The sequence below is a fragment of the Microtus oregoni genome, unplaced genomic scaffold (assembly GCF_018167655.1).
Source record: "Microtus oregoni isolate MIOR12 unplaced genomic scaffold, Mior012 000021F_ref0000039, whole genome shotgun sequence".
Lineage (NCBI taxonomy): Eukaryota > Metazoa > Chordata > Mammalia > Rodentia > Cricetidae > Microtus > Microtus oregoni.
Genome location: NW_024543080.1, coordinates 13,366,727 through 13,510,905, shown reverse-complemented (window position 1 = coordinate 13,510,905; position 144,179 = coordinate 13,366,727). Strand labels below are relative to the sequence as shown.

The window sequence follows — 144,179 nt, the reverse complement described above, 5'->3', positions numbered from 1 at the left end:
GAGAGAGAGAGAGAGAGAGAGAGAGAGAGACTCATTATATAGTCCTGTTGAATAGGAATTCACTATGTAAAACAGGCTGGCTTTGAACTCACAATGATCTCCCTGATTCTGCCTCTTGACTGTTTGGATTAAAGAAATGAACCACCATGCCTGATAATTTTTTTTTTAAATATAAATTGAAAAGATATTAAACCCTGGATATGGGTATTCTATGTATTTCATTTTAGTGAATTGTACCTCACAATCAGAAGAACTTGAGACTTCTAAACTGGGAAGGAAAGAGAAGTTGATAGTAACAAAAATTCTTTGTCAAGTTTATAGATAAGTGAAATGTTTTTCTCTGAAATAATACACAGAGATAAATTTCCATTGTGCCCTTGTGAAAGATGTAGGTGAGTAACCTGGTTTTAAACCTTTATTTTGAAAACAACATGATTAAAAAAATTAAAATAAATGTTGAATAAGGTTTATCTTCACTTATTATAAAGTGACCAGATTCAATAGGTAATTTGATATTTTTCATTATGACCATTAACTTACTACTTTTATTAGATATGAAAATAAGTTGAGTACTAGAAATTTCTTGTACAAACCTCTGTGGATAAACACAATGCAAACTCTAAGTAGAGTCAAGATCTAGGGAGGAGCCACATTCTTTTACACATTGTTCCTTACAAACTGTTCTGGGGCTTCCACTAATTTTTATACATACAAATACACACACTCACACACAGACACAACACATGTATACACAATTTTAATAAATATTAAATAATATAAATATATTATGGATAATTGTACATTTTTATATGTATAAGTAAATACTTACACACACACATATATATTAAGCCTCTTGTGATATATCACAAGAGACTTAATGGAGCTATCCTGCAATGGAAGACTAAAAGTCAAATTATTTATATATCTAATGTTATCAAATAAATACTCTTCCATGGGGAATGGCATGCTTATCTAATTTTATTGTTTTCAATAAAATTTGTAAAGTATGCAGCCCCGGGTCTAGCAGCACCTACCTAAATTGTACAAGATGTAGCCATTTAAGTTTTGTTGCATCTTTCTTTTCACACAGAGATAAAACACTTATTTTTTCTATTGAGTGACTTTCAAGACTGTATAAAATACTAGAATTTTCCATGCATAGTAGAGAAGTCCCAGTTCATTAGATAACTTACAGAATTTGGTTAGACTTAATCTGGTCAGAATCAAGCGGTTTCTTTCCTTGTCCTGAAATGACTCTGTCTTTGAAGTGTTCTTTAACTGTAAGTGTCAACTGTGTGGAAAGAGAGGTATTTTTTTTTCCTGGAACTCATATTAGCTGTGCCACATATCATAAACTACCAGAAGCTCTATTAATCCAAATGAATGTCACTGTTAGGGAGAGTTTTGAGCCATGAAAATCAATGAGATATTTCTGAACAGCACTTTACAAAGCAACTGAGATGCATCTTAGAAAGTTTTATGCCCAATTCCAGCAAAAATATTTAAAATGTAACCACTTCAGGGAAAGTCATTGGAGACTAAAGCTAATAATTGTACTATTTTGAATAAATGTATTTTAACTTAGGGATATCATTATTTGTTGAGTGATTTTATGTCATCAAACACACAATAATTTCCTAATATTTTTCAATCATGTAACAAACGTATCATCAAAGTTGCATTTATCAGAATAAACTAAAAATTGCAATTTTATATTAATTTTTAATATTAATCATCAAAGATAACTGTAAAGTTTTAGATTTTATTTAGTGCAGGAAAAAGACCCACCTCTAAATTGCATGAACACACACTAAGTCCTGAATATAAAAATAAAAATGTAAGTGCTCAGATAGACATACACGTTCACAATTCATGTAAAATGTTTGTATATTTGTTTAATACATAGGCACATAGTTCTAGTTATACACACACACACACATACACACACACACACATATATATATACATATATATATATATATATATATATACATACTGGTATACACACACTGGTATGTATGCTGATACACACACACACACACACACACACATATATATATATATATATATATATATATATATATATACCAACCCTTAAGTATAATTTTTCATGAAAATATAGTGCATAGGTGTAATTCTAACATTTAAGATTATCTGACTAACTTCTTGATGTCTCAATTGCTGGACTGATGAACAGAGCAAGTTTGAGTCAATTCAATTAGTTCTTATAATCCTAAATTATATTTCTTCATTATTGCTTAAATTTTCACTATATGGATCCATACAAAGACTATAATCGGTAGAACATGTCCAAATAAGTGGCAACATGAATGTTAATTCATAAAATTTCTCTCAGCATAGAAAATCCTAGTACATAAAACAAGCAATCATAATGATATTTCAAATGAAGTAGAAATTCAGTTTTAAAATTCAAATGCCATATTCATTTATGTAGGTAGACATTTTAGAAAATCCCAAAAGGAGTATTATGAATGCATGATTAGTTTAGGTAGGTTAAATTTAAACTGCATTGCTCAAGGTTACCAATGGGATCAGAACTAGTAGAACTGGAAGGTAGATGATAGCTAGATAAATCCAGAGATACATACATACATACACACTTGCATTCATATGAAGGAATACATAAATGTTTGCAGTGGGGATTGTTAGATTTCTTATAGACTTGGAGGCCTATAAGACCAGTAATAGCCATCCTCAATCTTCAGAGCCAGAGATCTTACTGGCTACTCAGTTCAAGAAACTGCGAGCCTCCGAACAAGGGAGGACAATTCATCATGACTGATCTACATTTAAAGGTTTCAAAGCTCAAGGTAGGGCTACTGATGTGTCTGCCTTGAATGCCAGAAGAAACTGAACTATTATTTTCCAAAGGCACAAAAATCATTAATAGAGTATTCCCTCAGGAAGAACCAGTCTTGAATTTGCTGGCTGGATTTCTTGTTCCGCTTTTATTCCTCAGGTCCACATGTGATATGTGTGACATTCTCATTTTGGTCCCGTCATCTGCAATGGCTTGATATCACACAGACTAGTCACTTCTTAAATGTTTTCACAAACACAAACACATATGAATTATGTATTATTAATACTCTATTTCTCAATCAAACTGATAATCATAATTACCTATCACAAGTATATCTTTTGTTACATTGAGAACTAAATACATCCTTTTTTACCATACTTTGTGCAAAGAAATAATCATTCTGCCTAACATGCTATAACTATGCTGCATGTAATTGAAAACATAACCCCTCCTTCACAAAATTTAGTTATTAAGTTTACTGAGAAATATCTACTCATTTCTATGTATTCCTTAATTAAATTATGATAATGTAGATATAACAAACCTAAGCATTATTATTAACACAAACAATACCATGGTCATTATGAAGAAATAATAGGAACTAATTGTGAAATACATCCATAAAAATTAATAGGACCGTTTCTGAACTTCATAAGGACATGGCTGGAGTATTTAAATATATTTTTCTGAATCTGGTCATTATTTACTTTAGATTCCGCAAACAGCAATGTTTTTTTCTTTCTAGAGAATTGACAAGCTTTTGTTCATGAAATATGGGCAACATTTCATCCTGTCTGGGGTGGAATGCTGTAATTTATGATTCATCTTAATAAGTAGGCTTGGTAGTTCTAACAGAGTCCTAAAGGATCTCCAATATCCTAGAGCTATTCATTCTAAGCTCTGTTATAAATTTGTCATCCAATTTTCTGATACTCTTTTGAATCAGTAACACACTATCGACACAATATCTCTATTCTATATGTTTTGTCTAGCATCAAAACCCATATTGGCTGAAAGCATGAATGAATTATATATTGCATACCTTTGCTTCTAGTTTATCAAACATAAAGTAGTCAATGCAGGAAGAAAACAGTTGCTGATTTATCATTAGAACAATGATTAGTGATAATCCCAATTTCTTCCTTTTAATCACCAGGGCCTTGAATCTTGACAGTGAGAGACTCATATATTATTGTATGCTTTTTTATTTTCAGAATACAGTCCAGGATAACCTTGCTTTGGTTATATATGATACATTTTATTTTGTCAATTAATTTATCTTATCTTTTCCAAACCAATTTTACCAATTTATTAAGCTGCTTTGGGATAATGAGAAACATTGTAAGATTATTATATTTTAGAAACATAACACTATTGTTACAATTCTTTGCTTCTGCAGTGAATTCACTGTCCAGAACCAATGTCATGTGTAATTCATGGAGAATAATAAGGAATTAGGGAGTTTACTGGATAATATCTATCAAGGAAGTATTATATTCATGGAAGGCAAAAACCTAATCAGAAGACATGTCTATACCAGTAAGGAAAAGATACCATCACTTTTGTCATGAAATTGTTCCAATGTGGTCAACTCTTTGCTAAAACAAACAGTAGCACAGTAGCAGATATTTTGAAGGAAGTTTGGAATATTGTAATTCCAATATTTGTCTTTGATGCTCAGGGATTGTGGGCACAGTATTCGTCATTTCCAGGTAACCTTTGGTGAATGAAAATCCTTTAGGTCATATCACATATGACTTTCATCCCTCCTCCCTTGATCACATTATTCATGAGCACATTGGGCAAAGAAATCATGGCAAAGAAAAGAGCCTGATTACTAATTAGGAAATGGAACATAGAGTTTACTTGATTATTAAAGCAGTGATTCTTTTTCATTAGCATTTACACTTGAAGCAAAATTTCACACACTTGGAGCATTTAGAGATATCTGCCTACATACACTTTCCCCAACAGATTTGTAATCATTTTGTTTTCAATAATACTTTCTCCAAGTTAATGAAAATCCAGTCAAAATGTAAGTAACCAGTCAGAGATAATTACAAAGTCTCACATCTGGTCATTATTTTCTTCTCAGAAAAAAAAATATTTCACAAGCTGTAATGTATGAAGTTCTGTACACAGTGAAAAATTTCACTTCTATTGTCCTTCAGTAATGTCACAAAGAACCTTTATGGTCAATCTATCCATGTTTGTATGGGTTCTGTAAAATTTCCTCAGTGTTTGCAAGCATGATTCTATTCTTATTTACCTTTGTCAACTTATTTTAGGATATACTCCCTCAAGCTGTACATATATATGAAACAGTAGGAGGATTAAAACTGATAATGGGCAGTTTGACTCCATTAGCTATTCAAAAATATCAAAAGAATATCATTTCTATTTAATAACAAATTGTTTTTAGTGTCTAACTTTATGATTTGTTCAATTAGATATGACTCAACTTGATAGGCAATTTCTTTCACATAGTTACTTGTGATTCATGATCAATTTAGGAAAACTCTATGGGGATTATGTCAAAGCCAAATATCTCTATCACAATTTTGCCTCCAGGAACTGTAAAAATATCTGTGGGATATGTTTGGCAACAATCTTTAGGATCCATTGACGATTGGATATTAGTTAAAATTTCCCACTGTTATGAAAAGACCAGCAACATCTTTGATCAAGTGTTTCTATGACAGTTTGATCTATCTTCTGGATATATGCCCAAGCTGAATCTTGAGGTAGATATATTTCCATATCCTTTAGAAATTGCCACACTGATTTCCACAGTGGCTATACAAGCTTGTAATCCCACCATCAGTGAATAGATATTCATCTCATTCACCTCCTTGTGAACATGAACTGTCATTTGGTTTCTGATCATACCTATGTTGATATGTGTAAGTTTAATTCTCAAAGTTGTGTTGATTTGCATTTCCCTGATGACTAAGCATATTGAAGTTCTTTAAGTTTTTTTCCAACATCTGAGTTTCTTCCATTGAGAATTCTCTGTTAATATCTATACTCCATATTTAATTGAATTATTTGTTTACGTGATGTCTACTTCCTTTGGTTCTTGTGGCTCCCAAAGGTGGTGGCATTCTTAGGTTGTGTGACTTTGTTGAAATAGGTATGGCCTTGTTGGAGGAAATGTGTCACTGTGGGTGTGGACTTTAAGGTGTGGACCCAGTGTCACAGTTCGTTTTCTGTTGATTGCTGATCAAGATAAAGGACTCTCAGCTCCTTCTTCAGAACGTTGTCCAACCAAGATGATAATGGATTCAAACTCTAAACTGTAAGTTGCCACCACAATTAAATATGTTCATTTATAAGAGTTGCTATGGTGATGGTGTCTCTCCATAATAGAAACCCTAACTAACACTGTTTTTTTTTTTTTTTTTTTTTGTATTAGCTCTCCATTAGATGTGCAGTTGGGAAAATATTTTCCCACTCTGTATGCTGACAACTTCTCTCAAACATTGTGTCCTTTGCTGTGCAGAAGTTTCTCAGTCTCACTGGAGGGGGACGGGGAGGGGGAGGATGGAGGGGAAGGGAACTGGGAGGCAGTTGAAATTTTTAAGTAAAAATAAAAAAATTTGTAAAAGAATGAGAAAAGAAATGAAGTGGGGAACATGATTTTTCCATTATATGTAATGAAAAGTAGATCCAACATAGAAACATTGGGCAAGATAAAAAAATAAATTCTGTATAGGATGCAGAATAAAAAAAATTAACTGCTGATCTTAGAGTCTTTGTCAATAGGCTTCTGTTCATAAAATCTATTCTGTGCCAGTGAGTACAATTTTATTCTCCAATTTCTCTTCTTTCAAGCTAGTGTATCTGCTTTTATGTTGAGGTCTTTGATCAATTTAGAGTCAAATTTTAGTAGGGTGATATGTATAAAACTATTTCTACAAGCAGCCACACAGGTTGATCAGAAAAAGTTTGAATGTTTATTGAAGATGCTCTTTTTTTTTTTTTTACCAGTTGTGTGTCTGTTTCTATTGAAGCAGATTATGTTTTGTAGACACTATCATGGTTATGTTAAAGATTTTTCATGACAAAATAAATGCAGTATTTAAATATATTTCTCAGGAATTAGCTAAATACTCTCAGGAAGGTCCAGCTCTTCACAGAAGGCCTCCTTTTAATCCAGAATTTCAGTAATCAATCAAAGTATGCATTGTCACCTTGATTTATGTAAACTATGAACTGTATTACTAATTCTCAAGTCTAGTCTTAATGAACTCATCAAAAATAAACCGATCAATTTTATATTCTTTCCTCCAAATATTTCACATCCTTAAAATCATTTGTTTTTTTTTTTTTTTTTTTTTTGGTTTTTCGAGACAGGGTTTCTCTGTGGCTTTGGAGCCTGTCCTGGAACTAGCTCTGTAGACCAGGCTGGTCTCGAACTCACAGAGATCCGCCTGCCTCTGCCTCCCGAGTGCTGGGATTAAAGGCGTGCGCCACCATCGCCCGGCCCTTAAAATCATTTGTATATACACTCTGAAACCCATACCTGTATTAAATAGAAAATTGAAGTTCTTAAGTATATTGAATACTACTTTATGGTACACATTATATTACTTTCCTATAGGGTTTTTCTATAATTTAGTTTATCTAGCATTTCCAGAGGCAGTGGAGGATTTGTTCTACCATGCAGAAGGACAGGAATCCATGTCATAGAAAATGAACAGTACAGCTACTTTATCAGACAAAACAGATCATAAAAATATAGGAGCCTGTGAGATTACTGAACTAATAAGGGAGCGTACAGGTAAGCTCACAACCTGACTTTTGTCCCTGAAATCTATATAATAGAAGAGGAAAATCAAATTTAGGAAGTTTTCTTTGAACCTGTAAGTATACATGCTGTGCTATTCACATACCTACACAGATACATGCAAAAAATTGAATAATTTAAAAAATAAGTAAATAAAACAATTTACAATTTTGTCATTCCAACTACATCATGGCAACACGTACATCTCCATTCAATTGTCCATATCCATTTTTTTCCAGTCATTACTCTCACTTCATCTTTTCAAAGTAGAGCTTTATAATCACATTCCAGTATAACCAATAACAAAAGATGGTCTTGTGACTGTTGTTTCATAGCTTTATTTTAATGGTTACAGGAGAGAATATTCTTCATCAGTGCGGACTTAGAAACCCATCCATCTTTTATTTCTAACAGAAATCAGAAAAGTAATCATTGTCACTACTCTTTTGCTATACTGTTTCATGGGACATGAGACAATCAACCAGCTAATATGATTATGTTGCTTAACTTTTCAGAAATGCTTTTAAAATTCCATATCTTCTGCAATTAAATTCCTTGTTATTCACAACTATGGTGTCAGAAATGCCCAGTGCATTTAAATTATCTAGTTCTTTAAACAGTCTCTGCTACGGATTGTGGTTGCCCTTTATATTGTTAAGAGAGTCCTTGGAGCCCTTTACTATAATCCAATTACAGAATGAACACACACAGGAAAATGAAAGTCAATCAAGGAATTTATCCTTACAATTCTATTTCTCTAAAAATAATCAGTTCCCGAATAAGTTTTAAACAGTATTTTTAGAGAAACAAAATATTATAATGCACAGATGATTTATTATATACTGTGCATAATTGAAGACTAGATAGATCAGAAGTACCTGTCTTCAAGTTTGGTAGGGAACAACAGGGTTAATCATCCCAAAAAAAATCCAAAACGTTTCTGTGTAACAGATACCATTGAGATAGCCTCAGATAAAAGGTGGAAAACCAGGACTCTCCCAAGCAATCACTGGTTTGAGTCCACTTTGAAAAGTCAAAACTTTGGACTGATGTCCACAAGTGATATTGGCAATAATTGCAGTCACTCAGGAAAATAAATAGAGCTTGCAGGGAAGTCCTGCTATTTTCCTTCATCTGCCTTTACCCCATCTGTACCTAAACCTTATTGAACAGTGATACTTATGTCCAGAGCAGGTCTTTGTGACCAGTTGATTTTCATGCATAAGTTGTCCCTGGATCAATCCTTCTAGACATACTGAAGGATATGTTTAACTATTCTCTAGATGGCTCTGAAACCACTCAATTAGAGAATAAAACACTGAACAAAAAAATAATATGTATTCTTTTTTTGTCAGGATTGGAAAAATATGTCTTGAATTAAGGTTTGAAACTTAGGTTAAGGCAATTTGATTAGCTTCTAAGTACAATGTCATTTAGGTTTTGTGTTACATACACGTGATACATTTTAGTCTATTAAGTAAACTTGAGGACACAAAGTAATATATCAAACAATGGATATTGAACTTAAAATTATGAGTTAAGCTATTTTGACCAGACAAAATGTTAGAACAGTGATAACAATAAAGCAGAAGGGCTCTTATTATGACAAAAAATATAACCATGTACATAAGAGTCAGATATATTTCAAATATCATGGAATAAAATTTCATAATTGATAAAGCACATAAGTAATAGAAGAAAGACAAGCTGAAATAAAAAATCATTTTGTTTCATATGAAAAAAGTTTAATAATAGCTAATAAGTGGATAATGTCTTTGCCAAATGCAGAGAAAAACTGAGTTTGAGTTACCAGTAATAGATAATATATTACTTGTGATGTTTAAATGAAATATAGAGCAAACAATCTCTATTCATCTTAACATATAATTATGGGTATCTTAATTACTTTTGAGGGAAAAGTTGCCGTCTTTTATGAGGACATCATTCTGCCTTCCTTGGTGTACTAAATTGTACAGCTAGAGTTGAAATATATTCCCTGTAATAATTTCTTTATTTTGTTTAGAAGAGCTCACTCTTGAGGGAAAAGCTTGGAGGCTATAGTCACTGATGTGTAATTACATACTTTATGAGAGAAGTATAATTACACATGGTTGTAGGGATGGGCATCATGTATTGAGACTGAAATTAAAAAAGAATTTTTTTTGAAATGGTTTGAAACTGCAGCCAATGACAATATTACTTAAACCAGGATGTTCAGTGCTAAATAAAAAAGTTAATTTTCATTTATTTGCTTTTGGCAATAATTTTAATTTGTTCATTCAAAAATGTGATGAGATTTTGAAGAATTTTTCTAATCTTAGTAAGCATGATATTTTGGCATATTCTGATATTAACACTAACAGGGAAATGTTTGATTATTTGGGGGTCCTGTATAGAACTCAAAAGATTTTTCTGCTATATTTAGGTTTTTCTTCTCTTTTTAAAAATGAAAATATTATTTTCATACAGCATATTGTGATTACAGTTTCTCCTCCTCCAACTCCTCAAAAGTACTACCACCTCCACAACCCATCATCTTTCTCTCTCCTTAGAAAGCAAACAGAAAATTAAACACAGCCAACAGAATAAAAACAAACATAAAGAAAAATTACATCTGAAAACTATTTGTGATTCATCCTATAGGAGAAATATTTAAAGGATACATTTTTGACTTTTAGTTATTATCTTCAAAACATTTTTCAAAATGATTTTTATTTTACCTTAAAATACATTATATCCATTATTTTTTTGAGAATTTCAAACTAGATTGGAATCTATTTTGATCAATTAAGATCCGCTAATGCTCTTTCTAATTTCTGCTAGATTCACCCCTCACTAACAACTTTGTGTCCTTGATTCCAATTTGTGTTTTTCATATAGTCATGATTGTGGAACCATCCAATAAAGTGTGATCAACCTACCAAGAAATTACATTCTTTTTTTTTTTTTTTTTTTTGGTTTTTCGAGTCAGGGTTTCTCTGTGGTTTTGGAGCCTGTCCTGGAACTAGCTCTTGTAGACCAGGCTGGCCTCGAACTCACAGAGATCTGCCTGCCTCTGCCTCCTGAGTGCTGGGATTAAAGGCGTGCGCCACCACCGCCCGGCAATTACATTCTTTTTTAAAAAAAAAAAAAAACTGACAGCCCCTCTGCAATCCATAAAGTTTACTGGCTTAATTTTATACAGATCTTGTGAAAGGTCATTACCACTTCTGTGAGTAGACAGGTGTCTCCCAGTTTTCCCACTGAATCTAGAAGACATTTCCCTGTGGTTGCTCATGACCTCTGGTCCTTTTTCCCCCTCTTATTTATTTATTTTTTTAAAGAAAACAAATTATCATTTTTCATTATGCATACCAATCCAGGTTCTGACTCCCCCTTCTCCTCCCATTCCCTCTACATACTCTTCCACCCCACCCCTATTCAAGCCTCAGACAGGGTGAGGCACTGGGAAGGAACAATCAAAGGACCTCTGTCTCTTACAATCTTTTTTCCCCTCTTATTTGATGGTCACCGAACTTTGAAGAATGGATACATTATGTATGTTCCCTTGGCAGCTGAACAGTACAATAACTTCTACATTTTGACCAGAAGTTAATTTCTACATAAACCACCTTCCATGGCACAAAGAACTTTCTCTGATGAGATTTTAGGATTGCATTAATGGTTAACATTTTTAATTATCAGTCTGAGAACAATAAACATAGAAATTCATTGAACAGCAGAGAGCGATTATTTGAAGTGATTTATACACCTCATATTGATTCCCAACAAAGCTGCTTGCTCTGCACGGTTTTGGGAGAAAACTAAAGATCCATGGATGGCAATATTTCAGCCCCTGCTGTTCGTTTGACAGGAACAGAAAAGGCAATGTGCTTCAGGTTGGGGGAACTTTGCAGTGAATTTCTAAGCAGGGTACAAGAAACTGTCCTCTTAAAATTATTTTAGAACCATCACAAATTCGATTATTATGTATAATGTTCAAGTCTTAGTCACAAAGGAAAAATGTATTTGGTCAATACTGAAACTAATCCTTTGTTCTTTAACTCATTGCAACTTCCACATTGATACTGAGACATTAAAAGAAAATTTGGAGAATTCTTTTAAAATCCTGTGTTTATGATTAATACACATTTCTTATGAGAAGACAGATACTTATAAATAGGAAAATAGTACCATAACCATAGTAGCATTGAGTTGCTATTTGCTAAGTTTTCTTGTGTTTTTAATTGACCTAAGATCCATGTGCTTTTTAATTTTTATAGCATTTTGAATTTTGAAGTATGTGCAAACTATAAATATTAACTTTTTACTAAGCTACAAAAATATAACTTTCATTTAAAAAAATCATTAACTACCAATTATATGACTACTTTGGTCAGGTTTCAGTCATTTACTACAAATATCTGAGTACTTTGGTCGGGTTTCAGTTATGTACAGAAGCAGAAAGAATTAAAAATAAAGAAAAACTTCAAGTTCGATTAAGTCAAGTATTGTTTTCCTGTAATTAATAACTAGACAATAGAACTTAACCAGAGCAGGCATGTCACATTGCTTACTAACAGTGGTTATATTGAAGTTAAGAACACGAAAAGGGAACAATAGCTCTATACCATGTCTTGTACCTGGGGTACTCAAGACTCAGCCAGGAGCCCAACCAGAACCTAGAACTGACCTGTTGTTAGGATGAACTTGATCAGGCCCTGAGGGCATGAGTCCACAACATTATGACAGGGATGAAGAAAAGATACCCACCCCCCATAGCCAGACTTTCTTTGGACCACTAGCTCCATATAATGACAAGGAGACTTCTTATAAATCATAAAATCTTGGCCTTAACTTAGGTTTGTTTCCAACTAGCTCTTAAAACTTAACCCATTTATATTAATTTATGTTCTGCCTCATAGCTCATTTCCTCTTCTCCATAATGTTCATCCAACTTACCCTGTATCTTGTGGGCTAATCTATGCCTCTCTGATTACCCGACACACCCCATAATTACTCTCTCTCCCTGGAAGTCTCAGCTATTCTCTCCCGCCTACCTATTGACCATTTAGCCATTTATTAAGCCTAACATTTGTATTTGGCAACTTTGGAGAAAGTATTCTATTATCTATCCTGTCTTGAAGAATTAAAGATTTTTTTAATTTAAACATTATTTTTCTCATAACTTGTATTGCCATTCTAAAAAATTTTTTAGACCTTAAAACATGTTCTTAATCATGCAGTTGTAAGTAACACCTTTAATCCTAGCACCTTGGACATAAAGCCAGATAGATTTCAGTGAGTTTGAGGACAGCATGATCTACATAACAAGTTTCAGGATAGGCAATGTTAGCCAGTGAAAGACAGAAAGCTGGTAAGGAGGAACCTGAATGAGGGGGTCATGTGTTAGCACCAGGAAGCAGTAGAACTTGTTAGCTTCAGCCACCTGTTTCTAGGTTTAGAGATAAGGAGAGAAGAAAGGCATTATGGAATAAAGCTGCCGAGGCCAGGTGTGTGTCAGGGATTATCTGAATGGAGACCTAGTAGAGAGGCCATTGTGTTGTTCTTAATTCTGCAGGTTTGAGGGTAAAGACATTACGCGAGGAGGAAGACACAGACACGCAGCGGTCCCACGTGGGTGCACTTTAATGGGGGAGGGGTAACAGGCAGGTAAGGGGTGTGCGGACACGATGGGAAAGGTGGGAGAGAGAGAGAAGGGGGGAACTCATGGTGGCCTTTGCTTTTTAACGGGGAATGCAAAGGCTTCTGGGAAATGTGTCCTGTGCTTGTGTGCACTGGAGTCCAGTGGAATGCTGGGAGCTGTAGTCTTGCAAAGGAACAACACATTGCATGAAGCTGTGAAGTTGAAGCCTGGATTGACTTGGAGAATCCCAAGAGTTAGAGATGCCAGAATCATGGGATATCTGCTGAGAAGAACTGCTAACAGAGAGTGAAACCCAACCAATAGGGTCACATAATCTTATAGGAAGTGGTACTATTAGGAAATGTGGTGTTGTGTGAGGAAATGTGCCACGATGGGCAGGTTTTGAAGTTTTGTATGCTCAGGATTCTTCCCAGTGTCTCAAGTGACTTTGTGTTGCCTGCAAGTTGTAGGATTCTCAGCTATTCCTGAGCATCAAACATGCCTGCATATTGCCATGCTCTCCACCATAATAATGGACAGAATCTCTGAATTAAATGTTTTCTTTTAGAGGGTTGCCATGGTCATGGTGTATCTTCACAGCAGTGAAAACCCTCATTAAGACAGGAGTCAGTTCAGGGACTAGGGTGCTGTGATAGGCTTGACTATGCATTTGTTTGGAGAAATTTGGACTTTAGTTCTTTGGGTTGATAAGGCAGTGGGATGCTTTAAGTATTGCATAATGTCCCATACTATTAGAAGCACGGAAAACAAAGGTGTTAAGAGTTAATTGTACTGTTAGGGGCTCACTCAAGAAGTTTCAGAGAAGAACTTTAATATGTTGCCTAGAGATCATTCTTATGACATTTTGGTTAAGAAAGTGACTGCCTTTTGCCTTTGTGTGAAGACTCTGTGTGAGGTTAAAGTGAAGAGTTTTGGATTGAATCCTTTGGCAGAAGAAATCTTAAAAGAAAATTGTATTTTCTTTGGGTTCACCTTATTGCTTAGGTTCTCTAGGATTGCGAACTATAGGCTCAATATCCTTTGTTTATGGCTAGAATCCACTAATGAGTGAGTACATTCCATATTCATATATTTCAGTCTGTGTTATCTCACTCAGGATAGTGTTTTCTACTTCCATCCATTTGCATGCAAAATTCAAGATGTCATTGTTTTTTACTGCTGACTAGTACTCTAAAGTGTAGATGTTCCACGTTTTCGTTATCCCTTCTTCCATTGAGGGGCATCAAGGTTGTTTCCAGGTTATGGGTATTATAAATAATGCTGCTATGAACATAGTTGAACAAATGCTTTTGTAGTATGATTGGGCATCTCTTGAGTATATCCCCAAGAGTGGTACTGCTGGATTCTGAGGTAGGTTGATTCCCAATTTTCTGAGAAACTGCCACACTGATTTCCAAAGTGGATGAAAAAACATATATAGATCCTCCTGGAAATTGGAAACAGACAAGATCACCAGGCAAAAGTTCTGAGCATAGGGGTGAGGGTGGGGTGGGGGAAAGGGGAGAGGGGGAGAGAGAATGGCTTGACTTGAAGCTCTGTCTCAAGGATGCCTGTAGAAATGTTAGCTGTTGAGTATTGCTCTCTCTCTCTCTCTCTCCCTTTCTCACCTATGGGAAATGGCCTAAGTACCCCTTAGATAACAACCTAAATTGGCCACCTAATGGCAGACTTCACCCTGGGAGCTTTCTAACTTCTATCAGTGAACAGGAAGATGTGAATTTTTCTATCCAGACACGCTAAACTATGCCACTGCTCCCAGGCTAAACTCTGTCCTGCCAGGTCTCCCACCATCTACTCTCCCCTTCGCCATGCTACCTCTCAAGGCAGTTAAGCCTGCCTGGGGGTGGGATACTCCCCTGCCTGTAAAAGCTCTGTTTTTCTCTCCTATTCTAAATTTCTCTCTCTCCTGTCCTGTCTGTGTAAATGCTGCTGTCACAAATCTAGCCCAGAGGGCAGATCCATGCTTACTCCACTGACTGGCAGCTTTAAAAAGTTCCTTATCTACTTTATATATAAAAGTATGTGTGAATGATGTGGCTGCAAAAATGCAATTTTGTTTTAAATGTATGTTTTATGTCTTCTATATGTCTGACTTGTTATTTCTATCTTTTGAAAATCCCTACGGTTTCTCTGTGTTTTGCATCAATTTCCGTGGTTTCTCCATGCTTTGTCCCACATGACCTCACTGCCATTTTTGTTAGGGGCAAGCACCACCATTTTATTAGAGCTTAAGACAGGCAGGGAAGAGTAACAGATTCGTGGCGTTCCACCCCTAGCCAAACAACACCAACCGCACGTTGCTCACATGACCTGCTTTAAGCCATTAGCTATGCTTTTAATAATTACGTTCATTCTCTGTTACATATGATGTGTTTATGTGATGGTACTATGCCTTGGCGGGGCTCGCTGAGGTGTCCATTACATGCAGAGACCCATCTCTGCAGTACATCTGCTCTCCCCCACCTGCAGACTCTACTTTCCTGTTCACTAGCAGCATTGATTTTCCAGTTTCTCTCTGTCTCCTTTTAAATGTCCTGCTGCAAAGTATCAGTCAAGGATAAAAAAAGCCAGCTTTCTCTTGCTCACTTTTCATTTAACTTTATGTGCATCTTAAACTCAACTGTGTATATGTGCATGCACTGACTGTAATAAAAATGATTTAAATGGTCCTAATGAGCTCTGTTCATTGTATCACATTCCAGACTAAGAAAGCAATAAGTTTCAAATATTTTAAATTGGTATGTACTTTTAAATAATGATAAATATATGATTAAATCTCTTACAATGTACTGTATATGTGATTCAACTCTTCTTTAAAATATATTAAATATAATGATAAAATTTCAGACTATAAAAATCGATTTCAGATTAGCAAAAGCTAAGCTACAGTTAGTTGTAAGTTGTTCTTTACTATTCTTGGTTTTACTGTTAAGCCACTATTGCAAACAATTTTTCTTCTTTGTTCTTCACAAATATAAATCTCATCTGTTTAAAACCAGTACAGTCAAACTGGAAGACTCTGGATAAAACATTCCTCCACAGCATCTTGACATGTATTCAGCCCTCCAGACAGATCCTAGGTGTAGTCATAATTTATGTATACCTGATAAACAGCCCTCAAGTGCTCAGAGACCTGGGGAATATGGCCTTTAAATGTTTAATTATTAAAAGGCGTTTGTAACGGAAACAGATTGGTCCCTAGCAGTACCATTCCATTTCTTCCAAAGAAAACAGAAGACATATGGGCACAGAACAATGTCCATTCATAATATGCTTTAAGTAGGAGTGCTAACTAACTATTGGGAAAAAAATGCCTTTCATCTAAACTCCTGAAGATCTCCAGACAGTGGATGAAGGAGAACTGGAACTGACTGCCTGGCTGCTCAGTGCAAGGTAGACTTGTCTTCCTACAGATTCCTAACCCACCGGACCTTCTGTAGCCTGGCAGGTCTTACATTAACAGCAAAAGGCAAATGCAGCCCTGAAGACCTTGCCCTCAACAACCATGGAGATTCCGGAGGAGGATCCTCAGCCAGTTGAGTAAGTTGTCTGACTCAGGTAAAATTTTGTCCTTCTCAAAATTCTCTGATGCAGTTTGACAGCTGAAAGTTTTTGCCAGGTTAAAATTACAACCTTACAAAAACAGATTTCAGCATTACTTCTTACCATGTTTAAATGAAAGGTGTTTAAGGATACAAAGCTCAGACCAAGGAGGTGTTTTTAGGTATACGAATGCAAGTTATTAAGGTGTGTACCTACAAATTTAAAGGTTTGAGGACAAATGCAGTTATCAAATTTCTCTCTCATTATGCTGTCACTCATAATCCTAACATTATCAATAAAATTCTGATAAACTATTAATCTAACTCTGGCAGAGTACTACCACTACTGTACTGCAAGATCAAGACTTTAAATTATCTTTTGTCATTTTGTAAAGATACTTTTTATTGTGCAAAAGTATCTATCACAGTCATTCTGGCATAAATATGCTGCTGTTTAGACAATGCATGTGTCTAAAATTAGTTTCCACAACCTCAAAGAGTCATTGAGTTCCAGGGAGAAAAATTGAAGAATTCACCTCAAAAAAGTAAGACACACACCCTTTGCTCAAAACCAGACTTGGTCCTGACAACCTCTTACTCAATTACCAGAACTTAAAGAAAAATCTTTCTTCCTAAATTTAACCTTGCCCTCTGTCCTACCAACAAGTTGCCAGGTCCATGAGAGACCAGACAGTTCCACATCACAAATCCTGAACAGGAGTGAAGTAACCAGATGCCCCAGGACATGGCCAGCATCCTAGCTTTCTCAGGTCCCCAAGACTTCGATGCTCATAAATCAGAAGAAAGCAGTCTCAAGAACTCAACACCCTCATCCCCTTATCCTGCTGTACCTAATTACTCTCTTTTTTACTATAAGAAAAAGAAATAAATACTATAATTATAAAGATAAATCTCCACACTGACTTCCATAGTGATTTCCTTTTACTTATATTCTATCCTTTTATAGTTTACATTTTAGAAAGACTAAAATTAGATATGTGAACCACTCCTAGATAAAACTTATAATTTATGTTAAATTTTAGAGAAATGACAATATTTCTGTGCTTTTACATATCTTATATCTTAAAATGTAGCCAATAGTCATATCCTCTTACATGAAAATCCTCTTCACTTTTAAAACCTCATTGGTTGCAGAATTCTGAATGATAAAATATTAATATATATATATATGTGTGTGTGTGTATTACTTTTTAAGGCATTTTAATATATATATATATATATATTGAATCAAATATATAAACTTTGAAAGCTATACCTAGTGTTAGTATGAAAGACAGTTTCCAATAACTAAATGAACTCGATGTTAGGAAGTTCATGAAAAAAGAAGGAAAGAAAGGAAGAAAGAAATTGATTTAAAGAAAATAAGATATTCTTTCCTCTATGATACATTGAATTCATTACAAGGAATTTCTAATTAAGATGTTCAAAGTGAATGTAATTTTTCTAGGTCAATCATTTGAATAGAAATCTCCAGAAATATTTAATATATAGGCCTGATGAAGTGTATATGAGTAAAAAATATTTTCATTCATTCAGGGGGATGAGTGAATCAATTATAAACAGTGTTCTTATTTGAAAAAAAATGTAAGGGTTGACTGAAAACAATGTATAAAATTCCCATGAAATAGTCCCATTATGGGAATGCAATCTTGTGCAACCACTTTGGAAATCAGTGTTTCGGTTTCTCAGGAAATTCGGGATCAACCGACCCCTGGTCTCAGCAATACCACTCTTGGGAATATACCCAAGAGATGCCCTATCATATGACAAGAGCATTTGTTCAACTATGCTCATAGCAGTATTATTTGTAATAGCCAGAACCAGGAAACAACCTAGATGCCCTTCAATGGAAGAATGGATGAAGAAAGTGTCGAATATATACACATTAGAGTACTACGCTGCGGTAAAAAACAATGACTTCTTGAATTTTGCTTGCAAATGGATGGAAATAGAAAACACTATACTGAGTGAGGTAACCCAAACCCAAAAAGATAAACATGGGATGTACTCACTCATAATTGGTTTCTAGCCATAAATAAGGGTCACAGAGTCTCCAACTGGTGAACCTAAAGAAGCTAAGTAAGAAGATGAACCCAAAGAAAAACATATAGTTATCCTCTTGGCTATGGGAAATAGACAAAATTGCCGGGGAGAAAATTGGGATCTTGGGGGTGGGGTGGGATGGGGGTAAGGGGAGAGGGGGAGAGAAGAGGGAGAAGGGGAGGATAGGGGGAACTTGGGGAAAAAGAATGATTGGGATAAAGGAAGGTTGGTTAGGGGAGCACGGAAGCACAATTTTTAGTTAAGGGAGCCACCTTAGGGTTGGCAAAAGACTTGAACCTAGAGTGGCTCCCAGGAGCCCAAGGAGATGTCCCCAGTTAGTTCCCTGGGCAGCTGAGAATAGGGAACCTGAAATGACCCTATCCTATAACAATACTGACGAATATCTTGCATATCACCATAGAACCTTCATCTGGTGATGGATGGAGATAGAGACAGAGACCCACACTGGAGCACTGGACTGAGCTCCCAAGGTCCCAATGAGGAGCAGAAGGAGGGAGAACATGAGCAAGGAAGTCAGGACCACAAGGGGTGCACCCACCCACTGTGACAGTGGGGCTGATCTATTGGGAGCTCACCAAGGCCAGCTGGACTGTGACTGGAAAAGCATGGGATAAAACCGGACTCTCTGAACATGGCAAACAATGAGGGCTGATGAGAAGCCAAGGACAATGGCAAGGGGTTTTGATCCTACTTAATGTTCTGGCTTTGTGGGAGCCTAGCCAGTTTGGATGTTCACCTTCCTAGATATGGATGGAGTGGGGAGGACCTTGGACTTTCCACAGGGCAGGGAACCCTGACTGCTCTTTGGACTGGAGAGGGATTGGGAGAAGGGTGGGGGGAGGGGGAGAAGGATGGGAGGAGAGGGAGGGAAATGGGAGGCTGAGGGGAGGCGGAAACTTTTTTTTCCTTTTTTTCAATAAAAAAAAAAAGAAATTGTCCCATCATTAATTGGTAAATGCTGCCAATCATCTATAATAGTTGCTGACTTTATTACCAATGATATTCCTTCATTCATTCAAATATTCATATTCATTCACATATGACTTAGGAAAGCCATATTTATATTGTCACTAAAAAGTTTACTTATGAGAAGTTTAAAATGGAGTAAGAACTCTCAGAAAATAGAGAAATGGACTAGAGGCTACAAGTAACAAGCAGAACCAGGATCAGTAAACACCTCAGGCAGAGCTCTCCAGAAGAATGAATCAAGGAATCCATTAGGCCCATCTATGCCTATATTATCTATTTATATATTTGGGTCTATCTATCAGTCTGTCTATATGTCTATAGTTCAGTGAATCAATTTAAGTGATCAGGAGCTTAATGACCTTACAACGGCATTCTCCAGTCTAGGATACCAAAGAAAGTACTCAGTCTAGGAAGACAGAAGCTGTAAAGCAATACTCACCATTAAATCAACCCAGTCCTACCTAATTCAAGCCTGATTGACTATTGATGTAGGATGGTCCAGCCTACTGTAGATGGTATAGTTGGCAAGTGGGTCTGAACTGTGTAAGTAAGTTATCTGTTTAACCAAGATGAGCAATATAATAAGTAATATTGATCCATATTTTTCGAGTCAAGCTCCTGCCTTGATCTTTCGCCTTGCCTTCCCTTGATGATGGACATTCACCTATAATCCAAATAAACCCCTTTAAGGCCTGGAATATATGCCACTCTAGCAAGACCTACTGATGCAAGTGTGGATACCAAATATCAGGAACACAAAATCCAAGCTCAATACTAGCAGCAATTAACAGAGCTGCTTTGGAAGAGTTGAGCACACTCAGGAGGTTCCTCTGCTGGATTGCTCCATATGTGTCTTCAGCTCTCACCAGACTAATCCATAGGAATCAAATATTCTCCTGAAACTTGCATACTAGGCTTAGCTATGTAGTATTAGCAAGATTCATAAGAGTCTTTTTTAGGGTTTGCGTCTAACTCAGTGAGACGCATGATCATATTTAAGTCCCAATCCAACCCATATTTGGATCCACTATATGCATAGCAGCTCACTCTTTCTACACTCAAATAAACCTGAGCAAGTTGTGATATGTATTTTAAATGACATGAAAAACACATGATTTTTTGATTTGGAGTCCTAAATTTTATGATTTTTATGTAATAAAACCTGGAGAGCATCTAAATGGCATAAGAATTCAACCTAGCCTATGACTACAGATGAGCTATCTTTAAAATTAGATATATACTTACAACCTGTTTCTACAGTGTACTTGTCCATAATTATCTTTTATCACTAAAATGCCCATCATATATTATGAATCCCCATATGTCATCATATAAATGCCACCAACAACCTATTTTCAGCTTACAGCCATTTGAATTAGTAATTGCAGACCTTGGTGAATGAGCCTTACCCTCCATAGCCATGAGTCATCACAGAAAGATACGCATATTGTTTTCAACCATTCAAGTCATAAGAAATTTGGAAAACTAGCAGCAGTAAATCAAAACCGACCCATTAAATGTAGCCCTGAGATATATGCCTTAGCTTTTTATTGGTACTGAATGCTTTAAAGGAAGAGTTTAGGTTATCTCTACAGCCATTTCCTGTGGATTTGACTATTCTAAAACAGGAAATGAGCTCCTTAGAATGAGTCACCCTGCTGGTACAATGTACAAATAACAGCTTCTAAAGAGTGCAAATTTCCCTCCAATATTTCAGTAGATTTTAAGACTGTAATTTCAAGTACAATGAGCACAAGAAGCATCAAAATTTCTTACTGTAGTAGTTAGGCATAGATTTTTTTGTAAATCAGAGTTTGGTTGAAACATTACTATTTGCTTCTGCTAAATCAAGGAGGATAAACAGATTATATTTTGGCCAAATATTTCATATTCAGTAAGATAGAAATTAAAATTTTTGACTGTTTCATGTTTTCTCAGATATCCCTGATTTACACATTATACTCTTTTAACACCAGTTCATAACTCTAAGGCCAGATCCACTACCTGAATTATGAATTCATAACTGATTATGAATTTCAGTTCAGAGTTTTTTTTTTTCAGAAAAGCTACTAGAAGACTAAAGATACAGTTTGGAAGGACTGAAAATTCCCTCTTACCATTCATGCTAATTCCAAAAATATATCAAAAAAATGCAATGTTATCAGCCAAAAGTAGCATAAAGCAGCAAAATGATAACATTTTGAACAGAAAATTCATAAACATATTGTATATTGAGCATTCCTAAGTTATTATTGTATATTGTGTTATTGTATTATACATAGTATTGCAGATTTATTTTTACATCCACATATTCATGGGTAGAGCTGATTTTTGCATTGTGTATCTTGAAACTTTAAATATTTTTAAATTACTTGTTTATATTTTGATTTGGGTATTATTATTTAATATCCTTTATTATAAATTAATATCTATTTTATTTATGTGTATTTCTGAGTCAGTGTGAATTGATCAATGCAGAAAGGTACTTATAGTGGTCATAAAAGGGTTAAATATCCTTTGGAGTTTGAGGTATAGACCATTGTTAGCTACCTGATGTGTTCACAAATAAAGCACAGACAAATTTAAATTTGTACACAGTATGTGATAAATCCTCTTCAATTGTACCAGATATCAAACTATGGAATAAATAAATAGAGTTTCAATAAACTCTCAAAACTAAGATAAGCAAAAACAGAAGTAAAAAAAATGAATATAATGTGTCCTCACGAATGTGATCCTGGAGCAGACAAAACAAAAAATAAGTATTAATGATGTCTGTGAAAATTGCAGGCTTTGGTTACTGAAGAGGCTTTTAAAAGTACATTCAAATATACTATATAAAGTTTAACTAGGAAACTTGGGGTACAGAATATATAAGAAATACAATTTACATAACAAAAATCTTGTAACTATAAATTCTTTTATAAATATTTTGAATGAATGAAGTATCATTTATTATTTATTGCAATCATGTACATGGGGGGAAGGTTGGGTTGTTATTGCATTTATCTTTGCTTCAGTTATTTTTCTGACACAGAAAATTATCAACAAAGATATCAAGATGAATGACTATTTTCTGGGAAAAGTAAACATGACTGGAATGGGTGATGGTGCTTGTCAACTTCATAGGAATGAAAGTCACTTAGATGATGAAGCTCTGATCATGCCTGTCAGGGAGATTCAAGATCATATTAATTAGTGTAGAGGAATTATGCTGAATGTGGACATTGTTCAACAGACTGCATCCAAACTGAATAAAAGGGAAAGGGACTGAACAGGAGTATTTCTTTCCCTTTGATCCCTAACCATGGAAACAATATAGCCTGCTGCCACCTGCTACCTTCAGATTTCTCCCATGATGCACTGTTCTCTCATACTATGAGTTAAAAGAGTACTTTTTTATAAATTGCTTCTTATCAAATATTTGGTAACAGCAATGAGAAAAGCAACTCATTTTTGTCTGGATACAAAGAAACAGTACAAAGGTGCCAGAGACTACTTACAGGTTTCTATGGTTAGATAAATGTTGGTGGTGACAAAAATGAAAATTTACAAGAAACAAAACTATTAGAAAACTAAGTGAGATAAAAAATTATTTTTCTATGGATTCTCAATTTTCATGTATACACACAGAAACACACAGACAAAAGGCTATATTCATTATGAGTTTGGTTTTAAAATGTGTTTGAAGGGCATCTAGGTTGTTTCCAGGTTCTGGCTATTACAAACAATGCTGCTATGAACATCGTAGAGCATATACTTTTGTTGTATGATAAGGCCTCTCTTGGGTATATTCCCAAGAGTGGTATTGCTGGGTCCAGGGGTAAGTTGATCCCGAATATCCTGAGAAACCGTCATACTGCTTTCCAAAGTCGTTGCACAAGTTTGCATTCCCACCAGCAATGGATGAGTGTACCCCTTTCTCCATAACCTCTCCAACAAAGCACGAGCAAGGAACTCAGGACCGCAAGGGGTGCACCCACACACTGAGACAATGGGGATGTTCTACTGGGAACTCACCAAGACCAGCTGGCCTGGGTCTGAAAAAGCATGGGATAAAACCGGACTCTCTGAACATAGTGGACAATGAGGACTACTGAGAACTCAAGAACAATGGCAATGGGTTTCTGATCCTACTGCACGCACTGGCTTTGTGGGAGCCTAGGCAGTTTGGATGCTCAACTTACTAGACCTGGATGGAGGTGGGGGTTCCTTGGACTTCCCACAGGACAGGGAACCCTGATTGCTTTTCGGGCTGAGCGGGGGGGGGGCTAATTGGGGGAGGGAAATGGGAGGCGGTGGCGGGGAAGAGACAGAAATCTTTAATAAATAAATAAATTAAAAAAATAAAAAAATAAAATGTATTTGAGTATCTACATTAAGAATTAAATTTTAAATTAAGTATTAAAAATTAAGCTAAACTACAGTTGAATGAAGTTTATTGGGGTCTTTAGACATGTAATATGATTTTAAGAATCTTTCCATGAACTGAATTTTACATACTACATATGATTTTTTAAAACTTTATTTTATAAAAATTATTAATGTAATTATGCTTATAATTAAATATACAGTAATTTAATTGTGGCAGCAAATTATGATGAAAAATATCTGTTAAATTCTAAAAGAGTTGATGTTTGGCTGGATCTCACAATGAGAGTTAATAATATACCTTTAGACCAATTAAGAAAAGATGGTCGCTATTCTACAATATACACAGCCTCTTTGTAGAACCTTTCTTTAAGATAACCATGTATTATTCAATCTTATTTGCATTGGATTTTCCATGTAATCAACTTTTACAACCTTAGATAAGACATAAATATAATTATAACTTTGCAAGTCTTCAGATTTACTATATTTTTTTTAGTGAGTCCTAAAGATTTTAAATAACTTTTCAGGACTTTATAATAAACCAAATCTTTTGACTGATTCTTAAATGTATTATTCCTGCTTTCACATGCAAAGTTAGCTGCATAAATCTGAATGAAAAGGCAACAATACTTTTCCCAACCTGTGAAACAACCTAGAATCTTGGCCAAAATTTAATAAATTACCTGAGTGATAATTTTTTATTAAGCTTCTGATGACAGGATAAAAGTTCTTGTAACTACCATTACTTTCAAAAGAATCAGAACAAGATATATTTAATGGTCTAAATATCAATTTTAAAAAAAGATTATTTTATTTTGAAACCAAAGAATGTTTATAAGTGGATCTTGGAGCCACTCTGTCCCAAATTCCCAGCAGCTCCTTCTCAAAGTTATCACAGAGAGGCTTAATATTACTGAAAAATGCTCAACCAATAATTCAGGCTTATTATTATCTAGCTCTTACATTTTTAAAAAAAATATTTATTAATTTATTTATTATGCACACAATATTCTGTCTGTGTGTATGTCTGCAGGCCAGAAGAGGGCACCAGACCAAACTAAAGATGGTTGTGAGCCACCATGTGGTTGCTGGGAATTGAACTCAGGACCTTTGGAAGAGCAGATAATTCTCTTAACTACTGAGCCATCTTTCCAGCCCCTAGCTCTTACATTTTATGTTAACCCACATTCCTTATTTATGCTCTACCACGATGGGTACCTTTTTTGCAGTACAGTATGACCGTCTTGCTCTCTCGACATCTGGCAACCATCTCCCTGAGTTTGCCCTTCTCCTTCCATTATCCTTAGCTTTGTAACACAGTCTACACTTCCTGCCTGGTCAATCAGCATTTTAGTAAACCTATTCAAATAACAAATCTTTGCAGTGTACAAGAGGATGCCAGTTAAACTGTTAACGCAAAGTGAATTGAGCCAACGTTGTTTTCTCCTGCATTGGGTGAATGGTCCCATGGAGGAGCAGAAGGAGGGAGAACATAAGCAAAGAATTCGGGACCACGAGGCGTGCATCCACCCACTGAGACAGTGGAGCTGATCTACGGGGAGCTCACCAAGGCCAGCTGGACTGTAACCGAAAAAGCATGGGATAAAACCGGACTCTCTGAACATGGCGAACAATGAGGGCTGATGAGACACCAAGGACAATGGCAGGGGGTTTTGATCCTACTTAATGTGCTGGCTTTGTGGGAGCCTAGCCAGTTTGGATGTTCACCTTCCTAGATATGGACGGAGGGGGGAGGACCTAGGACTTACCACAGGGCAGGGAACCTGGACTGCTCTGTGGACTGGAGAGGGAGGGGGAGAGGAGTGGGGGGAGGGGGAGAAGAGTGGGAGGAGGGGGAGAAGGGTGGGAGGAGGGGGAGAAGGATGGGAGAAGGGGAAGGGAAATGGTTGGCTGGGAGGAGGTGGAAACTTGTTTTTTTGTTTATGTTTTTTTTTCTTCTTTTCGCAATAAAAAAAAATAAAAATAAATAAATAAATAAATTAAGATGGATGTATAGGCTTCACGTTAAAGAAAGTAACCAAAGACTACCCTTTGGAGTAGTTTGACCAAGCCAAGTTTGAATTCTTCAGTTCTCACCATACATCTTATTTCTCACTGTAAATTGTAGTTTTGGTTTTGTCAGTAATCTGTCAGTTGTATAACTCTCTTTATGGCTGCATAAAGTCTAAATCTCTGCCCTCGTATCTGTATTCCTAACAAAGGGCTTTTGTTCTAGACTTCCTGGATAATACAGAAAGTACCACATGAAAAATAATTGAGAAATATACTCTTAAATTATTTAGCAAAATTATACAGGAGATGAAACTTTACTCTCTGGTTGATGCAAAAGCACACTCACATAAAAAAGCAAATGTGACAAAATAAATCAGCTCATTAACTTAAATCTATGGTAGCTCCCAATATTTAGGATGGCTATTTGTTTATATACACTGTTTTCCTGTTTGTTGCTTTCATTAAATGATTATTATAACACATAAAAGGTACATATGTTAATATGGGACAGGGTGTGGAAGAGTCAAATTTCAAGATTACATATATGCATTACCATATATTATAAAATATAATTTCATGAGATATCCTGGCAAGCAATTTAGGTTGCTTTAAATATTTTTTTCTCCAAAAATGCCCATTAAACAAAGAGGCTGAGCACACAGAAGGATATGATCTTAAGTCGTAAGTGGGCATAACATATATCATTAACTTGACTGTGAAGTCCAGCAAACATCCCCTAGAACATAAGAGATATTTTCATAGTAATGTATCGCCATTTTGCCATTAGGTGTGTTGGATCAGAAATTTTAAAATGCATTCTGTATTCTAATTTAAAAGACAAAATTTTCCAATTAAAAAGTGTCATAAAACTGATGATTCCCTTGAAAATGTGGTTCTCATTTTCTATGCTTTAAACCTTTTCCAGCTCTCTTCACAAAATGGGTAATCACCAGCTATACCTCAGCCATAATTTACATTCTGCAAAGCCTGGACAATAGCTGCATTTGCAGATGTGTTTCTTGGTGATATTACACTTTCCCTTTAGGAAGCAGTAAGTGCTCAGTTGTGAAGCTGATGTCAGCAGATTCCTCCATTTTGATCTTCATAAGGTTATGCTTTGAAAATTAATGGGACAGCTATATTTGAAATCAAAATCAATTTACTATTTTCTACAGTGGAGAATGAATGAATTATCCAGTATAAAGTGGGAGCCTATAACGACTACAATCTCATCTCACTGTTCTGCTTTTTAATAAACTGTTCATGCTTTAGGTTTGCTGTTTATGACATCAAGGGGACTCTTCTGTAAAATTACAGCAATAAATTCCACCTTATGCAAGACAGTTTTAGTTCTTCTTTTCTGTCTGTCATCTTGTTTTGCAAATAATCAAGACATGACAAAATTGATTAAAGATTTATCTTCACTCCATGAAATACAATAACTGCTTTACTTAGCAAAAACTAGCCATCAAAAAGAAGAGCTAAGATTAGACTGGGCTTCTACTATTTAACACACACGTAGAGGCAGACAATATTTTGGTGAACCAAGACAGCTTGCCTACATTACCACTGAAAATGGATTTGCTGTAGTTTAAGATGAAGCAAATTTAATTATTACCTCTAGAATTTGACAAAGTGTGTCAAATAGTTATAAAAATGCATTGTTTACTAGCATCTGCTGTCACATCTGTCTTAGAAATATGTAAGTCCACAGAGATTAGTTATAGTTTAAATATACAGCATATAATTACATGTATAGTCATAAATGCTAAAAGCAAACATATCTTACAAACCTGAATGCTAAGGTTATTGCCACAACAGAACGAACACTAGTTTTTTTGTTTATAAACAATATAAGTTTGTAAATTAAGAATTAACATTTACATTCAATCATTCATCATGTGCCATTATTTAATTGAACTTTGAAAAATATTCCCCTCAAAAAATGAGATTGTTTCAAAACTAGATGCTAATTGTTCTGATTTACTTCCATTGTAACTGTCATCAGTAAATAAAAGGCTTTGAAATGTGTGTTCTTCATTCTATGCTTCCATATGGCTTTACGTCTTCTCTGTGAACTGCTGACATTTTTAAAACAAGTAAGGAGGTGTGAATGTAGCACATAGCTCTAGACTCAGCTACTACATTCCTATGTTTCCCTTTAATTTGTACAAGTTAGTCAACATTTGTTTGACAAACTTAGATTAAAATTAAAAGCTAACAGCTAACATCAAACTAAATTCAGAGAAACTCAAAGTGATCTCACTAAAATCAAGAACAAGACAAGGCTGTCCACTCTCTCCATATCTCTTCAATATAGTTCTTTAAGTTTCAGCAATAACAATAAGACAACATAAGGAGATCAAGAGGATTCAAATTGGAAAGAAAGAAGTGAAACTTTTGTTATTTGCAGATGATATGATAGTGTACATAAGTGACCCCAAAAACTTTACCAGAGAGCTCCTATAGTGATGTGGCAGGATACAAGATCAACTAAAAAAATCTGTATTTCTCCTATACAAAGGATAAAGAAGCTGAGAGGAATATCAGAAAAACATCATCTTTTACGATAGTCACAAATAGCATAAAGTATCTTGGGGTAACACTAACCAAGGAAGTGAAAGACCGATTTGACACGAACTTTAAGTCTTTGAAGAAAGAAATTGAAGAAGATACCAGAAAATGGAAAGATCTCCCATGCTCTTGGATAGGAATGATAAACATAGTTAAAATGGCAATTCTACCAAAAGGAATCTATAGATTCATTGCAATCCCCATCAAAATCCCAACACAATTCTTCATAGACCTTAAAAGAACAATAATCAACTTCATATGGCTAAAAAAAATCCAGTATAGACAAAACAATCCTATACAATAAAGGAACTTCTAGAGGCATTACCATCAATGACATCTAGCTCTATTTTGGAGCTTAAGTAATCAGCTGGGTATTGACATAAAAACAGAGCCATTGACAAATTTAATTGAATTGAAGATCCAGATTTAATCCACACACCTATGATCACCTGATTTTTGACAAAGAGGCTAAAATTATACAATGGAAAAAATAATCTTTAACAAATGGTGCTGGCATATGTGGATATCAACATGTAGAAGAATGAAAATAGATCCATATCAATTGCCATGCACAAAACTCAAGTCCAAATAGATTAAATACCTCAATATAAATCAGACCACACTGAACCTGATAGAAGAGAAAATGGGAAGTAGCCTTCAATGCATGGGCAGAGGAGACCACTTCCTAAATGTAACCCCAGTAGCACAGACACTGAGAGCAACACTAAATAAATGGGACCTCCTGAAATAAGAAGCTTCTGTAAAACAGAGGACACATTCAATAAGACAAAAAGTCACCCTACTGAATGGGAAGAAAGCTTTACCAACCCCACATCAGACAAATCTCCAAAATATATACAGAACCCAAGAAATTAGGCAGAAAATTTCTAAATAACCCAATTAAAAATGGGGTACTGAACTAAACAGAGAATTCTCAACAGAAGAATTTCAAATGGCTAAAAAATACATTAAAAATGTTCAACTTCCTTTGCTATCAGGGAAATGCGAATCAAAACAACTCTGAGATACCATCTTATACCTGTCAGAATGGCTAAAATCAGAAACACTAGTGATAGGTTATGCTGGAGAGTGTGGAGTAAGGGGAATACTCATCCATTGCTGGTGGGAATGCAAACCTGTCTTGTTCAACCACTTTGAAAATCAGTATGACAGTTTCTCAGAAAATTGGGAATCAACTTACCTCAGGATCCAGAAATCTACTCTTGGGAATATACCAAAAAGATGCTCAATCATACTACAAAAGCATTTATTCAACTATGTTCATAGCAGCATTATTTGTAATAGCCAGACCCCAGAAACAACCTAGATATACTTCAACTGAAGAATGGATAAAGAAAGTTTGGCACATTTACATATTAGATTACTACTCAGCAGTAAAAAATCAATGACATCTTGAATTTTGCATGCAAATGGATGGAATTAGAAAACACCATCCTGAGTGAGGTAACCTAGACAAACATAAAAAAATGAATATGGTATGTACTCACTCATAAGTGAATACTAGCCATAACAAAGGATATTGAGGCTATAGTTCATGATTCTAGATAAGCTAAGTAATAAAATGAAGCCAAGGAAAAACATATATAGATCCACTTGGAAATTGGATACAGGAAAGATTTCCTAACAAAGTTGTGAACATGAGGGCAGGGGGTAGAAAGAAGGGGAGAAAGGGAGGAAAGAAGGGGAGGGTTGAGGAGAACTTGAGGGAATGGGATAGTTAAAATTGATGAAAGACAGATATGAGAGCAAGGAAAGAGATATCTTGATCAAGGGAGCCATTAGGGGGTTAACAAGAAACATGGTTCTAGAAAAATGCCCAGGAATCCACAAGGATGACTCCAGCTAAGACCATAAGCAATAGAGGAGAGGGTGCCCAAACTGGCCTTGGCCTGTAGTCAGACTGATGATTATCTTAAATATCACCATAGAATCTTTGTCCAACGACAGATGGAAACAGAGGCAGAGATCCCATCAGAGCACTGGACTGAGCTCCCAAGGTCAAGAAGAAGAGTGGAAGGAGTGAGAATATGAGCAAAGAGGTCAAGACCATGAGGGGTTCATCTAATGAGACGGTTTACCTGAGCTAATGGGCGCTCACCAATTCCAACATGATGGGGAATGAATAAGCATAGGATCAAACGATCAAACTAGTCCCTCTGAATGTGGTTATCAAATGGGGCTGAATGAGGGGCTACTCTCAGTGGAAATAGGATTTGTCTCTACTACATGTACTCGCTCTTTGGGATCCTAATCTCTTTGGATGTATACCTTGCTCAGCCTAGAAGTAGTGGGGAGGGCCTTGGACTTTCCACAAGGCAAAGTGCCTTACCCTCTCTTAGGATTAGAGGGGGTTAGGGTGGAGGGTGTGTGGAGGGAATGGGATGAGGGGAGGGAGGGGGAATTTGGATTGGTAGTTTTTAAAGTAATAAAAAAGTTTATAAGTAAAAAAAAATGTCACATCCACAGCCAGTAGTGAAAGAGACTGTATGATAAAATAGATGCTTTTGCAATTTCTATTAATACTTTTTTCAGAATGTTCAAAACTGAAGATAAGAAAAGCTGTAAGTATGCATCTTCACAAACGACAGAGAGAAAAAAATTATTTTCTTATCTGTACATAAATAATGGGCAAGCTATTGTAACCCACTGTTACCGATAGCAGCAGAGGTCATTTGAGAAGTATTTTCTGACAGAATGAGGCCATTCATTTTATCCGTGATTAGGTGAATAATGTCCCATGGCATTTTCTCCATTGATGCGACTTAACGGTGACAGCCTCATTAGCTGTTCACCCTGACCTTCTATTCCTCCTTTCTGAATATCCTTCTCCCTTCAGAAGCACACAAACTCATAGATACCTCTGTAGTTCTAAAAATAAACTATGATTGATTCATGGCTTCAAAAACAAAAATAACTTAGTTATTAGTAGCAGAATTAATTTAATTTTATTATTATCTTGACACAAGCATTTATATTTAAAACAACATTTCTAAAATTTATCCTTAAAGTCTGAAAAGATGACTCCGTTTGGAGAGTACTTGACACACACATATGCATACCTACGTTTGGATTAGCATTTACATAAAAGCTAGCTGCACAATGTGCTTGTGCAATTTGGATGTGCTATTGAGAGGATACAGGGGCAGGAGAATCCCTGAACCTCATTGACCAGTAAATTGATAAACTAAAGGTTCAATGAGAAAACTTGATGCAAAAAAAAATAAGAAAAAAGAAAAAGAAAAGAAAAAAGTACAAATCTACCCTATGGCCTCCACAAGTTCAGGCTTGCCAACACATTTATGTTCACACATACTCACATAAACACACATCTCTCTCACTCTATCACACACACACACACACACACACACACACACACACACACACACGTTTGTGCCACTATTGCACCAGCATATCATGTTGCCAAGTCGGCATCATGACCAGTGTGTAGCTAGGTTGGTGTTTACCTTTTTTCTCCACTAGCATGCAGAGAACTTTCCAATACCATGAACACTTGTCACTAAGGGCAAAGGTCCTTGTTAGACCTAAATTTGACTTCTCCATATTGAATGAGATATACAAGTGTTATCTTCAGCAATGGGGCATTTCCATAGTTTGTGGAGATAAACCAATGGCCTAAGTTATTCAGGATTTACTAACTGGGACCCCTTGGCTAATGGCACAACTAGATATAACTAATTCCCGGAAACTGGAGATTTCACTAGATAGAAGAAGGTGTTAGTGGGGGCTCTATCTCTCCTATTATTTGCTGGTTCCATTTAGATTTTGTTCATACATGTATGTATTTTAAGAAGCTGATACAGTAATGGGATTCCATATGACCTCCTCAAAGGGACCTTAGTGTTATCTGTCCTTCCCTGTGTCCAAAGCATTACCACTCTCCTCCAGCCAGCAGCCTGTTCACTCCTTACAGTCTTCTCCTGTCTCTACATAACGATTCAGTCTCTCATTCCTTGGTAGATTCTCCTCTCACTCATTGTCCCTTGTTCTTTACCTAACCCCTGTGATTATACTGATTGCAGTACAATTCACTGTGATCATTGAATGCAGACTCAATAAGACAAGTTATGTGTTTTCATAGTATTTTACATAATTTAATATACTTTAACAATATTAGATTGAGGTATCATACTTGATAAAAGCTGGTTTAGTATTCAATTTCCATTTTGAAATAAAAATTCTAACAAGAAAAAAACTGCAATTTTACATATACAGAACAAAACCTAATCTATTTTCTTCACATGAAAAATTTAACAATCTAAAACTGTTCTGTTTACCCTAATGTCGGCATGGATAGGAGGATAAATTTTACTTTCAGGAATGACTGTAGAGCAGCTTTCAGAACAGTTATGGGTAAAGTATAAGAAAAACTCTCCTTCCCACCCACCGCCTGTCTCTGGGGGCTTCTGCCTGGAGAGCAAGACATTTAGTCTTCCTCACTCAGAGACATAAGGAAGAAGAGTGTCAACTCCCACAGATTGTCTTCTGAGCTCCACAGATGTCTCCTTTTGCATCAACCCTTACAAATATCAGTCAATGCGCTTTTAATAACTGGAAAACACTGGCTTATAATAACCAAAGTTAGCAGAAGACAGGCCATGGGAAAATATGCGAACATCTGAGTTAATATCCATGAAAGTCAAAGGATTTGAACAATACCGAACTACCAATGCCAAAAGTATTGCTTAGGCAAAAAGATTTTAAAGGGGAATCTTTCAAGGGGCAGGTGAGATGGCTCATTAGTAATTGAATTTTCCTGTCAAAGTGTGTGAAAGTGGGTTTTTATACTAGAACTCACTTTAAAAAACCATGCTGGTGTAGCCTTTCCCCTCCCAGCGGTGGGGTCAGGAAGCATGAAGGTAAGAGGATAGATAATGTGTCCAAAGCATTACCACTACTAGTCATTTGCTGGCCTGATGACTTAGTAACCAATGGCTTCATAAATAATAATTTGGAGAAACAATTTTTAAAACCTGGCATTGACCTGATCGTCACACACATGGGTACCTGCACACCCAGCTACACAAACACACACTTAAACACAAAAGAAAAATCTGTCAAACCTGAGATACTTTCTTCTGTTTAGATAGAAGGTGAATTTAGGGAGTAAAGAATGGACAGACAGATCTGCGCATATAACTGTCACTAAGGAATTAAAGAAGCAGTGTTAGGGACTCAGTCTCTCATGGTAAAAGTTTTCCCTGTCTTTGATAAAGAAGGTTGTTTCAGAAATCAACTCTGTCTTCCCACATATGACAAAAAGCAATATCAAATGGCCAGTTTTAAAACTAACGTTCGTAAGAGACTTCAGCTTGATATAATGACTACATTCATCTAGCAGGTTTTGAAATGACCCTTTTTAACACTTTCAGTATGTCTTGTTGGTATTTTCATACTTTTCCTATTTTCATTTTCCTTAACCAGTGTTTTGTGCAGGAGTGTTGTATTTTTGTTCCAAGCATTAGTGTATAACACTTATTTTCCTATTACGGATTCCTTGTCAAATCTATTGCTGCTACAGGATTAATTTTATTTTATCTAATTCCTTCTATATATTTTCAGTCCTATTTGGTGAGATTATCTGATGTGTCTTTGCATATTTAAATAAATTGTGAATGCTACTATGTTTAGAATACTTTTAAAATGAAGGAGATTATAAGTATTGATGGTGTCTTTTTATCTGCATCAATGAATTAGTATTTGTTGTTCAATTACAAAGAGGTTTATGTTGAAACCTCAGATATAATATTGGATTTAAGTATCTTTGTAAGGAATACATCTGACAGATTAGTGTCTAAAATACTTAAGGAAAAACAAACAACCCACTTAACTGGTTCAACATTGTATTTACCTTTTGGGTGCATTAAAATATGTGAATTTCTATTGTTCCAAATTCATAACATCTGTAAGAGTTTAATAAGAACAGTTAAAATTCACATGTAAAAATTTATATGCAGTAGAAAAAAACTAGTACGATTAACTATATTCTGAAACAAAAATGAGAAAATCATGTGACTGTTACTCTCAAAAGAAGACCCACAGCACCAAAGGTGATGAAAAGAAAATCATAGACAAAATGTAGAATTTACTCTAATGTATATGTATCAAACTTTCAGTAACTTTTAAAAACTTGAGGTAAAATTCTTAAGATTATGTCCTATGGCAGGCTATGTTAATGAGAGAAGAACATTTTAAGCAGTTTAAAAATAACTATGTTCATGTTCATAAGTATCTATTTAAACTTTATAATTATTGTGTACTTTTGAAGCACTTAATCTTTGTCATTGTATATAATATCAGTTTTGCTTTGTTTCTGTTGTTATTTGTTGATTTGTATTCTCATTAAAGTTGTTTTAATGAATCTCAAATTTCCGTGACAGCTTCTGTCAAGTTGTTTCCATTAAAAAGTACAGATTTTGAAAACTTACAACTTAAAACTGACACACAGAGATAAATGTTTCAAGAAATATTCTCTCTTTTACAATGCATTGTTATTATTATCCAGTCTTTATGCAAGATTACATTGTGGAAAGAATGATTGAAGAAATATACCATATCTATGATTATAAACATGCCCCTTCTCTGTGCTAAAATATTTACAATTCTTCAATCTTCTTATTCTGTAATGTGCAACACAAGAGTCATGCTGGCAAATGTGTGCTTCTACATAATTAATGAATATTAAACAAACTTCAGCATCTATTCATTCTCTTCTGATACTGATAACACTATATAAAATTGTCTTTATAAAAATTTATGCATGATTGCCATAGTATGGAATTATTCCTGCTGTATCTGGTTTCTTTTACTTATCATAGTGTCCATTGGGTGGACATGACATGTTGTCAATGATTTTTTGGCCAAATAATATTATTCCATGTACATATCATTAATAACTGGTCAGTTATGAATATTTTTTCTAATTTTTGCCTATTGTATATCATGCTACAATATCTTACCCTATTGCAAATATTTCACTAACATACTAATTCCATTCCTAGTAGTAGCATGACTAGAATACATGATGGTTCTTTGCATATATTTCTTCAAGATTTCTAATACTACTTTCCAAAATAGCTCCACGTGATTACATTTTAAAGACTATGTATAAGAAGACTATTTTATTATTTTTGTTTATTTTGTAGATTATAATTTAATTACAAAATTTCTTCTTTCCCTTTCTGTCCCCCAAAGAGTCTCATATACCTATCCCCTCTCATTTTGCAAATTTACGGCCTCGTTTTCCACTAATAATTATTGCATGAATATATGTATTTGAAGATAAATATGTATTCTTAAATATAACTTGTTGAATGCATTTGTTACTTGTATCTATGTTTTCAGGGATAGCTGCTTGACACTGACAAACAAACTGGTATTCTCATTGAAAATTATATTTGCATTTTTATCAGTCAAATATAAATATTTTTATGTGTGTGTTGTGATAACATGTATATAAATAATTTGGCCATTTACTAGTCAATTTTTATCAATTTCAATTTATTGATATTACATATATTGCAACCCACTGACTTTTTATGGTACTATTGAATATTCCAGACATCAACTCTTAGTCACATAGATAATTCACAAATGTTTTCAACAAATATTTTTTCTCATTTTTCATGCTCTTTGCTTTGTTGATAATTTTCTTTGCATATCAGGTTTTTCAGTTTGACATGATCTCATTGGTCCACTTTGTTTTTGCTGTCCAATCTGGGGGATTTTATAAAAACAAAAACAAAACCCCAGAATATATTTTGAGTTGATTTCTGTTGTGGTGAGAGGTAGTGGCCTTGTGTATTACTTTAAATGTAATTAAATTCTTTTAGTAACATTATTGGAAAACTTTTTCCTTTGTCCAATTTGAGGATATCAGAGTAATAGTTTTACTTAAAGATCATAGATTCTGGTTTTTCCTGCTGTTTCAACAACTTTCTTTGTCAGGTGTTAGAATATGTTCATCTCCAGCTCATTTATGCCATTACCACTTGTGGTGGCTTGTATAATAATGTCCCCTTAGATTTTTATATTTGAATGTTTAATCACCTGAGAGTAGAATTGTTTTATTAAATTAGAAGGAAAAAAAGAAAAAAGGAATTAGAAGAATATTGTGGTCTGTCATTGTTGGAGGAAGTGTGTCACTGGTGGTGAGATGTGAGATTTCAAAAGGCCAAGCAAGTCCAGCTTCTCTGTCTCTGCCTGTGCATCAGGATGTAGATCTCAGCTACTTCTCCAGTACCATGTTGGCAATGCCATCTGCAATATTCTTCACCACTATGATAAAAGACTAAGCTTCTGAAATTGTAAGCAAGTACCAAATAAAATGCTTTCTCTTTTAAAAGTTGCCATGATCCTGGTGTTTCTTCACAGCAATAGAATAGGGAGTCAGACACCACTACAAAAAAAAGACTCCACTGATTTGACCCTCAGATTTTAAGATTCTAGTTCTCACTATGTCATAGTGTTATATCCCTATACCAAGTAACTTCTTTTTAACTATATATATTTCATATATGAATAAAATAAAATGGTCATTATGTATATTGTATATACATGCACAGACTCACTTTTACTTACCACATTTTATCCTGTATTAATAGTGCCCTTAGTATAGTTTGTCAAACAAATCTGAAGGCCTCCCTCTTTTTTCTTAAAATCATACTGAAGGAATGACAAGTAGAAAGAATAAAGCAAACTAGTGTTCCAAGAGCCTTCAGATTTGGTTAGCATTTGCATCTTGTGAACTTCACCTCTCTTATGTAATGGAATCTCTGATTTATTTGGATTTATTTAGATGGAAACAAATAGCTAAGGCATTCCCAGAACATTTGTAATTCAATCCACTGGCAGACTCAAAGCTTCTCTTTCATTTAGGATTGGTATTCTATAGCTGTCCTTGTCTGTTAAAGTCACAGTAAACACCACTAACAACCAGCTGCTCCTTCCAATACTAATCTCAAAATGCTTCAAGTACTTCATGACTTGGCTTAAAACCTACATGTTAATGTGGGTTTTGAATAATATGATACAGTTCTCTAAAAGAACAATCACATTTACAGTTACAAAATCTACTTTTAATAATACCAGAGTGCAAATATTATTGAGCATTTAAGTTTCAAAGTTTCAATTTGAACAGTGACAGGATACAGAGAATCATTTCTCTCTTCATGTGAGTTGACAGCTTGAAAAATTGTGAAGCATTATCTGCCTCAGATGTTGCATGTCCGATACACTAAGCATAGAAGTGACAGATAAAAGTGAATGGAAGCTGTCACAGAGGTGATCTTTTAACTTTGTTTTTAATTTTGGCTTTAAAAAAAATCTCAGGTTCACTGTGATGCACTGATACACATTCAAAGCCCCTAGAAAGGCAGACCAATTGATTGTCTGATTCTGTTCTCTTAGGAGGAATATTTACTGAAACATTAAACAGTAATTCTAAATGAGCATTAATATAGGAGCACTGATTGTGACACTAGGTTTAGAATATAACTCAATTTTTCTTACTTAACATAGTATAGAAATAACATGAAAAGTTTGAACATTTGTTAAAATCAAAACACTAGCTTCTAAAGATACTGTTTTTTGTATTAAACAATATCATAAGTCTGTAAGAACTGCACACTTTCCCTATCCAAAGCCAAAATGCATTGAATTAAATATGAACAAGGATTGGTTATTATTGTGTGATAACTAGCAATACTTTCAATCATAAATTTCCACCATGTTTCTAATAAAGACATCACAAGCCAGATAAGGATGTAATAACGAAGTTATCTCTAAGCATGCGCCAGTCTGCCAGCTGCCATCAGTCCTGTGCCATGGGAAGAGCACAACTGAGCTTTGCCTGAGTTCTAAATGGACTGTGTTCTTCAGGTGGTTTTCTCAGAGCAGGTAACTTCAAACAGCGAAAGACTGCAGACTGCTGCAAGATCAACGATCAAGCATGTTGAAGATTTTAAAACTAACTAGAATTAAATATCAATAGAAAACATTAAAAATGCAGTTTCAGAACAACGAATAGAACCTAATTATATCATCTTTATCATTTATAAAATGTCTTCACTTTTTGACATAAAAATGACTTTTCTTGTGAGAAAACTGTGGACTATTAACTATAAAACAACAACATCAAAAAAGCAATACTACAGTCATCAGAAAAAATGAGATGAAGAAGTTGTAAAAAGTATTAGTGAACAGCCACATTATTAACGCTGAAAGGAAATTTCAGCTATTACCACTTTTTAGATGTTGGCACTGTAGCCACCAGTTAAATGCTTTGAACACAAGCTACAATCAATGACGTTAAACGATGAACTCTTTAGATATGATGTTTTACTCTAACAAGGCACATGGCCAAACATTTACATAGATACTTTGGATTGCTCCTACAACAGTATTGTTAAATAAACTGAATAAGACAGTATGTTCTCCGACATAAAGCAATAAATAAATAAATAAAATGCAATAAATTAGGTCAGAGTCAGAAACGTTTCTGATGAAGAATAGATACTTGAATACCAAGACAAAAGGCTGTGAAGGAACTACGGCATAACATTGTGCATACTTAATATATAAATGTATGAAATGTCTTAATGATTCATGGTGCTTTTGCTCACACAATTCATAATGGAAGTGTCTTACATATTTTTATTGAAGTGTATAAACAGTTATACATATTTACAAACAGTGGATAGCTACAATTTATGTTAATTCTAAGAATGTACTTATAATATTACAAAGCATCAAATTATATTTGAAATTAAACATAAATAATTAATACAAAGAAGTCCTGAGCTGAGCTTCAAAGAAAATAGTAAGAGAAGAATAAATAAAAATGAAAAAGAATGTATAGGATACACTTATACATATGTAACAACAAGTAACATATTTGAAAGAAAGCAAGAATATGTGAATGGATTTTGAGGAGATAAGATAATGAGATAAAAATGCAATCATAGTAAATATGTATTTTTTATTTTTTAATGAAGATAAATTCTCTTAAACAATGCATCCTGACCACAGATTTCGTTACTTCAACTTCTCCCAACTCCCCTCCTTCTTCCCCTCTCTCCACCAGATCTGCTCCCTTTCTGTTATCCTTAGAAAAAGAGGCAGGCCTCCAATATACAACAACCAAGCATGAAAAAAATACAAGATACACTAAGACAAGGCAAATTCCCTCTTATAGAGACTGGACAAGGAAACCCAGGAGGAGGAAAACAAGTCACAAGAACAGACAAACGAGCTCCCCCTGTTAGAAGTTCCACAAAACCACCAAGGTAACACTTATACTGTACGCAGAGAACCTGGAGCACACCCAGACAGGAACAGTCTCTTTGAGCCCAGGTGAGTCATGCTTATTTGATTCAGCTAGCCGTGTTCTCCTGGTGTTCTCTCTCCTGACTCCTACAATCATTCCTCCCCTCTTCTGCAGGGTCTGAGCTCCAAGAAAGAGACTGATAGAGATCTCCAATTTATACTGCATCTCCGCATAATGTCTGGCTGTGGGTCTCTGCATCAGGTCCCATCTGCCATTAGAAGAAGAAGCTTCTCTGATCACTACTGTACAAGGCACCAACCTATGATTATAGCGGATGTTTGCTTCTGTTTGTGTCTTGCTACTCGTATTTGGTTGTACCCTAGGTTTCTAAGTTATCCATCCAGTCTCAGGTTCCTGGCCTTTCAGGCAGTGGGGGGTATGAGATCCTTCTCTTGGCAGGGAGCTCAAGTAAAATCATCCCTTTCTTCCCCCACCTGGTCTGTTCCACTCCCTCACCACCCTCTCGAAGTCTACCACAAAATTTATTCTATTTCCTTTTCCCAGAGAGATATATGAATCCCCCCTGGAGCCCTCTTTTTTACTTTACCTCTTTGATTCTGTGGATTGTTGCTTGATTATCATTTACTTAACAGCTAATATTCAATTATAAGTGAATACATACCATATTTGTCTTTCTGGGTCTGAGTAATCTCAGGATGATTTTTTTCTTACTTGCACCCAGTTGTCTGTAAATTTCATGATGATATTTTATTAAACAACTGAACAACGCTCCATTGTGTAAGTGTACCAAATGTTTAAAACACATTCCTAAGCTGAGGGATATCTATATTGTTTCCAGTTTCTACTTATTATGAATAAAACTGCAATGAACATAATTGAACAAATGTCCTTGTGATAGGATGGAGAGTCCTTTGGGTATATGGTCAAAAGAGTTGGGGCTTGATTTATTGTCAACTTTGATTTCCCTGTAAAACTTTACCTAACGTATTCTTTTCTTTTACACTTCTTGTTTGTTTACAGCTTTTCTCTAGAATTACAAGCATACATATCATAGTTTCATTGTAAATATTCTTTTTTATAGAAGGTCATAATCATATTGTATTCAACAAGAATTTTTAACTTCTTATATTCTAGATATTATAACCAAGGCATTTCTTAAAGTTAGAAATCAAGCCTTAGTTGTGTGTGTGTGTGTGTGTGTGTGTGTGTGTGTGTGTATGTGTGTAATGGAGAGTCATGATTTCAGAACACAATATGGGTTTTCACTAAGGGCACCATACTTATGAGAACTCAGGGTTTCATCAGTTCTTCATTCTAGTTTCTTGTTTTGGGAATATAGGATCTAACAAGGGCAAAATGATATTAACTATCACTCTAAAACAATATAATTCATAATTATTATTATTATTAACATTTTAAAATACCTCATTATACAGTTTGGGCTAGCCCTGAATCATCCTTGCTAGAGGTAGGATTACATGGACATACTACCATACATAACCAGATAAAAGGATATTTTTTCTGGCAACTACTGCTTTAAAATATTTAAAATAGAATGATCTTTTAATAGGAACTTAGTGACATGATCCCTTCCATCTGTCTGAATTCCATTCATACAAGAAACTCAGTATGGACAAGTACAAAAGGCATTGAGAAAATGCTGAGAGAAGCAAATGGTTTTGTGTCCTGAAGTCTATAAAAGTACATCAGGTCAGAAATGTTAGAATAACATTTAGAACAAGACTTAGAATAAGTTTTGTCGGAGGAAGAATGTTACTGGATAGACCTGATCACCACATTTTTTAATTTATGAATAAGGCCTCACAGTTTCAAATGTTATCAGTACTATATGCTGTCTATCTGTCTCACATTGGGTTCAGTAACATTTCGGAATGCATGTAGAAGAAATGTGATAATACTGAAAGCCAACAAAGCCAGAGAAGATTTGGAGGGCAAAATTTCTCTTTCCTAGCATCCTAGTCCCATAGGAACTGACTTCAAGAGACCAATATTTCCCAGTCGCTGAATTGCTTCACAGTACGACTTCCATCTTAAGTTTCTATCTCTTCTTAATCCTATCACAATGAGGGCCACACAGGCAGAAAGAACAACCAACTCATATCTGCTGTGTTTTCAATGGGAAATGTCCTCCATAGGACCCTGTGTCTGGGCTAGGGTTTCTTACATACTGAGCTGTTTGGAAGTCAGGAGAGGAAGCTTTGTCAGAGGAAGAATGTTACTGAGTTGCCTGGAAGAAGTTTAGATCTATTGAGGCCTTGAAAAGGATAGCTACAACTTGCTGAGCAGCCAGCAGTCTGTGTGATGTGTTCCAGGTTTCTTACTGTGTTAGATGTCTTTCATGCTGGGATGGGCTTTAGTGATGCAGCTGTCTTTTGCGTAATTTCTGCTCTTATGAGTATCTGCTTTCCCACATCCCTGTAAGTAACCTCAGTAAAACTCATGGGTTTTCCAAGTAGTACTTTAGTGGTATCTGTATATCTGCAGGCCCAGTATATTGCCTGGGTATCCTGTCCCTTTAAGTGACAAACTTTCCCCACTTCCAACCTCCCCACTTCCATCTTAGCAAGCAAATCTCCTGCATCCTCTCCAGCCTGATCTCTCTTTCTGTCTCTCTTCTGCCTCCCTCACCACAATTTCTCTCTGCCCTTCTCCTAGAGAGGTAGCTTCGGTCTCTCTTTTCCCCCTCCTCCTCCCCTGCCCCTTTTCTATTTTCTTTTCCTTCCATAACTAACTAAATAAACTCTATATCCAAACTCTCTCTGCATGGCATATCTGTCTACCTCCCACTGAGGCCTTAGTCCACCCACCAGGTGAACCCATTAAGTCCTTGGGTGGCCCTCCACTGATACACCCAGATTTAAACCATAAGTAAACTGTGACACTAGGCAAGAAATATTCAGTAAAAATGGCGACTTGATTACCTAACCTGCTTTTAGTTAAGAGGATAGGACTTGGTCACCTGACCTGCCCTTAGACAACAAGGTGGTGGTCACATATTGTACAGAGAAACCATGTATTTAGAGCCACAGTGGGAATTTTAAACAGATACAAATCACCAGAGAGAAAGGGGTTATATAGAACATACATTTAAAACAGAATTATATCCATGTGGCTACACCATTCACATGTTCTTTTATACATGAAGTAGACAGGAAAATTACTCAGCACCATGAACCGCTGAGCCTCTGTGCCATCAGCTGCAGTGAGGACCGATGGCTGGTACTGGAAACAGCTGCCTCGCAGATCTGACTAGTCTTGCCAGTCTCTATGGGACCAGTGATAGTGATGGCAAAGATAGAATAGAAATATTTGGAACAAGAAAAGGAATATGAGCAACAAAAGGAGCATTTACAGGCAGGTGGGGATGGGGCTGCCCGGGAGGGGGGGAGGCAAACAAGCTTGAGATTCTGGTGGGACACCAATAGTCTTGTTTGCTCATAGAAATTAGAAAGTTCCCACTTCAGGTTGTTATTTAAGAGGTACTTAGGACATTTATTAGTGCAAAGCCAGATGAGGTTAGGAATCTGTAAGTAAGGCAGGGGTTTTAAGGCCTGTAGAAGACATACCAAGGGGAAGGTTGGATGGATAATTTTTGGGCGTTTGTTTCCCATGGCTAAAAATTTGAGAAAGACAAAAACCCAAAGGCATCTTAATCAGGATGTTTCTGGAACAGTGTGAGGGCTGAGGGCTGGGCAAAGCCAATTTCAAGATCCTTTGGTACAGGAATTGGGGGCTGGAAAGGACCACTTCCAAGTTGTCCGATAGAGGACAAAAGTCCAAACAGCAGAGAGAACAGGCCAAATCTCAGTCTTTAGCTGGGACCAGAGATGAATGTGAGCTAAAACCAACTTACAGGAGGGGATGTTACCATCTGCAGAGATGGTGCAGGCACAAAATGTTGGAAAGTGGTCCAAGTCCAGGGTCTCCATGTCCTCAGCTGACCTGCCCATGGGCAGCAGGGAACATGGAAAGAACCTGGCTGAGTCACACACAAAAGCTGCCAAGCACTAATCAATCGCAAGAACTGCCTTTCATCTAAACTGAAGATCTCCAGATATGGAAAAGAATCAGATGGAATGACTTGCCCAACCTCTCAGGCCAAGGTAGGCTTGTCTTCCTACAGATTTCCTACCGCACTGGATCTTCTGGAGCCTGGGAGGCCCTGCTTCTAACAGCAGAAGACTAGTACAGTCCTGATGACCTTGCCCTCAATGACCGTGGAAGACCCTGAGGAGGGGCTCTAGGTGGACAACCGAGTAAGTTCTCAGTTGTTTTTTAATCAATAACTCCTCAAGGAAAATTTTATCCTTCTCAAAGATCTCTGATGCAGTTTAACAGCTGAGAAGTTTCGTCAGTTTTAAAAGACAGCCTCTCCAAACAAATTTCATAGTCTTAAGATATACAAATACAAGTTATTAAAATATTTACCTGCAAGTTATAAAGGTGTAAGGACAAATACAAGTTATCCAATTTCTTTCTCGCACTGCCTTTCAGAATCTTAAAGACACTTTTCATGATGCAAAAACATGTCACAGTCATTCTGACATAAATATGCTGCTGTTTATACAATGTATATGTTTAAAACTTATGTTTTTGCAAGCTCAAAAAAAAATCTGTGAGTTCCAGGGAGCCAAATTGAAGGATTCACCTTAAACATGTCAGATACACCCCTATCAATTCCCTGGTCCTAATTTTTTTCTTCCTAAACTTAACTTTGTCCTCTTCTCTGCCAACACCTTGCCAGGTTCAAGAGATACCAGACAGTTCTACACCAAGAATTATGGATAGGGGTAAAGCCACCAGTTATTCCAGGATGTGACCAGCACCCAACTTTATCAGTTCCTCCCCCCAGAAAAACTTAGATGCCCACAAATAAGCAGGAAGCAGTCTTAAGAACCTGCTGACCCAATTCTTTCAACCTGCTCTGCCTAACTCCTGGCCCTTTCATTATTAGAAAAAGATGGGAATGTGATCTCCTGGCCTGGTCTTTCACCTGGGTACCCTGTCCTTTTAAGAGACAGGCTTTGCCCCCTCCCAACTTCCCCCTTCCACCCAGGCAAGCTAATCTCCCACTTCCTTACAGTCTGATCTCTCCCTTTCTGTCCCTCTTCTGAAGACTTATCTACTGGCTCCCTCTTCCCCCTCTCCCCACTCTTCTCCTGGAGAAACAGTTTCTGTCTCCCTTTCTCTTTCCCTTCCATAACCCACTAAATAAACTCGTTACTCAAACTCTCTGTGCATGGCATATCTGTCTTTCTCCTACCAAGGCCTCCGGCCACTTGCCAGGGGGCCCACCGAGGTCTTGGGCTACCTGCTGCTGCCACTTGTGGAACTGACCTCAGGTCACCTGCGTTGTATTTATAAATAATAACAGTCTGTACTTAGGTCTGCCACAGCCTCCTTGTCTGGGGTAAGTAGATGTGTTTGTAGCATGATCAGGAAAAAGTATGGTCAGATAATAAATGTGTGCACTATGGTTGCCCATACCTGGAATCTCTGCACTCAGAAAGCTGAGACAGGAAGATTTCCATGGAATCAAGTCCAGGCTGTGCTATACATATAGAGATCATCTTTCAGTAAAACTTGTATTTATTAGAGTTTTCCTGTGTTTACCTTGCTTTATTACTGATTTAATCGTGATATTCTATCGTGTTAAGTAATAATGTGTAGATCTGGGGAGTAGGAGCTAAGAAATGCAGGCCCATTTTGTCACTATTGTCTGGCAGTGAGAGAATTTGAAAAACTAACAGGCACAATTTGTACCTTCCGACACAGGAGGTGATCGCCTATCTCTTTTGAGGTTAAGTAAGCTCAGCACCATCCAGGGGAGGTCAGGATATGCTAATGTCCCTCTGCTCCTTCCATCCTTTCTAACTATGAGGTCACCTGGGGAGGAGGTGTTTTCTGCCCACGTGACCAAGTGTTGATCAAATGTACAGGCCTGAGTCATCCCACTACCTAGGCAACAGATTGCTGATAATAGGAAGCTCGTGCTCTCATGTTCATGAAGCATTTGTTACCTTATCCCCCAGTTTATATAAAAGCTGTGGAAAAAATAAACGCAGGTGATTTTGGGGATCTAAATAATTCCTGAAAGTCCCTCCCGATACTGTTTTGGTTTGTGATTTTATTTTTCCCATGCCTCTACCCTAGTAAGAAGGTTTTTTTTTTGTTGTTGTTTTTGTTTTTGTTTTGTTTTGTTTTGAGGCTGGTCCTCAACACAGGGGTCTTTCAGCAAATCAGATCACCCCGACTCAACTTTAATTTTAATTACAAAAAAAAAAAAATAAGAGGCTTTTCAAAAAAAAATTACAGCTAGTTCTCGAGGTAAGGCTTTAGCTATTGCAAATCCAATCTAAAGGCAAAAAACATCGAAAAGACTGGAGGTGGGGGGAAGGGAACAGACCAGAACCCTGAAAGAGACTGACCTCAGTTTCACTTCACTAGAATGACATAGAACTGAGCAAGCAGGTTTTATTAAAACCATAATTTAAGGGTGACCATGAGCAAGCACCTCCATAAGTCCTCCTGCTGGATCAGTAGGATCCAAAAGGCCCCCCCCCCCACTTTTTGGGGGGGTTTTCAAGACAGTGTTTCGCTGTAGTTTTGGTGTCTGCCCTGGAACTATCAGGCTCTTGTATACCAGGCTGGCCTCGAACTAACAGAGATCTGCCTGCCTCTGTTTCCCCGAGTGCTGAGATTAAAGTCATGCCCCACCACTGCCCGGCTTCTCAAAAGTCATTCTTCTAGCACAACAGATGCCCCAGACTCCTGAAGGCTAAGGTCAGTTTTTCATATCCTGCTGATGGAAGGACCCTAACACCTAGGACCTTTCACCAATCAGCCCCATACTAACCTTTTAGCAACTAGTCAACCCCAGATTAACCCCTTCTATCTGGAATTCCCCTAACTCCGCTTAAAAGGAGCTTATGACTTTTAGGGGCTGCTCTTTTGCCATCCCAATATTGGAATTAATAAAACACTCCTGTTATTGGATATGTGGTTGTTAATTGTCTCTGGAAACTCTTTCTCATACCCTAACAACCATAAAATTATTATTTTGGGGAGCTCAAGTTAATTCATATTCTGGCTAGGGTCTGACAAACTTTGATTTTGTAACAGATATCAACAGATGCTTCTTGAATAACCTAAATGTTTAGACATTAGACATTAGGCTTGAATCAATATCTCCTTACGTAATTTGACACTATAAATTAATTCACCATTTCTAGTATATAATTTAAAATCAGACCCTCTGTGATGATTTATCGTGATTGAGAAAGCAGGTTGAAACTTGTACTTGCTTTAGGTAAATAGAAAATAATTCCTTTCCTGAAGTTAATTTTGTTTGAATTTAAATTGTTCTGAACAATATATTAAATATTTGGTTGCTATCCAATATATTTTTGAACAGTGACTATATGATGCAGGTCAGACCTAAGGAATGTGTCACAGCATTGTTGGATTCCTATTTGAAATATTGGAGCTGACACAAACATAGGAGGTACTTGAAAGCGTGGAGCTGGGGAAGGATGTTGTTCTCAGCCTCCCACATCCTCCGTTCAAGATGAACTCAGATGGACACTTCTGCTCTACCATTGCTCTTCTTCATGATGACATTTGATGACAACTTTTGGCTCAACATGTGATCAAATGGCCATTGCTGTTTTCTTCAGTCTTTTTGACTATCCCAGAAAACTGACGCTTGTAAAAATGAAAATAAGATTCTACAGCAACAATAATATGAGATATTTTATTTGAATATCAACAATAATAATAATGATTTATTATGAATACTTTTTTAGGAAATTTTGCAAATTAAGAATTCATATCAATCATATATTTTCCTCATTTAAAAGGAATGTTTATATGATTAGCATGACAATAACAATTATATGTTGATAAAACACTTTAAAAATTATTGCATATTTTCCACTTTCAAATATTGTTCCTGTATTATTTAAATCCATATTTGGGCAAATGACATGGTTCAGTGTTAAAGGAACTTATCACAAAATATAAGACTGTGAGATTAGCCCTAGATCCAATATGATTAAAGAAGGAAACCCACTCCTAAATGGTCTGTCATATACATACAGACACACTCACATAGTAAATAAACATATATCTTTATAAATTATAAGTAAACTATATCTTTAAAGTCCAACTATAGTAAATTGATGGGGAAGCTCACCCAACTAATCACATCTGAGATAGGTGTGCGGGCTCTCTGCGTGGTGCTTGCCTGAACCGTTTGGAAATCTGAACTTTTACTCCGGTCGTGTGAGTTTCCCCATTTTCAATTAATAAATTATATCTGTTGTTTTGAGCTGGCCTAGTTATTTTAACGTACCTATCAAATACGCCTTCCCTAACACTATATTATGGAGTAAAATCGAATTACATAAATTTTGCTTTTTAACAGTTATTGTTAAAAGTAACAAAATACTATTCTACTTCTTCTTGATTAAGGTGTTCATGTCCTCCCGTTGTGAGGTCGCTGGTTTCTGGTGGCTTCATGTTGCTTTTCAGCTTGTTGGGCGAATTCTTGCCTTGGCGTCTACCCATCTCTTCTTCCAAATGCTCCCTTATGGATCTTCTTTACCGGATCAGGTCTCCTTGCCTACCCAATGCTGGATCTCCCGAACGTTGTCTCTCCCCAACGCTGGGTCTCCCCAATGCTGGGTCTCCTGGCGCCGAGAGATCAGGCCTCCATGCTGGTGGGCAGGTCGCAAACAAAGCGCCTACCCTGCTTGGTGCAGGCAGGCCATAGAAACAAAGAGACTCCAGCCCGCTTGGGTGCCCCGATGATTCGGACCTAGTGCCCAAACTGGCTGGGCTGGGTGATGTTATGTGCAGAAAGAAGGCGGTGGGGCAAAGTGGGGAGGGTTCTGGATGGAAGCTGGGTGGGCTAGGAAGAAAGAGGAGGTATGCAGGGAGTGGGGGCCCTGCCGAGAGCTCAAGAAGGACAGGGGGCCAAGGAACCTCTGAACTCCCCTTCCCGGGCTGGCGCGGCAGGGTCAGAAACTCACCCCAACGCTGGGTCTCCTGGCGCCCAGAGATCAGGCCTCCATGCTGGTGGGCAGGAACTGTGACGGAAAAAGCATGGGATAAAACTGGACTCTCTGAACATGGCGAACAATGAGGGCTGATGAGAACCCAAGGACAATGGCACGGGGTTTTGAACCTACGTAATGTGCTGGCTTTGTGGGAGCCTAGCCAGTTTGGATGTTCACCTTCCTAGAAATGCACGGAGGGGGGAGGACCTAGGACTTACCACAGGGCAGGGAAATCTGACTGCTCTTTGGGCTGGAGAGGGAGGGGGAGAGGAGTGGGGGGAGGGGGAGAAGGGTGGGAGGAGGGGGAGGGAAATGGGAGGCTGGGAGGAGGAGGAAATTTGTTTGTTTTTTTTTTCTTTTCTCAATAAAAAAAAGTTTTAAAAAAATACTATTATATATTTATCTGTGTAAAATTTTGTACTCGTGTACTCGTGCTTGAGTTTTCAAATAGTGACCATATTCAGTATTTTACATTAAGATATAGCAGAACTTTGTGGTATAAAAAGTGGTGATAGCCAGGCGGTGGTAGCACACGCTTTTAATCCCAGCACTCGGGAGGCACAGGCAGGCAGATCTCTGGGAGTTCGAGGCCAGCCTGGTCTACAAGAGTTAGTTCCGGGACAGGCACCAAAGCTACAGAGAAACCCTGTCATGAGAAACCAAAAATAAATAAATAAATAAATAAATAAATAATAAAAATAAAAATAAAAAGTGGTGATAATATAGTTGCTAGAGTAAATTCCTGTGCCTCTCTTGCAGAAGGCAACATTCACATACAAAGACAGACTATATTTTAGGGTACAATCATCAAGTGAATAAGACCAACCTGACATAATCTAGCCTCAGCTATGGGACAAGAAACTTCTCAAACAATTCTAAAACAAAAAAGAAATGTTAGTCTACTTTTGTATAAGCTACATGGAAAAACTAAACTATTACTTTCATTTCAGATTTTTGTGGATATCATTGGGTAACATTATCTATTTATGTCTTTTAGTCTTATTTTTAAAGAATTTTTTAAGAGCTAGACTGTCATTTTGTTTCTAAGATACACTCTCAACTGGTCTGCACACACATGGATCCATCCATAAGTAACAACAAAATCTAATGTTTAGAGTGTATTTCCACCTTATTTTTAATTTTGTGATTTTACTGACCTAATACTTGTTGTATAATAAATTATGTTAGTTAATATCTGTGGAAGTAGGTAATATTAAGTGAGTATTTGAAGTTCAGAAATATAAACAAATTGTTAATGATTTCTTTTCATAACTTGCAGGAGATAACCTTATAAAAGCATCATACAAAACAAGCATATAAAAAAACTAAGAATCTTTTATATATTTATTTGTTGATTCATTTAAAAAAATAGGTTTCTCATTATTCCTGCTGATGTGTCTGAATTTTTTTATCCCTCTTTCCTCCCCTATGTGATGCATTCTGTGCTCTATAAACATACAGCAAAAGCCCTTTGATAAGGACAGTGACAAGGACAGATAGATTCACAAGGCAAAATTGTTTTGCCAGACTCAGCTTTAGATACATACAACAGACACACATGAGCTATAATCATACAGCAGACAGTCAGTAGTCAGACCGGAGACACAAGGTGGAAAGTAGAGAACAAACCCTTGGGATTGGCCATGGTTAAACTATTTAAATGGAATGTGCTTTGGTTTCTTAGTGCAACACCACTGCATAATGGTGGCTGAGTTTACAAGGAACAGATTTATATTAACTCACTTTTTATAATGAGAATAATTTGATAATACTTCTAAATATGAAGTATCAGAACAAAAGACAGTGTAGCATAAACAAAATAAACACCATTTAAGGAACCAGGACTTTTCCTTTGCCTTATTATATCATTTTTTGTCTCTTTTGACTGTTTTCTCTTGGAGGCCTATTCTTTTCTGAGGAGGAAAGAGCCAGGGAGTGAATCTGGGGAAGAGGGAAGATGGGAAAAGCTAGGATGATTGGAAGGAGGGAAAACTGTGGATAAAATATATTGTATGAGAGAAGATTTTTTTTTAAAGGATCAGTATTGAGTTTCACTGTGAACCTGCACTGTTTAGTTTTATTTGTGAAAAATTCTCTTCCTGTAATTACAATAGCACACATGTGACTGTGGGCTTGTAAGCCATCTCAGTCAGCCAAGATTCTGGCACTGTGAACCTACTCAAGTGTATTGTTCCTTTACAGGAAGGGACAAATATTTGGTACTATAAGCTTTCTCATGGTATCTTTCTCTTCTACTTTATAGGTGCCCATATTAACTTAAGTGTTACCTAACTAAAACTTACTCATATAAATTATTGGGAAAAAATACCATAAGGAGAAGTTATACCAGCTAGAAGATTAATTATAAAACATAATTGACTTCCTTGCTCATCTTCTCCCTCCTTCTGTTCCTCATTGGGACTTTGGGAGCTCAGTCCAGTGCTCCAGTGTGGGTCTCTGTCTCTATCTCCATCCATCGCCAGATGAAGGTTCTATGGTGATATGCAAAATATTCATCAGTATGGCTATAGGATAGGATCATTTCAGGTTCCCTATCTTCAGCTGCCCCAGGAACTAACTAGGGACCTCGCCTTGGGCACCTGGAAGCCCCTCTAGGTCCAAGTCTCTTCCCAACCCTAAGATGGCTCCCTTAATTAAGATATGTGCTTCCCTGCTCCCCTATCCAACCTTCCTTTATCCCAATCATCCCGTTGCCCCAAGTTCTCCCCATCCTACCCTTCTCACTTTTCTCTCCCCATCTCCCCTTACCCCCCTCCCACCCCACCCTTAAGATACCGATTTTTTGCCTGGCAATCTTGTCTACTTCCCCTACCCAGGAGGATAGCTATAGGGTTTTGATCCTACTACATGTTCTGGCTTTGTGGGAGCCTAGCCAGTTTGGATGTTCACCTTCCTAGACCAGGACGGAGGGGGGTGGACTTTGGACTTTCCACAGGGCAGGGAACCCTGACTGCTCTTCAGACTTGAGAGAGAGGGGGAGAGGAGTGGGGGTAGGGGGAGAGGAGTGGGGGGAGGGGAGAGGAGTGGGGGGAGGGGGAGAGGAGTGGGAGGCTGGGAGGAGGCGGAATTTTTTTTTCTCAATAAAAAAAAAAAAACATAATTGAAATTCCAGCATTCATCAGAGAAACCATACAGATTTCTAAACTGGTAGAGGTAGAGAGACTTGATGAAAGAAAAAAAAAACAGACATAAATCTTGTGATTATTTTGATTCTTTTTAATATATAAATCATAATTTATTCTGGCACCATACTTCATAATTCAGAAAGATATATTTCTTATTCTAAAGCAAGTAAGTCAAAGGTGCTTGTGAATTGAGCTTCTAAATCTTCCCTGTAGCATTATGTATCTCACAGCTCACTCGAAGGCACCCACCCCACCAAACTCTTGTTTAAAACTGCAGTTTAAAACATTCCCTGTTTGCAAGGATTGCTGTCTTTGAAAATATGTTCCACCTTTCTACACCAAAGCTGCGTGAAAGGAAGGCTAATTATATGCCTAGCTATACATCTGGGCAAAGAGTAGCTTTTTACAGCCGTTGAGAAGCTTGATTTTTCATTATTATCATTAAGAACAGATGTCATTAAATAACTTTAATTGAACTTATAAAGCATCATTTGCTGTAATCACTTTGAATATCTTGAAACAACCAAAGGAATTTCTTGAAACAACCAAAGGAATTTCCTTCCTTTTGTGCTTTAACAAAATATAAATAGAAGAGATTATTATTATTATTATTATTAATTCAATGATTTTTTTATTTTAGATATGAAACGCTATACTTTACACAAATCAATAGCTGACTTTGATCTTCCTTGGGACTAGTTACTTATTTGAATTGAAATGTCTTGAAAATTTAATGCATTCCTAAGTAAATGTCAATATACAAACAAATTTAGAAGTTTTTACCATTTGGCTTATGATTTGGACGCAGCAATTAAAGATACAAGCTACACTTAAGTGAACAACTTTCCTGAAGACTCAGGAATATATGCTGATGAGAGATATATGACAGAGAGATTGTATTAGCCAGAACTGACAGAAAACTTCAAAGAAACAGGGTCTTAAAACCTCATCAAGGCTACTAATAAATGAACTCACAAAGACTGTGGCAGCACACATAAAACTACTGAATGCAAGCCAGATAGGGTCACAGCACTGGCAGGGAGAAGAGAGAAGAAAAAGGCATGGAGCTGTGGTATAGAGAGGTGGAGAAAAGTGGAGGTCAGGCAGGAGTTTGGGAAGGAAAATCATGATCAGAATACATTATATAAAATTGTTTATCAATGAAAAAGACAAACCAGCAAATAAAACCAAATATATCACAAGTGTAGTAATTTCTGTATTAAATGATATTGGGTGAAGTTGAGAATCACAATACTGTGGCAGTGGGTGAGGTCTGGCTGTTGATGCTTCAAGACTTTAGTTTCTTATGTTTATAGCTCTAGGAACTTTTCATAATTATATTTGACATAGTAGTGGTATGTTAAAACAATTATTTTTTTGGAAATTATTTTGGAGTAGTCTTATTCTAAGCAGATATGCATAAAAACTAATGATTCGATTAGATAAATTATACTGTTCCTTCTAAATGTAATTAACTTTAGCATTAAAAATTGTTTTCTATTTTATGAAACTTATAATCTTAATTGTCAAAATTTTAGTATGTAATTCACAAAGTATCTTGTCCAAAAAAAATGGAAAAATGCATTTCAACAAACTTCAAACAGTACATGAAAACCTGCTGGTTTTCTAAAGCTTTGCTTTAAATCTTCTAAACATGGAAACTCAAGCATGTTCAATTATATCTTCCACTTCTATTTGATATATGGTGGATTTTTTTTTCATTTGATTGGACCTTGATAAAATGAAGCAATACTAGTTTTGCACCAATAGAGGGGACCAACCTTTTCCAGTCTCAAATAATATTTTTTCTCCGTGAAGACAGACTCACTCTTCTTTGACAAATGGAATACAACTACAGAGCAACAAATTAATGGATAATTTATTCTGTGAAAGTGCCATGACATAAAAAAATTACACATCTCCAACTAGTCATAGTGTTTTAAATTTTAGAATTTTTAATTCTTCAGCTAAAGAACACTCCTGGAAAATGCTAGAGATGGAGAGGCAATGCATTCTTGAAACCTATAACAGGGAAATGGCTCTAGAGACGATCCACTGTAGCAGTCGGATTCAATATACTTCTAAATTTTTGTGTGTTGGATACTGTATATTTGTCCCATTATGTTTTTTGTAACCAAAGAGGTAAGTCCATGATAAATGATGTAAATTTAGCTTTGTTTTCATACATGCATTTAATTGGTTTTTATTTGTAACTTTAAATTTTTTGTACTTATATGACCTATACTATTTTTTATTATTAAAACCAAGATGTGTCTATCAAACCAGTTTATGCCCTCTTAAAAGATAAAAAATTTGGATGTAGTAACACAAATTGTTTATTTTCTTGTAGACTTGGGTCTACGGTTTCTTTCAGGGTAGTGACAGCGTTTGGGTTGCTGTTTTGACTGTCACATACTAATCACCTAGTTTAAAGATGACATTTCTCAAGTAACAATTATGTCTACCTATTAAAATGTTTAGTCACATAGCAATGTAAAACTGGAAACATTCCAACCAAAAAAAAAAAAATCACCACAAAATCCAAGGGAATAATGAAGGAGGTTTTTAAGGGTCAAATACAATATGGGAAGTTCTCACTATTAAAAAAAAAAAATCTCTTACGCACTGAGCCAGGTCACCAGACCAGACACCAGATAATTAAATTACCTTATGAAATAGTTCTATTAAATATTCATTCAATAAGACTTTATTTTAAGATCAAGCTCTTGCAAATAACTCAATGCTATTTTTAATATTTTATTTTATTTTCATAACTTTAGCTTTCAGTTCTCTTCTGTTTCATTGTAAGATGGACTATCCAACATAACCTAGCATGTGAACTCACCCTCATGGCAAACATCCTGGTTCAAGTTTTAGTGTATTGTTATTCAGCAAGACTCATCATGCCAATTTAACTCCTACCTTTTATTACCCCTAGTTCATACTGTTTTTAGCCAAATTCTATCATCATTTTCTTGCATTAAAAATACTTTTGCTAATTAATTATTGTATTCTAGTAGTTGCTTATTTTTTTCCCAAAACTTTATTAGTGAATTTAGATGTCTCCCTTTTTGACCAGATGAATATCACAATATTTTCTTATAATATGAATGGAATTATTGCTGATTTCCTATGCACACATGAGTTGAATTTCTTCTGATATATCTGATGCTTCTTTTGGGCCCACAAAGACATCTGGATGCTCATTAAAATTGTAAAAATACCAACTGAAAGAAAAAAAAACCAAAACAATTACATTGTTACATTTCTGTAATGGAAACAATGATTTATATTTAAGAACAAAATAATTTCTAATAAAAATATTTACCAAATGCTGAATAGCTTCCTATAAAGTTTCTTCTATTTGTTGCAAACAATAATACATGCACAAAATTATTTGAAGGATAAATAAAAAAAATCTATAAAAACTCCTTATATATTGTCTTCTCAAAAAATTGTCAAAAAGAAGTCATGTAGTCAATAAGAATGTGTGTGTATATACTATTTGCACACTTTGTATATTTATATATATAAGCTAATGATAATTCATAACTGATAAATGGATCAATGACAATGGTATTACATATGTTTTTTAAGTATAGCACTTGGGTGATCCAACTTTTCTCTTTATGTTAAAATATCAAGTTTTCAAAATTTGCAATCAGCTTTCCTCAGTCCATTTTTTACAGACGTATATACACAAGAGAGGTCGCTTTCAGTGAATTCCTCAATCAATAATATACTTCAATTATATTCACTGCCTTGAATTAAGTTTCAGTTATATAAGGACAAATATGAGATAATATTTCAGTATTTGAAGACTAAAAATCACTATAAAAATAAAAATGCACATGCAGTATATTAGTACAAAAATCTTCTACGTTAGTGGGAGAGTAACTCATTTGCATAAGTTATTTCTCTGGCAGATGCTCCCATGATGATTAATTGTCAATAAATATTAAGATTACCTGGAAGTGTTTGTGTCATTACTGTGAAACTAATCCAGGATCCAATCTGTTAAAATAAAATTTTAAGGTGAGACACTGTGACTCATCTATTCACTTGTGATCATATAAGTAATTTGAAATCTCAAAACATTATAAAAGTTATGGATACAAAGAAATTATACTAATAGCCTTTACATATGAAAGCCATAAAGGGCCACAAAATATTGTGAAAGTCACATTAGAAATGAGCAACATTTTAAAATATTTGCTATACTCAAAATTCTGATATATCTCATGCTATGTTATATAAAACTTGCAAATATACTAAGTATACATGTATTTATATAGAATATTAATTTTCCCGTCATTATCTTTGGAAAATATCGATCTGCAGACTGCATATAATATATTTAAAGCACAAAGTTGTGGGTTTATTATATGTAGAATACTATTCAGTTATTTGTAAACAACATACCTCATAGGTGTAGTTAGGACAGGAAACCAGGAAAAACAGCCATGTAAAGGGGTTACAATTTGGACTTGGGAAACAGGCATTGCTCCCTTTTAGGAAAGAGAAAGTAATTCTTAATTGTGAACATAAGTTGCAAATGATACAGTGCTCTTATTATGTTATACTAAATTCTTGACTCTTGAGTACAATCATATAACACATAAAATGTCATATATTCGTGGCAATTTATTTCATTAATAACCTAGAAGAACCATAGTTTCAAATGTTATGACATTTTGACTCAGAGGTAATAGCTCTTATTTTTTAAATATTTCTACATCTATGTTTTGTAAAATTGTGAGAGGCAAAAATATAAACAATTAATTAAAGAATTAAATGATCATAGTACTTACTCTGTTTAATACCACACCTGCAGCAATAATCTGTTCTAAATTATAAAGCACGCTTTGCTAATTCCGTCATTTTTAACATTCTCTATTAGTGTCAAAGAATAATTGTATGAGATTTAAATACCTCAAAATTCACTACCAAATTAGTTAAAAATCCAAAGGGAATTGTATAAGGATGTCATTTATATAAAATGAGTTTAAAAGTGTCTTGAGAGTTATCCTGAATCAGTACAGTTAACATTCAGAAATACCACACAAATTATTTTGGCTAAGCAATCAAAAATGTTATTTACAGCTTTCTTATATTTAGCACACCATCACTTGATTTTCATTAATTCTCTCTCAGTAATTTTTTTCAGGGAACATTTTGGAAAAATAAATTTATAATGATTTCAAGTTGAACTTTGCGCTGTGACACTTGTAAAAGAAAATATGAATTACAAAATTACTGTTTTATTCTCTGTGGCAAAATTTAATCAGATAAGAAATCAACTAATCTCATTTAGTTACAACTGTAAAGTCATAGTAAAATGTCAGCATGCTATGTTAAAAAAATTTAACTGTGGTTGAAATATCAAGTTAAAAATATATGAAACAACAGCTCTGATTATTCCTCAGTTTATGACAAAGATGAGCACATGTTGCTGGTTCTCTTAGAACAGGAGTTCTCAACCTGTGGGTAAAGACCCTTAGGGGGATTGAATGACCCTATCACAGGGCTTAACTAAGACTATCAGAAAACACAGATATTTACAGGGTTTCTCTGTAGCTTTGGAGCCTTGTTTGCCAGGCTGGCCTCAACCTCGTAAAGATCCACCTGCCTCTGCCTCCCTAGTGCTGTGATTAAAGGGCTATGCCACCACCACCTGGCCAGGAATTTCTATTTTTAATGAATCAGAGATTAGAACGGTCTTTTAGAGTTGATGAACTTTCTGAAGATCTTACAGTAGACAGTGTATTGTACTTAGATGACACAGAATAGATTGTTCCTGGTATAAGGAAGTGGTATAATTGTGGAACTATTCACTAGTAATATTAATATACTGAGAATTAATAATGATGGGAAGGGTGTTTTGGTGTGTTCAAAATAAAAATAGAATTAAGGGTTCAGTACCCACCAGCCTGCAGACAGGTGAGTGTCATACCTCAATGTTGCATCCAAACCCCTGTCACCCCCCCAGAAATTGTCCCACCCAGACCTACTCTGCCACCCAAACCCAAGTATCTAAACATCCTCCTCCCTGGCCAGTCCTTTCTTGCAACCCCAGCAAACTATGTAGGCACAGGTGAAAATCATAGTTGGAAAATAAGATTAGTGACAGGACTCTCAGCTGGACTGTCCCAAAGTCCAGATCTTAATTGAACCCCAGGGCACATCCTGTGCCCCTTCCCCTCCTATTACAACATCAGCAAGGCAGCTGGACTATGCCGTCCCCCAGTGGAATTCCCCTGCTCTGTTGCTGTTCTTAACAGCCTGCACACAGGTGAGAGAACTGCCTTTAGGTAGAACCCAAACCACTGTTACCCACTGGACTCCTTCCCTCCAAGACTAACTCTGCCACCCAACCCCATGCCCGTGAACATCCTCCCCATGACCAGTCTTCCCCCATATCTCCAGCAGACTACATAGGCATAGGTGCAAACCATAATAGTTGGAAGAAAAGCATAGGCACATGCCACAAAAGATGAGTAAATGCCAGTGTAAGAATACGGTTAACAACTGAAAGAGCAATGTGGTGCCACCAGATCAAGTGATCCTACAATAGCAAAATCTGAACATTCCAATGCAACTGGAACAGAAGAAAACAACTTAAAAATTACTCTATGAAGATGACAGAAACTCTTAAAGAGGAAATTAAAAAGTCCCTAAAAGAAGTTGAGGAAAAGACAAACAAAAATTGGAAGAAATCAATAAATTCTGTAAAGAAAACAAAAATAAATAAATAAATAAAACAATCAAACAGGTGATGGAAATGGTTTAAGACTTCAAAACTGAAATAGAAAAAATAAAGAAAATACAAACCAATGAAATTTTGGAAAAGGAAAATCTGAGTGAGCAAACAGGAACTACAGGTACAAGCATCAACAACAGAAAAAAAAGAGATGGATGAAGAATCTTAGGCTTTCTTAATAGGTACCATGTATCAAAATTAAATCAAGACCAGATCAACAGTTCAAACAAATCATTAATGCTAAGGAAAAAACAGTACTCAGTAGGCAGAGGCAGATTGATCTCTGTGAGTTGGAGGCCAGCCTGGTCTACAGAGCCAGTATCAGGACAGACTCCAAAACTACATAGAGAAACCCTGTCTCAAAAACCAAAAAGAAAAAAAAAACATATGAACTTATGAACACCTAATTTTTGACAAAGAAGTCAAAAGTATACAATAAAAAAAGAATGCATCTTCAGCAAATGTTGCTGCCATAACTGGGTGGCAACATGTGGAAGAATGCAATTAGATCCATATCTACTGCCTGGTGTGGGAAGTCCTTTTGTATAAGTGTTGCTTTTATTGGGTAATGAATATAGAAGTTGCTTTGACCTTTGATAGTGCAGAATAGATCTAGGTGGGAAAACTAAACTGAATGCTGGGAGAATGTAGGTGAAGTCAGTGAGAAGCTATGTGGCCGCCATTGGAGACAGACTTCAGATACAAGATGGAACCTTGTCAATGGGCCACAACTACATGGAGATACACAGATTAATAGAAATGGGGTTAATTTAAGATGTAAACTAGCCTCTCTGAACATGGCGAACAATGAGGGCTGATGCAAGCCAAGGACAATGGCACGGGATTTTGATCCTACTTCATGTTCTAGCTTTGTGGGAGCCTAGCCAGTTTGGATGTTCATCTTCCTAGACCTGGACGGAGTGGGGAGGACCTTGGACTTTCCACAGGGCAGGGAACCCTGACTGCTCTTTGGACTGGAGAGGGAGGGGGAGAGTAGTGGGGGGAGGAGGAGAGGGGCGGGAGGAGGGGGAGGGCAATGGGAGGCTGGGAGGAGGTGGAAACTTTTTTTCTCAATAAAAAATTAAAAAAAAAGATGTAAACTAGAAAGACACTTAACCTATTGGACAAACAGTATTTCAAATAAAATAGTTTCTGTCTGATTATTTTGGGTCTGGGCAGCCGGAAACATATAAGCAGTCTCTGCCTACAACTACCCTGTACTACTCAAGTCCAAGTAGATCAAAGACCTAAACATAAACCCAGTTACACTGGAATTAATAAAAGAAAAAGTGTGAAATAGCCTTGTATGTTTTGGTGCAGGAGACTACTTTCTGAATGTATCACCAGTAGCAAAGAAACTGAGATTAAGAATTAATAAATGGGACCCCCTGTAATTCAAAAGCTTCTGTATGGAAAAGAACACTGTCAATAAGGCAACCTACAGAATGGTAAAAGATCTTCACCAACTCCATATCTGACAGAGGGCTGATCTCCAAAATACACAAAGAATTAAAGAAACTAGCCATAGAAATACCAAATAATCTCATTAAAAGTGGGATACAGATCTAAACAGAATTATCTATAGTTTAATTTTAGTAAATATACTTAACATAATTAAAACTGCATTGATAAATGCAAATTAAAAGTAAAATATGAACACTACTAATGTCTACTTGATATCATGCATATTGTAGCTTTTTCCTCTGAACTAAAACTGTCCTTGTTAGAGGCAAAAGGAAGTTCATAAGACTCAAAAGTATTGCCAGGCGATGGTGGCTCACGCCTTTAATTCCAGCACTTGGGAGGCAGAGGCAGGCGGATCTCTGTGAGTTTGAGGCCAGCATGGTCTACAAGAGCTAGTTCCAGGACAGGAACCAAAAGCTATGGAGAAACCCTGTCTCAAAAATCAAAAAAAAAAAAAAAAAAAAAAAAAAAGAAAGAAAGAAAGAAAAGACTCAAAAGTATTCAATTTCCCGTCACCCCTCCCCCGTAAAATATCAGAAGCAATGAAGAATCTCTAGATGGAAAAGACTCTTCAGGTTGTTCAGGGATGTGCAGGACTGTAGGTTTTGTGAGTTCATATGTTGGATTGGGTTTTAGATTGATTCATCTGTTTGAGTAGCACATTATCCTATATGAACCACTTATGCATGTTCCTACTTGTTACTCCAATAAAGGCATTGTTTTTCCAAGACAGACTTGGGTTAAATGATTTCTTTTGTCCATCATGATGGTCAGTTTGTAATGAACAAATTTCTATTATTTCTTCTAGGAAATGTCACATGAGAACATGTAAACAGTGCTGATCACATGCGGTGAGCAGGCAGCTAAAGCCCAGACTTGGAACAGCATGACATATGAAGACCAGCTCTAAGACCACACAGCACCATTGAAAGCAGGGATAGCCAAGCCAAGGCAGTGTTGAAAAATTTTGCATTATATAAATTTCCTTGAATTCTTTGAGACTGTAGAAGTAGGTCAATCACCCTTCAGCATTCTTTTCTGTACTGCAAGATATACAGGCCACTACACTACAAGATATAAACAGAAAAAAATGTAAAAGAGAACATGAAGTTGAGAGGGAAATGTGATCTGAGGTCCTGGGAGTAATTAGTCAGAAGGTGGGAATGGAGGATGGTGTGAAAAAGTTACATAGTCTGCAAGTATATACATTCCAAAGATAAATTTAAGTTTTGAAAGATCACCCTTATTTTCCTTCCTAACCTTCATAGGTAGCAAGGGTTGCATTGGTTTCCAGCCTGTCTGACATGTATCTAGGTCTGCAGTGTGGGAAAAACTAAGAATAAAAAAAATGGAAGAGTTGGATGAATATAGAAGAACTAACCTGTGTGGTTGGGATGAGCCAACACTGTATTTATAAAATGATTCCCAGCTTCACAAATCTGCAAAATATATATAGCTTTTCAATTAACAAGGGAATTTTACAACATTAAAAGCTTGTATAGACACCAATAATTTGTTACAGCAAGATAGAAATTCTGAAGATTGTAGTAATATGGGGCGGCAGGGCTGTGTCCCCCACACCCGGCCGCCCACATGGCTAGCTTATGCTCCGAAATAACAACACACAAAACTGTATTCTTTTAATCACTGCTTGGCCCATTCTCTTCTAGGCTAATTCTCACATATTAATTTAGCCCATTCCTAATCATCTGTGTGTAGCACCCCAAGGTGCGCTTACCGGGGAGATTCTAGCCTAGTCCATCCTGGGTCCGAGCTTCATCACGTGTGTCTGCCAGGGAGCAGGGCATGGCGTCTCTCTCAGGCGTCTGCTCCAGAGAGGAGAGCTGTGGCTTCTCTGAGCTCACTTCCTCTTCCTCCCAGCATTTTGTTCTGTTTACTCCTCCCACCTATCCTCTAACCAATAAAATGGGCCAGGGCAGTGCCTTTATTAGCCAATGACCTTCCTCCATCAGAAGATAATCTTTACTATGTTGATAACCAAGTACAAATGTCTATTAATTTGCCAATGCTATCTTCTTTCTTCATGTTTTCTGGACAGTTTTCTTTATCATGAAGTTATTGTATACGTTATTAAAGATAGACTTTAAAATAGTATGCACTCTCAGCCCATTAACACAAGAGCAGTGATTTTAGTGCAAAGATCATGGTTCCATATTCAGTTGGTTTCAGCTTAGTTTGTGATTGACTGCAATACAGCACAGCATCAAGGCTATGGTGTGGTTAGTTTCTCATTTTCATTAGTTGAGTTTACAGTGATTTAAAACACAGCAAACGAAGAATAACCAAGTTAATGATGAGCAGTTTGGCTAGGTAAGTAGCAGATAAAAATTGTAAAAGCAAACACAATGGATTTAATTGGTACAAAGAAGCATCATCAAAGGCTAACCAGTTCATTCCACGTTGTCAGAGTGGTGACGATGTCGTGATGGCCATCATTAGGTGTGATTTAACACTACTAGTATTTAAATTTTCTCATATAAATAAAACTTAAACTCTAAAAATGAAGTCAGTGTGACTATTATGGATAGTAAGCAGAGATTTTAATGGAATTTACATTTTAATTGATTTCAAAGTAATAGTAATAATTATTATTGTGAGTTGATAAAATCTACATTAGGAAATTTAGCCATTTGTAATTTAATGATAGGTTCATTATTCAACTTGATAATATTAGAAAATTGTTTAATAATCTATTTTATTCAGCTACTATATTGGTGAATATGAAATAAGAAAGGCATATCATATAGAGAATTGCTGGAGTGGAGGTGCTTATTGTTTGCTGATTAGAATTATGTCTTTGTTACTAAAATATTGGTGTTGTCAAAGAAGAGACTTAGAAAAAACAAAAAGAAATGACAATCAAGAAAACTGAAACAGATGAAGGTGAAAATGTCTAGCAAAGACACATTTTTATATTATATAATGAATGATCTTTCTAAAAACAAAACATGGTAGGTATTCCTCATCCCTCCCCTGCTCCCCTTCTCTTCCCTTTTCACCATCCCTTCTTCCTCCACCCCTATGTTCCCAAGTTTGTCAGGTGATTTTGTCTAATTCGACTTTCCAGGTAGATCTATACATGTTTTCTTAGGGTTTACCTTGTTATTTAGCTTTTTTAGGATCATGAACTATAAGCTCAATATCTTTTGTTTATAGCTAGTATCCATTAATGAGTGAGTACATACCATATTCTTCTTTTTGGGTCTGGGTTTCCTCACTCAGGATGATGTTTTCTAGTTCCATCCATTTGCATGCAAAATTCAAATTCAAGATGTCATTTTTCTTTAACCACTGAGTAGTACTCTAATGTGTAAATGTGCCATATTTTCTTTATCCATTCTTCAGTTGACAGGCATTTAGGTTGTTTCTGACTATTACAAATGATACTGTTATGAACATAGTTGAACAAATGCCTTTTTATTATGATTGAGCATTTTGGGGGAACATGCCCAAGAGTAATATTGCAAGGTCCTGAGGTAGGTTGAATCCCAATTTTCTGAGAAACCTCTCTGAGGAGGGGTTGGGAGTGGGGCATAGGGTAAGTAAAGGGAATGGGAGGAGGGGATGTAGTGGGAACATGGATTGGTATGTATAATAAAAAAAAAGATAGTAGTTTAATATATATATATATATATATATATATATATATATATATGATGGGAAAACTATGCCTACATATGTTCCTTTAAGATGATGCATTATTATACTATTTCAATATCCACTACTGATATTTATGACAATTTAGGATGATATATTCTTAAATTTTTATATTTGGGATAAATTCTGGTCCACTGACAGTGGTCCCATAGACTGCCCCAATCATGTAACTGTCACTGACATTTAGAGAGTCTAGTTTGGTCCTGTTCTGGTTCCCCTGCTGTCAGTCTGAAGTCAGTGAGCTCCAATTAGCTCAGGTATGCTGTTTCGGTATGTATCCCTATCAATCATGCTCCTGATCCCTTTGCTCAATAGCTTCTTTCTCTCTCTGACTGGACTGTTGGAGTTCAATACAGTGCTTAGATGTTGATCTCTGCATCTGATTCCATCAGTTGTTGGATGATTCTCTTTGGAGGGAAACCTTACTCGGCCTAGGAATAACCTTGGACCTAGCATATCAAAGTGATATGCTAGATTTTTTGACTCCTCAGAGAAAACTTACCCTCTCAAGGAGTGGATGTGGGTGGGGTAGGGGAAGGTGGAAGAAGCAGGAGGAGGGGAGGGAACTGGGATTGGTATGTACAATGAGAAAGGATGCATTTTTAAAAATAAATTAATTAATTAAAAATTATATGTTTACAATTATTCATTTGTATACTTTTATTTTTCAAATCTGTTAGTATATATTTTAATTGTTAGATAATCTGTTTATATGCATTGTTTCAATAATTTTTTAAAAAGTGATTTGTTGTTTATAAATAAATGACCAATGAATGTTTACTTTTGAAAAATAAATACTTCAACATGATTTTATATAAACTTCATATACTATTTCAATTGCATGATTTAAATTAAATCTTCTTAAGTTGTTTGTATGCATTTGTTTTAGCTGCTTTGACTATTGGAGATAAAACTTTAGCCAACAAATAATACGACATTAATGTATTTGTGAACTTATTGAATGACTTAGAGTTATTAGTTTTGCTTCTATAATCTACTTCATTACCACAGTTTTTATAATACATCAACCTTAAATCCATTGAGTTTTCACAATTTATTTTGTGACCTTTTAGTATCAGACATTGAGTTTTGAGAAGGCATATGGTAAATAACATGAACTGATTGTAGACTAAGTAATGACCCAAGACTTACTTGTGAGACTTTTTTCTTCATTGGCTTTGTTATTATGTAGCTTAAAAAAATATGAACTTTATGTTCACATAGCAGTCATTGATTTTAATTAAACCAGTAGTTCTCCATCCTGGGTCTTAATCCCTTTTGGTGTCTCATATCAGACATCATGACTATCAGAAATATGCATAATAATTCATGACACTAATAAAATTACAGTAGTAAATTAACAATGAAGTAATTTTATGACAACATGGGAAACAATATTAAAGGGTTGCAGCTTTAAGAAAGTTGATAATGACTGATTTAAATTATGCCTATTTCTGTTAGTGGGTTGTAGTAAAATTGTAATTTAATTAAGTTAAAATATATAAAACATAATCTTTATATTTATTTAATTGTGTAAGTTTTCAACTACAGTTTATTTAAAATTATTTTTTTCTTTACAAAGAAAAATTAGTTCCAATTTAAATCATTGGTTTCTATGGACTATATGCATAGAGCCATTCACAATCTAGTTATTATGTATATAAGTTATTTCAGGGAATTTAAGAAGGCATTAAAAACAAATGACAGATCTTTAAATTTTAACTTAATCTTCAGCAAGGAAAAGGGTAAAATATATGCATTAATTAAAATACTAACTAAACTGAAGATAAAGCAAGGCACAAGCTGTTCTTAGTGTTTGCTACATCAGTACATATCAAACGTCCAAAGCCCATTTCTGGTCTTTCTGACTTACCACAGCAAGCACCATTTCTCCACTTTTTATTAAAAACTGTGATATACAAATCTATATATCCTCTTGTCTAATCAAGTCCTACCTCTTATGTGCTTAAGGCTCTTCTGTGGTTTCTCTTGAAAAACATTATGCCAGATACAAACAGCTTTCTATTTCAAGGGTATTTGCATTTTTTCATGACAAGGAGAGAAAATTCAGGTAACAAATGTTGATACTAGAAACAGCGCAAAGCTAGAATAAAGAGCTATTTGAAAGCTTAGCAAACCTGCTTGAAGTTTTGCTTTTTTTTCCATTTTGTTAATCACTGAAGAAACAAAGAATTTAAGGGAACACTTTCTGTATAGGAATTGTTAACTGTTCATAGACTGGTAAGCCTTTACTGAGCGAAAACAAAGTAGCGTTGAAATTCAATTGAAAAATGTATTATTATTTATGTGAAGCAGTCTGTTTTAGAATTTTGATTATTTGCTTTTAATTGTAGCTTTTAAAAAAGTTTAGTTTTAGAGGATGAAGATAGTTGTGAAATAAAAAAAAACATTAATATTCAGTGCATTGAAAAATTTAGAATAGATAAAAATACATGTGGACTTCAGAATATATTTTGTAGGAAGAGCAATTCTGACATATACAATCTATATTTTTTTCTGAGTCATATTGTTCCTTTTTTCTTGATTTGAGTGTGATTCTTGCACACATTTAAGAGATCAAAATTTTATTTAATGTTTTAAAAAGCAGGTAATTATATACTTCCTAGACTATAACATCCATAGAGTGAAATCTAAGTAAGCATTTTATCAGAAGTCTTTAGCTTGATCTTTAAATATATTTTCTGATCACTCTGTGTAGCTTATGATATTTTTAAAGTACTAGGTAACAAAATTTCAGTAGAAAGAAGTTATAGGGGGCAAAAGGATAAATTATAGTAGATAATAAAGAAATGAGTGATCAAACAATTTTAGTAGCATCCAATTGATTTGACTGTTGTGTTACCAGGTAATGGTCTGTTCTACTAAGAAACAGAAACAAAATCCAACTTTAATAAAATAATAAGGGAATATAAAGTTTTGCAAATAAAATTTTATGATAAAAAACTTAGTACCTGCAATTGAGGAATATATTTATGATTTAAATACACATTATTGGAGGCTTATAATTATTTCTGCATTGATTGCCATGCATAATAACCAACTGAATGATCTTCTATTAGTTTAATGAAAGATATCTTACAATGATCTGTCTTTAAAAGGGAGTTGTAGTTTCTTCAAAAATAAAATACACATGCAGCATTCATATTAAAATTAAATAATCACTCATATTTTAATTCATTTTTATAAATGAATATCTTCAATTTATCCAGTTATGTTATAATATATGTAGATCTTCGGGATGTAGATGACATATTCAAGATTGATCAAATCTGTAAGCATTATATCTTGTTTATTATCTGTTACCAAAAATGTATCTGAGTAACAAATGATTGCAAAATTTAAATCCATATGGTAAATGTCAACCATTCATAAAAATTATCTGGGCAATTAAGTATTTTTTCTCTTCCCCATAATTATTGCTTGCAAAAAGTTCAATGATGATATGCCTCACTTTCAAACTATCATTTGCTGCTAAGTAAAATTACATTAATTGCTTTCAATTTTAAGAAGGATTATAAAATGTCTCCAATATTATCTCTGCTTACAAACAAAGGCATTTTTTTTTCTGTTTGAAATTCATCTTATGATGTGGAATTCTTCTCTGTATGCTGTTAATACCACTAGTTAATAAAGAAAGTGTCTTAGACCTGAGGTAGGTAAGAGCTAAGTGGGGAAAACTAAACTGAATACTGAAAGAAGGAAGGCTGAATATAGAGTATCCTTGGAGCCGCCCTGAGATAGACGCCGAAACTTGCTGGTAAGCCACAACCACGTGGTGATACACAGATTAGTGGAAATGGGTTAAATTAAGATGTAAAACCTAGCCAATAAGAAGGTAGAGATAATAGGCCAAGCAGTGATTTAATTAATACAGTGGTTATTTTAGGAGTCTGAGCAGCTTGGAAATAAACAAGCGACCTTCTACAACAATCTTAACACTCATCTTTAAATCTAGATATCTTAGCTTTCAAAAATATCATTGAATCTTCATACAATTGAAACAAAATAACTGTCGCATGCTCATAAATGTGAAATTATAGTCACATTGCTTCTCTCTACCATATTTCTACTAGATTTTGGTACTGCTACAAACACTGCTTGAGTACACATTAGCTTCCTGGACTTTGCTAAATTTTTCCAAAACTGTACTTCAAATAGTTTTATTAACTGTATATGAAAACATTGATATTTGGCATATAAATGAATAGAAAAACAAATCAGTTTCAAGTTTTTGGAATTTTGCTTATGTAGTATTAAATATTAATTATAATTTGGTTTTGATATAATATTTAGAAAGGCTCTAACTTTAAATTTTTATGTTTGCATGTGTCTTTCTCATTTGATGAAAAGGGGAAAATTAGTACATGGTTATAGCACATTGGAGAAAATTAATAACTCAACAACAGGACAAAAAGGTAGTGGTACAAATCAAACCAAAATGAGATTGCAAACGTGGTGCAGACAGCAGAGGAGTGCAGTGTGAGGAACGAGTAAAGTCAGAGCAACAACCAGAGAACAACAAAAGAACCCATCAGAGCCTAAAGTTAAGTAAGAGTTGGAATATTTGTTTTGCTTGTTTGTTTATTTTTTTGTGAACCAACTATTCACTCTGCCAAAATTTTCAGAGTAATCATGAAACATTACAAAAAAAATTGAAGCTGCAGAGTTATTCTGCCTGGGCCATGCATAACTATGAAAATTAAATGTTTTAATGTATTTCCCCAATATTAAATATTTCTAAAAGTATAAAATATGCAATATTATAGAGTAAATAAAGGTATCCTATTATGTGCAAACATAGTCACCTATAAGATAAAACAACATTATTTGTCACAAGAGTAAAGCTAATATAAACATATAAGTACTCTGTTTACTGTACTGATTTATTAGAAAAAGAAAGACTCTTACGTGCTCGTATAAACTTGTATATAATTCAATAAATAAGCATGTTTTCTACATGAAATGATGGGGAAGGAAAGAATGGTGAGAACAATTTGGAAAGAGTCAATCCCTGGATTAATACTTGCTTCCACTAATTAAATCAAACACATGTGAACTTTTTTCATACTGAATCAGTAAGTCAAACTTAATGAATTTTTTTATATTTATCTATTATACTTATGGAAACGTTTGAATTTAGACGTGTGTAAAGTCATAAGTGTATATATGATAAGAATCATGGATCCTAATTTTACACTGCAGAATTTTGATAAGAATATTTAACAACTTATCAGTAAATTATATAAAGTTTATGTTTTACTCCAATTTGTATGTATTTGTCTAAAATATATGTACTATGAAATTGATATTTTCTACATAGTTAAACACATATTATACATACAAATTATCAATAAGGTGCATTTTCATATTCTTTTTTCCAATCAAAATTTATAATATCAATAAACAACACTATATAATACATACCAGAAAATTAATAGCAGATATTATTATTTGCCTGTTTCCAAATGCTGTAAAGAAGAAAAAGCAGATGGGATGCAAGTAAGCTTTCTTATTAGATTATTATACTGAAGACACTGTGCAGACATTTTTTTCAGGATTCATCAGTCCTCTATTTAAAAAGATCGCCATATGCTTTTTAATTTTAACATTGTACATTTGAAATCTAAAATATTTAAATTATTGTTTACTCATTTGTTTGCTTTTCTTTGCATTCTAATAATATTTTAAATGAATGAAATGTAAAATCAATATGTTTTACTAAGAACCTAAGAACTTTTAAAGTAGAACACATCTTGCTAAGTTCTCATATGGAAAATGAGAACTTATATATATAAGTTATATATATATATATATATATATATATATATATATATATCACTGCTCAGGAAATAGTATACCTTGCAATATCATTTTTGCTGTTTAACAATGTAATAAAAATGATCATATTTATTTTATCATGTACCTCTCATATTTATATTTTAATTATATAAATTTTGAGTGTGCTTTGTAGTCTGTTGTAAATGCTATATTTATCATAAGAAGTGAAGGAGACAGAGCTTTTAAAATTGTTTTATTATTTTAAATATATTTCTTTGTTGAAGGGTGTATACTAACTCATACGCATGTGGGGGTCATATACATATCTTTATTTACATGGCATACACACATATAATGTTATATATGTGGTGGCTCGAAAAAAAATGAGATCCCAAGGATGTGTCACTAGTAGCACTATTAAAAGGTGTGGAATTGTTGGAGGAAGTGTGTCTCTGTGAAGGTGGACTTTGAGGTCTCATGTATGTTCAAGCCACACCCAGTATTTCAGACTACTTCTGGTTGCCTGTGTAATATATATAACTGTCAGTACTTTCCCAGCACCATGCCTGCCTGTCTGTTTGATGACAAAGGACTGAAACTCTGAACTGTAAGCCACACAAGTAAATGTTCTTTATAAGAGTTTTCGTGGTTACAGTGTCTTTTTACAGCAATAGAAACCCTGAATAAGACAGAAGTTGGTACGAGGAACGTGGGTATTGCTGTCATAGGCCTGACCATATTTCCATCTGGAGAAATGTGTACTTTGGTACTTGGATTTAGGAGAGCAGTATAATTCTTTAAATACTGCTTAATAGGCCATTCTAGTATGGTTATGGAAGACAATGGCGCTGAAAAAGATTTGGGTTTAAGGAGCTGCCATAGAGGTTTCAAAGGAGAAGAATTTAAAATGTTGCCTAGAGATCATTCCTGTGATATTTTTGTGGAGAAGGCATCTACCTTTTGCCATTGTCTGAAGAGTTTGCCTGAGGCTAGAGTGAAGTGTTTTGGATTAATTAATTTGGCAGTGGAAATTTCAAAATAGCCTAGTATAGACTCTGTAGTGTTGTTAACAGTGGTAACTTTAATGAAGATTTATAATGAAAAAGAGCAAGCAGAGCAAGGCAAATTGCAAAATGTAAAATGTGAAGAGAATAGGAACACCAGGGAGTAGAATGGAGCTAAGTGCTATGTTCAAGGAGATAAACAGATTAAGAAATGGAATAAAAAGACCTCATGGCGAGATCCCACCAAGTTAAAATTCCCACTTACAAAAAGAAATTAAATAAGTGCTTAGAGGCAGGTGCAGTGGTGTAGGCTAATGCCAGCACTCCAAAGACAGGCTGGCATATCTTAGAGTTTGAGGCCAGTCTGGTCTACAGTGCAAGTTTCAGGACAGTAGTAAAGGTAAGCATGGAGAGCAGAAAGCTGGTGAAAATGTATATAAACAAGGAGGGTATGTTCCAGTCCCAGCAAATAACAGAACTTGTCAACGTTGGCCACATGGTGCTGGCTCTACAGACAGAAAAGAAAATGGGGGTTATAGAATATTTCTCTGTGACTAAGGAAAACAGTTTAGGCAAGGAGTGTCCCTGAATGGAGGCCCCAAAAGGCCACTGTATGGAGAAACCTGGATATCCAGAGTCATGGGATACCTGCCAAGAAAGATGCTAGCAAGGAGTGGAACCAGTCCAAGATAAAGAATTATGCTGCACTCAGCAAAGCTGAAAATAGTAGGGGTCAGAGGCATGCTTTGACAGCAGACACGAAGTGCAGAATTTGAAATTTTCACACCTGGTTTTTGATATTGCTCTGATCAGTGTTTCCACCAAATGCTCCCTTCCCTACATTTTGGGATGTAATGTACATCCTGTGCCATTACATGTTGAAAATATGTGATTATTTTTTTTTAATTTATAGGCGATTACATATAAGAGATTGCATGAATTTCAGAACAGATTTTGGACTATGACTTTTAAACATTTTTGAGACACTGATAGACTATGGGGACGTTTGACATTTGGCTAATTCCATTTTTGCATTATGATATAGCTCCAAGTCTTTGGTGGCCAGGGAGTAAAATGCAGCTGTTTGAAGAAAAATGGTCTCCCAAGGGAATGGCATTATTAGGAGGCGTGGCTTTGTTGGAGTGGGCATGGCCTTGTTCGAGAAAGTGAGTCACTGTGGAGGTGCACTTTGGGGTTTCATTTATGTTCAACCCAGACCCAGTGTCTCAGATTACTTCTTGTTGCCTATGCAAGATGTAGAGCTGTCAGCTGCCACTTCAGAACCCTGTCTGCCTCAATTTGTCATGTCACAGGATGAAGAAAATAGATGGAATCTAAACCATAGGCCTTCAAACTAAATATTGTTCTTTAAAAGGATTGATTTGGTGATGGACTCTTAACAGCAATAGAAACCCTGATTAAGACAATATCCCTGCACATACATATACCGTTAAAATATATATTATATATTTTAACCCTATATAGCAATATATGCTATACAATATATATGTGTGTGTAGTTATAATGTTTACATATACACATAGCCTAGAGTTATTTAGTGCTGCTTGTATACCCAGGTGTTTAAGGCTGACCACTTCTAAGACTATCATGGGATTCGTTCCTTGGGAAAACTCATTCTTCCTTTCTTAGTAGCCTTAATAACTCAGTGGTTATACTTTCCTTCATATTTTTGCTTTTATCAGTTCATTACATTTTTTTTGAAGCAATAAAGAGTTCCTGGAGAGAGAGAAAATATCTACGTCAGTCAAATTTTGTCTTTCAAGCCTACATGAAAATTTAGTAAATTATGGAAGAAATTGAAAATTGATATTTTTATTAATTTTTCTGTTAAGTATAAGACATTCAATTTTATGGAATCAATAACAAAGCACAGATGTTGATAATTTAGCATGGGTTTAGTTAAAAAGAAATTGTACATACATGGTGGTGTATATCTTGGGTGATTAATATAATAAGCAATCCATGAAGTAAATCCCCAATAAAATGCACATCCCTAGAAATAAAACAAGACACAATAAAAGTTATATAAGATACATTATACAATACATTATTTTAACGTACCCTACATTTACTCATTCACTTTAGCATTTGAAAAATGCCTTTCATTGGTTTAGTTCTTTCAAAGTTTCTTACCTGTATAAAGTGCTACTGCTTACTTTAACCCCTCACCCTCTTAATCTCTCTCCCACAGATGTACATTCTATTTCATCTAAGTCCCCTTCTCTTCCCTTTTTTATTTTTGTTTGTTTATTTCTTTATTAAAAGTCACTGAAATTAAACAGGACCATCAGTGTCATAATAGTGGTGGGAATGAAAATGAAGAAAATGACTGCCTTTCCCCAGAATCAGTCTACAGTCTTAAGAATCCATGCCTGATACTGTATACCTGAGGAAGTCCTAAGCCCTCTAGGTGAATTTAATATAGTTTTTAACTAAGTTGTCATGGTGCAGTGCTGATTTCTAAACATTTTTTTTTATTGAGGAAAGAAAAAAAACATAAACAAAAAACAAGTTTCCGCCTCCTCCCAGCCTCCCATTTCCCTCCCCCTCCTCCACCCTTCTCCCCCTCCCCCCACTCCTCTCCCCCTCCCTCTCCAGTCCACAGAGCAGTCTGGGTTCCCTGCCCTGTGGTAAGTCTTGAGTCATAGTGGGCCCCCTTCCCAGAGGATAAAAAACCATAACACAATGATGCAATGTATTACTATTTGTTTTTTTTTTCGTAGTCAAAATAAAAAACGATAACATGTCTCAGTTCTCACCTTTATCAAGTTTTTTGTAGGACTGTGTCCTGCAGAAACTTTATGGACAAATAATGTCTCCAGAAGGTGTCGGATGTAGTGGATACAATGGCAGAAGCAGGCCAAGCTAGAAAATAAAGAAATTAATGAACAACTAATTTGCTCTCCAGAATGCTCCTTGCCATATCATAAGAAACCATGGAGTTGGCTTGACTTAGCTGCCCTGAGAGGCATGCTTCCTAGCCTTTTCAGGTTAGAGCCCATGGCTCCAGGGACACAATATCCCTTTCAGTTCCTAAGAGACCAGTACATTGTCTCAGGTAGTGCAATATTCGGGCCACTTAATGTTTCTCTGTATGTTCGCTTAGGAGTCAAGGAAGTATAGAAGCTTGACAGGACAATTGGTCTTAAACATTAATTTTGTGAACACCATAAGCCTTTCAAACTTCACTATTTCCTAGAAACCACAACAGTACTGATCCTGGCAATTGCCATTATATCCTGTTTCAGATAAATGTAGGAAATCTCTGACAGCTCTCAATAAAACTGCCACAGCCTCAGTTGTGCTGTGGTTCCTTGAAGGGGCCTAATTTAAACCCTTGTGGCTGTATCAGGTGACTTTGTGCCCATAAGTAAGCACAGGTGCTTACACGATATTATGAGACTTTTATAAGTTCAGTTATTTTTTAAGGTTTCTGACAAGTCTATATTATATGCTTAGCACATGGTTTGCAACACCCACTCCCCTCTTCCTTCTTGTCCGTCTCCAAACAGTAAATACTTGTGCCTGCAATATTATTTCTGCTTCCTGTCATATACAGATAGATATGTATCTATAATTATATATGCACAAATAATAGCAAATATTTTAATTTTAATGTATTTCACAATGTCTCATTTAACAAGAAATGGTATTTAGTGCTAGTTAACCATATTATTTACTTATTTTTCTAAACAACTTCAAAGTTTATGTACTGACTAAACTAATCCAAATATATTAAAATTAACTTCTGATGATTCAAGAAACATTCCATATCAGTCATAAAGTTTTTTTTGCAAAAAAAAAAATAAAATAAAATATAAAGGACTGGAGAGATGGCTCAGAGGTTAAGAGCACTAGCTGCTCTTCCAAAGGTCCTGAGTTCAATTCCCAGCAACCACATGGTGGCTCACAGCCATCTGTAAAGAGATCTGGTGCCCTCTTCTGCTCTGTGGGCATACATGGAGGCAGAATGTTGTATACACAATAAATAAATCTTTAAAAAAAAGGTTTTTGCACCCATATATCCTAGGAGGAGGAATAAAAATAAGAACTAACAATGCTTTCATAAGAGACTGTCTGAAGATTGAAGCGGAGAATGAACAAGTTTAAAAACTATCCAATGCCTGTATTGTGTGCAGTTGACATTTTGAAATATTCACAACTACCTTCTAATTGTTTGGTTCTCCTTTAGCAATAACTTTAAGATTGAGAAATTTGACTTTCATTTTCTATGCTATCATAAAGCATCCTTTATTTGACGTGTCTACCTGACATGTTTCCACATTTGTCTCGTCTGATGCTTGTTTCCCTTCCAATTGAAGTCTCCTCCTCTTGCCATTTTTACATAGCTAGCATTTTGAAAGTAATTATCAAATGCCTTTTATTGTGGCCAATTTTCCTGGATATAATTAAGAGAATTTATTTTCTGCTAACATATTTAACTATTTATTGTAAGTAAAAGGTAAGATGTTTATAAAAATTGATTATTCTTTAAAATCTTAAAATAAACATCACTGAAGATAATATTCTTTAAGCAATTGAGTGGATTAAACATTTTAAGATATCCTTTATTCTTTTTAATATAAGACATTTAGTTTAGTGATCAGAGCAAGTGCTGTTTTGAAAAAAAATACTGTGTGTGGTAGTGACAGGAATGAAAATAAAACATGAAAAAAATAACCACCTATTACTAAGCAAAATGATTACAATACCAGGCAAAATTCCCTCCTACTTGCTGGGCCTTCAGTTGTTTTGAATCAGGTAAAATGTTTATAAAATCTCTGATAACTGCTCAGACCTGTGTAACTAAATGAAATTATTTGTGGAAGCTTTACATTTTTGTGCTGTGGAAAACATGTGGTATTTGTTATCAAGATTTTATCAGACATGTATGTGTTAAAGAGTAGTAATCACTGTCATTTCACTTGATACTAAAATTGATCATCCTCCACGCATGGCTGTATATTCAATATATTCTAGAATTCAATATTAAAATACAAGTGTCATTACCATCTTCCAAGGTCTTCAACTCACTCTAAAAAAATTATATATTCTATTCTAAATGAAGCAATTAATATTTCAAAGCTATCTCGACAAGCTATTATTACCAAGAATCAATTTCTTGTTGTTCCTCTGTGAATGGCTACATTAGTCAGCCTTCTGTTTTTACAGTGCACAAAACTACTTTGGATCACAAATCACTTTCAAAAAAGAACAGTTGTCAGATTCACTAGTTGAAATCTGACCCATTAGTTAACGAGGTGAAATAAACATATACATAATGGATTCATAATTCAGGTCATTCAAATTATTCCAATGAGCCATAAATAATCAATGAGCCTTATAAGCCACACCATGTCAACAATTTATTGCATCTATTGCGGAAGTTAAATTCAAATGAGGGAAAATTATCAAAATGATCACAGTAATAGTTTAAAATAGTAAATTGTTTAGAATCATGTCAAACTAGCCAGATTTATGGAAGACATTGGAATGATTACTCTGAGTGAGAATATTTTGACATCATGCTTGGAATATAGATAATTGAGAAGAAAGAGAGAATGGGAATTGGAAATGACGACATGGTAGAGTGAGTTTTGTGAAGTGCAGTGGAGAATCAGGACAATAAGTCCTAAGCAATAATGCAGCTCAACATCTATAAGATGAAATAGTGAGTCAAATTTGTTATTTTGACTACAGTGTCCACAGGATTTCAATGTTCTTGCTTAATTCAGTTGGAATATTTCTAAGTCATGGAATTTGACTTTTAGTTTAATGTTTTTTTCCTTGTAACACTTCTTAATGTGGTATTTTGAATAATGAAACCCCTCCTTTTTAATATTCATTCTTCTGAGAGGCACGGAGATAGATCTGGTGAGGGAATAAGGGATGCATTGTTTCCACATAAGACTAACTACCACAGTTACATAGCATGTTTTGATAACTGTCCTACTAACAACAACAAATCATTCAGGTACTACTTACTTTGGGGTTTGAACTTACTAAAAGTATTCAGCAAACCTTTTTTCATAAATAGCTCCTTCTTATGCCCCTAAGCAGCATTACTATTTGTTTAAGTTGCGCTCAACTTTATAATTTCAAGTGTACATTCCTGTTTCTGAATTGCATGACATGTAGTGTTTGTTGTTTACTACTGCTTACTACCCCTAACTAAGCAACACTTAACCATTTGTGCCTTAAAAAAATTGTTTTGTCTTTTATCAAACTAAAATTCATTGTTCTACACTTAAATCTTCTGCAGTGCGAGTTTCAACCAATGCCTGCTAGGATGGAGGAAAGTTCTGATTTTAAGAAAATATGATTTAAGATTATTCAAGCTTATTATGTTTTAACAGATTTAATTCACTTTATTTATTTATTTATTTATTTTTGTATAAAAGCCCTACATGGTAGTCACAGCTGGAATTTATGCCCTCTGAATTGAAACTCTGGTGTTGATTTTCACAAATGGGCAGTGAATTCCTCATAGGATTTGGTGAACTTGGACTCTTTCCAGAGACCTGTGGTCAATGGCTGTAAGTCTTGAAGATGATATCAAAAGTGACCTTAGCAAAGCTTCCCAGGGTGGCAGTGCAACCCCTCGCTGCTGTGTAGTACTCATCCATAATGGCCACCAGCAGCAGCTTCTTGGGAAGACTAGCAGAAAAGATGGCAGTGCCTCTGGACAGGGACCAGCACAGAGACACAGTGGATTGTCACCCTGCATGGAATAGGGTAAGATTTCCCGTTGTTGTTCCTGCAGAATCCTCTCTTGACGACCATAGTGGAAAGCTTTGCAAGATAGCAAGATAGTGGTCTCCGATGTCAGTAGCTACCTTCTCGGAGCACTTAGCACCAACACTAGCATGACCTTTATAGTCCAAAATAGTGGCAAAAGCTGTGAATCTGGTCTGCTCGTAATCTGTAATATGCTTCTGCACTGACAGTCTCTCTCTCTCTCTCTCTCTCTCTCTCTCTCTCTCTCTCTCTCTCAATTTTTATATCATTATTTCCAACATAATATTTTTATTAATTATTTGAGAATTTCATACAAATTTCAAATCACCCCTTTCACACCCCCTTCCCCTTCCTCCCAGGTGTAACCTCTCACCTTCATGTCCAACTCCTCAAATAAAAATACACCAAGTCCAATTTATGTTGCCCATATTTTCATTGGAGCATGGTGAAACTCTTAGTGGCCAGACCCTTGTAGATAATCGGGTGCTTCCCTAATTCTCTTTCTGTGCCGCCAGAAGTCATCAACTGTAAAGAGCTACACTTCAGTATCTTTTTCACAGACCTGTCTGGATTGTTGTTTTTTCTCTGGGGGGGGGGGGCTGCTGTCACAGGAGCTTGCAATGTTTCTCATTCTCAGTTATGAGTATACTGTTATTGATACCACTGCGAAAGAAGCTTCTTTCCCCATAACAGCTGGAACAGCATGGTTCATGATCTTCCACATGAAGATAGACATGAACATAGACATCAGCATGACTTCCTGATGTTTAGACCCTCATCTTTTAAGGGTTTTTCCAGGAAAATGTCAACAACCTTGGATTCCTTAATGGGTAGGGATTACAGGTGGATCTCTTCCAGGGACGTGATCTTCACATCCTTGATCGTGTGGCCCACCTTGGTGACAGGAATGAACTCAAAGAGCCTGGTGGTGACCTTGATCTTGACCCTTAAAACAGCAGCAGAATCCCCAAAGAATGCACAGAGGCCTCCAAGGGCTGGAATCTTGGTCCTCTGGGTCATCTCATTGATCCACTGTCATCCAAATTGGTTGTTTTCCCAAAGAAAATTGTTTTGTTTTTGAGATAGCATCTTTCCTTGTAGCCCTGGCTCTGCTGATACTCATTATATAGAAGAGATTGTCTTCAAAATTCACAGAAATCATCCTTCCTCTTCCTCCCCAACATGCTGGCATTTAAAGTGTGCTCCCCAATGCCAGGTCCTTCAACTTTATTTTATAAAAGCTGCATGAATTAGTAAAAATTATACTATGAACCTTAGAAATTACATATATATATATATATATATATATATATATATATATATATTCTTGCATTATACTTATATAGTTCAACATATTTTCTTGATGCCAGGGGCAGCTATGACTCAGCCATGCATAGAAATTTATATCTTATACTGTGCTGAGTGCTAAAACATACTGGTTCAAAAGTTAGATTAACTTTAACTCTTGGTGTCTTTAGCTGACAGAGTAATTATGGAAAAGTAATCCCATCATCATGATAGGTCTTTCTGTCACCCTTTGTGTTCCCATGTGTCACTTACTGTACCACAGGGTGTCGAGGCCATCGAGAGATCTCTTTCACATCATATATGTATGAGCTCCTCAAGTAGAAAAGAATGTATATTATCAGAGGTCCTGAGTATTCAGCCAAAAAGACCTAAAAATGGAAAGTAGATTTGTATAAAAAATAGATTTGTAAATATTTGAACAGTTACATATATAAGCATTCATCAAACACATGAGATGTTGAAATATGTTAATAGATAATAACTTAAAAACAAACTATGTATGGCTGCAAATAAATCTTGCTCAGAACAGTTCATTTAGAGCTAAGAAAATGGATAAATGTAGAGATAATTTTAAAAAATAATTTTAAACAATTATTTTATTTTAATGAGTTTGCAAATGAAAGCATACACAGTTATATTAATGTAGTTACTCACATAAACATTTGCATGGCTCCAAACTTTATGCATCTCAATATATATATATATATATATATATATATATATATATATATTTATAATGGTCATTCTCAGGCAGTGAGTTTCACATTTTCAATATTCATTGTACTTTTAGGGACTTAGCCACCAAAAACACACAAAAGTGACAGATTTGAAACTAGAAAGCATTCAAGTTATATCCTCTGATTTTGAACTGAGTAACAGACTTTAATAGAAATAATGCAAAATCAATTTTTCTTATTAAGTAATTCCTTTTCCATGTACTTTTAATCTTGTCCACCCATTCCATATTCTATATAAAGTGTCCCACTCACTGAAAAAAAAAACATAAGTGACAGTATCTACTTTTCCCATTTTTCTTTCCTTTTTGCCAAATAATTCCTTCATTAACTAGATTAACTAGACCATCATTAAAATTAAAAATTGAAAATATTACGCCCCATGATACTTAGATTTAGGTGTCAACTAGACATATTTTGCAATTATTTGGGAACAGAATCTTAATTTTCCTTGCTGTATTCTTCTGTGGGCCTGGTTGTTGAAGATTACCTTATTTAAATTAATTGATCTAGAAAGGCTCAGCTTACTGTGTGCAATACTGAATCTGAGTCAAGAGGATCATGAATTTAAAAACAGTCTTGGTTACATAAAAGACTAAGTACCTACATGGTCATATATGTACATATTTATATAATTATGTATTGTATATGAACATATATCTAGGTTCATATAATAGAGTATGTAATGCAATTATATAGTTACATTTATATTCTTATGTTTCTTTAGCTATAATTATACTAGCAATGTATATACCATGAGTCAAAAAAGACCAGTGATAATAAAAACTGTAAAACATAGGATAATATAAATTTCATAAAATAATTCATTTACTTATAATCTATGATATACCTCATTATTGAAATGCAAAGATATTGTTGTGCTGAGCATGCTGGAGCAAATCTCTAACCCAACATTTGGGAGGATGCGGCAGTAGAATTACCATGAGGTTGAAGCTAAACAGGGTGCAATGAGACCCTATCTAAGCAAGAAAGGAAGAACAACAGAAAGAGGAAGAGGATAAAAAAAAATAAGCATGAAGAGAGAAACAATGGGATAATTAACCATTACCAATATTCCAGAAAAAGTTTCAGTTATTATTTTGTGATATTGAGAAGGCTACATTCTTTATAGGAAAAAATTTAAATATTTATTTCAATGTTATCTAATTAAACAAAGTCAAAGTTTTAGCAAATTCTGTAAGATGTATCCAATATGAAAAAATGTTGTGAATAATAGTGAAATTTGATAAAAAGCCACTATAATTTAAGCTAATAAAATTTTATCAGATATTATGTATAAAGTTCTTCAGAGTCAGAGGAAATTAAACTATGTTCTTCTTTCTGTCATATCTTAAATAAAATTCAGATAGTATGCTTGCAGACATGAATTCAATTTAAAAACCAGCACTTTATTACAAACATTGTGCATGCTAGAATATAGCAGTTCAAATGGGAACTAGACGTGAATTATAAATCTTGAATACACTAAAGAATGGCAGTAACTTCTGGACAATATCTCTTTCAAAACATTCATTTGAGTGTAAATAAAAGAAAAGATGAAAGATACCTTATTAAACTGAAAAGGTTATCAAAATTGTTCTATGATAAAAAGCAAAGACTGCATGGATTTATTAGTGTCATAGCTAGCAAAATGGAATTGCTGTTCCAATGAAAAACTTGAAATGGAGTCCAAACAGATACTTATGAATAGGCAAACACAGCAAGTGGTAAGAACACAGAAATTCTGGAAACTATTATAAACAGTAAGGCCTTGTTTTTATTTTGAATTCATGACTTACACTAAAGTTCTAATTTATTTACTTTATATTATGTTAATGTACTTTTCCCTTCAATTTTGTCCACATTACACTTACATAATGCTTTTCTTGAAATTTGCTTTACTTTAACTAGACAATGGAGGCTATTGGGAGCCTTTGGAGTTGTTTACATTTGATATCTGTAGAAAAACAATTCAATGGTCCCATGGTACCAAAATCTGCATAGCCAAATTTCTTACATAAAATGGCTTAGTAGCTGCATAAAATTGCATATCTTCCATACACTGTAAATTAACACCTGTGTTATTTATATCAAGTGATACAATCTAAATGGTGTAGGAATTCTTGTGTCCTATACACTTGGACAACCAAAAGAATAAGATTTGTTTGTGTTAAAGATGTCGGTGATCAGCTATGGCAAGTCTTATTATAGAGAAGAAGGCTGGTGCATAATTGAATGTGTAAGTCAAGGACCAGCAGGTATGCAAGACCATCTTATTTACAATGAAGAGACAAAACCACCTTTCAATAAGAATAACAAAAAAATGTGGTTAAATATTGAGTAGGTTTCCTACACTTAACTTTTTCTCAATGAACTTACGATTTCTTGGAAACTGTCTTAGGCATTCTTATTATGATGATGTTGGTAGTTTGCATTCTTTTTTATGTCTATTTTATACCTGAAACCAAATTAAGCAGCATATTTCAGAAATGTTGAAAATTCACAAAAAAACCTCAGTGGTTTTAAACAACTGCGAAACAAAGGAGAGCTGTGCATTAAAAACTGTATTCTCTTAAAAGTAGTATCAATTTGCACTAGTGACTATCACTGATGATAGTATTATGTAAGGAAAAATGAAATTATTTGTTTTAGTCTAACTATCATATGAATGATATGAACTATGTAAATCTTTCAGAAGTACTAAGTAGCTCAAACAAAGCATAACAATGAGTTAAAAGGAAAAAAAAAAACCAAAACACTATTTTAAGATGTTTCCAGAAATCAGAAGCTACTGAGTTGCTGCAAACTTAATTTCCTATTATTGTTTGTAAAAATGGACTTTGGAGAAGTGATTGATCCTGGCTATGAAGTCTTTGAAGAAGAACAACACATTGTTTTTCTACATGTTTTGGAAAGGAAAGTTTAAAATCCATAGATGTTATCTGTCAAGGATGAAGGCAGTTTTTCATAATGTCTCCATGAATAATAAATCTCAACATGAAATTATTTCAGTCATATATCTCAACAAGATTTCTCAAGGTCATTAGTACCATTATGCATCTTGAATGAGATAAATTGTCTTCAACATTAATTTCATCAAAATATCTAGAAATCGTTAATATTTTTCATAAAATCTATGTACATTAAAATGGAGATGTTGCAATTCATATCAAGAGTAAGAACAAATTATAAAACATGAATCTACTAAAGGTACAAATAACAGGATTGACACACTTATGCTTAAGAATATCTATCTGTGTGTCCAAGGAAATAAAAGGAAAGATAGACAATTTTGGTATTGGAAAATATTGAGTTCAAGAAAATGAAAAAATAGAAACCTAGAAGGATGACAGAGAAGCCACTAATGAAGAAATAAAAATATATCTATATTTTTATAAAGTTTTAAAAACATGCTCAATTAATGCAGTGTATCAAAAATAAAATATGTAGAAGCATAATTATAGATACTAAAATCAAACTGCTGATGTCAAAATAAAACTGGACAACCCAATGATCAAACCTATTATTATTACCATAAAAAGCTGATATTTTTCAGAAATAATCAAGACCTAAATGAAGATATGAAATTTTATGAAGTAAATGTATATTGACATTCTATGACATATTACAGGGAATAAAAGTCACATACTTCTATTTATGATGATAAGAATTGTGGTGATTCCTCAAGGTATTGGGTTGAATAAAGCAGTGTACTGCTTTTTTGTGTGTGTTAATGGTACTAAATGTATCTGTACACTAAAAGAATTCTGCTATATGGAAAATAGGCTCATCAGAATACATTTTGGGCATATACTATTATAGCAGCATACTCTGATTTAAAACATTTAGACTGTTAAAACAACGGATGACAAGTAAAAACGAGATTAATTAGCAGATAAATAAATAATTCTTAACGTAACTTTATGTAAGTAACATTAAACTAAATATATAATTATGTGACATTTTAAAGAGTATAAACTACAAAATTCTTGTTACCAGAATTGGTCAACTAAAATAAGATAAAAGTGCAAAGATAATATTGATCTAGTAGAAAAGTTCAATCCTAATTGAGTCAATAAAAAAACAAAAGATGCCTATAAAACTGAAATAAATATTGAAAGACTAGAGTAAGTTTAATGATGAAAAGTTTATGTGTTTAAATAAAAACAAATGAAATGTTCATAGAGAATCACAACACAAAGTGCTAAAAAAAAGATGTAAAGCAATATGAATCTGGGATAAGAGGAGTGAAAATACAGTGCTGCAAACATGTCACTAAGACAATGTCGTTAAATCCCACTGCACTCAAACTGAAAACTATTTGCATGGTGAAAGCTAATGCAACGTTGAGGAGAAATTCATTTCAAATCATTGACTTAGGAAGGAACTGTATGAAGGTTTTATACATAGCATCAAAATTTTTTGGGTGTCCAATATAATTAAATAATTATGTACACAGATAATGACACATAATAGCGAATAATTGAAAATGATTGATCTCTATTTCAAATGAAACCCACTACAGATCTGTAAAATGAATTGATAATAATGAAAAGAAAGCTAGAATTCATAATGGAACAAACAGGGTCAGTCCCACAGGAGCAGGACTTAGAGAACAATAAATGTTTTTCCCAGTTCTATTCGTCCCACCAATAAAGCATTCTCTATGTATAAAAATAAGAGGTGGAAGAGATATGACCCACCTTATAATAAGGACACAGCTGACCACTCAGAAGTACTATCACAGAGATATGAAACTTAGTGCTATAAATACTTGAACACACAGATGACTGTAAAATAATAAGTTCAACTATAATTAGATTACAGTGGTTGTGTAGTGAGAAATATGTTAATATTTTAGCCATTTGTCTAAGTCATTTAGTAAGGAAGACATATTTCATTATTTGTTGACCACCAATACTTAAAAAATGCTATTCAAAACATTAACAGTTTCTATTGACTCAAAATGGCTTATTCTAGATAAACATTTTAATAGTTTATAAATATATATAAGGGTAATGTGTGGTAAATAGTTTGATTGTACAACTTAGTAGATATAAAATGGGTGTGATTGCAATGCACAGTTTCAGCATTTTATAAAACTGACCCATTTAGAGGAAAAAAAAAAGTTTGAACCATAGGACTGATTTTCAAATGTCTAGGCTATTTCTGGAGCTTGGTTGGTCACTTAGATGACTTTCCTCTCAAACAAGGTATAATTTTCTAGTGCAGTTATCAAAAAATTCTACTGTAGTTCTCTTCATTGCTTATTCCATCCATGCAACTAGAAGTTTCTAATGAGCTCTTGGCTAATGCCTCTCATCTTGACACAATCCTTGCAAACAAAATTATTTTTCATCAGGTTTGCTCAAAGGATTTTACAATTTTTGAACCGTTGCAAATAAGATATTCCTATCTGTAGTATCTTTAACAAAGTACACTTAAGCTTCATATTAACTATTAAATGTTTTTTTAAAAACATATCCATTATCAGTTTTACCTTAACATTCCTATGTTTTAAAAGAATTAATATTATTTTAAATTTAATATTAGTCTAACATTTTAGTATTCAAAGGATCCACAGTGCTAACTCAAACAACTTTTTCATACCAACAAATAACTCTACTATAGAAGAATTTGTTACATAATAAAGAAGGGAAATATATCATAAGATTAAACTGGAAAGGTAACAAATATGGCAGTATTTTACCAATAAGTATAAATATGAATTTTTGTCCCAGAGAAAGCTTTTAATATATAAGTGAACTTGCATATTTATTATTTTTAAAATATTAATTTGTTTATTTATGTATTCATGTGCTTTGTCCATGTGCATGTTTATGCAATGTGGACATGAGTGCCTGTGGAAGCCGGGAGAGGTTATTGGACTGAGAATTGTGAAAAGTGAGGTGGGTGCTGAGAATTGAACCTACAGCCTGTGCATATGTGATGAGCAATACCTCCACTATCCATATTTAATAATTTTTAAATTGATTATGCAAAGCAAGTATTTAAAACTTAATGCATAATTAAATTTGATTTTAGTACCATTGAAACAAAGTCAGTTTGAATGAAAATGCTGAAATAAACACATTATAAATATAGATCATATTATATTTCAAAACACAAACGTTCCTTTTTTGTAAAGTATGCCGAAAATATGTCTAATTAGAAAAGAAAGTGAAGACAGAGAAGGCCACAGTCTCTGTAGATCATAGCAAGAATTACTTACCACACTGGATTTTTTTTTTCACTAAAAGACCTATAGAGTTTACCCTTGCTGCTGAAACTTTTCTATTATTTGATTGTGTCAATCATGAGTAGCTCAACCTCTTGAAGTTGATTCAAGAATTTTTACCTTCATTTCCTTAGTGTAGCCTTCTTGCTTCCCTATCATTAAATTCAGATGAATCAATTTTGAAAACTACAATTGTTCTGAAAGATGGGGTGAGAAGAAAGAGGCCTAAGGAACTATCCATAAGCCTAACGAAGTCTTACTTCTTCATTATTGGCATTTTTGTATTAGGACTGCCTTTATTTTAACTATTCTATCTACAGTTTCTAATTCCATTGAGAAGAATATTTTTGAAATATCTAGGCTTCTGGAAAAAGAAAATCTGGAGCAATATCACTCATTAGACAAAGCATAAAATATACAGATAGATTCTGTTTTTAAAGCTGAATTCACATAAAAGCCACATTTATTTCCTTTCTTTAACTACTAATGACTAGTGCTTCAATAAAATCTTGGCCAAAGATTTCACTAGGACTGTAGTAGAATTCCTATTACGACAAGGAAAAGACCTTAAATATGAACATGAAATACAATTGACACTTACTGTGGTCCAACTGACTTGTCGACCTAAGTCTGTAAAATAGAGTGTGAGAATTGAGGAAGCTGCAACACTTTGAATAGTGACATAATCCTTCAAAAAGGGGCCACCTAAAATAAAGCAATGAGAAAGTGGTATTTAAATATAATTTCATGGTACAGTGACAAAGAGTTTCTTAATACAAAACTGGTGACTACTTGGGACTTAAATTATGCAGTCATGACATAACAAATATGAACATTATAAGACATGCATCATTCAATTTGAATAATTTGTGTGCTAACTTTCATCATCCACAAAGTTTTCAAAAAGGATTCAGTGAAAAATATAGACTGTTTTTAGATTTCATGAAAAGATGGAAAGGAGCTGACATGAGAACTTCCCACGAAAATCAACTCAACAATAATCACTCAGCTCCAGCTTCAGTGTGTCTTAAGCAGATAATGTAGGGAATAGGTGTTTGTGTGTGAGTGAGTGAGTGAGTGAGTGAGTGAGTGAGTGAGTATTGTATATGTATGTGAGTGTAAATAGAACTTGCTCTAAGCATCATTTTTGCTTATTTATAATATAGCTACAGAGAGTGAATTTGGCATTATAAACAATTTGCAATCAAAATGGCCAATACAAATATGACAGTAATGCATAAGATCCTAGAATATCTGTAAAATAAAAATTGGGATCTTTTATATCTTTGAAAATATGCTGAAAACTTTCTGACAGACACTTATTGTGTTCTTTAGCACGGTAATCAATTTATATTCCGCTATTATCTTTAAAAACTTCAAATAGCAGCACTCTGAATTTTTTAGTTGTTTAATGCATTTCAAACAATACGAATTTTCAAAAAGAAAAAAGAACAGATGCATCATAAATCAAACCAACCTCTGTGTGTGTTTGTGTGTGTAGGAGAGATGTTTATGTACATCCTCCTGTGCATGTGTGGTTGGAAGACAGAAATTGGCTTCAGTATTTCCTTTCATTTTTCCATTTCTCTTCTTAATTCTAGCTTGTCTTCAAACTCCAAGGATGGTCCTGACATTACCACACTCAGCCTTTTCCTGGATTATAGGCACATGCCCTCAATCTGTCTATTACTCCAGGGCTGAGGATACAAATTTGCATACAAGCTCTTTATTCATTGACCCATTTTCCCAGCCCTAATCACTCATTCCACTCTAAAACTAAGGAATCAGGAGACCTATCCATTGCCTTCTCAGAAAATTTCTTTATGTCAAGAAAGAGAAATTCTGAAAAATATAGAGACAGTGAACATATTTAGACAAAGCACCTGCCATCCCTGTGGATAATGTTTTGTCCATTTAAACCCATGTTTATTATTTTTTTTGCTCAAGCAAACTCAACACAAGCTGGTCTTAAGATAATTGTTTTGAACAATGGGCTAGATTCAGGAACATTACCTACATCTAGGTGTTTGCCATAGATATTATATGAAGGGTGTGCACTATGTTTTTCTTGGTAATTATGAAAACCAAAGACCTTTTTCTTCATGCTTCAGCTTTTCAGTATGTCATTTCAATGCAATTCAAAGAAATTCCAGTGCACCAACCAGAACACTCTGAAATACAGTGGCACAGATAAGGATAAAAGAAACATGCTTATTTAACATACTTTATATGCCAATAAACAGAAAGTTTTAGATGTGAGATCCAGTAGATGCAATATCAATAATACTGGTTCTTAGGTGGAACACATAAATATACTTATCTGTTAAAATTCTGCTAATTTAACATTTATTAGTAGATGTTGCATTTTCTTCAATTTCATTATTTTTCCTTTTTTTTATCATAGAATTCTATTTATGGAATCAAAATAAGAATTAAAAACAATGTTCAAAGAAGAGTGGAGAAGTACTGGAGTATTAGACTCAAATGATATGGTATTTACATGCATAGACTATGTAATAAATGTGAGGTCAGAAGACGGATTTACACTACATAAATTGACTGGTTGAAATTGGTCTTACCATATTCTAGTTGTAGACCAACTCGGGAAGGATACCACTTTGGACCTGTACAGTGAAAAAGAAAACTTAATCATTAGCCAAAATAGAATCTTAGCTTGATGATATGGAGGTTCTCAGGGAAGACAAGATTCTCACTGAAAAGGGAATAAAACACTCATTCGGTATCAAACACAGACACAGTGGTCCCCATTGGCAGGGTACTGAATAGCAGTGGTGAGCAGTGCCTGGATGAAATGGTGATTTGTCAAGGAATATTCAGGTTATGAGCATGCACCAAACCTTATGGTCCCAGACAGGAAAATATATTAGATAATGAATTCTCAAATGAAATTTATATATTTATATAAAGTAATGACTACTGATTTTATTGAAAATTCCACAAAATTTGACACCTGAAAAATGTTTTACCCTTTTAGAAGTAATGTGCTTTCTCACAATAATTGCCACAGTGTTAGGTTCTCTATTAAAATGGTATCTACAGAAGTAAAGTGCTCCATTTAAATGAGATGCATGATTGACTTTTGATGTGGGAGTCCCCTCTGTGTGCTGTGATTACTCTCAGTGAATAAAGAAACTGTCGTGGCCTGTTGATAGAAAAGGACTTAGGTAGGCAGGAGGACTGGACTTAATGCTGTCTGAGAAAGAAGGCTGAGTCAGAGAGATGCTAAAATTTTGCTGGTAGGCCACGACCGCAGGGTGATACACAGATTAATGGAGATGGGTTAAATTAAGATGTGTTAACCAACACGAAGTTAGAGCTAATGGGCCAAACAGTGTTTTAATTAATACAGTGTCTTGTGATTATTTCAGGTGTAAGCTACCTGGGCGACCGGGAAGAACAAACAGCATAATTCTAGAAGGAATGTCAGTTTACATGGTCTTTTTGGATAACCTACATAAATGGGTAGAATAATATTTCCTTTACAGTAAGTACTGGACATTTTTATAACATATTGCAGAACTGAAAAATTATTTTCAAAATTCAGTGATATCATATTTAATTAAATATCTTTTGGAGTAAATGCCAAGCAATTATCTCTAACATCTAATAGTAAATTAATAAGTGTATTTTCAAGAAAATTCTATCATTATCATTTTCTGAAATAATTTATTTTAATTATTGCTAACAACAAGAACTGAGGCAAATGTATTTTGACTTTCTTTTCAGAAAGCAGCCCCAAATAATGACCGGGAAACTTATTAGTAATTAGGAGAGCTTGGTCTTTACTTTGGACTTGTTCACAGCTAGCTCTTAGAGCCTGCTTCTATTAATCTACCTTTTGCCACGTGGATTTCTCTCTCTCTCCCCCTTTGTATAAGCAACTTTTGAACACTCTCAATTTCATGGGAGAAATATCCTAAGAAAGAATTCATTCAGACCTTAGGGTTAAGGAGGCATACTCATAAACAAATCAAGGGATAGCAATTATTAAGATTACACATAAACACTGTCACATTTTTCCTTTTAGATAATTTTCAGGTAAAGCAATCATTTTCTTTCAGCTTATATATTAACTACGATGCTTATTACTTCTACAGTGATTTATAGTTTTGAATTGTATGCTAGTTTTGTTTACTAAAAATACTTTTAAAAGATAAAAAGTAGTTTTCCTACTTTTTTATGTGACCTACATACAAATTAAATACAATGCAAGTAAATGCTACAGAAGACTGAAAAGTTTTAATTGAGCCTGTGAGGACACTTGACATTGAACCAACTACAAGCCTTTGAGAATCCGCTTAGATTTGACAGGCAGCCCCCAGTGTAGTTGTACATAAGCTGTCAGGTTCCATCATTTAAATAATAGCTATTGAAAATATCACTTTCAATAGCAACCTATGATGCCACCTTGGGTAGAAATGCAAAATCAAAAATAAATGTTATAACTATTATTCTAAATATTTAGTCTATTTAGTTGTTCCTTATGAATTAGATGATACATATTGTCCTGGAAAAATGCAGAATATATATATATATATATATATATATATATATATATATATATTCAATACAATTGTTATTTATTTAGTATAAGTTTTATTTGTTAACATCATCAATATTTATTATATTATAATATAAAGAACTTTAAATGTATAAGGGTTCTTACCCTGTCTTAACAACTTGAAGGTTAACAATTCAGAAAACAGATCATGGTGTCAAAGTTAAATTATTCCAATAGTATTCAATGAAGATGATAACATATCAGTTTCAACATTAAACTCGCCTTACACAGTAGCTATTGTACTCTGATCACAACTTAGAATTCTTTTCTTACACTACTCAATAACACTGTGAATAAATTAAATGTTGCCATATATTTTATTAAAGTGCTTATCATCAATGTTTTACTTGAAATGTGAAGTTCTAATGTTATCTATGTACCTATTATATTATAACATCTTTTAAAGAGTTATTGCATGTGAGAAATCAAAATAGATAAACAAATATTACTACAAAATATTCAGTTTATTTTGTTATGGTATCAGAAATAATATAGCCTAGTACAGCATGTATCCAATAACAGAATAATTCAGAATTCACTACCAGAAAATGAGTAAAGTCTGGAGAGTTACGAAGTTCTTAAATGGAGTTTGATTAGAAACATTTGAGCAAAACTTTGGCTCATAATAAAATGTGTCTTTTATACTTCAGAAAGAATTAAAATTAATATAAATGTTAAAAATAAATAAGATTAGGATATTGTTAAAACCCAATAAATATTTATTATGAATCTTTTCATCTTATAAAATGAACATGGCTTAATGTTCAGTAACTTTCTAGATTAAATCAAAATAATTGGAAATATGATTGAAAACCCACCATGAGCTTAACAGTCTCCAGGTGTGTTTCAAATAACATTCTAATCAATATAATTTTCCTTAGACAACTAAGCAAACTGAGAGCGTGAAGCAAGCATGTGTGGAGAACACCAGCAGGCTAAAGAGAGAAAAGTTCCTGAAAACATGTTATGATAGAGGTAGTGTGCTTGTATTAAATGAGATGTACATATGCTCTGCACCTGTTTTTAGATTCCAGAAAGATAAAAATGAGGCCATTCATAGAAAATGTGAAACGTGATAATTAGAGATGGTTTCACAGGCTGTCTCTGAAATGAAACATGTGTTCATCTGAAAGAAAAAATAATGTTTAGAAATGAAAACCATGCCTAACAAACCCCTCAAAACCTTAAATAAACCTGGCAGAATTGAACAGAGTAGCTAGTAGGTTAATTGGAAGAAAGAAGTTTTTTTTTTTTTTTTCAAGACGGAAAGCATGTTTTAAAATGTGAGTAGCAGCTATTAGGTTTCTATCATTGATATAGATAGATAGATAGATAGATAGATAGATAGATAGATAGAGGTAGACGATAGATAAATAGATGATAGATAGATAGATAGATAGATAGATAGATAGATATAGATATCATGTTGTAAAGAACAGTTACTTTCTAGATTAGATCAAAAATGGAAAAGTGATTAAAAACTCGTCATGAGCTTGATAGTTTCCAGATGTGTTTCAAATACAATCTTATTCAAGATAATCTAAGACAACTAAGTAAACTGATAACATAAAGCAAGCAAGCAGAGCCTCAGTAGGATAAAAGAAAGAAAATTTCCTTGATATGCATAATAGACGTATTGTATTTATATTAAATGAAAGTGCATATGTGTGTCATATATATATATATATATATATATATATATATATATATATATACTATTCTAGGTTGTCAGCTACATCTAAAATTAACTAAAATCTAATTGGCTGGGTACATCTGTGAGAATTTTTTCTTAATTAAAAATTTGAAGTGGGAAGACCAATCTTTAATCTATATCTTTTGAGGTGGCTGATTCACCTTTAATCTTAAAGAGTTGAAGAAAGTCCTAATGATGGAAAAAGATAACAAGGACTAACTAGGTTGTTATAGACAGTGGTCAGAAAAAAAAGCTAAACAAAGGAAGTAAGATTCAGGGCCTTGTTTATAAAAGAAAATAGGGGGGCTGCTGTGGGATAATGCTTTTGTACACTGTAAAGATTTGTCACTCATGTTGATTTAATAAAATGCCAGGCATCAAGTATAGGCAAGGCAATCAGACTAAAAGAATTCTGGGAAGAGGAAAGGCAGAGACACAGTCACAAGCCAGATGCAGAGGAAGCAAGATGAGAATGCCTTACTGAGAAAATATACCAAGACATGTGGCTAAACATAAATAAGAATTATGGGTTAATTTAAGTTGGAATAGCTGGTTAATAATAAACCTAACTATCAAGCCAGACAGTTTATACTTAAAAGCTTTTGTGTGTTTCTTTGGGACTGAACAGCTGCAATACTAGACAGGATGGTTAACACTACATTATTCACAAGGTGTGGTAGTTTGAATGTAATTGGTCAATATGTGGAATATTGTTGAGACAGACAGATCTTGCTCCTGTTTGGGGGAATTGGGACTTTCTTATTTTGATTATGGAAACAGTGGAATGCTTTAAGCATTGGGTACTGGATGATAGTAGTAGAAGTATGGAAGACAGAGGTGCTAAGAGTTATTTGAACTATGATGGGCTTACTTAAGTTGGTTTCAGAGGAGAAGAATTTAGTATGCTTCCTAGAGATCACTCTTGTGATATTTTGGTGAAGAACTAGTTGCCTTTTGCTCTTGTCAGAAGAGTTTGCTTGAGGCTAAAGAGCAGAAGTATAAAATAAACCCACTGACAGAAAAAAAAAATCTCAAAATGGCCCATTATAGACTCTGTCCTGTGGATATTATTGGTAATGCTATTGAAAATTTCTAAGGAAAAGGGGCAAGCTGGGCAAGGTAAATTACAAAATGAACATTTGGGGGATAAAAAGAGCAATAGCAAGTGTAATGGAGCAAAGTCCTGTGTTCAGAGAGATCAACAAATAAAGAAATGGGATCAGGGGAGTCCTGACCTCAAAGCCAGATCCTACCCAGATAAGTTTTCAACCTGTGAAAAGGAACTAAAGCAAGACTTAGAGCCAGGTGTTGTGGGGCATATCTTACATAGCAGTACTCGGAAGGTAGAGGCTGGCAGATATCTGAGTTCGAGCACAGTCTGGTCTACAGAGCATGTTTCAGGACAGCTAAAATTAGGCAGTTTAAAGGACAGAAAACTGATGAAGATGTACTTGAATGAGGGAGATAGTTCCAGCCCCAGTAAGAAGTAATACTTGGCAGCTTTGGCCAATTGATTCTGGTTTTAGAATTTAAGATAGAAGAAATGAGTTATGGAATTTGCTTAGATGTCATGAGGCCTGGCCTGTGTCAAGGGTGTCTGTCTGTGGTTGGAGGCCCAGTAGAAAGGCCATTGGCTGAAGCTGTGAAGTTAAATCCAGGATTGCCTTGGAGAACTTAAGATGTTAGTGATGCCAGTCTTGTGGGATACCTGCCGAGGAGTGCTGCTAACAGGGCATGGAACCAGTCCAAAAGAAAGATGTGTGTTGTAGTCAACAAAGCTGAACATATCTGAATATCTGAAGAGCATTTAAACATCACACACAGAGTTGGAGTTTGCCAGCTGGTATTCAGTCTTGCGTTGGTACAGTACTTCTTCAATATTCCCTCTTCCCTACATTTTGGAATGGTAATACATTTCCTGTACTTTATGTATGTTGGAAATATTTTTTTCTTTAATATTTATTTTACAGAGGATTACAGTTAAGGGATTGCAAGAATCCCAGAAGAGGTTGAACTTTGAAACATTATTGAGACTGTGATAGACTGTGGGAACTTTTGAAGTTGGACTATATGTATTTTGTATTATTACAACGTTATGGTGGCCAGAGAGTGGAATGCGGTAGTTTGAATGTGATTGGCCCATATTATCTCACAGGAAGTGACACTATTACTTGGTGTGGTTTGTTGGAGTGGGTATACATTGGTGTAGGGATAAGTCCCGCCCCTTGGGGGGCCTGTTCGCCTCGGGCTAATGTCTGCCTATAAATTTGGCAAGTGTGCTCCCAGCCGCCACTTCTGCTTTCCTGGTCTCCACGGGAACGGTGGTTCTGTAAGTCTATTTCTACATTAAAACTATATATATTTTTACAATCTGTCTGCATTCGTTTACACCGCTACATTTTGGCGCCCAATGTGGGGCTATTTTGCCCCCCGACTCAAGCGGGTAGCCCGCTAGCTAACACAGCACCCTCCCGGGTGCTGTTTTTCAGTTTGTGACTCCGGCCCCAGTGCCCAGTCTGATACTCGGCGAAACAGGCCCATTCTGCCTGCCTTGGCTAAGTTTTGCAGCGGAACCCCACTGCCTGAATTAGCAGAAGCTCAAGTACCTGCGGTTTTGCAACAAAAACTGCCACAGCATCAGATTTGGTCTGATACAAAGTGACTTGGCCTGGCAGTGGTGGTGCACGCTTTTGATACCAGCACTTGGGAGGCAAGGGCAGGTGGATCTCTGTGAGTTTGAGGCCGGCCAGGCAGTGGTAGTGCACGCCTTTAATCCCAGCACTTGGAAGGCAGAGACAGGCGGATCTCTGTGAGTTCCAGGCCAGCCTGGTCTACAAGAGCTAGTTCTAGGACAGGCTCCAAAAACACAGAAACCACCACTGGCAGGAACCGATCACTGCAGGTAAAAAATTTTTCTTTTATAAATAAAATGTCTGAACACATTACTGTTCAAGAATTTAACAGTTTTTTTTAATTGTACCATGTGGGAGATTTTACAAGAGGTGTCTATCACACCACATCTATGGATCCTTCTGGGATTCGTAGTTTTCATTGGCACCAAATGGTTTGATAATAGAAATATGATAAAGTCTTTACGAGATGAATCCAGGATTCTTAAGGCAGAGATTGAACGCTTAAAAACAATTGAGAATGATAACAATCTTCTTGAGAATCAGTTTGAAGTTCTCCAGGCTGATAATAATCTTCTCAAGAATCAGTTTGAAGTTCTCCAGACTGATAACAATCTTCTCGAGAATCAGTTTGAAATTCTCCAGGCTGATAACAATCTTCTCAAGAATCAGTTTGAAGTTCTACAGGCTGATGTTAAGGAGAAATTCATTACTATGGAAGAGGGAACAGCTGATCTGGACCATAAGATTCAGTCCCTTTCTGTAGGAAATGAAACATTAACTGAGAGGATCAAAACTGCTGAATGTGACAATCGGATTTTGTCTAAAGCTTATGACAGATTGACGGAAAGATTGACAATACAAGAAGGCACGGTTTATGCCATAAAAATTATGTCCAAAAATGAGATGTTACCTCTAACGGACAAACTTCATACTCAATGAAGGCTTTGGAACATAATTCTGGACAGGAGATTCAGACATTGCAGAAGGCAATGGTGAATAGAATTGAAAAGATTGAGGAATTTCTAAATTCTGATGAAGAAGAGCAAAGAGTAGAAAGGCAAATTTTAACTACATCTGTGGGTAAGTCTCCCCGGGACAATTTCCACAAAGCTCTACCTACAGCTTTACCTGCCTTTCCAGTAATAACAACAGAGAAGGTGATTGGTTCCAAAAACCCTAGGGTCATCAAGGAGGATACATGGGAGCCTGTCCGTATGAATGATCTCAAGGAAATAAAACAGGCTGTCATGACTTTTGGGATGCAAACCTCTTTTGTTAAAGAGATGCTAAGATCTTGGGCCACGACAAGCAGAGCAACCCCCTCGGACTGGCTCCAGCTGAGCTCTGCAGTACTTGAGAGTGGACAGCAATTGAAATGGAAATGCTTATTCAGGCAAGAGGCTAGACTCTTAGAACAGCAGGAAAAAGCGAAGGGAATTGACATTTCCCTAGATCAAATTCTAGGTGAAGGGCCCTTTTCCGATCCTCAGGAACAAGCTAATTTGGATGAAAACACACTCTCCATGTGTACTACAGCAGCCTTAAGGGCTTGGGACAGGGTACAAGACCCAGGACAGAGAATGGAATCATTTGTCAGAGTTAAACAGGGTCAGAGAGAACCCTTTAGTGACTTTTTACAAATATTAACTAAGGCTGTACAAATAGGGATATCTGACCCAGAAGCAAGACGTATAATGATTGAGTCTTTGGCTTATGAAAATGCAAATGTGGAATGCAAAAGGATTTTGGGTCCTTTAAAGCTCAGATCAGCGCCCTTGGAAGAATGGGTCTTGCATACACTCAATGTTGATACATTTGATTATGGCACTGAAGCATGGGTAGAAGAAGCAATTTCCAATGGTAAAAGGAGACACCAGAATACCAAATGTTTTAATTGTGGCAAAATGGGTCATATGAAAAGGAATTGTAGACAACGGATTTTCAGAAATAATAATAATAACAATAATAATAATAATGCATCTTCCAGAAATAATAATAACAATAATGCATCTTCTAGAAATAACAGAAATAGGAGGACTCAGCCTTCAGGTTTACGTAGAAGATGTGGAAAGGGCAGACATTGGACGAATGAATGCAGGTCTACAAGAGATAGACAAGGCAACCTGATACAGCCGGGAAACGTGAGAGGGTGGGCCTCACAGGCCCCCATGGCAAACATGGTTCAGTCATCTCCAGTTTCTGCAGAGAACGTGCCTCATCAGGACAATTAGGAAGCCCCATGCCTACTGTTACAAGCAATAATGATCAGAAAGATAAGTTACGTGTGTTTTGGCAAACTTCTATAAATGATCAAAGACCTAAACTGAGAGTGTGTGTAAATGGCATTTTTATTACTGGCCTGCTGGACACAGGTGCTGATGTAAGTATCATTACCCCAGAATCTTGGCATCCATATTGGCCTCTTCAGAATGTAAATGTTCAGCTCCTGGGAATTGGAACCCTATCTCGAGTAAGGCAGAGCACGAGATGGGTTGAATGTATAGGGCCAGGGGACAAATAGGAAAATTAAAGCCATATGTAGCCAATATCGCAATGAATTTATGGGGTCGTGACCTATTACAACAATGGAATACCGAAATTAACATTCCTGCTAAATCTAGAGCCTATATTTCTGAGAATAATATTAAAAGATATTACAAACGGAGAAAACCGGCCATTCGGGCTGTACAAGAACAAGCAATGGATGTCCCTTCAGAGATACCAACAGCCTTGCCTCTAAAATGGTTGACTGAGAAACCAATATGGACAAAGCAATGACCTTTAGCTGAGGAAAAGTTACAGGCTTTAGAACAGCTGGTACAAGAACAATTAGATGCTGGACATATAGAAGAATCTACCAGCCCTTGGAATTCTCCTGTATTTGTGGTTAAGAAAAAAATCAGGTAAATGGAGAATGGTGACAGATCTCAGGGCCATCAACAAGGTTATTCAACCTATGGGCCCTCTGCAATCTGGAATTCCTTTGCCCTCTTTATTACCAAAAGGATGGCCTCTCATAGTTATTGATTTAAAGGATTGTTTTTTCACTATACCTTTGCAAAAAGAAGATAGAGAAAAATTTGCCTTAACAGTGCCTACTTATAGCAATTCTCAACCTTCGAGGAGGTACCACTGGACCATCCTCCCTCAGGGTATGTTAAATAGTCCCTCCATGTGCCAATATTTTGTGAACCAACCATTGCAAATAATACGCAAGAAATTTCCCAAATCTATAGTATACCATTACATGGACGACATTTTGTTATCCGATTCAAGCATGGATAACTTGAACAGACTTTTTGAAGAAATAAAGATACTTTTACCTAAATGGGGATTGCAAATCGCTCCTGAAAAGATTCAGAAGGGAGATTCTGTTAATTATTTAGGTTATAAAATAGGTTTGCAAAAACTTAAGACACAAAAAGCACAAATTAGGAGAGATCACCTACGGACTCTTAATGACTTTCAAAGACTGTTAGGAGACATTTCCAGTCTACGACCAGCTATTGGAATAACACCTGATCTAATAATTCATTTGAACAAAACCTTGGATGGTGATAAAGATTTAAACAGTCCCAGAGAATTAACAGCTGAAGCAGAAAAGGAACTGACAATGATTGAGGAAAAATTACAACAGGCACATGTGGACAGGGTGAATCCAGAGCTCGATTGTATTCTCGTCATACTACCATCAAAAATTTCTCCTACAGGAATTTTAATGCAGAGAGATGATATTATTTTGGAATGGATCTTTTTACCACATAAACCAAGTAAGGAACTGAAGACTTATGTGGAGAAAGTCTCTGAGTTAATTATAAAAGGCAAGCTGAGACTTCGTCAACTAGCAGGCATAGACCCAGCAGAAATTATAGTGCCTTTCACTGCTGATGAACTAAAGAAATTACGGGAAGATAATGAACCATGGCAAAGAGCTTGTGCTAATTTTTTGGGAGACATTAATAACAACTATCCAAAAAGCAAGAGGCTTAACTTCATAAAGAGAACTTCTTGGATTCTTCCTCAAATCATCCGTGATGCTCCAATAACTGGAGCCCGTACATTCTATACTGATTCCAATAAATCAGGGAAGGCAGGTTACAAATCAGAAGACTTGGGTAAGGTGGAACAAAGTCCGTATAATTCTGTCCAGAAGGCAGAATTATATGCCATTCTTATGGTGCTAAGGGATTTTAAAGAACCTATTAATATAGTCACTGATTCACAATATGCAGAAAGAGTTATTTTACATATTGAAACTGCTGAATTTATACCTGATGATACAGAACTAACCTCATTGTCTCTCCAGGTTCAAGATTTGATCAGGAACAGGCTTTGCCCTATGTACATAACACACATCCGATCCCATACGGGTCTGCCAGGTCCTCTAGCACAAGGTAATGCAGAAATTGATCAATTATTGATTGGCAGTGTGCTACAAGCCTCTGAATTTCATAAAAAAACATCATGTTAATAGCAAAGGTTTGAAGAAAGAATTTTCAATTACATGGCAACAAGCTAAGGAGATTGTAAAGAAATGCCCTACTTGCTCTTTCTGTAACCAAACGCCACTGCCTGCAGGGGCTAATCCAAAGGGCACCCAAAGGAATGAAATCTGGCAGATGGATGTGTTCCACTTTGCAGAATTTGGCAAATTAAAATATGTTCATCACACCATTGACACTTATTCAGGCTTTCAGTGGGCAACTGCTTTAAGTTCAGAAAAAGCTGATTCAGTAATCACTCATTTATTAGAAGTCATGGCTACCATGGGTATACCTACACAAATAAAGACGGATAATGGTCCTGCTTATGTCTCTAGGAAAATGAAACTTTTTTTTGATTATTACAATATCAAGCATGTTACAGGTATACCATACAATCCTACAGCTCAAGCAGTCATAGAAAGATCAAATCAAACTATAAAGGATATGTTGAACAAACAGAAAGGGGTGGAAAACACCCCCAGAAATAGGTTACATAATGCTTTGATAACCTTGAATTTTCTCAACACTAATGAAGAAGGGAACAACGGCTGCAGAAAGACATTGGATAATGGAAAAGTCTACTGAACTAAATCAACCAGTTTATTTCAAGGATGTGCTGACCTCACAATGGAAGCCAGGAGATGTGCTACGTTGGGGAAGGGGTTTTGCTCTTATCTCCACAGGTGAGGAAAAATTATGGATACCATCAAAATTAATAAAGGTTCGGTTTGAAGAAGAGAAGCCACTTGGAAAAGATAAATAGCAATTCTTGCATAAGGATGGCGAACATACTGATGGTAAGAAATACAGATAGGTTGGAGGCAGGGTTCTTTTCTTATCTCCACAGGAAAATACTCATCTTCAAAGAAATTAAGGGACCCTGAATATTTAATTACTGGTGAGACAGTCAAAAGACTCAGGAGCTCAAAGTCACCTTGAATGATTTCGATAGATGAAGTTCAGCCTGGTATAAGGAAAACTCATAAAAGCAACCCCCTCACAAACACATTCACACACACACACACACACACACACACACACACACACACACACTACCACAGAGAAAAGCCAGAAGAAATTTCTGATTGGGTAAAAGCCTGAGGTAAAAGAATGCATTCTTCCTTACCTGTCAAATACAGTGAAAAAGGTGCTGACAGTTTCAAGTTTTTTGTAAGCACATCTGCTACTTTAAACCTATTGACATTGCAGCTTGAATACAGATATAAAACACTAATACAAGCAGCTCTGAGCAAAGAGCAATTTTCTGAGAAATCAAAGGAAAGGAATATTGAAACTGCAAAACGCCCACAAAGGAATTCAACTTAATTCTTTTCATTGTCTTGAAAATTAGCTGTTGATATTTCCTACATGAAATCAGTGTGCAACAAGCAATTTTTAATTGGGTGAGATGAAGGTTGGCTGAACGGAGCAAACATTGAGTGACACTAATAAAGCCTACGATGATTCTCTAAGCAACCAGTAAATCCCAGATGACATCTTTGCAAGTTGAAAAAAGGAAACTAGCTCTCAGACCTGTTTAAGCTAGCACAATTCACACTGCAGAAAGCCTACATAGAACATTAGGGCAGAATAGAGAAAAACTCTTTGCTCTAACTTGCCCAGCAGTCTTGGTTCTCAAGTTATACACTCTTGTTCTTGAACATGAAAGGATGCATGTCAGCACATACACAGACATTGAGAGTGATGTTTCAGCTTTAGTCTTTATAATCTAATGTCTGCAGATGGAAGGTTACAGATGCTGAAAATTTTCAAATTGCATTATCACCTGAATAAATCCCTTTAGAGCAATCTCTTTCTTTGTCAATCTGTCTCTCTTGATCTATCTTACCAGTCATACATATGTAGATATCTCCATGTATCACCAGTTACGTGGAAGAGTAAGAATAATAGTACATGTATTATGTGACTCTCTAAGTTGACAGGTGCTCGTAGAAAGAAAACCCATGCAAGTCATGGAAATATTGTTAAAGCTTCTCAACAGTTCTGATGAATCTAATATTAAGTGGGTGTATTGCTAAATCAGATAAACTTCAACTTCCATCCATTTTCTTCTTCTCAAATACAGTATCATTCCTTAAAATGAGCCATCTCACAGACTCAGAAGACAGCGCTACCTCGCAGATTTCTGCCCATGTAAAATGTCCTGTGCTCTAGGTAGTTAGAGAAGAGTTGGAATTGCCTGCCATGCTGTCTGCACTCACAGCACTTCAGTGTGGACACCCTAGGTAGGCACAGCTGATCATTTGCAGCTAGTTTTCTAATTTTACTGCCTTGTCAATGGGTTTTTTTCTGAAGGATCTCCACACATGGTTGCTTCTCAAAAGTTTTTCATATACTAAGTGTTAGTGTATAACAGCACTTGCTTCTATTGACCAGTCAGTCTCCAGGCAGAATAACAGCCAGTTAACCACAATATTTATATTTATTCCCCATGATGTTTCTTTTGAGAGCTATCTCTCCTGAATAGATTCTTTTGCTTGGAAAACCTAATTGAGCTTGAATCCTTTTCTGTCCACTCCTTCCTGCTCAGTTTCTGCCTGGAGTATATTCCTTGATAATCAATCAGGTGTAAAATAACTTTAAAGTTCAACACAATAAAAAAGGCCTGTAGTTCATGCATAAGTTTTGACAGTCATGGTTTGGGAAAGTCTTACAAAAGCATATTTTTCAGAAAGATGTTACCTCCATTCTTCCTCTCATTCCAACAGAGAGGCTACAGCAGCAAATCTCATATCCTGAGATAGAACAAGATTCTTGATACATATCAAGTAGTTCACACTTCTGCAAATAGTACTTGACCCTATCATTGAAGGCCACTCGGTCTTTCCTAGAGGCTATAAGCTTCAGAATATGACCAGATACTTATATAACATCTGTATTCAGGAACATTGCGAAGCAGTGTCAGACTGGGCCCATAAAATTCACATTCTTGTATTTTCCTTACTTCCATCCTTTTGATATGTAGAAAAATAAAGTTATAATGCTTTTCTTTGTTTGTTTATAGCATTGTTTGTTTCATTTTACAATTGCAAAAGGGAGTTTTTGGATCTTTGTCACATTGCTGTGCCATGAATTGGGTCATATATTGTCTCTTTAGTGTTACTCCTCTGGTTAAACATATATTGTGGTATCACTATGTCTATCCAAGCAGGTTCTCAGCGCCTTCCTCTTCAAAATGTTCTCATCTATGAGAACACTTACGTTTATTTGTAAACAATATTCAGTAATAAAACTAACCAAGAAGCTGAAATTTCTTACAATGAAAATTTTATAAATCTTTAAATAAACCGAAGAAAATATTAAAGATACAATATGATTGATATATAATACTGAATGGTGAGAGTCAAGGTTGTAAAAACATTATATTACTAAAGTAAAACTATAGAATCAATGTAATCCTCATAAAATTTCAATGAAATCATTCATAAAATTGCCAAAATCCAATCCTACACACACACACATAGACACACACACACACACAGACACAAACATATACACAGAGAGACAAATAGAGACAGAGAGAGAGACAGAGACAGAAAGAGACAGAGGGTGTATGTGAGAGAGAGAAAACAATTCTGAGCAGAGAATAGACAGAGACATTCTACCTAAATTACAATAGATAACCATAGTGATCGGGATATAATGATGCTGCCACAAAACAGTTTGACAGGCCAATGGAATAGAAAAAAGCACAGACAGAGCTGAATCCTTTCAACTCCAGAAACCAAAGGTTTAACAAGTTGTCAAAGTATGCATTTGAGATCACAGATTATTTTCAGGTAGTGGTACTGGCAATAAACCATATACATGTTTAAAAGGTTAAAAGTAGACTCGTTTCTCTCATTGTGGACAAAATATCAGTTCAAAGTGGGTCAGAGAACTTAATTTACAGCAAGGAACAGCACAACTGCTAAACAATACATACAGGAGACACTTTGAGACCAGTTGGAGTCAAAGCAAAATATGAAAAGAATACAATAGCATAGGATATGATCCCAAAAATTAGCTGAAAGTCTTCTAAAAACAATAAAAGAGAATTACCTTACTATACATTTATACCATTATTGGACATAAAGTCAAAGAATGCCACATTCTACTACAAAGATAAATACATGCCCATATTTATTACATATTTATCACACTTTTCAATTTACAATAGTAAAGAAATAAACTCAGCCAATCAACAGATAATGGATATACAAATGTGATTCATACATTCAATGGGATATTTTGAGCTGTAAAAGCATAATCCTGCAGAAAAAAATAGATGCAACTGTACATATGACTTTAAGCAAAATAAATGTTTCAGTTACTTCTCAGTTGCACTTATCAACAGCATGACCAAAACTAACATATGGCAGAAGAGTTTAACTTCTGTTTCCAGAGGGAAAAGAGTTCTTCATGGTGGGAGACAGTGTAGAAAGTAGGAGACATGGGGATAGGAGTGGGAAGTTGAGAGATCACACCCTTAACCTTAATCTTGAAGCAGAGAAGTTAACAGGCAAAAAAAAAAAAAAAAAGGTGTAATTAGGAATTTAGAGAAAGATTAGGAAAATTTATTCTTAACCATTCAGTACATTAGATAGATCACAGTTTTCTTTTTGGAAATGGAAAGATTCTCTTTAAGTACATTTTGCATATAATTACACAGTTTGCAATCAAAAACAAAGAAGAGGAGAAATGGAAAATTTTCTAGTGCCATTTGTATTTCTCTGTCCATTAGTAAAGCATCAGGTACTTAAAAGTTATTACTGAGCTTGCTCATTAGCTGTCTCCAGAAAAACCTGATTAATATTACAGAGCGATGGAATGCCCTAAACAGCTGACAAACATAATGCCTGCGTCTCCCTCTAATTTAGGAAAGCAAATGTGTAGCTGATGAAGAGGAATACAGAGCAAATGCTCCAGTGTTTGCTTCTTAATCTTAGACTTCTCCGTACCAGACATGAATAATGTTACTATTTTTATCTTTGAGCATTCAAAAGGCATGTGAAGACTTTAAGAAAGAAAATCTGAAAGCAATTGTCATTATCTGAAAAGCAATTATGAATTACATTGACATAAAGCGTATTTTATTATGTTAGATGAGCTCATGCGTGTCCATTCTCTCACAAGCACACAGAACACAGCAAGCCCGCCTATGTGTTTATGCAGAAACTTTAGTATCAGAGCAAAAAGCAATTTCTATTTTCCATGTTGCTTTTTGTCAAGGACAAATGACAGCATGATCACCAGGAATAGGATAATTTGTTTCAGAAATTTGTTTGTAAAGCACAAGTCTTTATATATTGAGCTTGTGGTTTTCACAGGCCTAAGCATGTGAAAATAAGGGTGAATAATGGATGAATGTTTTTTTTTCAGAAGCTGAAATACATATGTGAGGAATGTGGATAAATGAAGACATCACAGCAAAATAATGTGAGGAGCATTTGGAGAGCACCATTTACTACAATGCAGCCATTACAGCAAGGCAGAGTTAGAACAACAGAGTATGAGAACAGCATTGGGCATTTGTAACACATATACATATACAACCACAAAAATAAAAACCACGAAGATGGCGTTGGGAAGAAAAGGGAATAAACAGTATGTAATGGTAGACATGGAAGTGAGAAAATAGACCTGTCCATTATAAAGGTGGGAATTTCACTTGTCAGAACGGACGCAGTGAGAAGAATTGGAACAAGCAAAAGAATCACAATTAGTAAATGCCCTGTTTGACATAGAATTTGACATAGAATATGAGAGATAATTTTTCATTATGACCACAAAATCAAGAGTGACTAGTTGAATTTAATCACTAAATAAGCAAGCTGAAATTAAATGAAAGATTACCAATAAGCTTAAAATTGAGCATGCTAAACAGAGCTTGATATAATAAGCATATAAAATAATGAGATGGTAGCAGAAAATTTGGAAAACTGGGTATATTTCATTTTTCAGTTATTTTGAGTCATGGTGAATTTTATATCCTGAATCTGGAAAGCCCACAGAGACAAAAATAAGGAATGAGAAAATAAAATACCAAATATGAGAAAGAAAGAATATAACCTTAAAATTAGTCTAGTAAAGTTAATCTACTGAACATCATTAACCACCATCAGGGAAATACAAACCAAAACTACATTCAGATTTTGTCTCATCCTGACCAAAATTAAGTTCAACAAGAAAACAAATTCTACCACTATGTAAGAAGAAAAGAAACTTTATGTCCTATTTATGTTATAGATAGAAAGATAGACAGACAGATACATTCATACATACATACATACATACATACATACATACATACGTATGTATATGGAAAGAGAGAGAGCAGCAGTCATAACAACCACATACACCATTTATGCATGCTTACTCCAAAGGGTAAAGAGTGTCCTGCGCATGCACATTTATTGTGACTTTATTCCCAATAACCAAGTACTGGAATCACTCTAGATTCTCATTGACCATCGCACCAATGAAGAAAATGTGCTACATACACACTGAAATTTTACTTGGCAAAACATAATATGAAATTTGCAGGAAACGAATGGAATTAAGGATCAATATATTTGTGAAATAAATCAATCCCAGAAGCATAAATGTCAAGTGTGCTGTTTAATATATGTGTGTGAGAGAAAGGGGTGGGGTAGAAGGAGGAAGGGTCTGGCTAGAAGGGAGGGAAGGAGGGAGGGAGGGAGGAAGGAAGGGAAGGAGGGAGGGATGCAGGGAGGGAGGGAGGGAGGGAGGGAAGGAGAGAAGCAAAGGGAAGAAACAAAAAGAGAGACTGTAGTAGGACTGTCTTTAGAACCGCCAGCTACACGATAGTGATACCAAGATTTATTATTAACAATGAAAGCTTGGCCTTCAGTATAAGTTTGTGTCCGTCTAGCTCTTATAACTCAAATTAAGCTGCTTCTATTAATCTACATTTTGCCGTGTGGTTCTTTAACTGTCTTTCATTCTGTATGTCCACCTCTCTCTGTATCTTCCTGGCGTTTCTCAAGCACCTAGATTCTTTCTTTAAAGATTTATTTATGCATTACAAATACAGTGTTCTACCTGCACATATGCCTTTCTGCCAGGACCTCTGGAAGAACAGCCTGTGCGTTTAACCTCTGGGCCATCGGCCCAGTCCTAACACTTAGATTATGTCCAAATTCTTCTCTCTGCATGGAAGTTCCCCCCATAACCTCTCCTACATAATATTGGCCATTCAGTTTTTATTTAAACCATTGACTGTGACACATCTTCACATAGTGTAAACAAGTTTCCCACAGCAAGATGGAAAAAGCAGGAGTGAAATAAATACTAATAGAGAAGTAATTATTGTTTTAAATGTATACTATATGAATGTATAGAGATATTATAATGAAAATCTGTTGCACAGTAAACATTGTAATGAGTTAAGATTAAAAAAAAAGATTTTTTTCCTTTTAGAAACATTGTTTCCTGTGAGGAATAGTTTATTTATTCATTTACTTATTTATGACATTAATAATTTGAATTTTAAACTCGAAGGCCTGAAGGCATGATAAGAAGTTAATTTAGTATCAGAATATAAAGTTGGTAAGCTGTGAAGTTAGTGGATTTGCATGCATAAAATTATTTTCTATTATATATTTAATTAAGAAAGTATGTATAATATCTATTTTAAATTATGAGTGTAAAATCATAAACCAATAAATAAATAAATTTTTTGACTTATGACTTCAAAAATCATCACAGATGAACCATGTAAATAACATTTTAATATGTCTTAATTTTTGAAAACATATTAAACTTAACACAGCATTGAAATGGTTCCTTAATATTTTCTTATATAATAGAACAATTTATAAAAACTGAAAACAGTCAAAATTTTATAATATAGTACAAATAAAAAATCTAGAAAATAGTTTTCAATATTTAAATAAAAAAGCACTGAATAAATAAAAGTATTTTATTGTTTAGTATAATATATTGTAATATAACCTGCTAAATATTAGAACAGTGAGTGTGAAAAATTAATTAACAGCTGTTCATAAAACTCAAATCTTATTAAATGTGATCACACTTTTGCCAATTGGGTATTTCTCAAATACTCTACAAATTCTTCTTATTTTTAAGTCACTTTCAAATGTCTTCTTCCTTAATTACTATACTTCCTTCTGTCTGGACTTCTGACATTTTAAAGTTTAGCATTCCAATTACTGGTTTAATGTGACATGTACTTTCTGCTAAGATTGTACTACCTCTAAATAAATGTACATTAAGTAGAAATAACCCGGAAATTTTATGTGAATAACAAGGGTAATTATCTGCATACATTATGTAATTAGATAAAAAATAATTTTTCTCTACTTTCTTACAATGTAGCTTAGAATTTAAGAGTCACAAGTTCATTAACCTTACAGGCAGGATTTACAGGCACGTACTAGCACATCTGATATTGAAAAAATTTCATGGTTTAAAAGATAAATGCTTAAGAAATTTCATGTTTTACAAAAACATTGACACACAATGACAGAGACTTTCACTCTCAATTTAGTGCTATAACAATGAATCTCGGAAAGCTATGGGAACATACCTTACTTTGTTCTTGGATTTGGCAGAATGGCCTATCCACTCCTTTCAGCATATTCAAACCTAATGTCTATAAGGCAAAACATCAGAACTTGCCTTCCCAAAGCAACTTAGATGCTAAAGTTTTTCAATAATCATGTTCCTCATTGTATATGCTTCTCAACAACACATTTTAAGGAAATCCCAAAAACACATTTGCATATTTTGGCTGTATTAACTAATTGCTGTTCCTTGTTACATATTTTGTTCCTTAAAATGCATAGTGAATAGTCTATATAGGTCTTTTATACATAGGATGTTACTGCTTACATTGCCACTTTGCTATTCCATACATTGTTATATAGCTATACCAGAGAATTATTATATATGAATTTGTACATCAATAAATATTTTCTATTTTTTCTAAAATAATTTACCAATTGGTTTTACCCTCAAACTTTATCTAACAGCTCAACATAATAAATCATGAATTAAAATATTTTCCCAACTCACCTGGTTCTCTTGAATAAAAAAATGACTAAATATACATCTTAAAGGTGAATACAAGGACAGAAATCTATTGAAATATATTAAACCATAAGGCATTATATTAAACCTCAAGTTGGATTGTTCGTGGAATACAATTTAGTGGCTAAGCACATGGCTCCTGAACATATGGAGAAGCACCTTCCCCAGTACTGACGAAAATCTGTTGGATATTAAAACACCAATAAGAGTGTGAAGTGAGAGAATTATTTTATTCAAGAATTACTAAGTAGAGAATATTAATGATATCTGTTTCAAAACATGGCTTTCATAGACAATGGTTCCATAGACAAACCATTCTATTAAAGACAATTTGAGCCAATTTGAAAATAAATTGACATAAATTTTCATAGATAAAAATACTTACACACTTTGTGAAATTTTTGTTTGACATCATGAATAGTTGATGTTTGAGGTACCTGAAAAAGCGAAATACAATTATAAAAAAACGTAATTTCTGCTATACAAATTTTAAGACAAAATGTTAACAGCAGTAAAATATCTGCAAATTTATAATTTGAATAACTTTTAAATTCTACTTTAACAAGTATTATAACAATGATATGATACTGAAAAATATTTGTATAAAGCAATAGTAGTCCAATTTCAATCAACATATTCCTCTAAAGTATAGTTTTAAAAACTTTATTTGTTCAAAACCTTTGGTTTTGATTTTCAGCCATTGAGAGGATATTGAGTAAAAATATGTCTATTCTCAAAAGTAAAAGGACTTATTGAGAGACAGGTGCTGGAGGATGTGAATTGAGTCATAGAGGAGGTAGAATAAAAAAATTAATACATAGGACTATTATGAGATAAGTCATTTACATGATCTCATTAGTGACTGTATGCTAAATGTTTTATTCAAACTCTTGACTGAATATACTAAAAGTGCACAAAATGTATTGAAGGCGCATTATGTAAAAGGTTGACAATCTTTTAGCTGTAATTACTGAAAATATCTCACTTTAAAAATGAATTCAAAAAAAAAAAACAAAAAAAAAAAAACAAAAAAAAAAAATCAAAAAAAAAAAACAAAAAAAAAAATCAAAAAAAAATAAAAACAAAAAAAAAAAAAAAAAAAAAAAATAAAAATGAATTCAACTTGGTTTTATTTATATACATGGGAAAATCATCGAAGCAAACAGTTTCATCTTAACAATCAGGTCATCATAATATTTCTGAACTTTTTATTCATTCCAAAGATCTGAGCTCAAAAGCCCTTTGGCCGCTCATTATTACACTTACAAATAAGCCTTCAAAACACATCTTAATGAGCCCTTATTGCAGGGTTAGAGCTTCTTCTGAGTTTTGTATCTAGAACAGCTTGAAGGCTAGTGGCTGAGATGATCCAGCTTCACAGGAAAATCCAGTCAGGATTTACCATAATCTTAAATTTTCTTTGGGTCCCCACAAGATTATCAGTGCCCCAATAAGCAGGAAGTAGCCTACAAAACTACACCTACATTCTCCCCCACCCCCCACCCCACCCCCCAAAAAAAAGGATTGTGGATGTTTGTCTTTGATTAGAGTGTTGGTTACAAGTTTTTATAGACAATGGTCAAAAAAAAAAAAAAAACTAAAGAAAGAAGACTAGATTCAGAATTCTTGTGTCGAAAAAAAAAATGCTGTGGGAGAATGCTCTTGTACACTTTAAAGATTTTTCACCCCTATCTGTTTAATAAAACACTGTTTGGTTGGTAATCAGGCAGGAAGTGTAAGTGGGTTAACCAGACTAGGAGAATTTTGGGAAGAGAAAAGAAAGAGATGCAGTCACCAAAGAGAAGCAGAGGAATCAAGATGAAAATGCCTCATTGAGAAAAGGTACCAAGTTACATAACTAAACATACACAAGAATGATGGGTCAATTTAAGTTGTAAGAGCGAGTAAATAATAAGCCTAAGCTAATAGGTCAAGCAGTTTATAATCAATATAAGTCTCTGTGTGTTTCTTTGGGAATGAACAGCTATGGGACCTAGAGGGACAGAAACTTCCATCTACATTGTAGAATTCTTTGTTCCACAGTGTGAATGGGAGATTGTTGAAATATATGATGTTTATATATGGGCATGTTCATTTTATTTGATTAATTTTTAAATGTGGCTATTTGAAATAGTTAAATAAAATCTGCATAAGAAATAAAGCACAAAACAATTCTCCATGTGTTTTGCATTGTGTCATATTTAAGCCACAGATAAACAATGAATATGTCTATTTTACCTAATCCTGCTTAATAAAACTGTGATCAATAGTTTGGTATTGTTAAGAGTTTTACATTAGCGACACCTGCCATCCTTAGTGAGGACCCAGTGAGGCTGCCTGTACTCTCTTTCCACTACGTCATTTTGATCTCATTAATTATTCTTATACACCCGACTGCCAGTTCCTCAATTCATCCTCCCAACCTACACCCCCCCCCTCCTTGGTACTCAGCTGCCACTCCTGCTACAGACACAGAGTTCTTCATTTGCTACCTTCCTCAGCCATTCTACCCATTCCTTTGTAACTACTCCTCTAGTGAGATAACCTTTTTCCTAGAGTCCCAGCAGTTACATTTGATGGAGACCAATTCCCTCCTTCCTTTCCCCCATTCTAGTCCTCCTAGGGTACAATAATCCTTTCTTAGCTGCCCACTTCAGCCTCTTCTCCAAGGCCATCCTATTTCCTCGATTTACTGTCATCTGTAGTAGGCCTTATTCTGACCTTGTGAAGTGGATCCCAACCACTACTTAAGAAACCCCAATATTCAATCCCTATGATTATCTTACAACCACTACCACACAATTAACTGATCTGGGAATGCTAGAAATATGAACCTAGAGATGTGACCAGTTGGAATCTAAACATTAAAACTCCAGAGTTACCCCAAGACTGAAAACTAAACACCATTCTACTAATATGCAACCCTTCAGGCTGAATAATAACTATCAAGGAACTGAACACCCATACAACACCAAGAAATAGCAAAAATATTTTAATTTCAAATACAAAGATACAAGTACAAAAACAAACAAATAAGGAAACATGCCTTCTTAGAAACCAGGACCACTGTTTTAAATTTCTCTAGAAAACTAATTTAGCTGAAGCATAAGACAAGGATTCCAAAATAGAAACTATGAACATTGTCAGAAACTTCAAAGAGGTTGTACACAAAACTTCAATGAAGACTTTGTAAAAAAACAGAGTTGAATAAGATAAGGAAAACAATTCAATACATGAAAATATAACTGGATAAAGAAATGAAAACTTAAAGAAAAGGAAAATTGAAATAAATTTGAAATAAAAAACTCAGGAAGTAAGATAGAAAAGCTAAGTGGAGACCTCTCCAAGAGTCAAAGGAAGAGGGAGAGATCATTTCAGGTCTTGTAGAGAAGGCAGAAGAAATGGACAAGACAATAAAAAATTAGAGCAGTGAAAGCTTTTGACTGCTAAATAAATTCCCAGTAAATTCTTGAGGGTTTACTGATAATTTTTAACTTCCAGCTAATTTTTCAGAATCTTCTAAAGGATAACTAAATATCACAGAAACCTAGTCATTGTTATGAGTCATTCAAATATACAAAGAAAGAAATAAAGACCCCTCCACAATGGAAACTCTAAAAGTCTCTTCATTAATGCTTCTTATAATAAAGCAACCACACTAATATGCAAGCAAGATAGAGTATTCTAATGGAACCAAAAATGTGCATCTAAAATTTAGCAGATTGTAGCTGAACATCATTGGTTTGCCAACATTTAAGTTGGTGAAAACAAGGTTTTCATATGCAAGAAATCAAAATTGTGACTGCATTCACCATCTGTGGTTTGTTTCTAGAAAACTATTCATACTATCACTGCTTGTAAAACTATATTTTTGTCATTTTCTGAGAACTCTTACAATTGAATGGATATCCATGAGGTACTGTCAATAATACTTTTCTTAACATAAAAATTAAATGGTTAACATGAGCTGTTTCAACCCATTTGTTAGAAAATTTCAATACTGAACTAGAAATCATCAGCAAACATTTGAAAAATTATGGTTATAAGTACAGAAGAAGACAGAACAGAGACAGTTGAACACAAATGATTAAATAGTGAGGTGTCAAAGCACTCCCATTCATAGAGATAGAAACCCACATACTCAAACACTCAGTGCAAGGGTTGGTGACTGGTGAGAACTGTGTCCTGCACAGTCCAAAAGTAGCAAACCCAGGACCCAGGAAAATAAAACAGCAACATCTGTAAATATTTATTACAAATGTGCTAATAAGTTGAAAATTTGCTGTATAATTTAAAAGAATTTCTTTAGCAAGCAAGTAATATTTTATTACTGAGCAAAATTTAGTTAAAAAAAAACAGATAATACATGTGAACTAAGTTTCGTAACTTCTAGGACTTCTTCAACGTTTTCTAGAGCAGCAGGGATTTTTAGTGTGAATGCTATTGACACCAAATTGTGGATATATAAAAACTTCAGGTTATATAATATTTGATTTTAAATTAATTGAATTTTAATTATTAACTAAAAAATAGTAGAAAAGATCAAATAAATCCAAACATCTACATTCTTACCTTGGTAAAGCATATCTATTTCTATGTTTCTAGGGATGAAGATGTGGACATAGGCTTGCTTAGGGTGGCATGGGAGCCTCTCTTTTATCCCCAGCACCCCATAAACTAGGTATAATTGGTACTCCTATATTCCTTACACTGAAGAGGTAAAGGTAAAGTGATCAAACATTCAAGGTCCATTTCAGAAACATTGCTAGTTTTGTAAAACCCTGAGATACATGACATTGTTTCAAAGGGAGGTTGAAATTACCAGTTGTAAGGGCAGATCACAAGGCATACAACAGAACCCAATTTAAGAGTTTATCAGCACAGCACTAGGGAGGCAGAGCAGACGGATCTCTGGATCTCTGTGAGTTCAGGGCCAGCATGGACTACAAGAGCTAGTTTCAGGACAGGCACCAAAGTTATACAGGGAAACCCTGTCTGAAAAAAACAACAGAAAAAAAGAAAGGAAGGAAGGAAGGAAGGAAGGAAGGAAGGAAGGAAGGAAAGGAATTTATAGCTTTACAGAGAAGACAGTGGTAAGAGGGTGGGTGCTCAGGTCTCTCTGAAACATGGTGGAGGAAGAGAACATGGCGAAAGGCATGTCTAGCTTGTAAAGGCCATCTAGCTCATGCACACAAGGGCTTACGTTGTAGTGCCAATGTATAGATCATTTGACCAAGCCACATGTACATCATGAACAGCTTGAGGACTCTGGGTGGCTGTGTAAGTTTCCTGAATACTTGATGGTTCATGTGTGGCCATGAAACTCGGAAGTGTCAGTGCTTGGGGTGGCTAAGCATTCGGCCAGAACACTGGCAACTTTGAGTGGTGGAAATCATAACAGAAGGTGCAGGATATTTATAGTTCATTAAATGTATTTTTTTTATAAACTCAATGTATGTGAAAATGAGCTGTTCACATATATACATATTTATGTGTGTGTATGTACATATTTAAGCATATGTTCTCCCATCCTAAAATAGTTATATATTGTAGTAATCCTTCAACTGATACCAAATATGCCATTCCATTAAAAAGTTGAGGATTAATATGTATGCCAATTTCTTTAAAATATGTATTCTAAAAGTTTCAAACTTCATTTATCTGAATAAATATGATTATAAACAGTACCATAAGAGTACCAATAGATTATGTGAAAATTTCACTAGAAGTATAGCTTAAAACTGAAAACAATAAAAACCAGAAGAGAACAATGTAATACAAATTAAATTATTTTTGATTTTTGAAGTTTTCCCATCTTCAGAGTAGAATTAGCATCACCTTTGTATTGACTTGGTTTTAAACTCTGATTAAATTAAGTTCAGATTATAACTAGCTTACATTTGGTGATATATAACTGACAAGGAGGTAATAAATCTGTGCTCAGCAATACATAGACCTATGTAGACAAACAAGGAACTCAAAGACAGCAATTTATCAAATGCTTTGCTAGAAGAAATTACTGTTAGAGTATGAGTTTTAAAATCTCAAATTTTGCATGCAAATGGATGGAAATAGAAAACACTATACTGAGTGAGGTAACCCAGACCCAAAAAGATGAATATGGGATGTATTCACTCATAATTGGTTTCTAGCCATAAATAAGGGTCACGGAGTCTACAATTGGTGAACCTAAAGAAGCTAAGTAAGAAGGTGAACCAAAGGAAAAACATATAGTTATAATCTTGGCTATGGGAAGTAGACAAAATTGCTGGGGAGAAAATTGGGATCTTGGGGGTAGGGTGGGATGGGGAAAGGGGAGATGGGGAGAGAAAAGGGAGAAGGGGAGGATGGGGGGAACTTGGGGAAAAAGGATGATTGGGATAAAGGAAGGTTGGATAGGGGAGCACAAAAGCACAATTCTTAGTTAAGGGTTGGCAAGAGACTTGAACCTAGAGTGGCTCCCAGGAGCCCAAGGCGATGTCCCCAGTTAGTTCCTTGGGCAGCTGAGGATAGGGAACCTGAAATGACCCTATCCTATAGCAATACTGACGAATATCTTGCATATCACCATAGAACCTTCATCTGGAGATGGATGGAGATAGAGACAGAGACCCACACTGGAGCACTGGACTGAGCTCCCAAGGTCCCAATGAGGAGCAGAAGGAGGGAGAACATGAGCAAAGAAGTCGGGACCACGAGGGGTGCACCCACCCACTGAGACAGTGGAGCTGATCTATTGGGAGCTCACCAAGGCCAGCTGGACTGTGACTGAAAAAGCATGGGATAAAACCGGACTCTCTGAACATGGCAAACAATGAGGGCTGATGAGAGGCCAAGGACAATGGCACGGGGTTTTGATTCTACTTAATGCGCTGGCTTTGTGGGAGCCTAGCCAGTTTGGATGTTCACCTTCCTAGATATGGACTGAGGGGGGAGGACCTAGGACTTACCACAGGGCAGGGAACCCTGACTGCTCTTTGGACTGGAGAGGGAGGGGGAGAGGAGTCGGGGGAGGGGGAAAAGGGTGGGAGGACAGGAGGGAAATGGGAGGCTGGGAGGAGGCCGAAACTTGTTTTTTTTTTTTTTTTTCCTTTTCTCAATAAAAAAAAGAGTATAAAAAAATTAAAAAAAATAAAATCACATAATTAATGATAGGAGTGTTATAAGCCTTGAAACAGAAATTTTAAGTATTTATTTTAGAAGCTATAAAAGCGCACAGTATGAAAAATTAAACAGCCACAAGACAGAAGGTCAGTTAATTCTTGTTTTATCAAAGTGAAAAGAAACAGAAGTATGGCATTCCTTTGCTCAAAAGAAATAATACCAGATGCCCATACCATTGCAAATAAATCCCTCGAAAAGAGAGCATGTGATATTCATAGACATCATGCTACAAAAGATGGATGGGTTCAGGTTACTTCTTTTAATCCTAGAAGATCAACAGGGATTATTTAATGACCTTCAGTTTGAAAATCCACCAATAAAACCTGATATCCTAGTGCTTGGAGCCTGAGAAGTTTGCAAGTGGGAAACTGAAGTGGGTAGCAACACCTAGCTGGCTTTCCTGTCTAAACTCCTCTACAGTGGTTCTCTGGCATTACAGCTTCTTGCGAAGTCTGAAGGAACAGCAAGGTAGTGCACTTAGAGGAGATAACTGTTGATTTGGGAAACTGCCATTACTGTCAGAGATACCAGCGTGATAATCCTCCCTTTGGACACATTGAGTGGAAGAGATTTCTATAGCTATCCTAAATTCTCTTTGGGAAAAAAAAAATGGTAGAGGACTTGCCTAACAAGCAAAAGGTCCTGGGCTTTATCCTCAGCTCCACCCAGTCCAAAAGAAAAACAAAAAATTTCTACCTGAACTAACCCAGTTTCTTTTCCATACTTCTTTAAAAAAAAAAGCTTGTGTTATGTTTACTTGTGTCAAACTATTTGTACAGAATGAACATTTATAATAATAAAAATATTTGAAGAGTATGAAATATTTGGTTTGGTGTGATTTTTCAAGCTTAGGTCTGGGAGAGTGGCTCACTACTGGAAGACACGTATGCAGTCTTCCTAAAATTCAGGAATTTCCTCACATATTACTATGCATTGATGTCCAGGATTTATATCAAATGGATATGATGTTCACAACGATCTCAGGCACTTCCTCTCATTTCCTTTGATCCATCATTCAGTTGCTTTAAATACCTAATGCATGGCAAATGATATATAAACAATTAGTATGCTTTAGCTTTTAGAGAATGACGATAAGAATAAAGATACTGCAGATATACAATAGATGTACTGTACAGAATCTCTTATTTTAATTTCTTAATCCATGGGTGATAAAATATACAATGTAGAATCCATTAAAATAGTGGGACAAATACATGTTGAAGAAAGTATATATAAGGAGGTAAGAAGAAAAGAAAAAAGGAAAGGAATGGAAACACAAAAAGGAAATCGCAGCCTTTAGGATTATGGAACTGCAAAGAATTCTCAGGGTACTTGAACATAGGCAATTCAACAAACTTAATGAATATACCTTCACATAATAATCTAACTAGAAAATGTTTAATTTTTACAAAGTTACTCAGTGAAGCCAAGGGTCACTCTCAATGGCCTTGATGGGGAGTCAACAAAGCCTGGTACTTTCAGTTGAGGCAGGACCAAATCCATCCCCTCCATATCAAGACTGAGCAAGGCATCCCACCATGGGGAATTGGTTCAAAAAACAAACTCATGCACCAGGGATAGATCCTGGTCTCACTTTTGGGAGTCTGATCAGGCTATACAACAGTCACCTACATGCAGAGGCCTTACCCTTTCTGATGAGTGGATGAGGGTGGACTGGCGGAGGAGGGAAGAGAGTAAGGAAGAGAGAGAGGGGGGCTGTACTTGATATATAAAATGAATTAAAATTTAAAAAAAAACAAAGGTAAAAATTCATAATTGTGGAAAATTTGTAACTACAAGGATTTTTTTGTGATTTCATTATACAAGTTCAAGCATAATATACAATTTCAAAATTCAGTCATTTCTGTGCTCCTAATACTATAAAATTAGGGCATCTGAGCACATAAATTTCACATAGCTACATGCAGCTTGACAACCCAAAGAGTTTTAATGTGCTTAGCATAAATATCAGCATCTACTTAGCTCATGTGCATCTGTGTTGGTTAAGTTTGTTTTTTTTTAATTCACACAATAGTTGATATATAATAATTAGACTAATGGAGGCAGTCCATTTGGGGAATGGGTTGAAGGAGAAAGAAAGATGTTGGTTGGTCAATAGGTTTAAGACTGAATTTAAAGTAGAAATTAAATAGTTGTAAAGATTAACCAATTTTGGAGATTTTTGCAGATAAAGCAAAGCTGACTATACTCAATAATAAAGCACTAGGACTACCAAGGTAAGTGGCATTTTTGCCAAATCTGGTTTCCGACAGAAAATAGAATTTACAATACAACAGAAAGGACTAAGCTGGGAAGAAACAGGGAGAATGTTGGGGATGCTGATAAAAGGTGGATGAAAAGAACAGCAGTCTTTTAGTTTGAAATGTGAAATTTCAAAGAGAAAGAAAAGGCAAAATCAGCGCAAGAAAAATGTTATAGCCATGTTAGAGTAGAATAACTTAAGAAACTAGCATGCTGGTTATAATTTACAAGAAGTATTTAAAGTGTTGCTATCCACAGCTAAGAATTTTCTGAATTTCTGGATATTATTTAAAGGCACAGATTTTTTTTTTGTTGTTGTTGTTGGTTGTTTTGTTTTTGGTGGTGGTGTTTTGAGACAGGGTTTCTCTACGTATCTTTTGTCCTGGAACTAGCTCTAGTAGCCCAGGTTGTCCTCGAACTCACAGAGATCCTGCATCTGCCTCCCAAATGCTGATTAAAGGCATGTACCACCACTGACTGACTAAATTAAGGTGTACTAATTCTATAATTATGTCCACTGTTGAATAGTAACCCATTTGTGGCCCACGGTGCTGATGTGTCTGTGGTGTGTTAGCCCTTAATTTCTATAAAATTTTTTCGAAAGATTCTGTTGGGAGCAAAGAGTAAATAAAAGAATAAAATAAAGGGATCTCACGTTCCTTTGAATAAAGATGAAATAAAAGAGAATGGGAAGATACGGGAAGACTGATCACTTTCAGTGTGCTTTATCCTGGCTCTGCTCTTGAATATGTGACTTAGCAGCAGATAAGCTTGTGATATTTTTAAATACAGGAGACAATGACATGAGCTAAATGTTCATAATTCACTATTTACTCCAAATATATTTTCGTGCAGGCTCTTAGATTTTGATGTCCCAGTAATTTCTTAGAAATGATACTTAATGTATTTGAAATTGCATCTTTTTATCGTTATTAATTACTTCTATTATTTTAGTCATTCATGGAAATATGTTAGTTAAATAAAAGTACTTGGGTGTTTCATTAAAATTAAGATAGACTTTGTCATCAGAATAAAATAGTCTACTGGTTAATTATACATTAATTTAAAGGTAAATTATATCTAACCCTCTGGGAAAATAAGGAGGCATACTTCATTTAATAGAATGATTTGAAGCAATGTCTTTGTATGGGAATAGATTTACATATACTTTACTTACAGCTTGATTTAGAAAATTGGAAATGATTATTCTTTTGTTATACCACTTTAATTTCAAACTATCACATCAGAATAAAACAACAATATCCTGTCTCTCATTTTGAATAGGTGTCATTTACTAAACGCATATTGATTGATTAAAACTGTGCCAAGAATTGTTCTAAATGCAGAAGATGTTGAAGTGAAATAAACAATAAAACCTCTGGCTTTGTGAATCCAAGATACTACAGTCAAACCAAATACAACAACAACAACAACAAAAAAAAAAGAAACCTAAAATGATATACAGCAACATTTGTAGAAAATGAAAAAATAAATAAAAAGCATGTTGGCACAGATTGAAGGTTCAACAATCAGAAAGAGTCTGTGGGAAAATGTGAGAGATAAAAACGGAAAGGAAGGCATGGCCCAGTTGCCAGGTGGAGTGTATTATCTGACAGGATTTAACAGCTAGCTCTGGTTTCCATGTAGGGAATCCACTGCAGGTGATAATGACGATGCAGGGTGAAGATGTAAGCATGCTGGCAGTAGAAGTGGCAGGGATTTGTCAGCGCAGGGGTATACTTTGAAGGTATTGTCAAGAAGATTGATTGTGTGTGGAGCATGAGATTAGGAGATGAGTCACAACTCCCACAAGTGTCGGGAGATTTATTTGGAGGGCAGTTTCTATTTACAAACTTGGAGATCTCTATGGAAGCTAATTAGCAGAAGATCAACATAGAGTCCACTTGTGGTATTTGAAAATGCTAATTGTAAACTAAAGATATCAAAAGTGGTATCAAATCATTAATCTTAATAAAATTAAATTTACTAGCCTTTTTATCCTTAGAGTTTATTTGCATAAACATTTTCTCTCCAAATCATGAGAACAATTAAAATAATTTAGTTTATATTAGATTTAAGGCACTATTCTAAGAAGTCCCATATACTATCTGCTTTAGATATACTAAATTAAGTATGGCTTTAAAGATGCAAATAGAAAATGATGGAGAAGATGTTGATGATAGATAGCTGATAGGTTTCATAATAAATACCTAATGCATGAGATGATGAATTAGCAGAGATAAAAAGTAGTCAAAGAAATATTATAGGATAAAATAATTTTGTAATTCAACACAAATGTCTTGAGATGATTTCTAATTGATTAATAGCAGAACATGCTGCAAATCCAACGTGACAGTATGATAGTGAGGACTGGGGTTCAGCAGTCTTTGTCACTGTCCACTGGCAATTCAGTGAATTCCAGTTCTGAGACGTGAGGAAGAAAAAGAGCCAGTGAAATAATTTGGATCAAATAAGAGGGGAGGAGCACTGACAATATGAACACTTGAAGAAAGTAATAGAAGAAACAAAACACATCATACCCCAGAATTTTTATGAGAAAGACAATAATGCATAAAACTAACAGAAAAAAGTCTTTATTATGATAAAAATTAATAAAAATAATAAAAATGCAAATTCATTCATATCTCTTTTCTTTGATGCACCTTCATCAATATGGTGCATTCACCAAATTATTAAATAAAAAATATCAAAAGAAGACAAAAGAACAAAAAGGAACTCCTTAATGTAAAAGCAGAAATTAATTTAATATGTCAAAATCTTATAGCTTGAAAAGATGTATCAGTTTGTAGGAGGTGGCTGACATAGCACATTCTCTGATCTAGGTTGAATCTCACATAAGAAAGAAAAAAGAATAAAAGAACAGGGCTACAATGGATGAAGTATAGCTATTTCTGTAATATTTTACCACTACAGAGACAAATCAAGAATTTTTAGAGTTGAAGTGTGAAATTCTTAAGATAGTAGCTTTCAGATTTTTTCATTTTTTTCCAATTTAATTTTATGCAAGTGAAATTTATTGTCATTTTCTCACCTAAAATATTAAGTATGAAAACAATAATTAAGAAGTGTTTGATTTCTTATTATTTAAGGTATAAGTTCTTAACTTTCCCCCTTCCATTTTGTTCTTTGCTTTATCTCTCTTCTGTACTTTTAACACATTCAGACATTTGGATAGTAAAATATTGCAAATGTCAGATGTCTTTGGCAAGGTTTAAAGTGTTTACAGTTTTCTCATTCCTGAAAACACTGTTTCACAAAGCAAACAAAATACACTTATATTAAACAGAAACTTATTATATGAAATCTATGTATCAAATTTTCCTTTACATAAAACAGTCATCACTTACAGAAATATGGATGTATATGATATGCAATTATATGCAAATAGATTATTGGAGTCTCTTCAGTGTTATCTGTGATCTGAATTAAAATGCAACAACTTAACATGTATTTTTCACCTAAAAGTAAATAAAGTTGTTCAACTAGTAAGTTGCTTATAATATTATAGGTACTAAGTTTGAAAATATATAATGTTTTAGACAGTAAAGAGCAGTGAACAGTGTTTATCTGGCAGCCCACCTGCAACATGGTTAAATGGAGCAACTTATTGGATACTTTGTTTGGACAAACAACAAATATTTATGTTTCTATAAAACAATAAATATTTTTTATGGACAACATCACTCTGGCAATCAATTAAAGTTATTGTCTTTTCGTATTAAGAGAAACATATTGGTATGTGATTAATGTACTTGTGTCTCCAGGGTTCACGCTATAATTTTCTAATCTAAGATATTCAGAATTCATCATTCTTTGTGAAACATCTGTGTATGCAGATGTGGGGAGATGGCCCATTAACAAAGCTATACTCTTCAAGAATTTGAAGACTGTGCTTTCAAAAGGTGAAACTTTTAGAAAAGCAAACCACTCAAAACAAAATGCCTACATTTTAGATACATGATAAACACTTTTTAACATTTGTGCTCTTTACTTCCTGGATTTTACAGACACTGTTAAATGTTATACATTTTATTGCTATAAAGCATGAAGAAAAAAAATCTATGCAATTTGTGTTTTATTCTAAATGTTTACTCCTAGATTATGGACAACAGAGCCGGAAATGAAGTAAGATACTAATTAAATGATTATTTTGAAGCACATATGACAATGTAGACAATGTTTCTTGCTGTGACGGTAAATAAAGCATCTTTTTGTTCACCCATAATACTATGTTAAAAATTAGAAATGCATTTATTAAAGTTCTGTTGGCTAAATCAGCAGTCAGTAATTTGTGCCTAAGAAGAAACATTTAAAAAGATAAATAAAGCTTACCTTATCCACAACACATATCTGTTTTCTTGTATGAGCATCCAGTATTTCAATCTCAAAGTGAGTTGTTTTAGAAAGTTTGAGTGTTCGGGTTGTCTTTAGCGGGCCTGCTGAGAGTACAAGTTGTGACAGAGAGTGGAAATTTCTTGTATTATTCTTCATTGTGGACTGTGGAAGTCCCTGGAATAAAAATTCCCTCTTGCGCTCCAGGGACTTGTGCCTTTTGAACATTGTGTGAACTAGCAGGGGAATCTGGCATGTAAACAGGAGCCACTTGCAGGAGAGCTCCCTGTGCACCCATTAAATACTGCTGCGGGAGTCCCGAGAGGTCAAGTGGCATGCCATTCCAGCAGTCTAGTTTTATTTAGCAGGCTCGAAAACAATGACTGATCTGATTTCTATATATAACACTATTGAGGACTGCTGCAGAGAAGGGCATTGCCTTTTGCATTTGAATTATTTCTTGCTTTCTCTTTTTATCTCTGCTACTTATGAGTACTCTTATCTGAAATTCCAAAGCAAAAGAAGAACAGAGTGTTTTCATTATCTCCCGATTCTGGGTACAGTAATCTCCAAACCTATTACATACTGGCTCGCATTCATATATATTATACTTCGGCATAGTGACACCTTATAGGACGAATTATAAAACTGCAAAGTATTATATAACATATTTTAATTCTGCCTAGAGTTAAGGTCATTGCATATGTATGAATATACTTGTAGGATGAGTTTCACTTCGTGACAGACTTACGGACAGTAGCCAAGAATGGGAAACAGGCCCGGTGGTGGTGGCACACGCCTTTAATCCCAGCACTCGGGAGGCAGAGGCAGGCGGATCTCTGTGAGTTAGTGGCCAGCCTGGTCTACAAAGGGAGTTTCAGGACAGGCTCCAAAGCTACAGAGAAGCCCTGTCTTGAAAAACAAAAACAAAAACAAAAAACAGAAAAAAAGAATGGGAAACAGAACAGCATGTGTTTTAACCATGTGACTACATCAAAGACAAACGGATCCATTTGAATAGTAGTCTGCAAACGTGCAAAAAATTATATATATATATATACACATATATAATTCATGTATATAAGTAAATAATTATATACATATCTATGTATATATGTGTGTATATGTATGTGTGTTTGTGTGTGTTAGTACAAAATGTGATAACTTGAGAGAATGATACATGTGACACATATGAACTGTTTGAACCAAAACAGACACACAAAATTGTAGTTGTAAAATGATGAACTAGACACAATATTATTAATATACACTATTCATAATACAAGTTATCAGTGACAATTGTTAGTTTGTAAAGGAAGTAAAATGAAAGAAACTGCAGAAATAGTAAGTGTAAAAGGATTCATTTTAGATTTGGGCCAGCTAGATGATTCTGGGAAAAGAAACTATAGCCAAGCCTAACATTAACAACCTGAGCAAGAGCCCCAGAATCCACGTGATAAGAAGAGGAAACTAAGATTACAAATTGCCCTCTGTCCTCCATATTCATTCCAGAAACTAAAACACACACACACACACACACACACACACACACACACACACTATAATTTAAAGATTAGAAGAACTAAAGTATGCTCTTCTCAAAGTTGGTGCAAAAATTATTTCAAAATGTAAAATATAGTATCATAACCTTCCCAGTAATATAATATCAGTAATACCAAAAAAGTACAGAAAGAAAAATGATATGGAAAGTCATAGCTTCAATTATGAAAATTGTAAAATCAAATGTATTAATCTGTGATAATTGCTTAAGATTAACATATAAGAAAATGAAAACAAATAAATTTTGCAGCTAATCATTTTACTTTATATAAATGAAGTAGTTCTGAATGCAACGTGCCTCAATTTTCTTAGTTGATTTATAATATTGATAATTCAATTAACCATGACTCATTACATACCTGACACCAGCAAATTAATAAAATTTATAATTATTCTAAAAACTGATAAAAGTGTCAATGATAACTAGAATCTTCATTCTAATGAGACACAGTTATGTTAAATGAATTTTCAAAGGAAACATATTTTTTAGCATTATTTTTCTTGTCTACTTTAAGAACAACGATAAAAATCAGTTCTCTTTCTATTTACAAAAAACTCATATGTGCTCATATTTTTATTAATCTAATTTTATATTTGTGTGTATATATGTATGCCTGTTTGACTGCATATACATCAGTGCAGGTGCTCACTGGTTTCAAAAGAGGATTTGGGTCTTCTGCAACCACAGTGAGAGGCAAGTGAAAGTCACTTGTTGTGCATGCTTAGAACCAAATGGAGGTCCCATGCAAGAGCAGGGAGTGCCCTTACTAGCTTATCCATCTCTCCAATGTTGGTGAAGGGCCTGCTTGTTTGTCCCAGCCACCCAGCAAGCTTAGCCCAGAAATAACCACACAGAAACTGTATTAGTTAAATCACTGCTTGGCCTATTAGCTCTAACTTCTTATTGGTTAACTCTTACATATGAATTTATCCCATTTTCATTAATCTACCGGCAAAGTTTCAGCACATCTATCTCTGGCAGTGGATCCATGGCGCCCCTTCACTCCAGCACTTCACTAGTTCACTTCTTAAAGTTATTGAGCTGTGTAGATCATTAGTAATATATAGAAGTATTTTGAGTCATTTGTGTGAGAATGGGTTTGTGCATATGAGCAGAGTACCCAGAGACCAGAAGAACAGATACCTCAGAAGGCAGACGTAAAGGAGTTGTGAACATGGAAAAGAAGTCTAGTCCTTGTAAGAACAATACTTACTTGTAACTGCTAAGTCATCTCTTCTGGCCTGTAGAAGTTCGTACATGACTCTTGGCCTTATGGCAACATATTCTTAGTCTATTGAAATTGAAGAAGAAATTTTAATAGAAAATTATTTAAAATATTTATGGATTATTTTCAAGATCAGGCTCTGTATTTCAAAATCTGCGATTTGAAAAATGAATATTATCTTGTGCCCCTTACAATAGTAGTATATAGAATAGCATGTGATGTAAAAATTTCTTGCAATCACCCTATACATTTTTCACCTTGAGCTTTTGAGATCCTTCCATCTTTTATTTGTCACCATATTGTCCACAGACATTACTATGGAAAGCTATTTATGGAATTTTGCTTCAATACAATTTTAAATCTTCCCTAAATTTTTAAAATTGATATTACTTTAGCGTACAGCATATTCAGTTTTTACTATGGCTTTTTTTTTTTTTTTTTTTTTTTGCTTCACACTTTTCTCTCCTGATCTACCAGCCCTCATTTTGTGCTCTTCAACTGTTGGTGGCATTCAAAGTCAGGCTTTTGCATGAACATATTTTTTTTCTCATTATCTTTATTGTTTTAATGGAGCTCCCCACTAACTTCCAACCATATCCCATGACCCCCACACTCCCAATTTACTCAGGAGACCTTGTCTTTTACTGCTTCCTATGTATTTCCATGTATGTCTCTCTTAAGGCCCTCTTTGTTTTCTAGGTTCTCTTGGATTGTGGACTGTAGGCTGACTTCTCTTTGCTTTATGACTAAGAGCCCTTATCAGTAAGTGCATATTATATTTGTCTTTCTGAGATGTGGGTACTCATTCAATATGGTTTTATCTAGATCCATCCATTTTCTCGAAACTTTCAAGATATCATTATTTTTTTTTTTACCTCTGATGTGTATTCTATTATGTGAGGGTATCACATTCTCTTTGCCCATTCTTTGGTTGAGAGGTATATAGGTTGTTTCCAGATTATGGCTATTACGAATAATGCTGCTATGAAGATAGTTAAGCACATGTCCTTGTGGTATGATTGAGCATCTTTTGGTTATATACCTAAAAGTGTTACTGCTGTGTCTTGTTGCAGATTGTTTCCTAATTTTCTAAGAAATCACCATACTAATTTCCAAAGCAGCTGTACAAGTTTTCACTCCCACCAGCAATGGAGGAGTGTTCCCTTTACCCGACATTCTCTCCAGTATAAGCGGTCATCAGTGCTTTTGATTTTGGACATTCTGACAGGTGTAAGATGGAATCTCAGAGTTGTTTTGATTTGCATTTCTCTGATGGCTAAGGATGTTGAACATTTTCAGGCATTTAGGATTCGTCTGTTGAGAATTCTCTGTTTATGTCTGTACCACTTTTTTTGGAATATTTGTTCTTTTGATGTCAAATTTCTTCAGTTCTTTGTATATTTTGGATAACAGTCTTCTGTTCAATGCAGAGTTGAAAAATCTTTGCCCATTCTGTAGGCTGCTGTTTTGTCTTATCCTTTGTTCTATGCCTTACTGAAGCTTCTCAGTTTCAGGAGGGCCATTTATTAATTGTTGCTCTTAGTGTCTGTGCTACTTGGGTTATATTTAGGAAGTGGTCTCCACTCTCTTCATGTCTGTTCAATATAATACTTGATGTTCTTGCCAAAGCAATAAGAAAACAAAAGGAGACTAAAGAACTACAAATTGGAAAAAGATCAAACTTTCATTATTTGCTTCTTATATGATAGTATATATAAGTGGCCCCAAAATCTCTATCAGGAAACTCCTACAAATCATAAACACCTTCAGTAATGTGGCAGGATACAAGATGAACTCAAAAACATCAGTAGTCTTGCTTTACAAGTAGGATAAATGTGCTAAGAAAGAAATTATAGAAACATTACCCTTCACAATAGCCACAAATAACATAAAATAATTTGGGGTAACTCCAAACAAGTGAAAGACCTGTATGACAAGAACTTTAAATCTTTGTAAAATGAAAGTGAAGAAGACACCAGAAAATGGAAACATCTCCATGCTATTGTGTAGGCAGAGTTAACATAGTAAAAATGGCAATCTTACTAAAAGCAGTCTACAGTTTCAGTGCAATGCCCATCAAAATTGGAGCACTGTCTTCATAGACCTCAAAAAGACAATACTCAACTTTATATGAAAAAACAAAACAAAACCAGAATAGCCAAAACAATCCTTTACATTAAAGGAATTTCTGGAGGCATCACCTTCCCTGACTTCGAACTCTACTATAGTGCTTCAGTACTGAAAACCCGCTTGGTATTGGCATAAAACAGACAGGAGGACCAATGGAATCGAATCGAAGATCTGGATAACAATCTGCACACCTACAAACACCTGATTTTTGGCAAAGAAGCTAAAAATCTTAAATGATAAAAAGAAAACGTATTCAACAAATGGGGTTCGCATAACTGGGATTAACATGTAGAAGAATGCAAATAGATCCATATCTATTGCCATGCACAAAACTCAAGTCCAAATGGATCAAAGATCTCAACATAAAGCCAACCACACTGAAGAAAAAGTGGTAGTTACACTTTAACGCATTGGCACAGGCACAGAAGAGCACTTCCCAAATGAACAAAACATTTAATTAATTTGAGTAAATACCTAAGAATGTTATTTCTGATTTGCTTGGTAGGTTTACATTCAGTTTTGTGAAAGAGAATAAATAAATGACAAAAAAAATATTTTAGAGATTTGGAAACCTTCTGTAATATATTCCAATTCCACCTACAATGATCTTTTCTTACAATAATTTCTCTTTTATCTGCTTTCTACAGAAGGAACTGGGTTTGGAAGAGGTTCAATTTTACTGTTCTCTGTACATCTTTATCTCCAGGAGCATAGCTAACTGTTTCAGACATTCTCTCTTTAATTGTTCCTCTGGTATTTTTCCTTTACTCCTCTCTTTCCTTCCTACATCCCCCACATCAATAAATGTTTCCATCACATTCAGCCTCATTTTCTAGCAGGAAGATGTGTCGGCACTACTTACCGCCTTTCTCATATCAGCCAAAATCATCTAAATACGATTTATATTCACTCCTTATAGCTGTTTGTCGTATCATAATGTCAAATTCTCCCCAGAACCCACTCACCCCAAAGATATAATAGTCTCTCCTTTGAACATTACTTTCATTCCCTGCCTTCTATGCTCTCCTGCTCCTCTTGCTGATCCTTCTCTCCATAGTGTCCCATTCCATTTCTTTCTTCTCTCCCTTCTTCCATTTCTCTTCTTTCATTTTTATCTATCCTTAACTTTTCCCTGTTTGCCTGCTCCATTATTCTGGCATAATTATATTTACAGCAATACAGTCTTTCCTTTTTCACTAAAGTTGGCTTTCATGTTACAGTACCTTTAGGGAGATGTAGAGCTGAGCAGAATGCAATTATTTCCAAGGACCGTGACCTTCTAAGTAGCGTCCACTCATCAACAAAATGATTTTGATGGGGACAGTAGCTTTTTTTTTATCTTTCTGATATACTTTTCTAACTTTGTTTAAATAGATAATATTGTACAAACTATTCTTACCATCACAATTTATCAGTACATCTCTACAAATTTGTGCCCTTGTTCTCCTTCTTACATCTTATGAGAGACTACTATGTGAAACCATGAGTATGACCAGTTTGGATTTTCTTCCTCTCCAGTTCCTTAGACCACTCCCTGTGGGCATGGAATTTGTCACCTGTGGGGAATGGAGGAAACCCAGGGTTAGTGAGGATCTTTGTGTTTTAATGTGCATTTTGACATCAGCATGGACTGTCCATAATTCTTTGAAAAATTACCTGTTGTAAATTGGCCATTCAAAAAGAATAGGCCATGAACAGGTATTCCCTTGGGAATCCTAGTATTAATGCTGATGGAAGATTTATCAGTGCATGCACAAACTAAAAACTGCAGCTCCTGCCACTGGATGTCTATATTCTGACAGTGCTAAGCTCCAGAGACTTTCTACTGAGACCGGACATGTGCTTTACCTAATAAATAGGCTGAGATTCTGGGCTGTGGTGGTTAGAAAACTCTACAGGAACCAACTAATTTTGGATATCTCTATATGTCTATTATTTATTATTTGTTCATTGTTTCTAGCCAGGGTCCTGGAACACAAACCAGCTGAGATATGACAGTCTATTACATGAATTATTATTATCTCTTAATGCTTAGAACAAACACTGTATTAACTGAGAAATCTTTGCTAAGGTATGTTGAGCTAAAGATGAGGAAAAGCACACAGAACAGCTGTTTTTCCTGTCTTTCTAAAAATTATTATAGATGAGTATGGTGGTTCTCACTATATTCCTAGCACTGTTTTTGAGGCACAAATATTGTTCTGCTGTTCTGAGTTCCAGGTCAGCTTGTATTACATTAACAGGAGACTGTGTCTCAAAAACAGAGAAGAGAAGTAAATTAATAGCTAATGCAATGAGCAGCTATTGAAATTTTAAAGAAAAATATTATATTTCCAAATTTTTATAAAAGCTTTCAACAATTACATTTACTTTAACCAAATTATGCCCATTTTATCTAATGTACTCCCTTTCATCGGTTCTCTTACTTTTCACTAATCTAAATCCTAATTACACAGCGGCACTTTCCATAACTTTCTAAGTACTGGTTCGCCTACCTAATAAAATGAACCTCAGTCAATTTCAGTATTTTATGTCAGTTGCATTGTTGCTGATTAAATGGACAAAGCTACATGATTCATTCTTCCAGTTGTTCTCTTAAAAAATACTGAATAGCACATAAACATGGAAATAAAATGCATATAGAGGGAAAAATAAACACAGCGCATGATATACTATGTAAAATTGGGTGGCAAATATCTCCCTTAATGCTAAAAATGATTGCTTATTTTTTAATATGGAAATAACACTGTATTTTAAGAGTAAAATAACAATAATAATGACCACTTCTGAACAATATTTTGAGATTCCTCTGTTAATTATTTTTCTTATTAAAGTTTATAGTTGTATTTTACTTTAGAAGATCTACATTCAAATATGCTTCTTACTTTAATAAGGCAATTGCTTGCAGTTCATATTACTTTTGTTATATCATAATATCTGTGTGTGAAGAGAGTTCAGGAATGACTTGGACCATCACAGAAATTTCTTCTTCTGATTCAAAACTTTTGATTTAGAATCAGGAAAGAAGAAGTTTGTGTTCAGATAAAATTGCTCAAAAATTATATTCATTGGGGTTCTCTAATAAAACAATGAAGAGAATATACATTTTTATGAAAAAGATAATAGTGTGTATGTATATTTGAGAAAGCATTTGTAGGAACGGCACACACAGTAGGGCCTATATGGTCTAACAAAAGTCATCTACATGCTGCAGAGGCTTAAAATCAGACAGCCACTGAATCACTGAAGCTGTAGATTTCAGCCATTTCAATCTGGGGCCGAAAAACTAAAGAATTCCTAGGAGTTGCTGATATTTGGAATACAATGGAAACTGTTCAACTTTGAGTCTAATATCAGCAGAGGGAAGCAGGAAGAGCAACCGTCAGTGATGCACTCAAAGCCAAGCAAGGAGTTATGATGTTTTTTTTTTCTTAAAACGTTTATATTTTTCTTAAGTTACTTCACTTATTAACTCATCTACCATCTATTATTTTCTTATATGAAATGTTCACATGCTGAAAGAATATAATAGATCAATAAGCTAGAATGACTGAGAATAATGAAATGAATGAAAAATCATACCAAAGTCGTAGAAGACATAAACAAGTAGCAAAGAATAATGTGTAAACAACTATTCCTGGTAAAGAAATGTCTGTAATGTGTACAATATATATATATATATATATATATATAAATATATATGTGCATGTGTGTGCATGTTTGTGTATAAGAAAAATTGAAAAGAGATCATGAATTTGGGAAAGACAGTTATAGGAGGAGTTGGAAGGAGAGATAGAGGGTTAGATATGATGAAAATTACGAAAAAGAATTGATTCCTTTTATATGGACCAGCACCTGTAAGGTGCCATCCATTCTGAGAGTCTTCTTTCTTCTGCCAGCCATTTATGGAAGAGCACTACAGATTCACCCAGAAGTAAGTCTATTAGATGAGTGTACATCCTCTCAAAGAGGCAGAAAAGTATAAACATCACAATCATATATTTAGTTGTATATTCTATTTTTGGCTATTTTTTAAAAAGATATTATTTCTAACTTTTTAATAATTATGTACTTTTTAAAAAAGGAAGAATATGAAAAGTAAAAAAACACATTAAAATTTTAATAAATTCTATTTCACTATTTACCTTTAGCTTTAATCTTAAACTGTCTGCTACACATTGAAATCTATGCTGGTCGAAATCTCTTGTTCTCATTAATACCATTCATCATGCCTGCCTGGGTTGTGTGGTAATGGCTTATTTGCTGGGTCAAGTCGGGATCCTAAGCCTACAGCTATTGTGCTACATATGGTTGTGTGGCTATAGCATTCTAGGAGTGAGGTTAAACAGAGCTTGCCAACCTCTAGGGGACTATGAATTTAGACAATCTCTCCCTTCTCATGCTGGCTTCCAGCCATACCCATCTTCACTATGGTGGTTGTCATTGGCAGTAAGACAGTATGGCTTTCTTTTCTAAATCAAAGTCAGTGTTTAGACTCCAACTGAGTCATGCAGGTATGGAGAAAGCCTGTGGAAACACTAAAGTTTGAAGCATCTAGGATTGTTCTGCTCTAGAGTGATAAAACTTTATGTAGCTTTCCTGGAAATTTGTTTGTGTTTAATGGAAATCCAGAGTCACACTTGCTGGTGGGCTTAGACAAAAATTAAACAAATTAATATAAAAGAAACACTTAGTAAAGACAAATATATAAATATATAAATGTAAAAGAAAGTTTTTCTGTATCTTCTGTGCCATATTAAATATCCAAATTTTCCTTGGTTCCAATTTGTCTTAGTGATTTCTCACATTCTCCTACAGTTACTTAATCTCAAAATGCAATGTTAAACCAAAATTGCTATTATCACTCAGTGTCTTTATAAGTAATCAATACTGCTACAGAGCTCACAAACTTTAGTTGTATTTTTATGACATTTTTAAAAATTAACCTCAGCTTTCTTTATTGTTTAATTTCTGCATAAGTCGTCTGCTAGGACTAAACATGTATTCTACTCTAGTTCTGCAATTATTACATTCTGTCTTTCTTAAAAAAGAATTTCTTTTAGTATGCCATCACTACAGAAATATTTGAAGATAACAGCATTTGGTTGCAGTTGCTTTTTTTATTGTTAGTAAGACAGCATTAACAGTCCACTCTTATTTCCCTCAAAATAGATTAACTTATCCACCTTTTCATTCTCTGCCTTTTCCTTCCATTTTCCTCCATACTATACTTATTTTCCTAGTCCTCTTGTTTAATCCTGCCTTCAATGTCTTTGTATGTGGAAAGAGAATTTCACATCTAAACTTTATTTTAAGGCCATACTGTTACTCTTTGAGTTAATAGAATATGAAAGTTATTTTCATTCAGTTACTGATGTTAGCAATTTTACTCACGTTTATGAATAACATTATTTAAAAGTAAAAAAATATTTCATATGCCATTATAACTTAGGTACATTTTAGAGCATTTTGGTATATTAATTTAAGTAGTTGAGCTTGCAAGTTTAAAAAGGATCATTGCTATTATTTCATTATAATTCTTTTAGGGTATATTTTTGGAGATAGCACATGTAGATATATATAAAATAGACCATTTTCTATAATAACAGCTTAGAAGCTAGATTTTATTATCAATTTATTAAGAGGCTTTTTAAATAATGCTGTTTACAAATTTTACGCTTTAAAATTTTAGCATTAAAAATAATCATAGCTTAAAGAAATGTCCTTTTGCTCATAGTGCTTGAATATACTTAGAGATAATTAGCATTGCATGTTGAATTCGTCTTTAATTCAACAAATGCTTAAGAAAAAGAAATTTTAAACGAGCAAAGTATGAAACAATCATTAGGAATTGCTTCACAAAACATTGACTTCAGTGTACAGCTAAGATTTCCGGAGAGGATGTTTTTATAAACATGAATCATAAATAAATCATATGACTACATAGAAAAAACCAGAAGGAGGAAAGAGAACAGAAAATTAAAAAAAAAGAGGGGGCAACAAAATATGGAGAGACATGCAAAATAGAAGGGGGCATAGGATGTCCAGGCAGAAGAAAAGACCACAGCATGCTGTGAAGACTCAGAACAAGAAGTTAGCTTCTACTAGAAAAGAAATATGAGTTGATCTGAGTACTGTATGGGGATGTATTTCATTTTCTGTTTCAGTTATAGCATTTTGGGTTCTGGACTGTAAACAGTCTGGAGAGTCAGTATAGGGAGAGCGAGGCAAATTAGAGGCTACCTCTTCTAGGTAAAAAACAATGGACCTCACTTAGAGGTGAGGAAGTGAGGTGAAGGTCTCTATAGACAGAAACTGGAATCACTGGGAGCTGGGTACAAAGAACTAAGAGAGTATGCACCTCCAAAAAAATCATGAGGCCAAAATGTCATGTAAATATTGTGGCACTATTGCCTTAAAAAAGTACCTAAATAGAAACATTGCATCAAAGATATGTATGTTTCAATTTTCCCATCTACAACTACTCGTATGCATTTTTCTAATGCATGCAATCTTCAACAGTATTTATAACTATCACATTCCAATACAATGGGATTCTTGTCCTAATTGCTGTAAGAATTATGCATAAAAGTATGACTCAACACTGATTTAATATCCTTATTAATTAAAATAAATTTATATAGTAAACTTAGTTAAAAATACTTGGCAAAATATCACACAATTTGACTTCTGACTGTTCTTTAATATAACTCATTTTTGCTTTTTATTTGTGTAATAAATTATTGTATGCCTATTTGCCATTTCTTGCTGATAGGATATTGAATCCTATGTTCTTGTATATGTAATTCACATGAATATCTGATGGGGAATACCCTTACTACCATAGATATTTAGCATATAGTATTTAACAGCACATGCATTTCAAACCAGAACTTCTTATGAACTTAAGATGGTGACTTTTGAAAGTGTCAAATTCTTATAAAGTATACTTTTAAATTTTAAACTATCAAAAAATAATTATCACTACAGTGCTATCCTTAATAATTTACGCTGTCTCTAATACCATAAGAATTGCATTTGCTGTATATCTCAAGCATTATCTCTAAGGCATTAGTCACAAGTAAAACTTTATAATATGTTGACTATTTTTAAATCAGTCCATTTAAAAATGTTTTATAATAATATGAATCCATCATGGGTAAAATTTTCTATTAAATTTTATAATATAGAAAATAATTAGTTTCACTAAAATGCAACCATCTATGCATGATATGATTTTAATTTTACTGAATTTCAAGAGGTTAGAGTTTATTCAGGCCCAGCTGTTTATGTGTCTGCTTGGGCACCATCAGAAAATTTTATCTCATACAAAGTTTAACTTTTCTTTAATTCAACTCCTAAAATACAATTTATACTCATGGCATCTTCAAACCTGTAATAAGTATTCCTCATTCCACTAAAGGAAAATGTGCCTAGGAAACATGCTGGGTTAGAAACAGATCATTGAGATGTGTACCTAAATAAATGATGGCATCAGAGGAAATATGCAGAAAAAATACATTTTAAGGTAACTAAAAATGAATTGTTAGGGTTCAGGTTGTCACTCAGTGGTAGAGGATGCATATGTCACTAGGTCCAAAATATATTATCACCCAAATAAGCAAACAAATAAGGTATGCTGTTAATATATTGCCTCAAATTAAATTAACTTATCCTTTTGGTGATTTAATAATATTTGCATATTTCTTATGCATATATGACATATGTATGTGTTTAGCATTAGATATAACCTACATACACAATATTTTCTCTAAATATATAATGTGTGCTGTAAGATACCTAAAATAAATAATCTTGGCTAAACATTCAACTGCCAAAATGTTTCTCAAATTTTAATATATAATGAACAGAATTCTTGTTTCGAACTCTTATTTATGACACTAAGACTTTATTTTCTTAATAATTCTGTACAATAACAATGAAACTTCAAATACATCAAAAGTAAATAGACATTACACTAAAACTTTATTTATAAAACAGTTTCTTTAAATTGTAATCTAATATGCTGTTATTTATGTGCCTTTTTCATATAAATATCATGATTGAACTAATAAACTTCAATTCCTTATCTTCCCTATATTCTTCAACATGCAAAGTATCTTGAGGGGAAGTGCATAATATCTGGGAAAGGAATTAATCATATGTAAAACACTACCTATATATGTATTATATGTATCAGAAATTTTATAATAAGTAATCATACATCTGTCCTGGTATAAATCAAATTAGAAAACAAAAAAGCATAATTCAATGAAAATAGATAATTATACATTTCTTTTAACAAAGTCACTACTCTTTTTACAGAGGAATCAGAATAGGGGAAATATTTATTCCCTCAGGAAGAGAAATCCTGTTGCATGTTTTAATGGAAACTCATTCTGTGTGTTTGATTACCACTTACAAATATCTGTGTGAATTTTCTCACATTTCAATCTCTGCTTAATTATCTGAACTTGAGTGACCCGCAATGCCATTAGCCTGAGATGATACAAAAGGAAATCAATATACACTACTGGCATCCTTAAATTGGTTATGTGAAGATATTTTTTTAATGTCTATCTGAAATTTTCTCTGAGGATGAGAGGAAGTATCTAATTAAAGGCTTTAAATTAAAAGTGAACAACACTAAAGTATAAAAGAGCATACTTAAAATAAAAATAATATTCCAAATTACAGAGAATCATAGCAATACTTTCCAATGTCTAGTAGAATCAGAAACTTGAAAGATAAAGTCAATTGTGCTATAACTTTACAATTCTGAGACACAGAAGAGAATGGAAGCATCAAAAAAAAAAGCTTTGTTATTTAACAATTCCATAAAAAGCAAAACAAATAAACTCAAAACAGATAATCACATGTTCTTGCCTCATTCCTGTTCATATCGTCAAACACCACAATCAAGAAGAGTCAAGGAAGAAAGAGATTACAGTTTGAAGTTCCTCTCCATCATTTTGGGGAAGTCAAGGCAGGAATTCAATCAGCTGGTAACTTAATGTCTATGGACCAGAGCAGATAGAATAAATGTATCATTGTCACTTTTAAATAATTTAAAATAATTATATAAATATTAATAAATAAAATAAAAAAAATTTAAATAATTGTATAAGAGTGAAGAAAGCCAGGTAGCTGGCTCTTATATAGTTTACGGTCCATTCCAATAAATGGTGCTGCCCACATTCAAGGTGACTCTTTCTGTGATAGTTAAACATGAAAATCGCTACAGAAATACCAACATGTCGGTTTGTTCAAGAAAATTCAACTGAATTCTCTTTCCATGTGATCTTGGGTCTGTCAAGTTAAAACCAATCAATACAATCCATTTTTTTTTTTGCAGACTTGTCATTGTTGCAATAGTTTCCTTTGAGATTGAAATGTTCCAAACTGCAAGGAAGAGCCTTAATCAGAAAGGTAAACAATTCAAAATATTCAAGTAAACTGACCAGATTCCCTAGCTCCTTCTTGTTGTTGAATCAAATCCCTTGAGCATTCCTAGTACTTAAAAGAGCTCCTTAATATGACAGTGAATTATAAAGAGATTTTATCTTAACAATTTTCTCTTGTATTTATTTATTTTAATTTTTAAAACAATCTTATTTGACATACCAATCCCAGTTTCCTCTCCCTCCAGTCCTTCCACCATCCCCTCCACCTCTCCACACCACCCACCATCCACTATTCAGAGAGGGTTAGGCCTCCCATGGGGAGTCAACAAAGTCTGTCACAGCTTTTGAGGCAGGACCAAGTCTCTCCCTCCTGCCTTGATTCCATCGACACAGCTTTCCTTTCATGGAATACACTATCTCTCTGTAGACATTTTGATCTCTGGCTCTTAGAACCATTCCTCTCCTTTTTTTCAGCATTTTCTAGACCTTAGGTGCAGGAGTCTCCTCTAAGATCCATGACATTCCTAGGATGTATATTTGGCTAGGTTTTCAGTTCCAGGCTTGAATTCCTTCCTATCAAGTAGGGTTAGAGTCCACTAAAAAAGCTGTTATTTACCACCAAGGTTTAAATACCACTATTTATCTTTAGATAAATTTGGCCATTGATGTTGTTCAGAGACATCACAGTTGGGAATGACTATAGATTTCTCTATTCAATTAGTTGCATGCCTATCACCTTTGGTTACTATGAATATTAGGGTCAGAGAGAAGGTTTTCAGGTTAAGCCCAGCTCCACATCCTATGTCCAATGTGCACTGAGACCTTATCCATAAAGTCCTTTTTTCAATTTTCAGAGGTAATCAAGGGTTACAGCATTAATCTATACAGTTTAGCAAAAAATATTTTTATAGGAAAGAGAATAATCTTAAGCATCGTTAGGGAGTTTTGAAATCCTGTAAAATATTGACTATGAACTAAATGATTAGGATCATTTGTGCTTCCCTGGGACCATAAGGAGCTGTTAAGAGTTCCACATGGTTGAGTTGAAGTCACCTGTGTTTCACTGAGACAATAGAAAATTATTTTTTTGGGGGGGGGGAGGGTCAGGACCTAGAATCAGGTGAGTATAGAAAGATGTAAAGAAAGAGCAACAGTGGGAAGGTAAAATTAATGAGCTTATGTTCCGCATTACTAGAATCATAGACAGTGTAGAATTATATAAAATGGCATACCTGGTGATTCAGGAATTAAAAGGATATAAACGGAGCACTAAATTGTTCTTAACCTGCATAGAAAAGTTATGTATAACATATCTGGTATTTTACAATCTAACCACAATGTGAATAACAAGTTTGCTGTGTAGTTAGAAATTGAATAAAACTTGTATGTGTGTGGTTGTGTGTGTATATTAAATCTATAGGATCCTGTGTGGACAAAGGGCATAAAATACCCATCAAATTCTAATGCAACGTATCTAATCAAGTTAAATAAAAATGCAGAAAAGAGCATGCAGAAAATCAGAACACTGTTGCCAAGCAATTTGTGTTAAACATATTTCTCAAAAAATGAAAATAGTTTTACCTAAAAAAAAACATTATGAATGCAATCTCATATAAATTTCTTTATTAGATATGCAAACATTGCGAGGCATTTTCATGTTATTTTAACCTATTTTTATTGTGAGGTAATCATGCTCCCTCTCCTTTATTCATAAGACTTTGTCAATTATGCAAAAACAAAGATGTTATAATCTATTAATAACACATTTCAGCATACTAGTTATTCTTCAAGGATAATAACCTTATCACCTTGAAAATTGAATAAGATTTTATTCACAGTTGTTATATTAAAAAAATCAGTATGAGCTAGAGAAATTTAGGGACTATTTGGCCAACCAAATAAACTTCGTCATCTCCAAATCAATACAAAAATCCCAACCTTTACCTGCCAAAAATTAAAATTGTGTACAGGACTCAGAAGTGTTATGATTCATTTTATTTTCATCGATTAATAGATTTCCCATTTTCTTTTGGACAGAAGACTGCTGCAGAATTGCAATCTATGTGGATAATTAATTTGATAGTCTTGTTATTTTCCTATCTTGTAGGAATGAATAAATGACACCTAACTTTAGGTAGGACAAATAGGATTCTTTTATCATATGTTAACATTTTTCCCCTATTTTCTTTTCAATTACCATGCAAATGAAAACAGCCTTACTAATGCTGTCAACAGATTTTATTTCAAAAGCAAAATGCAGTTGGCAACTTTCTGGAGTATATGACCAACAGTGAAAGTTTTACAACTTATAGAAAATAAAGTTAATATAGTATAATCCATAGTGTAATACAGGCCATAGAATAAAGTCCATAAAATTTATATATATTTTATGTATATGTGTGTGTGCATATGCATGTGAATATACACAAGCAAACACACATACATAAATTCCATTATAAGGAGCTTTTAACATATATGTTCTAATATTGAAGGTTGCTGATTCCTGGAGCATGAAATACATAATTTTTTAGATAGGGCATAGATCAATCCTCAAGTAATAGATTTAATCATAAATACAATGAATCTAGTTTAATTTTATTATAAGATTATGTTGGAGTGTATAACCTATATAAATCTTAAACAAACATATAATATATTTAATGTCCATTTAAAAATGGTATGAATATACAAATACACAGACCTACATTTGTATTTCACAATAGAAAGGATTTACTACACAATGTTCTCTAAAAACATTTATTTGTCGCTTCAAATTTTTTGGGTAGTGTTTCCTAGACATCTGAAGTTTATGCTTTTACTCCTTGATAATAATAAGACATTTTTAAGAGTAATTAATGAAACTCTGCCTTATTGGCACATGACTGATATTCTAGTACGTGGTAGGGGAAGACAGCAGGACAATGAGTTCAAAGCCAACCTGAACTACAGAGTTTGTGCCAGAATTAGCTGGGAAAGGAGACAGAATCTCAAGTAATAAATGAATCTCTAGGGATGTAGAAGCTAGATTTAAAATACAAAATTTATTGCATAATAAATAATGATTAAAAGTTACTATTATGTGCACAGTTTTTAAGTCAGTTTTAATTTTTCTTCAGAATTAATAAATAATAATCTAGTAAAATTGACATCTCATAAGTGCCCAAATCTGGTATTTATTTTTAAATAATTAGGCAATAGTTCCAGCGGGTAAAAATACTTTTCCAACATATATAAGACATAGTTATAGTTTGATAACCCAGCAGCTCCACTGCAGAGCTGAGCACATCAGGCTTAACTTAAGAATAAATACATGATGCAACGCGTGCTGTAAAATGTCCCTTTAATAGTCAATAAACCTGGCAGGAGCCATCGCTCACCACCTGATAGCTACTAGGTTTTCAAATTATAGAATTCATTTGTCACACACCACTTAGCATATCTATAACTTTCCCCCAAAGAAATGCCATCTCCAAGTAGTTATTTTAATGGGTGAAGGATTAAATGCTAAAATAAGAGGCAATCGAAGGGAAAGTGAAAGACAATTATGTGCTGTCTCTTAAGACAGAAATGAATTTCACCTGAAGGTGAAATCTGTTTTCTCTAATGAGCTTAAGAAATACATAGAAACTGAGAAAATAAATTGCATTCAACATAATGTAGACTTGGTTTCGTATGAATTTGCAGGTAAGGTCTTTCTAGGGGATTGGAATATTTGTTATGCCTAACCTATATCAATTTACAGGACCTAAGACAAGATTGTTGGGATTCACTGAAACGGATGAATACCTATATTGAAATACAGATCTCACCCACTGCATATCGCTTTGAAAACAAATCAGCTAAATCTCTTCACTCACCTTACATGCGACTGACATTCACTTGGTTGGCCAGAGATATTTCACACTATACTTTAGTAATCCTTGAAATTATGTGTGTTGATTCAGAGTGATGTTGTCGCTGATCACACTCATTGTGACACAGAAATAAATTGTACTCCAGAACTAAAAAAAACTACTGAAGAAAAATAAGAGAAAAATGTTAAGCCTGAATAGCAAGGTTCAACTCGGAGTTCCACATGGGGATGTTTTGACATTATCTACGGTGACAAAATTGTCATGAATTGATGAAAGTATAAATCTAAATATAAAGATTTTGATGCCAATGAAGACAATGGCATGATATTAGGATTCCTTGTCATGTTTAGGCAGATTCCCTGGAACATGAGGTACAAAAGGTGATGAGTAACCATGTGGATACTGGGAAACAAACAAGAGGCCTCTGTGACAACAACAAGTGCTCTTAACCTTGAAGCCACCCCTCCAAACCTCTCCACAATGGCAAATCTGTGATGTGATGAGATGCCAAGCCTTAATGAAAGGAGGAGTAAGTCAGTTGCTTTACACTTCCTGGGCTACCAGTAGGGACAAGCTCAATAAAAGGCTTTGCCGACAACTGAGTAGTTAATGAATATTGTGGTTTAGAAGAAAATGTTCCCTCCAAAGGGCGGGGCACTATTTGGAAGTATAGCTTTGTTGGAGTGAGTGTGAACTTGTTGGAGAGAGTGGGTCACTGTGGAGATGGACTTTAAGGTCTCATCTATGCTCAAGCCACACCCAGTGTCTTAGATCACTTCCTGTTCCCAGAGCAAAACACAGACTCTCAGTAACCTCTACAGCACCATGTCTGCCTGCATAGTCATGTCCTGCCAAGATGATAATGGACTGAACCTCTGAACTGTAAGTGAACTACCTAATTAAATGTTATTCTTAATAGAAAATAAAATAAAATATTTGTTATAGTCATGGTGTCTCTTCACAGCAGTAGAAACAATCCATAAGACAATGAGAAAAACTATAGAAGCAGCTAGGAAGCTAACGTGGGTCAGAAAGGGCAGGCTTGACAGGGAATGCGGTAGGAATCCTGGTGTTAGTCCTAGTATACATACCGTGATTAAGTGAACATGCCAGCAGCAATGGTTGAGGTCACATCTATCATTGGTTCCTGAAATTATCCACTTCTAGATGCCCTCACTGGCCCTGAGAGAGGGAAACAGCAGTCCCTGAAGACAAGTTGTGTGTGGTGTCTAACAGTTGTACGAACAGACGAACAGACTAATGGCAGCCAAATACTGAAGGAAAGGGAAAAGAAGCAGACAGTAAGTTAATGAGAACCGTGAAAATGATCAGACTTAGGGAAAAGAACATACAATTCCTCGCCACCAGATGTGTTTAGGAGAGTAGTCAGGTCTTCAGGGTTGAAGGTAAACAGGATGTTGCTAAGTGTCAGGCTATGGGAGGCCTGTGTGAGGACTGTAACACTAGTTAATACTTAGAGTGCTAACATTTAGGTCTGAACAACATGACACCAGTGGCTACCACTTGCTGCTGTTTGCCAAACATGACAGAGAAGCAAAGCTTCTGGAGACCAGCATTTATGGTCTTTTCTCTTGCCAACCCAATATCCCTGTCCAAGTAGAGAAATCCAACATGTTGTGGAATTGCTAATTGTTATGGCGATGGTCCACTGCCCTTAGCAGACAACTTCATTGTCCAAGAATCCTTTGACAAGATAAGACACTCTCTACTCATCTATATGTGAGGACAAGATTTAATTCCCCCAAATGGCGACTTTTGTGTCTTTCTGGAAGCCATAGAACAAGGAAATCTCTTTATTTTCATAATTAGTACTTCCAAGGGAAATGTGAGCACGGGTACCATAGAGGGATGGGAATGACTGAGAATTCTTTACATTTCTGTACGGGAAATCTGGATTTTTAAAAGAGGGAATATGAGGGAGAGATGAAGTAAAATTGGAAGACAACAACACTGAAGGAAATTGGATTCTTGCCTTCCCCATGGACAAAGAAATACTGAAGAATGAGACTTCTTTGTGCTTTGTGTTCCGTTGAGTGCTGCTGAACTCTGTGCCTATTTCTTTCTTAATTTGGCAGCGTCATTATATCACTAGTTTATGATTTTCATGCAAAGCTTTAATAAATGCAAATTATTTTGCTTCTCTTAAAAATTGCCATTATCACAGCCTAGTAGGAAGATTTTCCTCCCACATACTCTAATTATCATTTAAAGAATAAAGTTTTCACTTAGAGTGAAATAATAAATGGTTATTTTTAGTTTTTGAAACTTGTTTCTATAACTACGGACTTTCCCATGTTTTTCTAGTTATTTGGTTTATTTCTTCAAATATCCAGATTATAAATTATATTCTTTAACATGGTAAAATAAAGATAACTAATTCTTTCAGATTTGCATATATCTCTTCAAGAATAACCTAAATTATTGGGAATTTAATGTTTGATGGTGAGATGAAAGTATAATTTTATTAAATTCCTGATGTATTTCTGTCTTTTGATCAGATGTACTTAATGCGACTTCTTTTCAAACATGGTCAACTTTGGCTTTTTCCTTATCAGTAACTCACATACTCAAAGAAAGCAAACAAACATGAAAAGGTGTTTGTTAATTGAGTTATTAATGTCACTAAGTCTTACAAACTCAAAAAAAAAACAGTTTGTTCTCATATCCTTACCCATTCAATTTTATGTTATTACTATCAGATAAAAGATGAAAAATCAAAAATTATAACGAACAAGTGAACAACAACAACAACAACAACAACAACAAAACAATATGATAAAAACAAATGAAATAAAAAGCCCATAAAAATCATAAGGTCAGTTTTCAGTTGGCCATGGGACCTACTTTAGAGGTGGTTAATATACCAAATGACACACTCCTGCAGATAAGCTGATTTTATCTTTTGAAGCACGTATAATTTGCAAATAGCTTTTTGGTTCGGGAAGAGACTAGGTGCCCACCTCTCCTTCTCAGTGCTGGGATAACATAAAGTTTTAACTTGTGCAGTCTTGTGTGTTTCCACAGAATTTATGAGTTCAATAAATTCTGAATCAATCCTGTTGTGTCTGAAAGACGTTATTTCTCAGGTAAACAATTTTAAAACATATCTCAATATAAATAAAAGGAATTTACACACATAATGAAATGAAGGAAATTGATGCCCTGGCAATGCTGAAGCCTGCATGAGCAGCCCATATATGGTGGTTCTGTTGAATTTGTTCATTTTGGGTTTCATGTTCTAAGTTGTGGAGAATGACTCAAGAAAGTACCAGAATTCATTATAGATGATTGTGAGCTACCATGCAGTTGCTGGGAATTGAACTCAGGACTTTTGGAATAGTAGGCAGTGCCATTAACCACTGAGCCATCTTCCAGCCAGACATTTAATACTAAGTTGAAATTTTTATGTGAACATGTTGGAAATAGTCCTGGAAGCAAGGTAACCAAAGAAAAAATAATTTTCAACAGTTTTACACGCCACATTTGACTACAGTGCTATGTATCATTAATTCATATTTCAATTTCTATGTACTACCAGGTAAATATATTACAATATGTTTACTTGAAATAAATGAATTAAATAATTGAATTTTAAATTATTCACAGAAAATAAATATGCAGTCAC

At 34.9% G+C, this 144,179-nt stretch overlaps 1 protein-coding gene across 1 annotated transcript; it reads right to left on the bottom strand.

The window, feature by feature from the left end:
* Positions 1 to 54,230: 54,230 nt before the first annotated feature.
* Tecrl (trans-2,3-enoyl-CoA reductase like) lies at positions 54,231 to 122,607 on the bottom strand. Its single transcript, XM_041671487.1, has 12 exons — positions 122,360 to 122,607; positions 108,966 to 109,017; positions 88,693 to 88,737; positions 86,715 to 86,818; positions 79,394 to 79,509; positions 73,855 to 73,960; positions 73,016 to 73,088; positions 69,717 to 69,760; positions 61,975 to 62,032; positions 56,792 to 56,877; positions 56,338 to 56,383; positions 54,231 to 55,596 (listed from the first exon to the last, which is right to left on the bottom strand). The coding sequence occupies exons 1-12, from the start codon at positions 122,585 to 122,587 to the stop codon at positions 55,469 to 55,471; spliced, it is 1,086 nt and encodes a 361-aa protein (XP_041527421.1). The 5' UTR covers positions 122,588 to 122,607; the 3' UTR covers positions 54,231 to 55,468.
* Positions 122,608 to 144,179: the final 21,572 nt, after the last annotated feature.

Coding starts and splice junctions, on each gene's coding strand:
- Tecrl (XM_041671487.1), bottom strand. CDS start 122,587: ATGTTCAAAAGGCACAAGTCCCTGGAGCGCAAGAGGGAATTTTTATTC. Junction 73,961..79,393: donor CCTCGACACCCTGTGGTACA/GTAAGTGACACA, acceptor TTTATTTTCTAG/CTTGGCCTGCTTCTGCCATT. Junction 56,878..61,974: donor GGCTCATCCCAACCACACAG/GTTAGTTCTTCT, acceptor CTTTCCTAAAAG/GGAGCAATGCCTGTTTCCCA.